The sequence below is a fragment of the Trichosurus vulpecula genome, chromosome 6 (genome assembly GCF_011100635.1).
Source record: "Trichosurus vulpecula isolate mTriVul1 chromosome 6, mTriVul1.pri, whole genome shotgun sequence".
In the NCBI taxonomy this organism is placed as follows: Eukaryota; Metazoa; Chordata; class Mammalia; order Diprotodontia; family Phalangeridae; genus Trichosurus; species Trichosurus vulpecula.
In genome coordinates, this window is record NC_050578.1 from 4103085 (window position 1) to 4244143 (window position 141059).

General features: G+C 48.7%; 2 protein-coding genes across 4 annotated transcripts; one reads left to right on the top strand and one right to left on the bottom strand.

The window, feature by feature from the left end:
* Nucleotides 1–2775: 2775 nt before the first annotated feature.
* On the bottom strand, nt 2776–15311 carry PURG (purine rich element binding protein G). 2 transcript variants are annotated; one of them, XM_036762954.1, is made up of 3 exons: nt 15133–15207; nt 12994–13860; nt 2776–2832 (listed from the first exon to the last, which is right to left on the bottom strand). In XM_036762954.1, the coding sequence occupies exons 2-3, from the start codon at nt 13852–13854 to the stop codon at nt 2785–2787; spliced, it is 909 nt and encodes a 302-aa protein (XP_036618849.1). In that variant the 5' UTR covers nt 13855–13860; nt 15133–15207; the 3' UTR covers nt 2776–2784. The 2 variants fall into 2 exon arrangements, with proteins under 2 accessions (XP_036618849.1, XP_036618848.1); XM_036762953.1 differs by lacking the exon at nt 2776–2832 and having other exon boundaries at nt 9485–13860; nt 15133–15311.
* Nucleotides 15312–15655: 344 nt separating this feature from the next.
* On the top strand, nt 15656–95640 carry WRN (WRN RecQ like helicase). 2 transcript variants are annotated; one of them, XM_036765126.1, is made up of 32 exons: nt 15656–15674; nt 27025–27138; nt 30157–30257; nt 31831–31976; nt 32522–32667; nt 33354–33503; nt 34943–35012; nt 37526–37640; nt 41198–41627; nt 45015–45095; nt 45537–45666; nt 47539–47614; nt 48833–48900; nt 49176–49284; nt 51440–51508; nt 52558–52640; nt 55333–55439; nt 56095–56282; nt 57552–57726; nt 62199–62380; nt 63464–63565; nt 63783–63875; nt 65630–65771; nt 69681–69851; nt 70342–70439; nt 76559–76655; nt 77156–77268; nt 78507–78621; nt 83515–83643; nt 85614–85776; nt 93056–93246; nt 94887–95640. In XM_036765126.1, exons 2-32 carry the CDS (start codon nt 27043–27045, stop codon nt 95007–95009), a joined length of 4059 nt encoding a protein of 1352 aa, XP_036621021.1. In that variant the 5' UTR covers nt 15656–15674; nt 27025–27042; the 3' UTR covers nt 95010–95640. The 2 variants fall into 2 exon arrangements, with proteins under 2 accessions (XP_036621021.1, XP_036621022.1); XM_036765127.1 differs by lacking the exon at nt 15656–15674 and adding an exon at nt 26831–26865.
* Nucleotides 95641–141059: the final 45419 nt, after the last annotated feature.

Below are 141059 nucleotides of genomic sequence, written 5' to 3' on the forward strand. Positions count from 1 at the left end.
TTGCTCTGGGCCTCAGTTTCCCTCTATGTAAAGTGAAAGATTGGACAACTTCTAAAGGTCTCTTCCAGCTAAGAGCTTTGAAAAAGAAGATGTGCAACACCTTTGAAGAACCAGAAAGAATCTTCAAGAATTTGAAGACTTTGGAGCAGACCTGTGGTTCCCCACATTTCAGGGGGTCCTAGTGAGGAAATGCCTCCACCCTTGGAGAACAGCAGCTCAGGCACCAAGGAGAGACGTGTGACTTGCCCAGGGTCACGCTGCCTCTGAGGCCAGCTACCTGTCTGATACACCACACTGCTGCCTCTCATTACCGAGACTGTTTTAAGGAAATTCAGTAACATTTTCCCAAAAGGATTCATGGAATACGGCCCTCTGCATTCAATGCTTTCACAACGTCTAAAGAGGAATCATTGCTAATACTTTGACACGCTTGAAAAGCTGGAAGGAGGAGGTTGTTAATGCCTCAACAAGACGGAGTCCCGTAGGCAGCCTCTGGGCTGGGTGAAGGCAGCTCATTCCAAGGTCAAGGCCACGGGGACTGTATTTCATAATGGCGGCTCCACTTCCCTGCTTCTGTGGAGAATTTGGTGCCAAGGTTGAGTAAGGTCAATGTGCTCCGGTCCCCAGCTTCCACAGTGTGGCCGGGCCCTTCCTAACGCGAAACACTAGGGGGAAAGTCGCGAAGATTTTACACCTTAGATTGGGGGCACTTTGTTTGGTGACACTCGGAAAATGCATTTTTCTTTTGTGATTTAATAAGCCTTTTCTACACAAAGCTTGAGCAGTATACTTTCGACAGAGTGGGCTAAAGTTCAGTCTGATTCAAGAAAGAACTGTGGAAGAGTTTAGCCAATACAGGACTATTAAATCCTAGAGAATCTGCCTGTGCCCTCTAGACAACAGACATCTCACAGCAGTGCCCATTTTGGGTCGTGTGGACAGTGCCCAGGCCCAGATCCACGTAAGTACCCAAGTACAAGGCAGAGAAGTGGGGTGCCCAGAGACAAGGCCCCAAGGGAATCTGAGATCTCCAGCAGCCTCGAGCCTCTGTCCTGAAGACATCGGCGGCAGAATCACACCTCCTTCCACTGTACGTGAATTTTATTTATGGAAATGCAGTAGCTCTGTAGTCATAAATTCACATTTAGGTGGAGAAACATATCTGTAGAGCATGAATGGATCGGAATCTCTCAGACTCCATGGCAGGAAATATAAACTGAGAGAGAAGCTATGATTGATGGGGCTGGGAAAGACGAAATTCTAAGAAATTCGATGAAACATTCTAAGAAAAAGGAGATTGAGAATCAATGAAAACAAGTGCGTGTGGGCATGAAGTCACCGAAAGAGAAGACACTCAGGGACTCGTTCTGAGATTCTGGGTCTACAGGAAAAGAGAGTTCTGGAGATGCTGGTTGGGAGTAACCAGTGTCTGGAGGACAGTTGGTCTAAGCACCTAATGTGCCAGGCAGTGTGCCAAGCATGAGGTGCCTGATGACTACCACTTAAACTTGTGGGCTAAATGACAACTGAAGATTACTCTGGCAGAAAAGATCAAGAAACCTCTAAAAATATTAGTTAACCATGTGACAAAAACTGGAGCAAAGAATTGGAACTGTGTGCTAACCCTGGGCAAGGGGGATCCTTTGCCTAGCCAAGTTTCAATGTGTATGTCCTAATGTGGACATAACGTATATGAATGAAGAAATGAAAAAGTATTTATTAAGAACCTATTATGTGTACAGCACTGCCCCTGCCCCAGCCTGATCGCTGTATTCTAAACTGTCAGCCAGGGTTACACAGTGCGTCTGCCAAACTCACCAAGAGGAAAAGTATAAAACAGAGAGGCCCAATTCTATTCTTAAGTGTTTGGGTTTCAAAAGGAAAACCTCCTTCGCCCCGCAAGATCCAAGCCTTCTGTCTGAGGGAGTCCCAGGCCTAGTCCTCCTGGCTCTCTGGGCTTTTCTGGGAGGTAGAGCAGGGTCCCAGATTTAAGAAGACCTTGCTGAACTGGTGTTATATGCTCAGGCTCTTCACAGCGCTCTGAGCAAAAGGTGCCCATCTGCTAACGGGAGTTCAGAACGAGGGGATGGGGGCTCACACTGAGGCCTGGAGCTCAATTAGGACAATTGTAAGGCTCGTACAAGCAGGCCCATTGTTTCACCCCTGGTGCACACCCTGGGACTGCCCCCGTAGCCTGAGGATGTCAGCAGCCCTAGCGGCCTCTGGGGACACATGGCCTACTTAAGTCAGCAGAGGACATACGATCAGCAGGCCTTTGAAGGACCAAACACTGAAGATGGGCTTAGGGAACCAAATGGCTTCCTTCTTTTTTTTTTTTGAAATCAAGTTCTAGAAGAGATGAAGGAAGAGTGGCAAGCCAAGCCAGTGCTGAGCAGAAATGGCCCCGGGCCTCCTTTCTGCACACGCTGGTTCTATCCTGCTGGAGAAGCCACTTCATTTGACAGTCTGGTTCCCCAAGCCAACAAGGTCCAACACTTAGGTCCTTGTAAACAGAAGACTTCCACGGTTTTCATCTGAATCGCTATGCTTAAATTAGACATTTCTACTTTGTAGGCATGTTACTAACACTGGAAAAAAGAAGAGAGAAAGAAAAGAATCACCCATTGAGAGCTGGAAGGGACCTGAAGGCCCATTGAGGCCTGCCCCCTAATGGTACCACTAAGGAAATTGTGCCTCAGAAGGGCTAAATGACTTACCCAAGGTCACACGGGCAGTGAGAAAGCTGCTGAGCCAGGAATGGAACCCAGGTCCTCTTAGGCCAACTCAAGGGCCAGCTCCAGTAGACCATGCTTTCTGCCAAGGAGACAAGCTCTTTAAAAGAATCACAGAAGTTCAGAGTTAGGACAGGCTTCTGAGATGCCCTCCTAAGGCCCCAACATGCCAGAAGTCTGATAAGGGGCACCGAATGGTACCCTTCAGTAGCGTGAAGATAAGGCTCGGCTTTGGAAGGCCCTCTCATTTCTCCCAACCAGACAGCTGAATTGTGTCTCCATGAAGGCAAAAGGTTTCCATCTTGCTTCTTCCTTTTTTGAAGCCAATCAGTCAATAAATCAGCCAGGTGGTCTTTCATTTTACCATGACAAAGTCCAACCTTTAGACGAATGAACAGCCACCATAAAACAGGTGCACGTTTCTGCACAGGATTCAGTGAATCAAACTACACAGTTAAAAAAGCAAGTCCTAATGAATTATGGACTTCTGTTTGCAAAGAAACAGCTAAAACCACCCGTAACCACCAACACTCATGACAGGATGCGAAAACGGTCCTCAATACCAAGTCTCCACAGTGAGGGCAAATCCTTTAGGGCGGGAATGGCTGCTCCCTGAGCTTATGTCTGAGTCTCTATAAAACCCAAAGACGTCACTTGGTGCCTTGGAGTGGGGAGGGTGACATCAGTACTAAGCGGTCACCCTAGGCCTGGGAGAGCTCATGAACACACTCCACTGTCACATTTTCACGGATGGGTGCATTTATTCATTTGGTCAGCTCTGACACACCAGCAATATACAAACCCACACTTAGAGAGTGCCAGCAAGGAGCACTGAAATGTGGGAACATAATTTCTAATAGCTAGATCCAAAGAACATGCTGACACTAAGTTTCTGAAATAAAAATGTTAAGAAAAGAAATACAGATTTCCATAAGACAGCAAAATTTCAATGGAACCCAGCCTTTGCGTACGTAGAACACAAAGAATGCTTCTTACCCTCTCACGTGGGGCTCTTAGGCATGAGACAGACTGGCCCTTTCTCGAGTGGCGACCTTGGAGCCTCTTGAGACACCAAGACTCGAAGTATTACATGAAGCCTCATTTTCTGAGGTCTCCATGTCTCCTCCGTGAGAATGATTATGGCCACATGGAGTCCTCTACAGTTGGCAAAGCACCTTCTATCTATCTCATTGGAGCCTTAATCATTGCAACTTTCTACTCTCTGAACAGAAAAGTTATTAAAATGCTTTCTGTGACTAAGACTTAGACCTGAGTATAAAAGGAAAAAAATGCAGGGGGAGAAGAGACAGACCATCTTACAGCTAGGGATGGCCTATGGATGGCAAGGGGAAAAATCCTTACCCAAGAAAGGGTGGGTGACTCGGTGAGCTCACAAGAGGCAGAGTAGGAATGTGGGCACAAAATTAAACAGACTTTGCTTGAGCGTTACAAATCTGAAACAACTCCTAAGAGCTTGAAAGGGAAGCCTTGCTTGCCAGCTTTAAAACCATTCCTCTGGATCTATTTCTAAAAGAAAGGCTGGAAGAGAATGTTCAGGACTGAGAGAGTGAAGGGACCAAAAGGAGGAAAGCGCTCTGGAAATGTCTCTGAGACAGCCATGGCTGGCAGGGGTGGCTCTGACCTAGGCGGGCCTCTGTAAGAGGGGTTTTCTTTCATCAAGATGCAGCAACGTCTGCTGTGGTTGCTGCTCCCCTAGCCTGAGTTGAGTGAAGAAGAGAGCCCACACTCCAGGGGAAATTTCTGCCAATGTTACAAACCAAGCCTGCTTTGTCTACTAAAGATGGTCAGCCTGGCCTCTAAGAATAAGGGGAAGGGAGGGAGTTGGATGGACGATGAAGCTGAGAAGTGAGGGCATCAGTTCAACAGGAGGGACTGACTCCCAAATAACTGGGTGATACATGGAGAGAGTGGGGAGAAATACAATGAAATATAAAAGTGCCCAAGGCAGCTAGGTGGCTCAGTGAGTAGAGCACCAGCCCTGGAGTCTGCAGGACCTGAGTTCAAATCCAGCCTGAGACACTTGACACTTACTAGCTGTGTGACCTTGGGCAAGTCACTTAACCCCAATTGCCCTGCCTTCTCCCCTCCAAAAAAAATAATTAAAACAAAGAAATATAAAAGCGCTCGACCATCCTGGTTGCCTGCCCTCCTCTGGACCCTCTCCCAATTAATACTTTGTACAAATTACTGCCCCCAGATGTGGCGTGACCAGGGCAGAGGATAGTCAGACGGTTACTCCCCTAATCCTGGAAGCCCTGCCTCTCTTAATGCTGCCCAACACCTCCATCATTTGTGGCAGCCACAACCAAGAAACACCAAGTGGAAAATGTTCTGATTTATGCTATTACCCCAATAAAAAACCAACAGAGGTCACTTCCTTCCAGTCCTATCCCTTTGATAAATTTTGGGCCTAAATACCACACCAACTCGTTTTGTAGCATGACCTCCACATCTGTGTCATTCTAGAGAAAGATGAAAAACTGGAGCAAAGCTTGATTAGCACTGAAATAAGAAAACAAAAGACTGACCAAGAGGAACTCCTAATGAAGCCTGGCCTTGCCTTTGCCAGCCCTCAGGCATGGCAGATTTGAGCTCTGGCTATTGAGTAGAAACACCACTGACCGACACCCGCAGAGACCAATGCTCATCCCCAGCCAATAGGAAACAGTAACCACTGGAAGGAAGAGAAAATAAATGTCTCCCAGAGATGTCACTATTAGAGACCCTTCCAAATTGAGAAAGAAAGCACTCCCGGGAAGTTTACGTTGGCCTAGACTGAAGCAACTTTTTTTCCCCTAAAAGTGAATTTTTCTTTTTTGAAACATCATCAACAATGGAGAAGCACATATCTAGAACTGGTGGCCACCTAGACCAAGCCGTACACAAAAGGAATCACCACTGTAACGTACTGACAAGCGGCTGTCCAGCCTCTGCTTAGAGAACTCTGAGGATGAAGAGCTCACTACCTCCTAAGACAACGCCTTCCCCTTTCGGACAGCTCTCAGGGTTAGGTCTGTGCTGATATTCGGCCTCAACTTCCCCTCACTGCTCCTGGTTCTGCTCGGCCCTCGCATACACGACACTTCAGACACTTGATTACAGCATTCATGACCTCCCCGCATCCTCTTTTCCAGGCTAAACACACCCTGTTACTTAAGCTCATCTTCACTTGACGTGGACTCAGGTCCTTGCTACCTTCCTCTGGACGCTCCCCAGCTTTCCAATGTTTTTCTTAAACTGCAGTGCCCAGAAGTGAATGGTTCAGGTGAGGCCTGACCAGGGCACAGGACAGAAGGCCTGTCACCTCTGCCCCTCCTCAGGTAGGCCAAAGTCACGCGGCTGCCCGAGCACATCCCACCACTGCTGACTGATTCTGAACCAGCAGTTCCTCCAGACCCCCAGAGCCTTTTCAGGACAAAGCCCCCAGTTTCACATATGGAATTGATTTGTGTGCCCAAGTAGAAGACTTGCCGTTCATCCCTGATGAATTCTATTTTACTAGATTCAGTCCAATGGTCTTTTCTGTCGGGATTCTTTTGGGTCTTGACTCATCTACTTTATCTCCAAACACAGGGCTCAAGTCTCTTGGGACTGTCCCACTTCCTATGCTTCCATCGAGAACGACAACCTCAGAGAGGGCATGGGGCTATTGAGTCAAGAGCCAAGAGGCACCTTCATATTGCCTACTCCAACCCCCGAGTTTTACAGATAAGGAAACTCAGTCTTCACAAGGCCATTTTCCAAGGCACAGTGACTCGCTTAAGGTCATATGGATACTAAGTTGGGAGAGCCAGGATCTGATTCACAGCCTAAACCTCCCAAACCTGCATACCGATGACTATCCCCCGGCTGCCTTTCTTAAAGCAGCTTGCCTTCTAACAGGCGCACGTTTCACAAAAGAGGAAATCTTGCTCCCGACTACAGAAGCATGTTATTTTAACATCTAAAAAAAGTACGTTTATTTCCTTCCTCTAAATGACAAAGAATTGGTTGCTTTTTGTGAAATTGGGATGCCATCTCACTTCTTCCGAATCAGGTGCTATCCTCTCCCCATGGCACTCCGGCCAAGATCTCTCGTAAGAGCTCCAGACCTGCCTCAAGCCTCGGGTCTGCTTTCTCTATGTGCAGTTACAAGCGGCTGGGCTCTTTGGAAGTTGCAAAGATGCTACTGAGAGCTGCATGACCTCACACATCATTCCCTTCCAAGTTAGAGCCATGCCTTCTGGTGCCTAGCATCTGTGAGAGGCCTAAGACTACACATTAGAAAGTCGTGTAAAGAAAAGACAACAAAACAAATTCTAGGACCTCTGTCGATATGTGGCTGTTCTGAATGAGATGTTGGGCTATTTGTGCGCTAGGCCCAAGTGGTCTAGTGGGGAGCAGGCTAAGTTCGGAGTTAGGAGGGGATCTGGGTTTAGGTTCTGTCTCTGACTCCCACTTCCTGGCTCACCTGCTGGCTGGTCCCTCACCTCCCCAGGGCCTGTTTCCTCATCCAGCAGGACACATATCATAGGGTTTTTGTGAGCAAAGTGCTTTGTACCCCTTAAAGTGCTATGCAAATGAGTCAGTATCAAAGAAATGATTGAAAAAAATAGCAACGCCTCAAGGCTTCCTTAGAATGCTGGGACTCATCTTCAGAAGCGACCCTGGGCAAGTCACTTCACCCTGTCTGCCTCAGTTTCCTGCTCTGTAAAATAGCTGAAGGAAACGGCAAACCCCTCAAGGGTCACGGAGAGTCAGACACGACTGAAACGCCTGAACAACAAAGAGGCTTCATGCTGATCAATCCAAAGCTTCCGGCGCTCATTGCACTTTGCTTTCATGGACAGTAACAGCTCATGTTTGCAACTAAATGTGGTGGGGCCTTCTGCTAAAGACGAAAGACAACTACGATTTAGTAGTTTCAGCGATAAAAATAGTGAGCCTCTTCTATGACATTAAGCCTCATTACATAAAGAGACCTGAAGCAGGTCTGGGCTAAGTTCTCCGGGATTCGGCCATTTTCTGCGTGACACTGCTCAGGAGCGACAATAAAACATGGCAAGTGGGTAATTCCGGTGGAAATGACGAGACTCCTAGAGCACTTTTAATGGAGGAGCTCACCGGTCCCCGGTATTTATTACACAGGTCCTTTTTCTATGTACTTTTATATACGTGTTTTTCTTTTGAAAACTTCTCAGGAAATCTGCAGAGTCAACATCACTTATGTGCAAAAGTGCAGCGTAAATGGGGTCGGCATCTTAGCTACGTTTCAACTATACTATTGATAAAAAAACTGGAAATGTTACTAAAGATAGTGCATCTAGAACGGATATGACCAAAACGAGTCCCACCAACGGAGAAGGAAGAATTCTGTACCCTGGAGTCTGAGTCAAAGACAGGAATCAGGCCAGAGGGCTCCGCCCCTGCCCCCCAATATAATAAGGGCTCCAGTACCAAAGGACCAGACCAGCACCCAGTCAGCGTCCTGGCCGCACATGCTGATCCTCCCTCCAAAGTCCAGATACTGGGCTGCGTTCTGTGCTCCTTCAGGCCTTGTTTCTCCCTTGCATATTCAAGTAATGAATAAATACACTTAGAAAAAAGGTGCAATCATTTTGTTCTGGCAGTGACAAAAGGGTAGCAGAATCGTCTGAGTTTTGTTGAATTATATAGATAAGACGCCCGGGCGAAAACTCTCTGGTTTATTTTGGATCTTGAAATGATTTTATCCTGCCAAATACTCACAGTTTTTTTGGCATATAAAGACAGACTTGGAACAGCATGGGGAGCTACAGCAAACCCTCATTTATAAAGCTAAGAAAAGGGTTTTAAAACTGTATTTCCTATGAAAGATATGTAGAGATTATTTAAAAAAACTCACTAAAAACTGTTTTTAGAAAACCACCAAGTTCCTTTTCCAAATTCCAAAAGGAGTCCTATCCCTCCCCCAAATTACAAATTAACTACTAAAGAATTTTAAAGAGATGGCAAATAATATATATGCATGACCTTTAGTGATATAAAGCTGTTTTTGAAAACTAAGTATCTCTAAGAGGTTTTCTTCCCTCACCTTTAAATTGTGCAGCTCAGCTAAGTTGATTGTTTCACTGAAAAATTTGCAAAACTACAATATAAACACATAGAAATATAGTTTAAAATAGTATGCCTATTCATAAATATGTACTTCTACACACACACATATAACAAACGTAGGCATGTAGTGCCCCTTTGATCGAAAGCCAGAAAGAAAGGCGGTTTCTTTCCTGGAAGCGCACACAGCTTGGGAGTACCACTCAGCCCAATTTTCAGCCGTACATCTCACACAGAAATCAGAGTGGAAAGGGGCCTAGGGGTGTTCCCCAGCAAGGTCCACCTTGGGCCAATCTGGAAACATTCTCAGCTATGCTTTTCACTTCCTGAGTGTCACCCCTCAGCTCTTCAGCAAACTGGGCATCTGTTTTCTGGCTGCACTGACAAACCTTAAGATCGCAATACAGTGCAGCCAACCTCTCTGGCAAGCAATCCCCTCCAGTTACAATCAACAAGAATGCCGTCAGAGACTTTGCCTTTTCACCAGAAGGGGAAAGGATAGCCTGACTTGGAATGACCATCAACACTAGGGCGGCTTAGAGAAATCCACCAAAACTAATTTGGGGGAATCCTTAATGAGCAGGGTTATGATACCAAACCAAGTAAGACTCTGGTTTTTATTGGTTCTGAGCCTTTATGAATACAGATATTCTGCCTACTCGAAAATTCATTATAAATATTTTGGAGATTTGTGTATCATTTTTGTTTTTTTTCCTGCCCTTCTCCAGGACACCGATTCACTGGGCTCAAGGGATTACAACGGCGCTAAGAAAACATCCGCATGCAGAAGAACACTCGACACAGATACCGACTAGACAGCTCTACCAAAGCACATTCCGTCCATCAGGCCGCAGCAATGTACACGTTATATACAAAAGGTAAAGTGCATCATCGTTATTAAATCGCTAAATCAGTGAAAGGGCAGATGCTTCTGCCTGGACCGCACAGGTCTAAAATAGGAGTGGGGCTGGAATGTGAAATTCTCCCAAAGAACCAAGTATTTCGAGAGGTTCCGCCTACTTGTGTCCACCCTGTCCTAGCTTGGATTTCGTTTTTGGCCGTGTTCTTTAGTGCAAATAGGCTTGTGTTCTACTCAAGTTTAAGGTGCATGGACGTTATTGGGGTTCAAACAAATGAAAACGATTTGCAAACACAGCTCAAGTCGAGGTCCCCGATACGGCGATGCTCTTGCTGCTGCTGACGTCGCCAGGCCACAGGTGGGGAGGAACCGTTTTCAAATCTAGCCCTATAAGCTCATGCTGTTACATTTGGACTTTTTCTCCTTGGATTCCAATGTGCAAATATCAAGTGCTTTCAGACTGCACAGAGAACGAGTGGTTTTGGTTTTGAAAAAGAGTAACGGCAGCAGGTTCCAAACAGAAATGCGCTTTTGTGCCCTCGGAAAGCCAGGCACCTTTAGAACTGAGTGTCTTCAAGGCAGGGCTTCCCCTTCTTTTGTACAACTCCATGTCAAAACGATAAACGACAACAAATAAAAGGTGTATTGCACATGCCAAAGTGATAGCTCATTTTAGGAGATACCTGGCAATAGCTAGGTGCCTTGGCATCAAAATTCGGAATTGGATTTTATCAGCCTATGGCCAGTGACTTCCTGGGTATCTTTCTTAGAAAAACACCGTTTCCCTTCATTTTTCAAAGAAATATAAATAATGGGAAAAAGAAATTAAGGGATTAAATAGTTACATACGTTATTTAGTTTACAGACTATTCGAAAGGTTGGCTGTAACTAGATTATGGCAGTTGAAACTCATCAGTCCAACGGAAAGCTCTCAGATGACTTTTTTCCTTGTACAGGATGTATCCGTGTTGGAATGTTATTTGCTCAACTATCCTAAAGAAAAACCTGGTGCAAAATGATGCCAGCACGAACACTGAATACAGGCATTTGCATTGGTACACAGATACTTCCTGTCTGAGACTAATGAAAAGCAAGAAAGGAAGCACTATCGACCGGCACCCGACGCCACACGCTTTAGACTGGAACAACGAAAGAGACAACGTTAGGTGTCGGACTGCCCACCAGGCTGGGCCGACCCGAGCCTCCCGCTGGTGGGGGCTGGAATCTGACAAGGCAGTCATGCCAGCGCTCCAAGTGTACGGCACTGGGCTTTAGGCAAAGCCACAGAATCTTTCTACTCACATTTGCGGCTTCTTGAAAACAGCCTTGCTCCTTGTGGTGCCTTGGCCGCCACCATGCGCACCGGGATTGTTACCTTCTCATAGTCAGCAGCTTCAAAGAGATCGTGACGGTCCAGCGACACACACCGAGCTTGCGAAGGTCCCTTTGTAACAGACCGTATCTGTCCCCGAGCCCCAGCGCCCTAAAACTCGGCTGGGTCACGGAAAGGAGCTGTTGCCTTCTCGATTCTCCTACTTTCATCAGAACCGTGATGTTTTCGGATCATGCTTACTGAAGTGCATTCTGGGGCAACTTTAGTGCAAAACTTTTTTTTGTTAAAAGTATTTGAGTTTTAAAAACCATGTATGCTAAAGGCCATGCCCTGTTTTCAATCCCAGCCACCAGTTCTCACAGAGATCGGGGAGAGCTGACTCTGGGGACTGAAATCAGTGTTTGGCTTTTAGATAGCTGAGGTGGGAGCAGAATAAATCCAAGATGAAGGGCAATCATTTCATTCACAAGAAAATGCAGCTGGAGAGATGAAATTTCATTCAATTAACAGAAAGCTGGCTGAGGCACACGTGTGCTGTGTGCTCACTTGTGGGAAAAAATAATTAGGAGATGAAAAATTGCTGGGCCTTTTTTGAAATTAATATTAAAAATAGACAAAAGGGTAGATCTTCTGTAAAGAAAACTTTTTTAAAGGGTTACAAAAAGCACCTTATTTTTTTGCTTTGAAAAGTGCCTACAACCAAGCTTTAAATAACCTTCTCCCACTGTGGCACACAGCCTGGGGAAATCCTTTTTCTGGACGTAGCCAGCCTGTATGTAACACGTTTCTATTGGAAATGTTGAGCCAGCCTCATCGGCTGAATCACAAAGGTGCGATTGGAGTCCGCAGTCACGGACAGATCTGTGTATCTAAGCGGTTTGCCCAATCCTTAACTACTCTCTCCAAGGAGAAGCCTAAAAACGCTACTTTCACTGGCCACCCGGAAACCACCAGCTAGCTAACATCTGAGAAGCCATAACCCCCGCAGGGGATCAGCAGAAAACGCTCCATGCCTACATGCCCACCACAAAACCATAAGGTGGAGTCTCCCCCACCCTCCAAAGGGATATAAAAATAGTTCTGGAATTTGGAAAACCATTAAAAATATCCCTCTCATCTTCCACGGTCCCCGAAGGGCACCCAGCAGCGTGGCTTTGTGGTGGCGCGTGTCTAGGGCAGGGTGAACCCAGAATGATGCGGTCGCAGAACCACTGGCATTCTAACTCATCCAATTATGGTATGCCAACGAGCTTCCTAAGGAGGTGGCTGGTTCCCAAGATTTCTACCCTTGTGGAGCGCGAACATTTCAGACATTTTGAGATTTCTACTTTTGCTCATAAGCAGCAATGCAGACTATGGAGAGTCTGGTTTTGTTCTGGTAGCAAATTCCCTACAATTTATCCTAGCAGCTTTTCCCTAAATTCTCCTTTTGGGAAACCCGTCAGGCAGAAAGCCCAGCCTTCCACAGCAGGCTCAAGTGTCTTCTTGGGATTGGGTAATAGTGCAACCAATATAAGCCTTGCCGCTAATCTAAAGGTCAGAATGTCACCACCGCGCTGACCTGCCTGGGTCAAGAGTCGAGTGCTCAGCTGCCAAGGACGCAGCTCTGGGAAGGCTGGAATTCCCCCAGACCTCCCCAGGAGGCTTCTATTGGGTTCTACAGAGTGTGACTAGGACAACCAGACTGCTGACAGTGGAGGGACAGGAGATGGAGTGGGCAAGGAGGGACCCCCAGAGGAAGGAATGCTTCTCCAAATCACGCCAGACGGAGGACAGACGGGCAGTTCGCCGGTCCTCTAGTCGAGACCTTCTTGCTCTTCGCCACTGTCCCTTCTGACATCCATTCTCTGCTCTTTATGGCTGCTGCAAATTCTCCTCATCTCCTCTTCGTATTTGATAAAATTCTCCCCAAACCGTGTCCACGCTTTGTATGGCACAGTAACGGTGTTACGGTAAGGGGGCCTCACCTCACTTACCTTCAGGAAAACGCCATAGCGGTTGGAGCCCACGTCAAAGTAGAACCTCTTGTTGTCCACCCTGAAGGAAGTGCCCTCCGGGAGCTCGAGGGGCTCCTCTTCCCCGCCCCTCTGCACTTCCTCAAGGTCACCGTCACCATAGTCTTCGATGAGCTGGACCAAGGCATCCCTGAACTCGATCATTCCCTGCGCCGGAAGGACGATCGTTTGTTCTTGGCCCAAAGTGTGCCCAAAGTAACCCATGCCTCCGGGGCCGCGGGTCAGGGTCTGCCGAATCCTGAGGAAGCGGCCCCGCTGGTTCTCCTTCAGGTCCAGATAGTACTTTCTGTTGTCTCTTTCGATGTAGTCAGTCTTGAGCACGCTGTGAGGGGGCTCCTCTGAAGCCACAGAGGCCGGGGGGGATGGGGCGGAGGACTGTGGCCGCCTGCGGGCATCGTGGTCTCTGTCATGACTGTGCTCCAGCCGGTGGGCTTTCAGGCCCAGGTGGGCGTAGTGCTCGATGAAGTCCCCCAAGCACTCCTTCAGCTCAGCTGCCACCGACAGCGACAGGGTCAGTTTGCTCTTGCGGACGTTGTCCTGCCGGCCCCTGCCTATCCAGACTTCCGCGATCTTTAGGAACCTGCCGCGGGGACTCTGCTTGACATCGAGGTAGAACCTCTTCTTCTGGATGTCCACCCGCTTTGAGGCCAGCTCCTGGATCTCCACGGTGGCCCCGGCTTGGCAGACGGCAGTGCCGGCGGCTGGGGGGTAGTGCGGACACGGGGACTGCTGGGCCTGGGTGTAAAGGCCGCTTCTGCTGACCCCAGAGCCCCCTCCTGCATTCCTGCCTCCTCCTCCAGCTCCTCTCCCAGATCTTTCCATCTTTAGCTGCAAGAGACAGAGAAGGGAGAAGAAGGCAAAGACGTGGGATGAGAAAACCCTTCTCTCCACCTCCTCCTCTTCTGTGCTTCCTGGCTCTCCAGGCCTGGCCTACCCTTGCACTGCTCCCACCCTGGGCAAAGCCTCCTCGCCTCCCCTGGACCAGCACAGTAGCTGCTGGGGTCTGACGACCTCCAGAGTCTCCACTTCTGTCCCTCCAGCCCCCAGTGACTGCCCTTAGGTGCAGGTCCGATCCCATCACCCCTTCCCGTGGGTGCCTCTGGCCTCCGGGAGCAAACAGGAAGTGCTCGGGGTGGCGTTCAAGGCCCCTCGTCACTCAGCCCCCTTACACTGTGGTCCCCCACAAATGCTCTGGCCCAGGGGACGCAGCCTTCCTGCCTGCATCTCCACCCCACCAAACTTGTCAGCGGGAACCCCCAAACTTGGAAGGCCACGCTTGCTGGCCTGGCATCTGCGCCACCTTTTCAGGGGCTTCCTGCCCGTCCCTGGGTCTCCTGTGGGCACATCGTCGCCTCTGCAGACCGGAGCTCCCTGAGGCAGGGGCTATGGGGCTGGAGGCTGGTCTTTGTATCTCTGGTGCAGTGACCCCACACCCTGGGTCCCAACAGGTGGAGCCCTAGCCTGGCGTCAGGAAGACCTGAGTTCAAAACCAGCCTCTTCATTCAGTAATCGCACAGCGCCCTCTGCCTCAGTTTCCCCAAGCGGAGGGAACAAGCGGAGTAACAAGGGCCCTGACTGGCTCTAACGAACAAGCTAATGAATGGGCCCTGGCTGGACCCCCTCCTATGGGCTCGCCCCTCCCGCCAAAGCCCCGCCCTCGTCTCTCATTGGCTACCTCCATCCAGACTATTCTCATTGTTGGCCCTGCCCCCACATGCCACACCCACTTTCGTCACAGCCCCACCCTTGTCCCTTATTGGTCATCTGCCCCACAACAGCCCCGCCCCTCACCCTTATTGGCTATAACCCTCCGACCTGTTCCCACCCTTTTCCCTCACTGGCCCTTCCCCCATTGGCCACACCCACTCAGCCGGGTCTAGTTCTTCCCTTTAGGTCCTCCCCTCACTGGCCACACCCCAACTTAGCCCCTCTCTCCCCCTCATTGGCCCTCCCATCACAGCCCTGCCCCATATGCACACACCCACTGACCCAGGCCCCGCCCCTCCCACAAGGCCCTCCCACTCCCCTCACAGTCCCTCGGCCCCGCCCCTTCCCTGCCTGCTCTCTGCTTCCCCTCCCCCCTCCATGCCGGTCACTCACGTCCGCGCTGCCGCCATGCTCTGCTCTGTGCGGATGCCCTTGGCCGCCGCCGCTCCTCCCCCGGGTGCCAGCATCCCTGGCTGCCGTTCTTCCTTCTCTGTCTGGGATGCAGGGATGTCGGGCGGGCCCCAGAACCGCCTCAGCCCCGGAGGGAGGGAGGGCGGGCGGGAGCGCGCACGGAGCCTGGCGCCAGAGCGCGCACGCCTGCGTGTAGGGGCGGGCGGCGGGAGGTTCCGCGAGAACCTGGCTGAGGGCGTAGGCGGGGGAGTGCGCGTGGCGTTTTCCGTTACGCTTGCGCGTGACGTCAGAGCCCCTGGGGGCGACGGAGCCCGTGCGGCTCGCGCATGTTCATGACGTAAGGCAGCTGCTGCTTCGGGGGCAGCTGGGAGGGGGAGGTGCGGACCAGCGGGCGGGTACGTACAGTCAGGGAGCAGGTCAGGGGGCGGTGCTAAGGGGGAAATCCTGGGGTGACGTGGGTAGTTCTGTGTTCAGGGAACGCTGGAGGAGAATGAATCATAGGATCGGGAAGCTGCCGGAGCTCGGTGAGGACGGGGCGCCCCGCGGCCCGGGACCGTGGCTGCCATCAGCGCGCGCGGCCGACTGCCCGGGGGCCTGGTTCCTGGGGCTCGGTGACGTCATCCGCGTGCGACGCTGGCGTCTGAGGGCGGGGCCGGTGGCCGGGATCCCCGCTTGGGCCCCTCCTCCTCCCCTCTCCCGCGCGGGCCCCTTCCACCCCCCCCCCGTCCCCCCCAGTGCTCGCCCAGGGAGCCCTTCCTCCCGCCGCTAGCCTGGGTCGGAATTCGTGCGATCTCCCCACGCGGAGGCCGGGCGAGGTGCGTGGCCGCAGCGCTTCCGTACCCCGCGGGGCTGCCCACGTGCCTCCGGGCGCCGGGTCGGGGGAAGCGCCGCGTCCCTGGGAGGCTGAGAATTCCCCCGGCTCCCCGTGGACAGGTCGCGTTCTCCTGGGGAAGTGGGATCCCAGTGCGGGCAGGGTCTGAGCTGGAGCCTGCGGCGTAGGCTGCTTGGGGTGGGGAATCCCTGGCCACCAATTTGGGGTGCTGCCGGGCCGTGGGCGCGCCCCGCCCCGGGCCCCGGAGCCAGGACAGGTCGGTCTGACAGATGGAGAAACCGAGGCTAGCTGGGATAAGCCACTGCCCAGGGTCCCCCAGGCAGGCAGGCAGGCAGTACCTGAGTCCGGGTTTGAGCTCGGGGAGATGAGTCTTCCTGCCTGGCACCGCGCCATCCCCTGCCCACGGACAAGAGTGTCTCCAAGCGGTGGGCTCGGGTGGGTTGCAGGGGCGTGTGCCCCAGGGTATGAGCCCTCCCAGAAAGCTGCCATCCATCGCCGCGGGGGCTTTAGGAGGATGCTGGCCTCTTTGACTTGGATTCCTCCAAGTAACTTTGTATTTCTTTACTTCGCACAGGCTGTTTTGTGGGGGAGAGAGCCAGAGCGAGCCTGCCTGCCTGCCTTTCCTTTGATACTCAGTCAGCAAGCAGTTATCCCCTGCCATGGGCTAGGCACCGTGCTGAGCCCTGCTTTCCTTCTGGCTTGACTTTCAAGAGACTTGGGTTTGAGGGAGGCAGGGCTGTGCCGAGTCACGAGCCTCAGGCTGTCCTCCGCAGCCAGGGCAGCGTGGGGAGACAGAGATCTGGAGGTGGCCCTGAATGCCCTAGGAGACCTTGGCCACACCCATTCAGTATTTAAAGGCTAGGTCAAAATGGAGATAAAAGATGGCGTGGTGTGCCTTCACAAAAAAGAATTGATCTGGGAGGGCAAGACCCTCAGGGCCAGAAGGGAAACCATTGTATTTGCACTGGCTGCATACAGTGAGCCAGGGAGGCTCAGGCTGGGAGAGCCAATGATTTGGGCTTAAAAATGGTCAAGTGGCTCCGCTTGGTTCCCAATGGGCTTTATCAAAGCCTGGTTCTTAAGAGCTTTATTTCAAGAAATCATAAATGAAAACTACATTAGACAAAAGAGTTATTTTTTTCATTTTTGGGGGGTGGGAGGGGGAGGAATGATAGAATAAATAAGTAGGGAAGAAAAAAAATCTGGTTCCCAAACCCGATACCTTTTGAGGTATAAAGCAATCAAAATTTATATTCATTTGGACAGAGAACCCACATATAAGGTATAACCCCAGAGGAGGAGGAGCACCCTTGGGATACAAAGAAAGCCGCCCCTCCCCAGTGACCCCCGCTCTCTAGATCATGGCCAACGTGGAAAATAATATACTATTTTATATCATTTCTAATTTCAACCAGACCCAGAGCCTCCATTAATGAGTAACTGGATGAAGATCCAGGACCTGGGCTTCTTTGTTCTAAAAGTTTGCTCAGGCAATACCCTTACCTCTGTCAACGAGGCCAGATCATTAAGGACATTACCCGAACCCCAAGAGAGATTACCTTGCTTAATATTCTACAGGTATATGCTATGTTATGGAATGTAACGAGACACAGAGACGCTGGGCTGTAGTTTCAACTGACTTTTGTTGACGTCCTTTACAACTCTATTCCATTAAGGAAAATCCTCTTCTTGTATCATGGTTAAACATACATGGGGGTCATAAAAAATGAGGTCATACAGGCTTGCTAGCTCTGCTAAAATAACGTATATAAGTTTTCTCATTGCTTTGTTCAGGCAGCCAGAGTTTATACTCTGACTCCTTGTACGTACAAGTAAGCTAGCTTTGCTGTGCTTCAAGGGAAAATAATAAACAACATGGATTTTTCTATCACCTAGCTCTGTTGTTTCCTTCAACAAAATTTTTAGGTTTAACACCATATAGGAGAGACAACATGCAAACAGCTACACAAAAACAAGTTATACAGAGGATAAATTGGAGCAAATCAACAGAGGGAAGGCTCTAGCATTAAAGGGGATCAGAAAAGGCCATAGAAGATGGGATGTCTGCTGAGACTTCCCATTGGAAGTCAGGGAAGCCTGGAGATAGGGAGATGAGGAGGGTTAGAACTCCAGGGTCCGTAAACATCCTGGGAATCAGGAGGTGTCTAGCTTGAGGCACAGCAAGGAGGCCTTTGTCACTAGATTGCTGCAGAGTATGTGGATGGGGAAGGAGGAATAAGAAATGGAATTATTGGAAAGGTGGGAACAGTGGAGACCTTCGAAATGCCAAATAGAGCTCAGTTTTGGACATGTTGAATTTAAGATGACTGTGGGGCAGCTGCTTCAAGGTGTCCATTAGAGGCGGCTGGAGATGTGAATCTGGCCATCAGGGGAGAGATTCAGGATTGTATTTGGAAAGAAATGAGTTACTGATGGAGCAGATTATCTGTTTCGTAGGCTGATTTAGGCAGGTCTGGTGCTTTAGGCTTGGTATTAGAACAAAATGAGAAAATCCTAGATCACGTAGCAATTTCTTTTTTAAAAAAATAGTATTTTATTTTTTAATGTTTTCCCCAGTTACATGTTTAAACCTAATACTTTTTTTTAAGGTTTTGAGTTACAAACTCTATTCCTCCCTCCCTCCCTCCCCTGCAACCTCCCTGAGATGATAAGCAAATCCAATACCTTTCTAAAACATTTCCGTATTAGTCATTTTGTACAAGACTCGAACCAAAAAACAAACAAACAAAAACAACCAACCAACACAAGAATGAGAGAAAGAAAGTGAAAAATAGTGTGCTTCAGTCTGTATTCGGACAATAGCAGTTCTTCCTCTGGGGAGGAAGTTCTTTGGAATTGTCTAGGATCTTTGTATTGCTGAGCATAGCTAAGTTATTCACAGTTCTTTACTACTTTTACTGTGAAATCCCCTGGTTTGTCTCACTTCAGTTTGCATCAGTTCACATAAGTCTTTCCAGGTTTTTCTGAAATCATTCTGCTTGTCTTGTTATAACACAATAAAATCTCATCACAATCATATACCACAACTTGGTCAGCCATTTCCCAATCGATGGACATCCCCTCAATTTCCAATTCTTTGCCACCACAAAAAGATATTTTTGCACAGATAAGTCTTTTTCTTTTTCTTTATTCCTGATCTCTTTGGCATACAGACCTAGCAGTGGATGAAAGGGTATGCACAGTTTTATAGCCCTTGGGTCATAGTTCCAGATTGTTCTGCAGAATGGTTGGATCAGTTCACAACTCCACCAACAATTCATGTGTTCCAGTTTTCTCACACCCCCTCCGACGTTTGTCATTTTCCTTTCCTGTCATGTGAATCCACCTGACGGATATGAGGTGGCACCTCAGAGTTGTTTCAATTTGCATTTCTCTAATCAGTAGTGATTTAGAGCACTTTTTCATATGACTATAGATAGCTTTGATTTTTTTGTCTGAAAACTGCCTGTTCATATCTTTGGGCAATTTATCCTTGGGGAATGACTTGTATTCTTATAAATTGACTCAGTTCTTTATCAGTTTGAGAAATGAGGCCTGTATCAGAGATACGTGTTGCAAAATTCCCCCCTTCCTGCCAGTTTTCTGCTTTCCTTTTTAGTTTTAGTTGCATTGGTTTTTTTTGTGCAAAACCTTTTTAATTTTATATAAACAAAATGATTCATTTTCCATTTTGTAATGCTTTTTGTATCTTGTTTGGTCCTCACTCTTCCCATTTCTATAGATCTGAGGTACACTATTCCTTGCTCTCCTAATTTGCTTATGGAATCACTCTTTATGTCTAAATCATGTACACATCTTGACCTTATCTTGGTACATGGTGTGAGATGTTAGTCTATACCTAGTTTCTGCCATCCCGATGAGGTAGAAAGGAGTGCCTGAAGCAAATGGAGCAAGCAGGATACAGGATGTGACAAGTGATCAAAGAAGGCGATGCATTGAAGCCCCTCCCTGTGAACTTTCCCAAAGCACCCCAATTCCAGAACAAGTCTGTATGATAAAGGTACGTCTGGTCTACCTGACGTCCCAGGCATTTTGGAACCCTGCTTGCTCCTCCCATTCTCTTTTCCCCTGCTTTCCATTCCATAAAATTGTCTTTAAACCATATTTTTTGACCTGACTAACCACCTTTGTCTCCTTAGGGGAGCAGGGCCCTGTGGCTTACGCTCTGCCTCCCACATGGAGTAAAGCCCACTGGGGCTCTACCTCCTGGGGAGCAGGCCCGCTTGGGTGCATCACCCCGATAAATGCCTTTCTTTAACTTGCAGACTCTAAATTCTTTCAGGACACCAGGACCCCCATGTCTGTTCCTCATCATTTCCAGTAGCACCCCCTCATTCTTGAGGTCTGCCCTGAGCTCGTCTCCAATGGCTACAGAGAAGGTCCAAGAGAATTCTTTCACACCGGAACTGCTCTCCTGATTCTGACCTCCACAATCCCTTTTTCCCGTTTTCCCAGCAGTTTTTGTGAAAGGAGTTTTTGTCCCAAAAGCTAGAATCTTTGGGTTTAACATGTACTGCGTTACCATGATCATTTACTGTAATGCACTGTGTACCTCCTCTGTGCCATTGATCCTCCCCTCTTATTTCTTAGCCAGTACCAGATCCTTTCGATAATTGCTGCTGTATGATACAATTTGAGATCTGGTACTGTAGATCACCTTCCTTCACAGCTTTTTTTTTTTTCATCTATTCCCTTGACCTTTTGTTCTTTCAGATGAATTTTGTTATACTAGCTCAATAAAATAATTTTTGGTAATTTGGTTGGTATGGCACTGAATACATAGATTAATTTTGGTACAGTTGTCATTTTTATTATACTGGTTTGGTTTGGCCACGAGCAAGGAGTAGTTTTCCAGTTGTTTAGATCTGACTGAGGTGTGGCCTGGCTTGTGGCCTGGGCTGCTGGGGTGGGGCCTTGCTGCGCTTCCCAGACTAACGGCTTGTCTCTGAGGCTGCTGGCTTGTAGCAGGGTAGGGCCTTCTGCTGTGAAGCTGGATCTGACTTCCCTGACCTTTCTCGCAGAGTTGGCAAGCCGCTTCCCGGCTCCTGAATCAGTTCTGAGGTGGCTTTTAAGTTGTTCCTGCCTCACTCCGTCATCTTGGCACCTCAAGTCCTCTTGTAGCAATTTCCAAAAGGAATTCTCCTTAGCCGTGATGTGGAAAGGATTCTCAGCAAAGGTTGAGCATTGATCCCCCTGGGTCCAGCTCTCCTGCCTCTAGCTTGCTCTGCCAGTCAGAAATCTGAGGATGAAGCTGACATTTACTGCATTGGCGTTTTCTTCTGTGGTCCTCAGGAAACTATGTTAAAGGCACAGTGTCCTGAGCCAGATGAGTCTTGAGAACAGTTTGAGTATCTTTTAAGGAAATGTTAGCCTAGCCTGAATGACACATAGTGCTCCTACCACACCGTAGGAACATTTAACAAAAGGAGGTTTGATAATAATGGCTAATTTATATAGCATTTTAAGGTTCACAAAGAGCTTTATAAATATCTAATTCTATCCTCACAAAAGCTCTGGGAGGTAAATGTTATTATTATCATAACTATTATGCCTACCGGAATCTGAGGTAGGCAGGTCATTACATGCCCAGAGGTGTCCGGCTAGATTGGAACTGGGCCTTCCTAGCTCTGGATCTCAAGTCACATCTACTGCAGCGCCTCGCTGCCTCTCGTTAGAGTAGCCTAGAAAGGATACTCGGTCGTGGTTTAGCCTTAATTCAGCCGGACGTTGCTCCCCTGCCTCCTCATCTCTCATATTGACGCACCCAGCTAGAAGAGTGTCATGCCTGAGGTCTCCGCTCCCTGCTGCTTGTGCTCAGGCCTATCATGCAGATGGAGCCAGGATACTGCTAAGGACTTCATGCCTTAGTCGTCTGAACCATCTGAGTCTCCGAGACCAATTAGTATCCCTTGGCAGGGACTGTAGTAGATGTTGCTTCTACCATGATTCTGACAAAAATGTGGCTTGTTTTTATATCAGATTCATATAGCGTCTTCTCACCCAGTAAGCCTTCCCTTGCCAAAGAAAGCAGAAAAAGAAAAATCTGATAAAACCCATACATTGTTATCTAACAATAAATGCTACATTCCAAATTAATTCAGTCATTCTTAATTTCTTTAAAAAGGGTTTTGTAGCAGTATTTATGTCTTGAGTGTACAAGTTGACCACCATTTTATCCATTTAATAGTTGTTTTAAGTGGAATTTCCTTTTCTACTTAATTGGGTTTCATTGCTACATAGAACCTCCGATGGACCTAATGCATTTTGGAGGCACCTTTTTGTTAAGGGTTTGAGTGCCGATGCTTGGTGTTTTTATCTTTTTGACTACTTAGGGTTTATTTGGTTCCCTCTGTTGGGGAGTCTCATCTGAAACAAGGCAAAGACTCCCTGAATAAATAATATAAAAAGGTTTATATAGGTTTCAAGGAGTGAGGAATAGGGGTGTGGGAGTGGGGAACCTGCAGCCTCGAGGCCACATGTGGCTCTCTAGGTCCTCGAGTGTGGCCCTTTCAATCCAAATTTCACAGAACAAATCCCCTTAATGTCTGATAAGGGTAGGGCAAAAGCTGGGGCTGAAAGCTGATCTGACACAATAAAAACCGTTTTACTGAGTTTCGTTGTTGGGGGGGGAGGATAAGGGAGGCAAGGCTGCTGATCAGAACAGGTTGCACAACAGGATGCCATGGCATGGTCTGTTTTGTGTTACTTGTATTGAAAGCACTAGGGAGAGAGTACAGGTGAGGTGTGTGGACAAGGTGGAGTGGTCATCAGAACGGAGGCGCTCTGGATCCCTGTAGTGATATGGAGTTGAACTGCCAGACAGTGACACCCTTGGGACACCTGTGACTGCAGCGCACACCTGGCTTCTTTCTCCTGGTGCTCTCTGTACTTTCAGAGAGTGCTTTCTGAGGGTGTGTTTTGGTTTGGGTTTTTATTAAGGACGTCATCATGTCACCAATAGAGAGGATTCATTTGATCTCTTTTTCCTGTTTCTTGTCGTTGCTCTCACGGGCATTTTCAGAACTCACAATTTGGTGGGGGGAGGGGATAGCCTTTATTTGCATGCTTAGCAAGTTTCTAGCGCTTCCCAATTATAAGGAGGAGTAGCTTTGGATTTTACGGATAGATATTATTATATTAAAATTAGTCTCTGTCTATGAGTCTGGGGGTTTTTAAAGGCATTTTCTGAATCTGTTGTTTTAATCTTGTAGTTTAAGGTGTTTTAGATTGGCTATAATTTTTTGGATATGCTATCCAAGTCTTTCTACTCGAATTTTCTTTCAGATGTTGGCATTAATGTTAATTGATGGCATTAGTTCTTTCTTTGCTTCCTCCCCGCCCCGCCCCAGTTTAGGTATTAGAACCTATTTGTCTCTTAACAGGAGTCTGGGAGGATGTTTTTGTCAGTTTCTGACAGTTGGTAAAGCCTTGATCTTATGGACTCTTTAAGCTGGTTGCCATAGGACCAGTCCAGCCAGTTCTTTCTTCCCTTTTCCTTTCTGGGCTTGTGTTCATGTCCATCTGCAGGGTCCATCCCTGTTGGTTGCCTGGTAAGTCAAGGGATCAGTGAGCCGATTGCATGCCGGGATGCTGCTCCATATGTGTTGCATTTCATTTTTCATTTGTGACTATTGGACTTGTCCCTTTTGGGTTATTATGAATGAGGTTGAGGGAGTTCTGGGACCTGAGGTCATTGGGAGCACAGCACCTGGAGGATCTCATCAGCTCTAAGGAACCCTTCCTCTTGCCATCTGGACGTTCTCTGTGGTAGTAGACATCTTGGTTTAGTATCTGGTTGTTTTCTAGCCTTGTGCCTTGCTTGGGCATCGTAGTTGTTGGACACCATGATCTCAGTGGTTGTGTTAAGGATTGTCTTATGATCTATTTTTGCCTTTTAAAAAAACAAAATTTATTTTTCAATTCTGAACTTCAACATCAAAAAATTGAACATTTTTATATGCATAAAAGGACACAAAAAGGAAGTTGTCATATGAAATTATCCTACTCTCTCCTCTCATTTTTAGAAGGAGGTTCCAGATATCGTGTGAACTTGAATTTCATTCCTTGGCAGGTGGTATCCTCTCTGGGTGCTTGTGGTATTTTTTTCCCACTGTGAAAGCTCTGGACTTTGGTTGTGACGTTCCTGGGACGTTGCCTTTCGAGTCTCCTCAGGAGGTGATTGGTGGCTTCTTTTTTCTGCATTTTGTTCTCTGGTTTTAAAAGTCATGGTTTTTCAGAGATTCCAAGGATTTTTAAATTCTTTCTGTGATGTGTTTTTCAGGTCATTTTTTTTAATCAAGCGGTTATATTTTCTTATAGTGAGTCAACTTCTTCATCTTGTTCTAATGTTTCTTGAAGTCTTATGAAGTCATTTGATTTCTGTTTGATCTATTTTAGTTTTCAGGAAGCCTAATTTTGGGCAAAGTTTACCACTTACCCTTTTAAAAATACATATATTTTTTAATTAATAGAAAGCTAGTTTATCTCTTTCTCACCCATCCCCCCCATTGGAAGAAAATGAAAAGAAAAATATATTCCTTGTAACCAATATGCATAGTCAAACAAAATAAGTTCCCTTATTGGCTGTGTCCAAAAATTGCCTAATTCCACAACCTGAATTCATTAACCCTCAGGAAGAGATAGAGAGAGAAATTCTATTTGAAGTAACTATGGAATGTATAAAATATTTGGGGGTCTATCTACCAGGATACACAAACTAAATAAATAGAATTGTAAACCACTGTTTGTAGAAGTAGAACTAAATATTTGGAGAAATAGTAATTGCTCATGGGTAGGATGAGTCAATATAATAAAGATGACTATCCTGCCTAAATTTATTTATTTATTCAATGCCCAACCAATCGAATTAACTAATGCTTACTGTAAAGAACTAGAAAAAAAATGAAATTCACATGGAGGAGGTCAGGAAACTCAAGGGAAATCTTTGGAGAAGCCATGGGTCCTAGCAGTGCCCAATCTGTTGGCCGTATCATTCGCTGCCTGTGTGGCAGGGAGGCTGTGTTGGGTGGTTTGACACCTCCTGGGGTCTTTTGGCGTGACAAACATCAGGGAAGCTCTTCAAGGAATCCGGATAAGCAGCATCCATCTTTGCCTTTTTCCACGTTCCACTATTGATGACTAAAAATAGGTTGATTTGAAGCTGATTGCTATGTCCTTCATCATCTTGTCTTTTCTTCTCCTGGTGGCTGTCCCTTGCCAAGGCTCTGTCTGGGGCCCTTTTCTGTCCTTTCTTATCACTTCACCTCTGACCTCATCAGCTCTCATGGAACTGACACAGTTGACTTGCAAATCCATGGATCCCATCCTGACCTCTATTCCCTACTCGTTGGACATTTCAGACTGCATTTTCCGTAGGAATCTCAAACACAGTGATGGAACTCATTATCCCCATCCTTCTCCAATAACCTATTCATCTTCTGACTTTCTGTCAAGGGCACCTCTGTCTTCTAGTTGGCTGTTGTGGAGTTATCATCCTAAGACTTCTCCATTCCCATCCCTCCCCCACATCCCTTCTCTCACCAAGTCTTGCTGACTCCAGCTACACCACATCTCAACATTCAGCCCTTTCTCTCCGCTCATCAGGGCACCACTTGAGTTCAGGCTCTGGCTAGACATCACAGAAAGGTACAGACGGTTCAGCCTGATGTAAGGAAGAGCTTCCTAGTTGGAGTTGTCCAGGTGTGGGAGGGGTACCTTTGGTCCAGGTAGGTTTCTTTTTACTGGATGGCTTCAAGTGGAGGCTGGCTGATTAGAATTCTGAGGGTCTCAGAGCTGCCTCGAATATCTCCTGAATGCATTACTGTAGCTACATTTAAAAAGCACAGTGGTTTTACTCTGGCCTGTCTAATTTGAAACATGGAGGCTTTGTCTGTACCAATAAATTGAAACAGTGGCTTGGATATTGTGCACCTCATGAACTACTTGAATTCTAGGCTGAGTGCCTGGAAGCTAGAGACAAAAGAATCCAAGCAGCCAGGCACCCAGCAAGCATTGAGTGCCCACTGATGTTCCAGGCCCTTCAGAGGTGCCCCCGAAGAGCTGACATTTAACATGGAGAAGCATGTTTACCTCTAAGCACGTGCAGAAGAATTACACGGCAGTTCTGGGGGGAGAGGTGCAGGGTACTGTGGAGTGACTGACCTGTAGCACGCTGTCCCATGTCTGCTCTCCTGATGGCTTTGTAGAAGGATGATGACAGATGGGTTTGCTGAGCTTTTCTGAGAACAGGTTAATGGAGCCAAGTAATGAATGGCTGGGGGATGTTTAATTCCTAGAGAACAAGAGTTACGTGTGTGCTTTCATCAGAGAGTTCTTTTACCCAGCCAAACTTTCTCATCATTGGGTTGAATAGTATTCTTTAAAGGCACCCCCCCAAATTTACAGACTTTTAGACCTGAAAGCGATGTTAGGGCTCATCTAGTCTGTTGTCTAGGTGGGTATTTTTAAAATTATGTTTTTGAGGTTTGATGTTTTCCTGTTGCTGCTGCTTTGCAGACCCCTCCTCATATTAATGGTGTGGAGCAGCAGGCATTTGCCTTCCAGAGCTAGATAAATGCATGGCTAGATATGGCTCCCTTCACGCTGGGTGTATGTGACACCCCTCCTCCTAGCCTCACATTGTGAGTTCTCTCTAGGAATCACTGAATCTCAGCTCTTTGTGCAGGGAGGGACTTCTGAGGGCCCGCCTTCACTGGCAGCCCTCTGAGGCAGTCTATTCCACTGTCAGCACCGCTTGTTAGGGGTGGCTTCTCTTCCATGGAGCCCAGGTCTTCTGTGGTGGAATTTACCCGTCTTGTTCTTGGTTCAGCCTCAGGATTCCAACGTGCTGACAGTTCTTCCTGGTCAGTGTAACTGCCCTTCCCTGACATGCCTTGCCTGGGCGCCTAGCTGCTAGTAGACTAAGGGTGCCTGCTTCCTCCCACCGAACTTCCTGTGGCTTTCTCTGGAGGACCTTCCCCATCTTGGCTAAACCTTTGTTTTTTGCTTTTCCTCCTTTAAAGAACCCAAGATTTCTCAGGATGAATGAAAATACAGTGCCGAGGACTCTCCAAGCACGGGAGCTTCCTGAATGGATGTCAGCGCTGCGTGAGGGATGCGATACAGATAAAAGAAAGGTTGGTTACTCGTGGAGAATGGTTTTTATGTGAGCTTGTCAAGAGATTTTTTTTTTTGTCAGTATTTTCTCTTAGGAATGTGCTGTGTTCAGCATGGATGGCTTTGTCCTCAGTTTACCCGTCTGTGATTGGCTTTCACCTTTGTTGCTGATAACCTAAACTACCTGATACTCTGTGTGAAATTTAAGTTTGATCTGCTGTCAGAGCATCTGTCTCTCATTAGGCATCGTTTACTTGTAATCGTAGGATTGTTCGTGCCATGCCTGAGAAATAAAACTGTCAAGTAGTAGTTTATAATGATTTCTCCCTTCTCTGCTCTCATTACCTGGATAATTATCCTTCCCTTCATAGTGAAAGTGACCGTGAGTCACTTAGATTGATTCTGTGCCTACTGTTGGGGCGCACCGTGCCAGCCCTGGGGGGGGGGGGGTGTGAAGACGGTGAGACGGTCCTGGCCTTCAAGGGCCTCAGTTAAAAAGCTTTGTTTCGTTTTTCACTTTTGTTGTCATCTTTTCTTTACGTATGATTTTCCTGTCTCAGCTTTAACTTCCCTGTCCTCCACTTCCCCCCACCCTGAGCTGTCCCTCGTAACAAAGAAGAAAAAGAAGAAAAAAACCTGCCGCCCTCCCACAGAACTCCCCAGTCTGTCAGTGGAGCCTGGCGGTGTAGACCAGTGCCTTCCATGCCCAGGGGTCCTCACGCTGCCAAGGAGGGGGGAGGTTCATTTTCTCCTGTCCCTTTTGGGACCAGGCAGGGTCATGATAATTACACAGGGTTCAGTGGAGTTTTTTCCCCCATTGTTTTACCACATTGTGGTCTTTGATTATGTTGTTTTCCTGGTTTTTTGGTGCCAGTTTATATAAATCTTCCTTTACTTCTCAGAATTCCTCATCTTCATCGCTGCTTACAGTGAATTCTGTTCCCAAATTGATGGGCACTTACTTTGCTTCTAGTTCTTTGCGGCTACAAAAAGGCTGCTCTGTTCATTGGGTTTGTCTAAGATCTTTTTACTTTGATCTTGGAGCTCCTTGGGTTGGTGCTGTGCATCGGGCTCCCTTGGTGCAGTGGGTACATCATTCTCTTAGCATAATTCCCAATTGCCTTCAGAAATGGTAGGGATAATTCAAATGAGAGCTGACATTCCCCTGAGGAGATACGCTAGATTGATAAATGTAGGTTTAAGGAAAGTTGAGAAGGGACCTTATTGATGAGTAGGGAGTCAGGGAAAGTGGCACAAGCTGTGTGTTGAAGGAAGCCAATGTTTCTGAGCTGCAGAAATGAAGAAACCTATTTTAGGCCTGGGGAACCCCCTGTACAAATGCCTGCAGATGGGAGATAGAGTATCAGGTTTGGGGAATGGCTGATAGTGTGTTTGGCTGGAACTCAACGTATATGGAAGAGTGCTCTAAAAAAGTCTGTAAAGACAGATAAGAACCCTCTTGTGGGGAGCTTCAAGCTCACCCTGTGTCCTATAGACAGCCAGGATCCAGGTGGTCAATTAGCATTTATTAACTAGTCTCCTGGAGTCTTTGAGCAGGACATGGGAAGATATGTACTTTGCAAAGATTATCTTGGTAGTTAGGTGAGGGATGGGTGGAGTAGAAGGGAGACTGGATGATCCCAGTAGAAGGTTGCTTGGGGAGTTGAGGGGAGAGGATAGGAAGGTCTGGGCTACGTGGTGGGCACATGACTAGAAGAGGAAGGGCCTGAGAGACTGGGGAAATGTAGAATTGGGAGATGGAAGGTGTCCAGGACGATGGTGAGGTGGGACTCTTGGTGACTCGAGGGATGATAGGGTTCTCATCAGAAACAGGGAGCAGGTTTGGAGGAGAGCCCCAGGAGGAGTACGATCATATCGAGTTCTGTTTGTTGAGTGTGAGAGGCCTGCTAGACTTATAGCCGAAGTATCCAGCAGGCAGTTAATTAAGGGTGAGAAGTGAGGCCTTGATGTGTGAAGTTGAGTGTCATCTGTAGAGAGGTGACAATTGAGGGAGCTCTCTGAGGGTTGTGTGTATAGGGAGAAGAGTAGAGGATCTTGGGTGGGGAGAACCAGGAGGCCAAGGCCCAGGATGAGGAGAGTAAAGGGCCAAGGCAGCCAGGGCCTGCCTAGAGGACCTCGGATGGGGAGACTGGGGCCAGCTGCAGGGAGAGCCAGGAGGCTGAGGCCAGCCAGGTGAGGCAGCAAGGGCCTGCCTGGATGATGGGGAGCCTGGAGGACCTTGGAGTGGTTTGAGTTCAGTGATGAGGCCAGAGTGCAGATCTCAGGGGACTAAGAGGTGGGCAGAGAAAGGCAGCCCCCTTCGACTGGGCTCTGTTGGGAGTCCGCAGTAGGGCTGGGGAGGGGGCATGGGGAGAAAGCTCAGGGGTGGTTTTGTGGCTGGGGTTGTTGTGAGCATGGGTGTAGGCTACCCAGAGAGAGCCAGCAGACAGGGACAGGGGGGAGTGACCGATGCAGGGGGAGAGCATGGGACCCCCTTGGCCTGGAGGAGAGGCTGGCTGGGGGGGGGGAACCTGAGAAGGGGGGTGTCCAGTGCGGGGTCCACAGATCTGGAAAGAGAATGAAGGCCATGGAGGGAGATTTCCTGACTCGTGCCTGTTCAGGGGATGAATGAAGGCAGGGAAGGCTGCCCTCTGTGATGACCTCGGCCTCCTAGGAGCCCTGGCTTGTTCAGAATGCGGGCCAGGTGCTCTTCCCCCTCCCTCACTACTAGTTTTCTCTCTCCCCTCCTCCACCCCTCCCCTTCTCCTTTTCTTTCTACCTTCTTTTCCTCCCGCTTCCTTCCTCCTTCCCTCCCCTCCACCCTCCTCCCCCTTCCCCCTTTGGCTTTTCTCACTTGAGGGCAGGACCTTTTCTGTTTTTTTGCCTTTGTAGCCCAGCACACTGGGAGGTGCTCAGGACCTGTTGGTTCAATTGAATTGGTATAATTAGAGCTCACTAGAGAAAGACAGTGGAGAAAAGGCAAGCTAATCATTTGAACACCTTTTCTGATTTTGATTTCCCACGGGTTTTCTCTTCAGAGGAGCATTCTGGAAGATGGTCTTCCCCTACTGGAATTCCCTGGCTCCATCATCTACAGCTACGAAGCAAGCGATTGTTCCTTCCTGGCTGAAGATATCAGGTGAGGGTCACGGCTGCCTCAGGACCAGTATGTCCAGGCCGGGCGGCCCCTTCTTGTCACTTGGGAGCAGAGGAGGACTGGAATCCAGGGCTTCCTGGCCCCAAGGCCGGCCCTCTCTCCACTGGCCCCACTGTAAGGAGAACCACTTTTTCAGATTTTATTATACTTTTAAGAATTAAAAATTTATACTATAGCTCTCACATAGCCAAAATCAGAGAATGAAATTTGAAACCTTTCCTTCACAGGTTGTTTCATGTTGGGCCATTATTTTGTATTTAGGGTTAACCTTTTATTTACAACTATTTATCAACGTATTTCCAATTAATCACGTTTAGGAAGAAGAGTTGGTATGCTCCGGTTGAGAGGGAGGTGTGAGTGCTGGCTGGGAGGCCAGGTCTGAACTGAGGAAGGCTCGATCTCCCAGGCCGGACCCAAACCAGGCCTTTGAGCACAGAGAGCTATTGAGGATTTGGTTGCTATAGAAAGCTTGGTTAGATGCATTTTAATTGGAAACCAACAATACTAAAACTGTTCAATAAATTCAGTCCCCAGACTCAGTCGTAACAGGTTGTTTACCGAGAATTCACAGTGCGAGGGGTCTGAGGTGATCACAGGCAGGATTCAGGAGTCCTTTTAAGGCTGGTGGCGGGAGTGCACCAGGGGTATCAGTGAAACCCTGGGCAGTTCACCTCTGGGTCCAGACCTCTGGCAGCAGCAGCTGAGTCCGAGAAGAGATGCCCTAGTCAGGTAACAGACCCTGGGTGTCCGTGCCTGTTTGGTCTGGTCCTTTGAGTTTATCGATGCAGGGAATGACTCCTGTGCCACTTCTGGGCTCAGAGGGTTGTCTGGACCCCAAGAGGCTGGGTGGCTTGTCTGTGGTCCCCCAGTCACCCAGTCTGTGTCGGAGGCGGGCCTCTGAGTACCCACAAAACCTGGGTTTTGTGTTGAGTTAATAAGTGAGTCTTGCTGTTTTTACTCCCTTGCAAGCTCATAGGATCGGTCATAGACTGAGAGTTGGAAGGGACCTGGGAGTCATTTTCTAGGTGAGGAACCTGAGACCCAGAGCGGTGACCGGTGACATACCTTCCCTGGGTATGTCCTATAGCTAGGAAGTCTCCGAGGCCAGATTTGCACCCTGGTCTTCCTCATTCCAAGGAAGCCTCCTCTCCCCTCCTACGCCACATGGGACCCGGTACCTCACTCCAGAACATAGAACGCTGTAGGGCTGTGTTGGCAGGAGGGGTCCAGCATGTGCTGAGAGGAGACGGAGGCTTCATTCTAAGGCTCTGCCTTTACTCGCTTGGAGGCCTTTGTGGAGTCGGTATAATTTGTCAGCGTATGGCCCAGCCAGTTTGTCAGGAGGCCTGGCCTTGCCGGGACAGTGGGACCTGCAGATGCTCCTGTTGGCTCCCATGTCACACAAATCCTAGCCCCGGTTTGGGCATCCTCAGAGGTAACACGTGCGTCATCACTACTCTAACCCGAGAGTGTTGACTTGAACGATTCTTCTTTCAAAGGAGCTACAGAATTGAAAATGTCGGGCTAAGAATGTGGCTTCTTTTTTTTCCTTCAGAATGAGCTCACCTGATGGCGCTGTGGTAGGATTTGACATCGAATGGCCTCCACCCTTCTGGAAGGGCAGATCAGACAGGGTCGCCCTCATTCAGTTATGTGTATCTGAGAGCAAATGCTATTTATTTCACGTGGCTTCTATGTCAGGTTGGTGCTGCTCTTCTGGTGTCCTTTGCACACTTGAGGAATGTAGCGTTGTGTCCTTCCGCACCTCCACCCTCACCCTCACCCTGCGTATTCCATCTGACAGGCCCATACCTTGGCCCAGGGTCCTCTAGGGCTGGGATGGCGGCCTCTTGCCTCTGAGAATCATCAGTGCTCTTCAGGGCTCACCTGGTGTCATTGCCTACAGGAGGCCTTTCCTCCTGTCCCCTTGCTAAAAGACCTTGAATTCCCTTGGGGTCTGTTTTGGATCTCATCTTGGATATGTATTTTTTGCCTCATTGAATAGAAACTTCTTGAGGGCAAGGACTGCTTCATTTTTACCCAGTGCCTAGCACGGTGCCTGACTGGTAGCATGTGCTTAGTAAATGCTTGTTAAATAAATGGTCTCCAGTGATCTGAACCTCACAGTAAGAGGAGCTATCCCCCAAGGCGACTGCCCCAAGGGAGATGCTGGGTGGGGATGAGGTGTATGGACAGCTCTTGGGGGGTCCAGAGGGCCTGGGAACCAACCGCAAGGTCCATTTCAGTTTTCCCCCAGGGATTAAAGATGTTACTGGAGAATGAAGCTGTTAAAAAGGCTGGCATGGGAACGGCAGACCAGTGGAAACTCCTCCGAGACTTTGACATCCACCTAAAGGGCTTTGTGGAGCTGGCCAGTGTGGCCAATGAGAAGGTAGAGACACGCCTGGCTTTGGGGCTTCTCCTTGGTGGGACTCGTGGAAGCCTCTCTTCAGTGCCCGCTGCCATGGCAGCTCATTCCAACCAGAATCTCCTCCTTCCTCACTTCTTTCCTGATTGGGGGGGAGGCGGGGTGGGCGTAGGAAGGGCTCACTTATTGTTGTCCCTGTTCCTGGGTGTCCTGAAGCACCACACTCTGTAGGTATTAGGTATGAGGATGGGGGCCTGCAGGGCTGCCCTCCCCCTCCCTTGTACTCCACCAAATAGTTTATTGGGGAAAATGAAATGCTAAGGAACATTTCTACCTCTTTGTCATGAAAACCAGTGTTTGGTGCCTTGGGGAAAGTCCAGAATTGGAACTGGTGACTGACTAGTGAGCCGGCCCTGCATTTGGAGTCCTGGTTCTGAGTCCCTGCTTGAATCTCCTTTTACTTCCCTGTGACCTTGGGCAGGTCCCTCCTATCTCTCTGGGCCTCCACTTCCACTCTGTGAAAGGCCAAGCTGGGAGCTGGTGCCTCTTGGCTCCTGTGCTGAGGCTTGCTTGGGCTGGGTCTGGGTCTCCACATGGGCTCTTAGAGGTGCTGCACGGATGGTTCCAGGCTCGGGCTGCAGGCGGGTCTAGTCCTCACCTGGACAACGTCTGTAAGTGCTTTTCAATGGTCCTCTCTTAATGGCTCTTAGCTCAGGTGTGAGGAGACTTGGAGCTTGGATGGCTTGGTGAAGCATCTCTTTGGTAAGCGGCTTCTGAAGGAGCATTCCATCCGCTGCAGTCGCTGGGAGGCCTTCCCGCTCAGTGAGGACCAGAAGCAGTATGCCACCGTTGATGCTTATGTACGTACTGTGGGGATGGGCTTGGTGGCCTTGGTTCGGCCCTCCACACGGGTCCCAGGTTCAGCCTAGCTCACCGTGGAAAGGGCTGCAAAAGGCACTTGTTGCTGCCTTTTTTTCCGTCGATTAACCAAGTAGTGTCCATTCACAGATGACTAAACTCTAGTGATTGTTGTCTTGGAGTCAGAGGAAGGCCCAGTTGGAGGGGTGGTCTGTGATTGCTGTCACTTGGTCTTCTCTGAGAGCACGTCTGTCCTCCCTCCTAGGCCAGCCCTCTGTAGCCACACTTTTACACCTGGAGCCCAGGACCCCTTGCCGGCGTGTTCCCCTGTTGTGGTCAGCCCCCTGACCCCAGCAGCTCCAAAGCAGAGATTTGTACCAAACCAGCCTAGCATGAACGGTGGTATTGGCGGGAGGGTGGGGACACTAGTGGCTTCTCACTCACGTCGCCGCGGGGCTCTCTTTCCCTCCCTCAGTGTTGTCACGCTTCTCCCTTGGGCTGCCATAACTCTCTGTAGGCCCCCTTTCCTTGGCAGCTGGACTCTTGTTGCCTGTTACACATGCTGTGGAAGACATGCAAGGGAAGACTCTGTCCGTGTAGCCACATAAGCGGGTGGCCCACCCCTCCTCAGGTCCTGGGCATCAGATCTTGTCTTGGTGGCTGGTCTGGATGCTGAGCTTGGCAGGCTTTGGGTAGAGCTCCTGCACTGGCATGACCTCTGAGAATGCTGGGTGATGTGGCAGGCTAGGAGTCTGGTGTGGTAGAGCAGTGGGGAGAGAGCCGGCTTTGAAGCCAAGAGGACCTGGCTGCACCCCACCTGTGGTCCCGCCTGGGTGACCTTTGGCCAGCGCCTTCACTTATCAGGGCAGCCTGCATTGGCAGAGGGGTCTTCCTCACCTGGGAGTTCCCCAAACCAGTGTAATGACAGCTTCATTCCCTTTCTCTGTGTCCACAGCCAGGGAGATATGTGGGCCTGTGTTGGGATCACAGAATTGGGGCTTTGTTTTTGCTTTTGAAGGTTCATCTCTTTCTTTTTTTTTTTTTTTTTTTTTTTTTCTCTTTCTTTATGTTAAATTTACTTTGTTTACCTAGTGGGCATCTATCTCAGGAGTGGAGTCCCCTCTGGTGGGCACCTGGGGAATGCTTCATCTCAAGCAGGGGAATGGGTTGCTCTTTTTCCTGTGTGTGCTTTTTGGGGAATCATAGGTCTTTGTGGTGGTCCTTGGAGAGAAGTACTTGGTGAAATGGGAGGGAAGTAGGCTTGTGGTGTGAGTTCAGAGTCTATGGAGCCGGGGGATTCAGCGTGGCCGCTGAGAGAGATCCAACAAGGATGTGGGCCATGGCGCTGCTGACACCGGGCAGAATTGCCCCAGACTGGACAGATGGACAGAAAAAAGATCTGTTTTTGAAGACTTCTCTTTTTTTTTCTTTATTGTTCTAGGCTAGTCTCATAGTTTACCAAAAATTGGAGACCTTGAGTGGACCTGAACGGATGCTACCGACAAAAACTGGTGAGTTGTTTTATGACCCTCCTGGGACAAAATGGGAGATATTCTGTACCTCGACACCAATGTGTCCCTGGTGAGAGTCCTCTGGCAGTCCACATGATGCGTTGCTGGCAGGAGATGGTGGCTTGGGTTTGTATCTCTGCTCGTTCCAGCAGTACCAGGCACCAGCAGAGAGGTCAGCAGAGGGCATTGCTGTCGCACCCATCAGTCAGCAGGTAGTTATGGAACACCTGCTCTGTCCCAGGCCTTGGGACACAGAGGCCTCGAATGGCATAGTCCCTGCCCCGAGGAGCGTAGGTCCTAATGGAGAAGGAGCCAGGCCATTCACGGTTAAAAAGGTCATAGGGCAGGTCCCCAGGGCCTCCCGGGAGTTACTTGCTTTTCACTTTGTCCAACTTGGGATGATATGCTTAGGCTTCATCCCTTAGTCTGCCAGGCTCAGAGTTCATTGGTTGCACATGGAATTTTCCCCTAAATCCTGCTGGCTAAAATGTTAACCAGATCCAGTGGTTTGGCTGCCTACACTTGGGCCACTAAAGCAGGCGCTTAGTGTGACTGACCACCCAACCGAGGATGTTCCTGCCATGCTAGCAGGGTTGGCACTGGCGGCCACCTCGAGGTTCCTGCCTTAGATGGACCCACAGCCCGTTTCCTCTGTCTCACTGCTTCCATGTGCAGTGTCCTTGTACTGTATCCAGAGGAGAATATTGGTAAAGTGCTTAGCACAGTGCGTGGCACATAGCAGGTGCTCAGTAAATACTTATCCCCTTCCCCTCGTAGATGTGCATCACTTTGTGGCCAGTTGCTGGAGGCTTGAATGCTGATCCACCCAAGTTCTTTCTTTGCCGGGTCTGTTGGGGAGGACTGCTCAGCAGAGTTGATGTTGCCTGGTGTTCCTGAGCCCAGGGTCTTTAGCATGCTGTGCTGTACCACGGAGAACAGCATCCTGCTGTGCCTAGGTCCTTGTGGCGCAGGGCTGACAATGCCTCTGGGTTGTATTTAAGGCACCGTACTCTGTCCTGTCCTACTTGAAAACAGCGGGGCTGTACAGACCACTTGCTTCTTCATCTTCTTTGGATGAGTTAAGCCCCATTATCCTGGGACCAGCAGTTTTGAGGTCTGGTACAACAAACCAGAGACAGGACTGAGGGAGGGGAGGCCTCGGGCCCATATGCCAAGAGTGCTGGAGCCTCCCAGCATCCTTGCATCAGCCTTAGTTCTGTGCATACAAGCAGTGAACCAGGGTGTCGGCTGGTCCAGAGCGGGCAGCTCAGGGGTTCAGTCTTGATAGGGTCGAGTAGAATTTACCTTTTATGCCTATTTTGCATGGGAAGCGAGTTATTTTCCTTTGATTTACGTTTGAGTGTCACTTTTGCAACTTTTCTTCCTGTTTTAGTGATATTTTCCCTTTCTTTTGAAGTTGATGTAGAGAAGAAAACTTAGAAAAGGTATTTATAACCAATTTCTAACCTAAAATCCTCTTCAGAAGGTGGGCCGTGAACAGGAAGCAAGCTAAGCAAGCTGTAGACCTGAAGCTCTTGTCTTTCTTTAGGTTGAAATTTGAGATAAATTGAGAGAGGATTCCCGGCTTTGTGTTCTTTTGTCTTTGCATCCCTGGGCTGATAGAAAGTTGGCTTCGAGTCAGGAAGTGACTCAAAGAGTGATGTGCTGGGGAGCGCAACACAGAAATGCAGGCATCCCTGGTCTCGGGGTGCTTGTAGTCTGATAGGCTGGTGTCATCACCCATGGAGGGCCAGGGCATAGCCTGTGTGCAGAAGCAGCGGTCGGTTTAATCCATGTGGCCCAGAGCATGAGGGGGTGTGGGCTCATTGCAGCAGCAGGCCGCTATGGTTGGAAGGCCCGGCCCGGGGCGGGTGGTGGTGTTCCCCCAGACTCATAAAATTACAATTCTTGTCCAAAAGCCACCCACCCAGAGCCCAGCCTTCCCCACGTCAGCCTGACTGTAATAAGGGCTTCACAGAGGTCTGCTGGGGTGATTGTGTCGGGGGCTCTGGTGACTGCTGGGACCTGGGCCTTGGGCTCTTCGTTTTTGATTCTTGGAGGATTTGAGCTGGGTTTGCTGCGACGTCTCTGAGCTTGTTAACAATCCCTTCCTCTTGGATGGGATTGCCTCACAACTAGGCCCCTCTCAAACTGCCCTGGTCCTAGCATTTTTCTAGATTAGTTGGTAATCTAGGTCAACTTTAAAAAAGATCCTCAGATCATCTAAAGTGTGTTTTAAGAGCAAATGAAGTTATAGGAAGTGAGAGGTGTGTCCTGACACTGTGCAAGAAGAACTCGGTAGAGAGGGAGTGTGCGGACTTGGCTGCTAAACCGAACCTTTCTTCTCTCCTGCTTCTGTCTCACACGCGCTGTGCTCATTTTGGTCTGCCAGCTGTACTGTCCCTGCTGTTGGATGGGATGGGGCACAGGGCACATGCATGCCTTGGATCAACTCAGAGAGCCCGGTGCTGGGAAGCGTTTGTGGCTGATGAACATAACCCTGATTTTTCCAGAGGTGGACCGATTTCCTGAGGAGGTGAAGACGCAGTTGCTGTCGCTCTCTGAAGAGATGATAGATCTGACCCAGCGCCTTTCCCATCCTTGGAGAGCCTGCGGCGAGCCACAGAGGCATGTCCTTTCTTACCATCTGTCTTGTCCTCTTTGTGCCGGGCGGGTGTGCTGTGGACATGGGGAGATGCTCTCTTTACAGTGTGTTTGGAAGGACGGGATGGGCTGCAGGAGAGTGCGCTTACCAAGCACTAAGGGGCGAGGAAATGAGAGACAGTATCTCCTTGTCAGAGGGCGGGGAGAAGCTCATGCTGCTCTGTCAAAGAAACTGGCAGCGGTTTTTAGGGACATGCCCTTGGGGGTGCTAAGAAAGCTTATCGAAGTGGCATGCTTCTGGCCTAGAAGAAGCGGCCTCTTACCATCTGGTACTGCCAGCTGTCTGGTGCTGGCCCTGGACCAGGAAGACCTGGCTTCAAATCCAGTCTCATACACATACTAGTTGTGTGACCCTGGACAAGTCACATCACATCTGTCTGCCTCAGTCTCCTCATTTGTAAAGTGGCCATTATAATAGCACTGCTCTTAGGGTTGCTGTGAGGGCAAAGTGAGATATTTGTAAAGATCTTGGCAGACTTTTTTTTTTTAAAGAGAAAATACATTTTTTATTTTATTTTTTCTCAATTCCATGTAAACACAATTTTTTAAAACATCTAAAAAAATTTTTGAGTTCCATATTCCTTCTCTTCCTCCCATCCCCCTCTTTGAGAAGGCAAGCGGTTTGCTATAGATTGTATACGTGCAGCCACGCAGAACCTTTCCACTCTGCAAACCTTAATGCACTGTAGAAACGCTCAGTGTTATTGCTCAGCAATGTGGTCTCTGTAAAGCACCTACATTGCAGATTCACTGTGTTCCAAAATGAGGTCTTCCTCTTCTTCTCAAACTCCCCCATCATCCCAATGCCCGTTTCTGTTGAGAACCAGCCATCTCATCATTTCACATCGGGCTGCACTCCTGAATCTCCTCATTCCCACCTGGTATCTCCTTCCTGCCCCTGGGCCCGTCCCTCCCTAACCAGTGCGGCTTTCTCTTCTTTGCCACCCATCCATGGCACCCTTCTGGACCTCCTCGGGCCCTCATGCTGAGTACCCCTCCCTCTGATTTTTGCTTCTTTTCCTGTGATCTCTTCCCCACTGGATTCCGAGCTGCTCAAGGGCAGCGACTGTCGTGCCTTTCTCTGTGTTCCCAGCACTAAGTCGAGTTCCTGACACATAAGCACTTAGTGAGTGTTCATTGCCTGCCTGGGGACCCTGCCATTCCTCTGGTTGCCCATTGGTATCCCTGGTGTTGTCCTTGACTTTGCTCGCCCTACATAGCCAAGCAGCTGCCAGACCTTCCCTTGATGCGTCTGGGTCCTCTCTTGGGTAGGTCTCTCTCTTTCTGCCCATGGAGTCATGGTGCTAGCGCGGACCCTCTTACCGCTCTGGCCTCATCTAAGCCATAGCCGCTGCTTTGCTCGTCCCTGTCTGGACTTCCCCGACAGTGGCCAAAAGGATTGGCTCTGTTAGTTCCCTAATCTAACATTCCACTGGTTCCCTGCTCCTCTAGGATCAAATAGAGACTCCTGTCTTTGGCCTTTGAAGTCCTTCACAACAGCCCCTTCCTCCCTTCCTCGAGCCCTTATCGCCCCTTCACGTGTGTTCTGGGGTCTTTTTTCTGTGTGTCATCCTATCTCCCACCTTTGGGTGGGGCGTCTATCCCTTGTTCTGCCTCCGCCTGTGAGGATCCCTGAACGCAGAGCAGATTTGTGCTCGTGGGCAGCTGCGCTGGTTACAGTGTGAGAAGAGAACAGAGATTCGTTTCTGCTGAAGAATCACAAGAAGAACCAGGCAGAATGCTTGTATGCGGTTGTTCTTTGGTGAATCTGCTGTGGATATCTTACCTGCAGCCATCTCCTGGGGATGGAGAGAAGTAAAAGAGTGCCTCCAGCTAGAGGAGGAAACTGTCCCTGTGGCCTTCGCTCGGAACCTGCTTACACTTCTCTCGGATACTGTTCTTACGTGCTTGGAGATCTGGCTTCTGAGCTCACAGAGTCCCAAGCAGCTGATTTAAAGGGGGAGGTGTCCTACCAGGAGGCTCGCCTGGTAATGTTTGACAGTCAGGGTGGAGATAGTCAGCGGAAAGCAGACCTCATGACTCAGAAGCATGAGGTCTCAGTGTCACTTAGTATCATGGCATCATCAAGCATTTATTAGCCACCTAGGATGTGCTTGGTACTGCGGATACAGAGGCAGAAATGAAATCATCTCTGCTCCAGTTGCTTGTATCCTCTTGGGGGAATTTGCATGTCTAGGTATACACAAAATAAAAAACCGTACTCTGAGGGATGGAGAAGGAAGAGACGGATATTCTGCCCCAGGCACTCCGAGCTGCCTTCAGAGAGGCAGCCGTGTGAGGGCAACATTGTGGCCACCCTGGCCGGCTCAGTGGAGGCGCAGAGGCCTGAGCTGGAGTGGGATCAGGGCCATGTGGCCGTGGCAGCGGGCAGGCCCCTTCACATCTCCTGTCTTCAGTCAGAGCCCCGGCCTGTCCGGTCAGGATGCGGGCCTTGCCAGCCCCCAGCTGGCTCCTTAGACTCCCTATCAGAATCAGATGATTCTCCATTTGTGAAAATGGTGGTGGTATTCTTTTTTTTTTCAAATTTGCAGGAAATTTATTGTTTAGTAAAAAATATGCAGGGACAGCTGGGTGGCACAGTGAGTAGAGCACCGGCCCTGGAGTCAGGAGGACCTGAGTTCAAATCCAGCCTCAGGCACTTGACACACGTACTAGCTGTGTGACCTTGGGCGAGTCCTTTAACCCCAATTGCCCTGTCTTCCCCAAAACAAACAAACAAAAAATGTTCACGTACCATTCATTTCTGGGAACATATGATTTAGATGTGGTGGTATTTTCTTTTTTAAAAAATAATTTTTTTTTTTGGTTTACAACACTGAGTTCCACAAGTTTTTGAGTCCCGAATTCCCCCCCTCCCCTCCCCCTGGATGTAATCTGATATAGGTTCTACATATGGCTGCACATTGAACTTGTCTTCCCAATAAACAAGTTATGAAGAAGAATTACAGCCAATGAAATGAACCATGAGAAAGATGAAATGAAATATCGTTTACAAAAGAGACCACATAGTGTGCCCCCATCTGCACGCAGACTCCGTAGTTCTGTCTCTGGGTGTGGCTGTCCTTTTCCATCCTGAGGCCTTTGGAGCTGCCTTTGCATTGCTGAGAAGAGCCGAGTCTATCACAGTCAGTTCTCACGGAAGCGGTGTGTCTGTGGCTGTGTGCAGTGCCCCCTTCGCTCCGCAGCAGATCATAGAAGACTCTCCAGGTTTTTGTGAAGTCCATCTGCTCCTCAGAAGGATGGGATTCTTAGGAAAAGTGAAATCGCGTCCTAGTTGTGCTGGTCTTTGGACAACCAGGGAGTCTGTCACTGATGCCTCTCTCAGACTTTCTCAGCTTTCCCTGAGCTCTGCTGGCCTAGCCAGCTGTCATTCACCTGGTGTTTTTATCAAGCTCTCCTTGCTTTGAGGGACCCCCTGTTAGCACAGAACCTTGATAGTGGCCATGCCTGTTATGTCGCATTAATCCTGTGATGTTTATCTCCCCCCACCCACTCTTTAGAGTTACCGAATTACTGAGGAGCCTTTCAGAAGACCTGGGAGCATTAAGGACTGCGCTGCTTGGGGCTCCCACCTCGGAGGGCCCCCTCGGAGACCCCCCGTCAGATGATGGCCCTGCAGCTGGAGAGGAGCCAAGGAGACTTGGAGAAGGGCCACGGGTCGTATCAAAACATGGCGAATGGGATGGAAATGTTGGCAACTCCATTGAATGTGGAGGAGGAAATAGGATGGACAATACAGTGGACCTGGCCAAGGATGGGTCTGAAGGTGGGAGGGAGGATCAGAGACCCCAAGAAACTGGGGAAAGGGTTTGCTTGATGTCTCTGGATGTGACTGAGTACGAGCTTCAGATGATGGAGCAGCAGGCGCGGGAGGAAGCCAATGAAGCCACATATGTGTCTGATCAGGTACTTCCTGTTACCATCGCTGAGGTCAGTGTGCATGGCCCTCCGCAAAGGTTCTCACGGATGTTACTTGATAGCATCCTACACATTAGGGGAAAAATAGGAGAAAGCCCTGTGCGGGTTGGCATCTAACTTAGTGGATATGAAGTTAAGGCACGCAGGCCGTGTGTCCACATCAGAACCTCGGTCTCGCCCTTGACCAGGTCCGCCCGCTGCCCTCTCCCCAGCTAGATGCCTTATGTCTGCACACAGGCAGGAGGTGATGGGCTGGGCTCCTTTTCTGTCCTGTTTTCTGTCAGTGTCTAGTCACCCTGTGTAACTGAGTCCTTGCTAGGCCAGCTTGTATGTCTTCTTGGAGTCCTCCTGTGACCTCTGCTGATGACCCTTGGATCACCATGTCGACAGAGGCCCTTTTGGGTGTTCACCTCTATTTACTTTTTGGTGTTTCTCTTGGTCCTGGTGTCTGCATTTCACAGTTGATTGTCTCCTCTGGTCTTTTCCTGAGGAGTATCTCTGAGCAAAGGGGCTGGGCCAGGGTGGGCCCTAGGGCTCCATGGGCTGCTGGGACGGGCCGGGCTGCAGCTTCCCCGGCCTTTGTGGTCAGTTTACTCAATGCGCTTACCACGACACCATCACCCAAAGATAGAGAGGTTCTTTGTCTTAGCCCCAGGAAACTTGCTGACACCGATGTCGGCTTTTCTCAAGCTTCAGATGGAATGTCCCTGCCTCTTTGTCTCCCTGAAAGCACGGGTGGTATTCATAATTGTGTCTTACTGCCTAGACTTCCCCCCCTCCCCATTAGAGGAGTTTCGGTTTCTCCGTAACTTGCATGATGAGATTCTTAGCCTCCAGGATCCACTATTGGTGACTATCACAGCGGCGTAGTCTTTAACTTAGAAAAAAATCTCATCTGATTTTCCGTTTTTTCCTCCAGAAGTCCTTTTTTTTTTTTTTTAAATTCCTGGAGCTTCTGTCTCCTCCCCGCCCCCTCCCGGCCCAGTATTTTTTCTGTTATTATTTTTAGTGGTTTGGAGAATCAATAGACATTGTCTAGGTCATTTGTACTCCATTTTCACTTGTTCTCTATTAAGAATTCAGAGTTCAGCAAGTATTCTGAGTGTTTGGTAACTGCAGTGATAGGTACTCTTCGTCATATCGAGTTGCATTTGCTTCTTTTCTATTTTCAAACTTTTCTCTTGCCAGAATTTCAAGAACAGTTCTCAGGGAGCCTTCATCTTTGGATAAAGAGTTCCGACCACTCCGCTTATCCAGATGTTTCTTGTTTAAGGACAGCTTTTCAAATGACTAATGACTCCCTAGGGTATAATTATTTATTGACACTAAAAAACTGTAAAAACCACCTGTTGTAAAACCGTTATTTTCAATGGCCGTTTTTCAGTCCTTTCTGTCCTTCTTCTGATGTGATTCTGGCAGGTTGTCTTTAAGAGTTGTGAGAGGTTAGTTTAAGGTGTCCAAGAGGGAAGGTGTTGAGCGATAGCAGGGAGTGATACGGATGGCATTGCTACAGGACTTGATGAAGAGGTTCAGTAAGTATTAGCCCATAGGCCAGCAGGTGCTTAGTGAGTAGTTGTGGGCTCAGCCCTGCGCCACGTGCTGGAGCTAGAAATACAGAAATGAGGTAGCCAGAGGCTCAGATATTAGAGCTGGGAGGGGCCTGAGAGGCCATCATATCCACCCCTACCCCTCCAGTTTTACAGATGAGAAGTTAAGGTGAGTAGCAGGGCCAGGATTTGAACCCTGGTCCTCAGACTCCAAATCCATGACTCCTCAGACCCAAAGAAAATAAATTTAGCCTCAGGCTCTGAGTCAGTTTGCTCTCTTTTTTACCCCATATCTGAAGCAGAAAATTCGAAGTTGCTGGTGGCTGGGGGCCCCTTCTCTTTGGGAGCTTCCATTCTACCAGGGCAGAGGCTGTTCTTGATCCGGCATTCATGGGAGATGCTCAAGGAAGGATTTTAGGGGTCCCTGAGCTTGAATGGAAAAAAATGACATCATTGTTTTCAGTACCTCCCAGTGGAAACTTAACATTTACTTCATTACTCTAAGAAAAGGTCCCTAGGCTTCCCTGGCGTCCCAAAGGGGTCTGTAGCCCAAACAGGTGAAGAACCATTGGATATGTGTGCATGTACATGCACCTCTTTTACGTTATTAGAAGGAAATGGGCAGGCTTTGGCAATTGTCATGAGCAAAAGGCATTTGAGGTGTTTTAAAGGTGTAGGGAATACAGGATCCTACCATACCGATTGCTTTTTGATGAGGAAAAGCCATTTGTCTCAGTAGAAGGAATGGCAGCCTTTCTGGCTTTCCTCTTCTCATATCTGGGTTAGGATCAGAATCTTACCACTTTGTATTTCCCATTCACCTTCAAAATTACTCTGTATTGACTTTGCATGTATTGTGAATATCCTTACTTATGTACCCCAGGTTTATTCAGTCAGTCAGTGAACATTAAGCTTTTACTGTGTGCCAGGCATTGGGCTCACAGTCTGATGAGGGAGATGACAGGCAACACATGGACAAGAGGAATAGAAGTTTGTGGGCCATTCATGGTTATGTGGGTAGGGGTGGAGAAATGGGCGATGATCCTTACTGTAGCTTATGGGAAGCTAAGTCAGAACTAGGCAACGTGCCTTTGTCCAGTGATCGCAGGGCAGTTCCAGGGTTCATGCTTCCCCAGTTTTTAACACCAGAGCTATCAAGCTCGTCATGTGGAGATGGCCCACTGTAACTCGGAGCGTGGAAGCGGACTTTGCTTTCTGTCACTGGGTCCTCAGTGAACAGCAGCCTGGCCTGGAGGGAACTCCTCTGAAAGTCAGAAGGATCTGGTTTTGTGTCTGTCTCTGGCGCTCGGCGGCTCTGGGATCGAGGGCTGGTGATCAACCATTTGCTTCCTTTTCGTTGCCCGCAGCAGTGGTCTCAGGTTACAGCATGCAGAGCTGTCTTCATGGTCCTTGATGGAGGGCATTTTCTCAGATGGGTTTTCCCATTTTGGTGAAATCGCTCATTCAGATCCATTTCTATTTGGGTGCCTGGCACTGTGATGGCGTATAGTAGGTGCTTAATGTGTGTTGATTGAATGAATGAATCAGTTTCTTACCATTCCACCGACACTTATGTTAAGAAACAAGACCCCGTATAAATCTTTTTTTTCGTAAGTGGAGTCAGTAGTAAATGAGTTTTGGGGCTGTGATGGGGCACAATGGAGAGAGCATGGGTCCTGGAGTCAGGAGGACCTGGGTTCAAGTACTGCCTCAGACACTTACTAGCTGTGTGACCCTGTGTCACTTCATCTCGATTGCCCCCCAAACCAGAACTAACAGTAAATGGGTTTTGCAGAGAAAAGAAAGAATGTTCTCAATTCAGATCACAGAATCGTTTGTTTTTCACCCCTAGGACCTGATTTCTGTGACAGACGCTCATGATGTTTCTGATGTTATCGAAAGTGATGAAGACCTGGAAATGCAAATGCTTAAAGTAGGTTCTGGCTTCTGACATTGCAGTAGAAAAGTGGCGGACACTGTTGTGAAGGGCATTTGATTACATCTGCCTCACAGAGGGTCCCAAGAGGGCCCTCCCCCCCTAGAGCAGCTGGCGTAGGAGATGCCGCATCTCCTCTTCATCTCTGTTCTCATTCCAGCACTTCCTCTAAAATTTGCCCTTCTTTGAGGCTTATTTAAAAAACAAATTGGGGCACTCAGCGTTTTTGCCAAGTTTCATCAAAAGCAGAGTGTGGGCCTAGAAGCCAAATTGTATGTTAACTCCCTTCTCAGGGATTCTTACGTTCTTCTCGGGGGCTGGGAAGCCTGTGATTTTAGGGCAGCCCCTGGCTCCTTGGGATCGGGCCAGCTCGTGCACCGTCTTGGAGCAGCCTCCCTCTGAGGGGGCCGTGGGGTTGGTTTGCTTTTCTTTCTTCAGTCTTTAGAAGACTTGGATTGTGACAAGTTGAAGCAGAATGTGTCAGAGCTGCCAGAAACAGACGGCAAGGCTGGGGCCCCTGCTGAAGAGGGGGACGAGGAAACTATTGAAGAAGAGGAAGATGAATGGGGTAAGGAGAGTGGGCTTGTCACTGTTGACATCTTCTCTGGATTGTGTGTGTTTGTGTGTGTGTGTGTGTGTGTGCGCGCGCACGCGAGTGTGTGTGTGTGCATGTGTATATGTGTGCACGTGTGTACATGTGTGTGTGTGCACGTGCACACGTGTGCGTGTGTGCATGTGTGTGTGTGTGCCTCCTTAAGTCTTCTCTCGTGGTTTCAGAGGTGGATGGAAGGCCCTCCTGAGGTAAAACTTACTCAGCCTACATTAAGGAGAACTTTTATCTAAAACAAAAAGGTGGGTATGGAGGGGGAACAGGAGAGCCCACCTTCTGTAGTGCTTGGAGGGTCGGACCCCACTTTGTGCAGCTGCCTTGTGAGCCAGGCAGTACCGATGTTGTCTCCTTTTTAGGGATAGGGTACAGGGCAGCTGTCTTCCAGCCTGGAGTGGGACCTTCGGCCTTTATTCTGCATCTTTCTCCAAGGCCACCCTGACTGCAGGCATTCAGAGCATGGCGCTCAAGGCATGACCCAGCATTCTGTCTTGCCTAGTTGTCTTCCTGATCTCAGTCAAAGGAGAGGCTTCATGCCCATTTCTCAGCCATATTGCCTGTGTTGTGGAGATGGAGTGAGATGGCTTTGTTTTCCAGGACTTTGTGATTTCAGACGTTGACGGGATGGAATGGGGCACGAACTTGTTTTCACACTAGGCATGTGGGGAGCAGGGCTGCCCCGCCGTCCTGGGAGCTGGCTTTGACTTCCAGCTCTCCCCTCTTTCTCTGTGTGTGACCTGGGGGCAGTTGCTACCCCTCTCTGGGACCCTGGTCCTTCATCTGTAAAGGAATCACACTAGGTACTTCTCAGGTCTGTGGCAGTTTTGACATCTTGGGATTCTCATGGAGAAGCCTTCCCTAATTCAGTTCATTGGGCTGATGGCGCACATGAACCAAGGGGGTAGGGGGACAAAATCCACAAGGCCCGTCAGATTCTCTTTTCATGTATGGGCTGTATGAGACCTGGGATGCTTGGTCAGAGCCATGCCCTTCTGGACCTCCCATAAAGGAGAGTGGGGCAGCCCCTCCCACAGGCACTGGTCGCCTCTTTGTAGGCCTGGCTGGGAACCAGGCCTCTGGAAGCGCCTGTTGATTCTTGAGTCACTTGGCAAAGTGTGCGTCTGCTCTGTGCTGAGCAGTGGGAGGTCAGGGGGGATCCAGTGAATCCCAGGTGTTGCCCTCACCTCAAGGAGCTTCTTGTCAAGTTGGGTGACAAGCCACCCGGAGGGAAAGATAGAGTAGCTGGTAGGTGTGAGGCTCCTCTCTGCTTCTGACCTTGGCATCCCTCTGAACTCTCTGGGTTCTTCTGGCTTCTTCCTCCACCAGAATGGAAGGATTATGCTGGCTCATCCACCAGGGCCTAGGCTTTATTACCTAGCGGGAGGAGGAAGCATCATTAAGTGTCAAGCAGCAAGTATGGACCTGTGTCCATACTGGGCCACACTGGGCCATTGTCTGGCTCTGGATAGGGGTGGCAAGGAAACCTTGAGGGTTTGGCCAGAGGTCCCCCTTGGGGGCTGGGAGGGTCCTAGATGATGACCGAAGCTGCAGCAGAAGGTTTGTGGTGGGGGTCGGGGCCTGGAGAGTGGACGGTCAGTGGGACATTGTAACTTTGACGCGAAGGCATTGGATCAGAGTTGTGTGATCCAAACAGCATCCCGTGAAGTCATCTGGCTGCCCCTTGGGAAGGGTAGAAGGTCCAGAGGGAGGGGGGATTTGAAGCAGAGACCAGATTTTTCTTTCCGTTTTGAAAAAAGGTTAAAAGTTACGTTTCCTCCTCTTACCTTAAAATATTCTTCTATTTGAACTTAAACTCAAATATTTCGTTTTAAGACCCCTCGTTACCGACACCTACGGCTGAGCAAATCCTTTGTCTGAAGACCTACTTTGGACATTCCAGCTTTAAACCGTGAGTATCTTGTTGCTTACCGCAATGAATGAGGACAAATGCAGAGAGAAAGGCATAAAGCCAGAATGTGGCTCATTTCCTAGGGCTGCTGCCCTCCCGGAGGTGCTTTCTGGCATGTTGGATTTTGGAAATTGAGGTTATTGCTAGTAAGAAGATGGGGCATTTACAGATACTAATTTAAAGAGAGGAATAATTTCAGTTCCTGTTTGTGTTCAGCAAATGTCTATGAGTGTCTGCGGCAGAGGCAGCTTGGAGTAGTGGCTCGATCATCGGGCTTGGAGTCAGGAAGACCCGAGTTCAGATTCACTTCAGACACTTGCTAGCCATCTGCTTTTACCCCCGTGGGTAAATTGAGGGCCTTGGATTTGATGGGCTGAGTTCTGTCATCCTAAGCCAGTATACCCCCCTCCCCGACATGAACAAGACACACACACACACACACACACACACACACACACCCACTCGTGTGTGTGAGTGACTGTAGACATTGGAGAGAGGGCCTGCTGTTGGGAAGAACACACTAACCATGGCCATGCTTCGGGGTGTAGGGACTCTGTGGTATGGGTACTCGGAGCGAGGGCAGGTCAGAGAGCGGGTCCTGCCCTGTGCCTTTGGGCTCAGGGAGCAGCAGCTCCACTTTGCTCTAGCTTTGACTTCGTCCATCCTGTCTGGCTGCCCTTCCCGTCGTCACCTTAGAGCATGCTCAGAGGTTTCTTGTCAAATACACTTATTTCTTATACTTCTCTGTGCTTCTCAACTCCAAAATGCACAAAGTTTAACCTGAGGTTAGGTATCGAGTATTCTGCTGGACTAAATCTTTCCCTTTGGGGAATGATCCCGAGGAGGCGGTCCCTCTGTGAATTCTCTGGGAGCAGATGGAAGCCTTTCTGCTCCCCCCTGTTCCTGTCCCAGGCATGCCAATTGTCACCCGTGCCTCCGGCTCCTCAGGCCTTCTTCCCTAAGCTCTCCTTGTCTTCTGTTGGACGTCCAGTTGTCTTGAATCAAGTTTTTACTCCATGTCAATCAAATAAAAAGATGCTTTAATGAGAAAGTCTGCTGACAGTGAATTGTGCTTGGGCTGTTATTAGACAGGCTCATCAGGGACCTTTGAAGCCAGATGTGGGAATGATGGGGAGTGACCTGGGTATTACGTGGTTCCCTGAGCTTTCCTATCACTTAATTAGTATCTGCTTTCCCCATGTTTTCCTCCCTCAAAAGGATGCAGTGGAAAGTGATCCATTCTGTTTTAGAAGAAAGAAGAGATAATCTTGTCGTTATGGCTACCGGTATGTCATGCTAACAGTGTCTCTGTATTAGAGTTATGTTTTAAATTGAAACTGCAGTGTGCTAAGAGCTCCTCCTTTATTGAGTCTTTAGACATGAATGCCCAGAGACAGACCATGGTGGGGGAAGGGGAACGGAAGGCCCAGGCACCTGTGAAGAGGCTCCCCTAGCCCTGGTATAGGGAGTGCTACGTCTGGGGTTGGTGATGCTGCTGGAAAAGCATTCCATGTTATCTCTTCTTGTCCTCTCTGTCTTGTGGTGGCCTTTTCATTGGAAGGGTACGGCAAGAGTCTGTGCTTCCAGTTTCCTCCCGTGTTCCTTGGCGGAATTGGCATCATCGTCTCTCCTCTCATCTCTCTGATGGAAGACCAAGTACTTCAGCTCAAGTAAGTCGGCGTTTGGCAGTCAGTGGCCTTGTCTCACTGCCCTTCTGGAGTTCTGTTTTCTTCCAGGGATGAAGCCTCTAAATGGAGTGAATTGTTGTAACAACAGTGTAAGGCCAATAACGCCAGCACACAGGAGGGCTGCTAGTCCCACCCTACTTGCCATTACAGTTGTCCCTTAAGTCTGCTCTGGCCAGACCTTTCAGAAAGGGCATTGCTCCCTGTTGATGGCAGCATGACCGTTCTGGTGTGGAACTGGGTCTCTGTGCTTCCCCAAGCCCTGCATCTTAGGCATCTTTAAGGAATTGTATTTGTCCTCATCATGTGTCAGATGTGTTTTAAGAACTGTCTGTGCAGGTTTTCTTCTTTCTCATTGGCCTTTTCCTTTGGATGTTAGTTAGATAGAGAGTAAGTGAGTGTTCTCTGTAGGACGTCTTTGAAAGAGGAACGTGTCATCCTGGGTAAGTGGCTCTGCGTTCTTTCTGTCACAGCCCATCTGAGGAGAATGTATGTTCATGTTCCTTTGTGTCTTGGGGACATAGCTGGGAGCAGAGGCAGTTGGAGACCCAGGAAGGATGTAGCATGGGCCATCTGCCAACTTGCTTCTTGCCTTCCTCTTGGGTGATTTGGGCAGGAAACGTTACTACCCCATCCTGGCCTCCAGGCCTTGGACAGGGTGCTGCACATGCAGAATCAGAGGCAAAGCAGCCCCTGCCTTCACACACCGTCTCTTCTGCTCTGTTAGACTGGAGTTCATTTCAAAACTTATTTTATTTTTAGCATCTTAAGAATGCATTCTTTTTAGAATGGTTATAATTGTGCTTAATTAAGCACCCTCCCTCCCCACCTTTTTTGGTCTGTCTTGTAGCTCAGAGGACTTTTTTGGGAAGGGGGGGCTGGGAGGCTCAAGTGTAAGATGAAAAAACAAAACAAAACCAAAAACCAGCCAGCTCCTTGCAAGTTGACCTCCTGACCTCCTCACTTCCCTGAAACTGCTCTTTCTGAGGCTGAGCACTGATGCCCGGCTGCTTGGTCTCAGGCCTCCTGATCCTCCATGGCGTTCTGTAGCTTTGGACACTGTCGACTGCCAGCTCCTCTCCCTTCCGTGGCCTGAGACGGTCCTTAGTCCTTAGACTGCTTTGTGCTGTCCCTGAGTCTTAGCCTGTTTCCTGTTGTCTCTATAGTGGCTTGCCTGGTGAGCTCACTTGCTTCCACATCATCGCTCCAGCCTTCGGTCCTCTTCTGAGCCCCCATCCAGTCTGTCTCCAGATAGGTGTCCTCTCAGTGCCTCAGTTGCTGCAGGTTCAAAGTGGAATGAATCTTGTTGCCCCCTAAAGCTGCCTCCCCTCCAAAGTATGGGCTGTCTTCTCCGTCGTCCAGGCTTGTGACCATGCGGTCATCCTTGATTCTTGCGTCTTCCTTACCCCCACGTCCAGAGGGCCTCTTCTCTTGGCTCCCTCCTTCTCACCCACACTGCTGAAATTCTTCTTCACTTCTCTCTTTTGGTTTATTGTAAGAGCTTAGTGATTGATGTTTTTGTCCAAGTGACCCCTCTCTGGGGTCCAATCTTCCCAAGACATAGCTCTAACCATGTGACTCCCCTGACTACAGATTTCCAGTGCCTCCTGATTACGTCTTTCATAAAATACAAATTTCTCACCTTGGCCTTTAGCGCCTTAGGTGGCCTTGCTCTCAGTGACTCTCTCAGTCCATGGGTTTCATCCAGATGGGACTGCTGGCCTCTTCCTGCATCTCACCCCCATTCCATCTCCTGTCTCCATGCACGAGACCAGGCTGTCCTATCCATAGAATGCCTCCATCCTCCCTGCAATCGCTGAGAATCTTTTTATGTCTCCCAGCCTAACCCCTCTGCTCTGATTTCTTTCCTGACCTTCCCCATTGGCCCCGATTGTTAGTATTCTGTCCCTCTGGAGAACGTCATCTTCTTTCTTAGCGCTGTGCCTATTGTGTGCCCCTCTGTCTCGGTAGGCCCAGCACCTCACACAGTGACCAGTCCAGGAAAAGCCCGTGGGGAATGTCCGATTGAGAGAGTGAATGAGCAGTTCACAAGTCACTGGTTCCATTTTCTCTCTTGGAGCCCCTCCAAAGGAAGGAGCCCCCTGAGAACATCCTTGAACTTGGAATTTTCTTCTTTCAGCATGTCCAACATTAAAGCTTGTTTCCTCGGATCATCCCAGTCAGAAAATGTCATCGATTGTGTCAAAGCGTAAGTAGTCTGTTTTCTGTTAATAAGTCCTCTTGTTTGAAAAACTTGGGTCATGTAGAGTGCGATGAGGCCTGGCTTTGACCCTTGCTTAGAGCCCAGGCCTTAGCCCTGGGCTGGCTTCTTCATCGTGACCCTCCCTGAGCCTGACCAGCTGTACCCTTGGGCTGGGTCATGCTGGGGGCAAGGCCAGGGCTGCTATTTGGTCACCTCCCTTTAATGACTTGCTATAGAGAGAAGCAGCTCTGGGACCTAGAAGGCGAAGGCTGTTATCTCGTGACCTCTGATTTCTTCCCTTGTGGCAGGTATCCAGCTCTCTCCTGGTTCCTCCTTGGCTCCTTGGTTCTTGGTTCCCCTGGGGGGTGAAGTGTATTACCTGCCTGGCTTCCTGTGGTGGCTGTCCACATCACTATTTGTGGGGGACCTTATTTTGGTTTGGATTTTTTTTTTTACATTTAACTTTGTTTTCAGTTCCAGATTCTCTCCCTCCCCATCCCCTTCCCGTGCCCACTGAGAAGGGAAAAGCAACAAGACCGCCTGGTGGATCTGTGTGGTCCATGGGGCATCTCCTAAGGGCATGGCTTTTTTTCTGAGCATGGTCAGTTCAACCTTGGCTGACTCTGCCTAGCTTCTGTTCTGCAGGCTGACCAAGGCCCCTGAGTGTCAGCCAACCTTAGACCCTCCCACCCCCCATGGCTCTGCTGCGAGGCCTAGGAGGTGACTCCCTGGCCTAGTGGGCTTTGCCACTTCCTTTCTGTCGCTCCTCAGACAAGGAGCTATAGCAGCAGCCCAAGGGGGCAGCGATTCTCAAATTCTCAGTGAGATTTTTCTGGCAAGGAGCATTGAGAGAGAGGGATGCAGTTAGCAATGGTACCTTAATAAATCCAACACGGTGATTACAGCTGATCTGGTGAGGCGAATGCCTCAGCGCTCGGCCACTGCCTTGGCGCTTGGCTGCTGCCTTGCAGCTCAGTCCCTGCCTCAGCGCTTGGCTGCTGCCTTGGCGCTCAGCCTGCCAGCTTCTCACTCTCCCTTCCTCTCTTCTGTCACAGGGGAGAGTACAGGGTTGTATACATCACCCCAGAATTCTGCATGGGAAATTTGGCCCTGCTAACGCGGCTCAATGCTGACCTGGGTAAGTGGCAGAGCTGGCTGACGTTCCTGTGTGTGTGACAAGGTGCCTCTGGGGCCTCAAAGGTCAGGACTCTCTGGTTGGGAGTCCAGGTGGCAGCGATACTCAGGTAATAGTTCTCAGGAGCACCTCACAATGAAAACCAAATGCTGAGAGAACCACCACGTTGCTGAAAAGGGGATTTCTTTGCTTGGAGAAAGTTGTTCGAAAGCCAACGTCTCAGGAGGCTCTTTTCGAGCCTGTAGTTTTTTCTTTTTCCCCCCATTTTTGGGTTATTTCGGGTCAAGTTTCCAGCAGACCTTCTTGGTCAAGTCTCCCTCTTGTTAGTTTCCATACTTAAGTAGGCTGATGAATGGCAGGCAACCAAACGCTGTATTTTCCAGACTTTATAAAATTTCTGTCTGTTGATTTTTTTCTGTGATCATTTGGTCTTAGATCAGGATCCTCAGCTGTTGGCTAGTCCAGCCCACTCACTGAAAGCGGCTGAACAGTTAGCCCAGGGTCACACTGGCCACAGCAGCAGAGACATAGTGCAGTCCTGTATTTCCAGGTACAGATGTCTCCATGCTTGTTGTCCTGCCATTGCTTGCCAGAGGAATTCTAGATGCTGACAGAGAGGTCTGCCCAGCAGGGCACGTGGTTCTGTGGTGCTGGTGGGCTCATGAGGCCTGCAGGAGGCCCATTGGGCAAAGGTTCTTCTCATTCCCATTTTATAGAGGAGAACACGGAGACTGCGGGACCTTGGCTGCCCCACTTCTGCCAGGGCCCTGTCACCCCACTGGCTGCTCCTGGCTCAGTGATGGTTTTCTGGCTGTAACTTATCTCCCCACTTCAGTGGTTCAGAGTCTCTCAAGATCTGTGATTTCATCTTCTGGGTTCTTGTTTAAGTGATCGCTTTATGCACATGACTAGTGGGAGACCCTGGGATTTGTGCATTGAGGAAGTTTGTAAAATGTTTTCAGTGAGTGCTTGATGTTGTACAAGAGTGGAGCCTAGGGAAGTGATTTGGGAAGCATTCGTGCTGTGGAAATGAATGCATTCAGAATGTTCCATGGGTCGCGCTCCAACATTTCACTAATTTACAATTTTAATAGTATATTCAATTGTTGAAGTTCCCCCAACTGTTTATAGCAGAAATAGCAAAAAAAAAAAAAAAAGTCTGCAGAAATGTGTTAAGGTTTGAGTGGATGAGCATTTATGAGACTTAAAGATTAGGTGAAGCATTTTGTAAGGGCCCATGATGCTTTAAGCGCTGGCATACAATAGGAAGTCTGTGCCCCTCAGGAGGTTACGTCCTCATGGGCAAAGGCAGAATGGGAAGGTGAAAGCTCGGGCTGGAAAGGGTCTGAGCTAGAGGGCTTTGAGCAGGTTTGTGGCCGGCCTCCTCTGGCAGTGGCTGGGTGACCACTTGTTGAGGCAGTTCTTGCCTGGGTCCTGGCTGCCTCTGAGCTTCCCCAGGTTGAGGGTTCACCTTTCGGAGGGCACTGTTGAGGCTGTTAGGAAAGACCTGAGGTGTAAGAGATGCCATCTGTCAGACAGGAACTGTTGATTAAATAGCTCCTACTGTGCTCAGCACCAAGGACACAGAAAGAAACAAAAGACAGGCTCTGCCCTCAAGGAACTTCCAGGCTAGGAAGGGAGGCAACCTGCAAACCCATGTGTAGAAGCCAGCTATGTTCCAGATAAGTAGGAAATTGTGAACCATGGGAAGGCGCCCCTGGGGTGGGGTAGATCCTCTCTGGGCCTCTGCCTGGAGTGCCTGCCCTGTTCAGGAGGACCCCAGGCTCCTTCCTGGCTGTCAGGATAGTAGGCTGTCTGTCCATCTCTGGGCGTTCAGCTGTGGGGATATGATGGGTGGCGCATGTTTGGGGAAAGAGCACGGCTGCCATGTCTGGCTGTGTGTTAACTCACTGAAGTGTAAAGTTACAATTATCCCTACTTCTGGTAAGAAAATGATTTTATAGGCTCTTTGATCTAGATCAGAGAGAGGCCCAAGGGACCTCTGCATTTACAGATGATGAAACAGGCCTGAAGAGGATCAGTCAGAGGCGAGATTTGAACGCAGGTGCTCCAACTCCAGATCCAGCCCTCTTCTCATTACCAGGGTCACTTGGGCAGTTTCATGGACAAGCACCATGAGGCCTCTGTTCCGAATTATCTGGAGTCTGTATCGGGTGGCAGTCCAGTAGCGGCTCCTCCCTGCCTGCTCTGCAGGTGCTCTCCAGCTCCTGGCCCTGTGTCCCACCAGGGACGGTTTCTCAGACCGGCCTGGTGCCTCTGGAGGCAGATCCCACTGGGCCCTGTGGTGGTACATGGGGCCAACCTTGTGATATCACCTGCCTTGTGATAGCCAGTCCAGCTGCCTGCAGCATCGCCATCAGGCTAGAATTTAAGGCCAGGATGGTGTGTGCAGAGTGGGAGGCTGGAGGCTTCCAGAGCCTGAAGGGATGAAAGCTGCGTCCTGGAGGGAGGAAGGGGGGCCGTCCAGTGGTTCACTTTGGTGTCTCCTTTGGTTTTCCTCTCCTCTGCTAAGTAGAAGCTAAGTAGTGACTTAGCTTCATCTGAAATGACTTGGGCTTGAACTGTCTCTCTATTCCAACTGTGGCACTGCGTCACCGAGACACTGGGTGAGTATTGAGGGCTGGCCTGCTGTATGCCAAGGTTCCCTCACCGGGGAGTTTCTCCCTCTCCCTAGGGATCACCTTGATTGCTGTGGACGAGGCCCACTGTGTGTCAGAGTGGGGGCATGACTTCAGAAATTCCTTCCGAAGCTTGGGTTCCTTGAAGACCACTCTGCCTATGGTAAGCCACTCTCAGCCTCAGGGATGGAAGGAAGGGTATGTCTGTGGAAGGTGGGCCTGATGGGGGGCAGGAGGCAGGGAGGGGATTAACTTCCCTCTGGCCCTTAATCCTTTCTCAGGAATTGTCTCTGGTCACTGGGGAGTTCGGCCTTTGAGCCTGATGCTGGTCAAACAGGCAGGCATACTGTGGATTTTAACTTAATCACAAGGGTGGAAGCCAGTTATTGGCCCACCATCAGCTGCCACTCACAAGGCAAGCAAATTGTGGGGGGGGGGGGGGAGACGCTGGCCTCCATTCTCATGAAAGGCACGTAGGAAATGGGTCTTGAGTTGTACCCTGGGCAGATAAGTGTCGGATGTCATGACCTCACTCTTCTTGACCTCTCTGCTGCATTTGGCATCACTGACCCCTCACCTCCACTTGCTCTCCCCTGGGTTCATGACACTCCTCTTTTGCTCCTGACTGTCTGCTGTCATTCTGAGTGCACCTGTGGGGGACCCCAAGGCTCTGTCCTGGCTCCTCCCCTCCTCTTTTCTCTTTTTCATTTTCTTTGTTGGTGGCCCCCGCTTCACATTCCTAGTCCTGGCCTTCCTCCTGGCCTTGTCGCCAGGTGGGCAGATGGCTGGATCTGGGTCCCATCTGTGTTTCCCCTCAGGTGCCTGTGCTGGCGCTGACGGCGACAGCGAGCTCCTCCATCCGAGCAGACATTGTGCGCTGCCTCAACCTGCGGAGCCCTCAGGTCACCTGCACCAGCTTTGACCGGCCCAACCTGTACTTGGATGTTGGGCGGAAGACGGGCAATATCCTTCAGGACCTGGACAGGTTTCTTGTGAAAAAGACAGGGTGAGTAGCAATTGGCTTGTTGGTTATGCAACCATGCTGGTAGACAAGCTTTTGGTACCTTAAGAGTTTGTCCTGCCCAGTCCCTCCACAGAGCTGTCTCTGGTAAGGGGGGTGGGGCATGAAGCCACTCATCAGCGATTCCTTTGGGGTGCTGTGGAGCCACATGCCTAGTCATGCGATGACAAGAGGGGGCCGTCTCCCAGCTCTTCTATTTGGTCCTTCCCCTCTCAGGTTGATTTTTTTTTTTGACTAGATAAAAGAGGCCATTCTCTGCCTCATTTCTTACCTAGCCTTAATCACTGAATGGGCACTGCCTCAGTCAAACTGAGACCTGTTAAAGACCTCAGCTCCCACTGCACCCTGGACCATCTCCAGTGGTCTGATCTATGTCTGGTTACTGGACCCAGATGGCTGTGGAGGAGAAAGTGAGTCTGGTGATCTTGCACAGCCTGGCCTCACTTAAATCTAATTCACTTGCATGTCATGGCACCACCTCCCTGATGTCCTGGTTCTCTTGGGAACGAACGACAAACACCAACAGCAAACTACTGACTTGCCCTGGTGGCCAGCGTCCTCTAAGTTGCCTGATTTCTGATACTCTATGGGCCTTTTGCTCCTCTGGCTTCCAGGGAAGCTCCGGGGAAAGTATCACTTCATGCTCAAGCTGGGCTTGAGTCGGCCTTGGGCTGAGGGCTCTTCTCCACTAAGGAAAAAGGGTCTGAGCTTGCCATGGAACAACGCCCAGAGGCCAGGACCCCTCTGACTAACTCATTCAACAAAGCATTCTTAGTGGTGCCTAGAGTTAGGGTCACAGGGACCTTGGAGAAGAGTCTTCATTTCATTTATAGGTCAGAAAGGAGTGAGCATTCCTGGATCCTACAGCAGCGGGCTGCAGGCCTGGGGTGTGGGCCTTCACAGCTGGCACTTCTCCCTTCCGTCGTCCTGTGTGTCCTCTGGGCTCTTCTGCTCCTCTGGCTACCTGCCCTCTGCACCTTCCTCACTCATCAGCCTTAGTGGTGCGAGTGGGAAACCCAGAGCAGGCACGTCTGTGACTTGGGTTAGCTTCGCTTCTTGGTTGAGCAAGAATGGAGGCTGTCATTTCATTTCCTTGGCTAAAATGAAAATTATTTTTGGTGCGAATAGTTCTTTGGTCTCCCTTGCCCTCCCTCGCCAAAGTGTCTTCGTGTGTGTGTGTGTGTACGTGTCTCCATGTCTATCTGTGTGTCTGTCTGTCCCCTATTTATATATTTTTTCCTCCCTTTATTTCAGATCATCCTGGGAATTTGAAGGCCCCACTATCATCTATTGCCCTACTAGAAAGATCTCTGAACAAGTGACTGCAGTGCTCCAGAAGCTGAACTTGACCTGTGGGACCTACCATGCAGGCATGGGGATTAAGTCTCGGCGAGAGATCCACCACCGATTCATGCATGATGAAATCCAGGTGCGTGGGCCGGATCCCATTCCTCTGGGAAGCACATAACACGCAGGTTGTTTGGTCGTTCCTTTCCCGTTGTCTCCTGTGAAAATGCGAATGAGGTTTTTTACTAATTCCAATGTGGTTTAGCTAGGAAGGAGTCCTCGGTGAGGAGCGTGGGAATTGGTTTGGCCCTTTCTTGGACTGGCCTGTGGGCTCTGGTCAGTCTGCTCATCGCTGCTGCCTTTCTGTCTGGAGCACTTAGGAGAAGGAGTGAGAGGAAGGGCCTTTGTGCAGCATCATGTCCTAGTCTGAGGAGGCTTGCCCTCTGGCCCGCCCCTCCATCCATTGGCTCCTATCTGACACACCTGTCTGTCGCAGGCCTAACGGGCTTAAACCATTCTGAGAAGGATCTCTTGGGCCAAGGTTTTAGAATGTGCTGGCTTGGCTGTTGGGCTTTTCTTCTGAGGTTCTTTGCTTAGGTCATCCTTTTATTTAAAAAGAAAAGAACTATAAAAAGTGTTGGGACAGTGGATGGCCCAGGGAACAGGAAGCCCAGTAGCCTTGGAGGCAGCCGTTCTTAGGCCTTGGGGTTTGTGGTTGTCTGCAGGGAGCACCTGCACTGTCTCTTGGTGTTGGGCAGTTTAGAGGAGCTTTTGGCTCTGTAGCTGTGGGGGACTCCAAGGCTCTGTCCTGGCTGCTCCCACCTTGGCCAGCTCTTTTCTCGGGGTGGCCGAGTCTCTGGCAGAAAGGGCGTCAGCTCATCCGGGTTGTTTCGGGCAGTTTAGAGGAGCTTTTGGCTCTGTAGCTGTGGGGGACTCCAAGGCTCTGTCCTGGCTGCTCCCACCTTGGCCAGCTCTTCTCTCAGGGTGGCCGAGTCTCTGGCAGAAAGGGCATCAGCTCATCCGGGTTGTTTCGGGCAGTTTAGAGGAGCTTTTGGCTCTGTAGCCAAAGGCTTTGTCCCTTGGCCAGCTCTTCTCAGGGTGGCTGAGTCTGGCAGAAAGAGCATCAGCTTGCCTGGGTTGTTTCAGCCTGACCACCTTTAGCTCTTGCCTTTCCTTGTTTGACCTTTTTCTCTTACTCTTAACTTAGGTTTAAAAAAATCTCGATTCCATTCTTGCGCTTCATCTCATCTCCCAGTTTCAGGTTCTGGCCTTGAGCCTCTTGGTTGGGACTTAGCTGAATATAAGTTTCTTGGTCTTAAGTTCTGAACTCGGGGTCTGATTTGGTCTTTGGTTGATGTTACCCTTTTTTCATTCCTGGAACTCCTGCCTTGGGACCCCCAGTCTAATTGGCAAGCCCCTCCTGGGACCCAGAATTTCAGGGGACATCTTCTTATTTTTTTCTTTTAAATAGCATTTTATTTTTGCCAGTTGTGTGTAAAGACAATTTAACATCATTTTTTAAATAAGATTTTGAATTCCAAATTTTCCCCATTTATCTCTCCCTTCCCTAAGACAGTAAGCAATTTGATACGTTCTGTATGTGCCGTCATGTAAAACATATTTCCATATTAGGCATGTTCTATAAGAAGAAACAGAACAAAAGGAAAACCTACAAGATAAAGAAAATGAAAATAGTATTTTTTGATCTGCATTCAGGCTCCGTCCATCTTCTCTTTGGATGTGGCCAGCATTTTCTATCATGAATCCTTTGGAATTGTCTTGGATCCTTGCATTGTTGGGAAGAACCGAATCTATCCAAGTTGATCTTCACACACTGTGGCTGTTACTGTGTACAGTGTTCTCTTGGTTCTGCTCGCTTCACTCAGCATCTGTTCAAGACTTACTTCTTTGCAGGCTTTTCTGAAATCCACCTGCTCAGCATTCCTTATAGCACAGTTATTCCATCACAATCATATACCGCAACTTGTTCAGCCATCCGCCAATTGATGGGCATCGCTGCACTTTCCAGGTCTTTGCCAGTGGCCATCTTCTTGCCAACTGCTTGGTATAACCTGTCAGACCAACGTCCCCCCTGGAGAGGGTGTGGCCTCTTAACCAGGGGTGGTCAGGGTGATCAGCCTTGCTTTTGTTTCTCTATGGCCACGCTGGGCCCACGGAGCAGCTCCTGGCCTTGATGTCCAGCTCTCACTCACCTCTCCTTTTCAGAAGGGGTTTAGAGGGACTGGAGGAGAACCCCCAACCCTCTTGTCAGCATGTGAGTGCCCATGTTCTGTTCCCTCTGAGCTTCCCCAGGAAGTGTCTTTAAAACCTGACTCTGGTTTCACTTAGCGATCCTGCCTCCGACGGAGACCTGCTGGATGAGAGCAATCTCAGCAAGCCTGAGTGATGTACGTGAGAATCAGAAGCAAGAGCCTTCGGGACTGGCTGATGGTTTGCATGATCCATGGCAGCACTGGCTGAGGATCCTCCTCTTTGTCTTCCTCCTCTATTCATTCTGATAGCTGTACACTGTGTGTCCTCCTTCCTCTTGGCACCTTGTTCTCCATCCTGATTTCACCGACGGCCGCTTTGATGAGGAGTTCAGACCTCTTGGCCCAGCTTGCTCTGCCTCTCGTGGGCTCCAGGATAGGTGGCTGCCACACACTGGCTGCTGAATGACCTTGGGTAGAATGTTTGGTGTCTCTGGCCCTCAGTTTCTTTCTTAGGTGAAAAGGTATCTGCTGTCTCAAGTGCCTCTTGGCAGTCCAAGATGTCATGGGATATGGGGTTGAGGCTATCACTAAGATTCTGGTATTTGGGCTCAACATGCTAGTTCATTTCTTCTCTGAATGGGCCTACAGATAATTCCTGCCTCCATGATGTCTTCCTTGTGTGGGGCGTCTTGGGGCTTCCATTATTTCCTCCAGGAGTTAGGGTTGGGCTTTTTGGGAGGTGCTGGATTCCCTGATGGTTTCTTGCTTTAAGGATTTGTCACTTCAGAAGGTGTGTTACTCTTCTTTCTCCTCCATTGCAGATTGCAACCTATCTGAAATAGAGAAGGGATTTGGGGAGCTGCTGTGATAGAAGAATTCATCCAGGGCAGCCCCCCTAGAGAGAAACCCTGTGGGCTGTCCAGCCTTCCCTGGATCTCTGGGTGAACCCCTTCCAGGTCTTAGAAACAAATGAAAGCAGAATCAGCTCCTGGGGACAGGAGAAGACTGTTGAGTCCTGTGGGTCCCTCATAAATTGGGCAGAGGATTCTTCTCCCCTGTCCCTGGAGCTGGGTGGCTGCTTGCTTGTCTGGAGTTTGCAGAGCTCTGAGTAAAGTGCTTTTGGGTCATAATGACTTTGGTTCTTGTTGCCTCTAGCTCACCCCTCAGAGCTGCTGGCATTTTCTTTGGCATTTAGGCTCTATCGCTCTAACAGAGCCAGAGAGGAGGCTGAGGTACTCCAAGTCGAGTTTAGAAATATGCTATTAACTCATCTTTTATTAATGTAACTCGACTCGGTTGTCTTCATCAGCCCTTCTATCTGTGGCTCTTTGTTTAAAATGATTTCTTCTGTCCTTGCTGCTATTAGCACTTCTGCATTTTGTGTGCATTTGAAATGGGACCGTTATCAGGGCCCCACGTTTTGCTTCTGGTTGTGTTGATCGAAGTGAGAGGCGTAACAATGCCTGAGGAGGAATTAAAAAGCCTTCATTGGACCCTACGTGCCAAGTGCTGGGGATCCAAAGAGAATAGGCAGACGGCCTCTGCTCTCAGGGAGCTTACCTTCTGATGGGAGGAAATGCCCCCTCAGAAAGTCAGATGGAGAGGAGGCCCGGTGGTCCGTGGGCGGGCAATGCTGGCTGGCTGTGTTTGATGGGAATTGCATCTTTGCTGAAGACGTCATCCTGAGGACTTAGCACTTAGATGTTAACGTAAAATGCTTTTGGTTTAAGAAAAAGAAGAGAGAATCACACAAAAGCTGTTTGTCCATCCGCTTATGACGCTCCCTGGCGTTTATCCCACAGTCATCCACCACATGCTTTGTACGGCAGCTTGCGGGAAGCATTGTGTGAGTCCACATATGCCTCTGCCCAGAGAGGTCACATGTGGCTTGAGGCACCTTTTCTAGATCCTTTCCCCATCTCCAGGTGCATATTTTGGGCCCACCTTGTTCATTCATCTTTTTCCTTGAATAGTTTTTTCTTCCTTCTCCTTCTCCTCCTACTTCATCTCATTCCCTAGTAGGGCTATCCTAGGAACAGCTCAGGGCATCCTGCCTCATCATAAGCTTAATTCCAGCTCCCAGAAGGCACAGATTCATCCCCAGAGCCACGTTTGATTCAGGCTGGTGAGCGGGTGGCATGCCCAGGGCAGTGCTTGTCTGTGTCCGTGGGGAGTCTTCTACCCACCCGCCCAATGCAGGCTGAGGGCTGGGGAGGATAGCCTCCACTTTGCCTTGGAACCATCGATTGAATGGAAACTGCCTAGATGCCAAGGCAGGGAGTTTCCATGGGTGACTTTAGGTTTAATATTAACCCTTCCAGCTCAGCTTACAGACATGAGAAGCCTTCCCACATGATATAAGCAGCATTAAACTAATCACCGTGTTACTCTTGTTTCTCAGTGTGTCGTAGCAACAGTCGCCTTTGGCATGGGGATTAACAAAGCTGATATCCGCAAAGTCATCCACTATGGCGCTCCCAAGGAAATGGAGTCTTACTACCAGGAGATGGGCAGGGCTGGCCGAGACGGCCTGCCCAGTGCTTGCCATGTGCTGTGGGCCCCTGCAGACATGAGGGTCAACAGGTAAAGGGTAGGACGTGTGTGTATGTGTGTGTGCATATTTTCGTGAAGGAGCATAGATAGATGGCTTACAACAGGAAACCCACAGGACAGCTGGGTGGCGCCATGGATGGAGTCAGGAGGACTTGAGTTCAAATATGGCCTTAGCCATTTACTAGCTGTGTGATCTTGGGCAAGTCACTTAACCCCAATTGCCTCCCCTCCCAAAAACAAGATAAAACTAAAAGGAAACCCTTTTCAGGTGATGGCACAATTAATGATAAAAATAAAATGAAGACTGTACTTCATAACTGGTGTATTGGTAATTAAGATGGGCTTTTAACACTTGTTCAATCAAGTGCCCTTGAAGAGTTTGGCCTTTGTTTCCTTGGTTAAATTAGGAGTCCTTGATGACGTCCTTGCCTCAAGGGAAAGCCTGGTTTACATGGGTTTGAGTGATATGTGTGACATCGGAAGCTTTTAGACCACGTGGTGTTGAGTTGCATTTTTTGTGCCACTTTTAGGTCATGTGGGTGAGTCACATGTATGACTCACCTTTGACCCTGAACAAGATATATAAACCCAGAGGTGGGCATTCTCCCTTGGGGCTCTGAGCCACAGGAGGAGTGGCACGTGACTCTGGGCCAGCCTTTGTTAAGAGCTCTCTGGCTTGCCAACCCAGGTGTTGATGCTTTTTGGTAACTGTGAATTGTGATGTGGCCCATTTATATTGTGTATGTTTGTAATTTGTATTTGCTGTGAAGTTCAGGTTGCTGGCTTTTCCTCCTGAGCCATGTGAGTCATATTTGTATGTTGGATTAAAGTAAAACTGTTAACCGCTTAATGTTGCTTCCCTTAGTAAAGCAGATCAAGAACCTGTGCTGGCAGCTCCTGTATGCTGAGCTTGTTGGGTCTTACACCCACAGCAGCTGCTAGTAGGATTGTTGCTCCAAGTGCATGTAGTTGGCCAGCTAGACACGGTGATTATCACTTGCTGGGCACCTTGGAAGAAACGGCCTTCTTCCCTCCAAATAGAACCCACCAGTCACTAGAAATTCGTGGTCGAGGTTTGTCCTCTTGTTCTCACCTGTTCCTTCTGACTGCCAGGTACCTCATTAGTGACATCGAGAATGCTGATTTTCGACGGTACAAGCTGAAGATGATGAGCCAGTTGGAGAAGTATCTTCAGTCCAGCAGATGCCGGCGGAAGTGAGCGGGTGGGGTGGGCTTCTGTGGGAGGTCCCTGTGCGCTGCCTAAGTCAGGGGGATCACGGTCAGGCCCTGTGTCTGCATCAGAGGTCATTAGCCCCAATAAGGAGGTTCCCTGTGAGTCAGTCCGTGCTGATTTCACCTCATTGATTTTAGTCGGGAATTGGGCATGTCAGTTTTGCTTCATTCACTGAATTTTCTGTTTCCTCTTGGGTAGAATCATCTTGTCTCATTTTGAAGACAGACAGCTCCGAAAGGCCTCCTTGGGCATCATGGGAACCGAGCGGTGCTGTGACAACTGTCAGGCCAGGTGAGCGCCTCTCAGGGGCCCGTGCTGGTGGTGGCCACCCAGTGAGAAGTGAGGCGTTGGAATGGCTGCTTGGGATGCTGGATTTCATTAGCAGAGTGTTCGTTTCCATTTCCTTAAAAGCATCTCCCCTCCTGAAATTCAAGATAAGCAAATATAGCATTTGAAAGCACAGATGCAGTGACAGAGTGCTTTGCAAACCTTAGAGGGGTGTGTGTATGAATGTTGGTTATTTGAAAACCCAGATTTCCTTCCTGAGCTCTTTCACTTTGGATTCACAAACAGCAGCTGTTTTGAGAATGTTTTCCATAGACACGGCAGACCAGAAGGAGGGGGGTTGAACCTGAAACAGCCCGCTTTAAAAACAACCTGTCACAAAGTCAGTGTGTGTCTTGCTGCTAGAGCTACCCTGCACGGCCACGATTCCCTCTGCCCTTTTGTCTCTCAGAGAGTTGGCCATCAGACATGTTGGCCCTTTGGTGCAATTTAAAAATCTCCCTTTGACTTTTCCAGGAAACCTTATGTTGCTTTATTTTGTGACTCTGGCTGTTCTTTGTGCCATTTGAGCAGGATACAGGAAGGGACCTGAGAGCACATGGAAGCTGATTGTTATATTTAACAGTTGAAAAAACTAACCTAAAGAGAAGCCCTGACTTCCCCAGTGTCACTGAGGAGGTGGATGTCGGGACTTGGCCTCTAGCCTGGGTCCTCCACTTACAAGTCTCTGCCTTCTGGGGTGGGAAGCAATGCTAGGGCTCACATGATGCTGGAAAGGAGCTGGAGGCAGATCAGAGGTGACCCCCCTGTCTGGAGCAGGGACACCCACCCACAGAAATGGAAACTGTTGAAAGAGGATGTTTTCTTTATAACTTTAACTTTCTTTGGTTTCCTCCTTCATTTCCAAACATATTCCTCTTGCCCCTTAGAGCACTGCCCCTTGTACCAAAGGGAGAGGGGGAGGAGGTGGTTCAGTAAAACCAGTGAGACCCCCGTTATCCCTCACCTGCCCATAGGCTCCTGTCCCTGGCAGGTGGCATGTTTTCTCCTGGGAGCCTGTTTCTACCTGGCTGGGTTCAGATGCTGTGGTTGGATCCATCGAGGCACCAATGAGGGCTTTTTAGAAACCAAGGATGCCGTAGAAACCTGGCCCAGCTTGGGCACTTTTCTCCAAATGAGATGATTTGAGCTCTTGGTCCTGCCACGAGAGCCTCTCTGGTGCCGGGCTGGAGGCCATACAGGAGTTAGCCTCCTGATGATGGGGGCTCAGGGTGCACTAGGAGTGCACACTTGGAGGCAAGCCTGTGGGGGCATCCCGGCTCACACCCTTGTGAGCTCATGTGTGACCCTGGACACGCCAATCACTTAGCCTCTTTTAGCCAGTTTTCTTCTCTGTAGAGTGGGAAGGCTCCTCAGCCCTGTTTCCCTGGATCTCGTGAGGATCAAATGAGGTGATGTCCTTTGGCTGCCTGACATGCCTTAGAGTGCCCCTCAACTTTGGCTGTTACTGCCGGGCATTTGCCGTTTGGTTGGGGGCCAGTCACCCACCATCCCACAGCCTGAAAGCGGGGTGGTGGTGGTCTGCAGGCTCCCAGTTACCGTCCTCCTACTCCTTCTCACTGCTGTGGGCGTTCTCTTGTCCATGATGCGTGCTGCCGCCCTGTTCCCCCGCAGGTGTTGATGCTATGTGAGTCTCATGTTGCTTCTGGGTGGGTGCTGGGTCGGGTGTGTGAACTCATCGAGAGTGTCTGTGTCTTCAGACTGAAGGACCCTCACTCCAGTGTTGACTCTGAGGAGCAGTTACGGGACCTGGGACCGCAGGCTTACAAGCTGTTGTCTGCGGTGCGTTACTTAGGAGAGAAGTATGGAATCGGAGTACCCGTTTTGCTTCTTCGAGGCTCGGTGAGTGCGCTGCCCTCTCCTGGAGGCACTGGGGCTGTTGTCCCTCAGTCTGTTCTGGGCCAGGGAGGCCTCTCTTTCTGGCCAGGCCCCTGCTGGTCCCTGGCACGTGGTCTCCTCTGGCTCCGGCCCTGTGTGGGGCATTTCCTGCCACCTTGATCCGTGGCTGATGGAAGAATCCCCAGGCCGGGGCCCCTTGGGACCATTCAGAAAAGTTCACTTTCAGGATGTCCAGGACCGGCCAGTCTGTACTGTTCGATTCTGCTGCGTGCGTTCTGCTGCAGAATCCTAACTAATGGGCTCTCGTTAGTCGGTAATCTATAAGCGAGTGCCTACTATGTGCCACTACTATGGCACTTCTTAGCAAAGATTTGGTTCTGTCACGTGGTTTCTCGCTGTCTGGCAACTCTGAGGCTGTCTGTTCTCCTGGCTCAGCCCAGGTTTGAGGACTTGGTGGCCTCTCCTCTGAAGGAGAGGAGCCTGTGTGGTCTTCATTTTTACTGAGTAGGCACTGTGTAGTACTTATTAACTAGGTTGTTTCAGTGCTAGGCAGCTGGGTGGCACAGTGGGCAGACTTCCAGGCTGCCGTGTGACCCTGGACGAGTCACTTAACTGCTCTTGGCCTCGGTTTTCTCAGCACGTAATGATCCTCCCTCCCAGGTTTTTGTGAGAATATGGTTGTAAAGCACTTAGCCCGGTGCCTGGCCCACAGTGGGAGCTCACTACCGGCATGTTCCCTTCTCCTTCCCTTCCCACAGAAAGTGAGAGAAAGAATTGTAGATGAGATAGTGCGAGGCGACATGTAGAGGAAATGCATTTTTTAAAAAGTATATTCAAAAGCACTTGCTTTCGATGTACCATCTTCTTCTTAAGTATTTGGACAAGAATTTCTGTTAATTTGTGACTGCCTTGACTTCCACGTTTGCTCCTTTTAGAGCCCATAGTAATGGGGAGCTTGATGGGCTGGCCCAGCCCACCTCTGTTTGGGCGGTGGTCCAGGGAGCTATGTGGGGGATGGCAGGGTGGGAGTAGCAAAGATTTGTAGCTTTCAGTTTTCATTTTATCTGATTTATGTGAAACTCATTTCCCCCTAAAATACCATTAAGATGTGAGAAGAAAGACTTTGAATGTCTTTCAAAAACCCTATTAAATGGCTCATGTGGCCCTGTTAGCCCTGACGCCCACATAGTCCAGTTGGAGTATGACATGTTAAATTATCTTGGTTTTAATTTGGTATAATCTGGTCATGTCCTTGATGAATGTAAGTGGGCTCCTAGACAGAGCTGAAGGGGCTCCCAGGAGAGATCAGATTTCACCTGTTATTTGAAAATGGAGTCAGACAAGTCCTTGTGGGAGTCTTCAATTTAAAAAGTTATCCTTCGTGAAATTTTATACCACCCTTGCTAGACAAAGATTTAGAACTTTTTGAAAAAAAAAAGCCACTTAATAACTAGGGGAAATGTCATGCCAGCAACCCACTGCCTGCTGCAGAACCAAGGCAAGCTTGCTTTCTATAGAAACGATTGTCATAATAGCTGGGATTTGTTTTTTAAATCATAACTTTTAACTCTTTGGGAATTCACTAAATTGTCTCCCTAATTAGAATAAATCTGAGCGTATACATGTATTATTTTGATAGACAAGACCACATCTGTCTTTGTGGCTTATGAAGGGGAGAACACAGGTTAATTGTCAAGGCTTTTATGTTTATTAATAGCCTAGCAATGATGCCAAGTGTCCACTATGATTCCAGTAGTGTACATTCCACCTCCTTAGCTTACACAAAGATGTTTTCTGTTGGCCTTTTCCCCTAGAATTTAAGTAATTGCCAACTGCGTGAATTCCTTTTCTTTCTGACGTTCTTTCAGGATTATGTTTATTTTTGGCTTGTCTAGGACCTCTCTATTAGTACAATCAAACTGAATCAAATGTGGCCCCAGACACTTGTAGGAAGCTTTTTTTTGTAGCATGGCTCTTAACCTGTCTCTCTTGGGCCCTTTTGCCATCGTCTGGTGAAATTTCTCCAAATCGTTTTTAAATGCATAAATCAAATACATAGACTTGTAAAGGAAACCAGTAATAATTAAAATGCTGTTTAACAAACAAAACAAAGTTCATGAGCCCCAGTCCTGGTGGATTGCTACAGGCCTCTGTCCTTGGTCTTGCTTGGTTCAGTCGTCTTCTCAGGGATGTGGGTGGATGCTCAGTTGGCCTGTTGATCAGATTGATGGAAGAGTCACCAATATGCTGGACGACAGAATCAGGAGGTGTGAAGAATGAACTGATTCTAAAGATGATCGTCAGGAGGGATCTGGTTGCATTTCTACCTTCGGGACGGTTTCCTGCCAGAATCATAGGCTTTTTCATGATCCACAAATAATTAGCAGGGAGGGCGCTTCTGTTCTCGACCTCTTTCGTTTGATGGAGGATGGTGAAGTTGTAGCCTTTCGTTGAACATTACTCAGGAAGGCCTGGTGGTGGTGATCACTGTCTAGGCCGACTCTTGGTGACCCCATTTGGGGTTTTCTTGGCAAAGATTTTGTGGTGGTTTGCCATTTCCTTCTCCAGCTTGTGTTGCTGATGAGGAAACTGAGGTAAACAGGGTTAAGTGACTTGCCCAGGGTCACACAGCTAGTAAGTGTCTGGATTTGAATTCAGATCCTCCTCCTGACTCTAGGGTCAATGCTCCTGGTGGGGGCCTTCCATTAGGTTTCAGTGATTCTCATGCCTACATGAGAGGTAGGTAAGTCAGTAGGTAATGGGAGAGTTTGGCCAGAAAGGTTTAGGAACGTATGAATGACCACACAGGTAGTTAGCTTCTGGGTCGGGACTCCAGCTCAGCAGATCCTCTGGTTGGAGTCCAGTGCGCTTCCCCTGGTGGATGCTCACGATGCTGGTGACCCCTGATGTCTGTGCACCATGGCAGCGAGCATAAGAGATAAAGGTGAAGGGGGGCCTTCAAAGAGACACGGCCTCCCCAGCAGTCTGCTTGGGTGCCTAGTGAGAGATTCACTCAATGGGATAGGAGAGGAAGAAGTAGCAGCTGCCAGAGGAGAATGGAGGGCTCTCCTACCAGGGGGATTGAGCTGGGGCAAGCATTAAGAAACAGAGATAATGGAAGACTGTGCAGATCTAGGAATCCACAAAGCCTTCCTTCAGACAGTCCGTCAGCCATAGTCTGCTGGCCAGGATGGGAGCTGCGCCCTGGAGGTGGATCTCTGTACAGAGGGGGAACACTCCGGAGCCAGAGCGACCTTGTCCTCGAGGGATGCGGCCAATGGATGAGGAAGCCCACCCAAGCACTGGCATGAGCTGGGAGCATTAGCAAAGGCTTGTGGGTAGGAGCTAGAGCCGAAAGCTGAAGGGAGAAGGTATTGCAAGCACAGGGGCGGTAGGGGGATGGGAGCAGTGCACAAGGTGTGGAAATAGGATGGATTGCCATGGTTCAGAAAACTTGTAAAGCATGTTGACTGACCTTGCCCAGCGTATGAAGAGGAGTAACGTGAGTGGGGAAAGGGAGGCTGGAGTCAGAGGCTTCTAAATGCCTCACGGATCCTAAGCCTTGGTCAGTTTAACTGTTTAACCCCTAAAGGCAAGAAAAACAAATGAAATGTCGTGGGAGTGAACGAGACTTCTTGGCCTTGGCCAGATGGTGGGTTTGGATCATTGTTCCTTTATGAGTCAGAAAAGCGGTCTGGAGGTGAGGTGCAGTAGTGGCAGGGGTATGCTCCTGGTGATGGGGTCTGCCATCTGCCCACATCATAAGTGCTTAGGAACATGAGCCACTCAAGGCAAGGCTCCTACCCCAAGAGAATTTTAGCCTGTTTCTGTTGTCTCCTCGATGAGATGAGCACTTTGTCTACTATAAGCAAGGAAAAATTTGGAGATAATGGTTTTTCCTCCTGATTTCAGAATTCTCAACGTCTTCCTGATAAATCCCGCCAGCATTATCTCTTTGGTGGTGGCAGAGACCATTTGGAGAGCTGGTGGAAGGCTTTGGCTCAACAGCTTATTTTAGAGGGTTTTTTGGAGGAAAAGTCAGGATGCAAGAAGTTTGCCAAAATCTGTGTTCTTACAAAGACGGTAAGAAGTGTACAAGTTGACCTTTCTGTTATACAGGGTGTCCCTAAAGTCTGGACCATAGGACAATTGATGGTAGTGTGGAGTCATTGCATCGAGTTCATGTCAGTCTTGCAAAGCGCATCAACCTTTGCAGCACAAATGGTGGAAATCACATTGAAGATGTTATTTGTTAATATTCCAATTAAATAAAATGTGGTTGAAAATTTTGTTCATTTCTTGAAAATATGTATTTTTTACCTATGTGTCCAGACTTTAGGAACACCCTGTATTTCTATTACGTTTGCACACAGAATGTATTAAATGGACCTCTTCTATAAGAACATGAGCTCCTTCAGAGCAGAGATTGTTTTTACCTTTGTTTTCACTAGTACTTAAACAGGGCCCTTGCATACAGTAGACATATAATAAATGCTTATTGTCTAAACTTTGCATAGAATAGGCACATAATCAATGCTTATTGTCTGACTTAAGGTTTTTTTTTTTTAAATAGGGTAAAACCTGGCTGGATAAAGCCAGTGATGAATCAGCCCGAACACTCCTCCTTCAGACCAATGGAGACTTAAGTCCGAGGAAATCAGTAAAACTAAGGTTCGTTTTTTAAAAATTCCGTTGGTTTTCTGGTTAGTAAGTCATTTGGAAATTATCATTTCACAGCAGGGTACCCAGGAAGTGTCTGTAAACAGTATACCTATTAGACTGCAGGGGATGGGGAGCAGGATGTGGGTGGGGAGAGGCAGTGGATGAAGTAGATGCTGGAGGACATGACAGATGGCTGAGAGTGGTCCAGATGGTGGGGAAGCCGTGACTCTCCTCCTTTTGTTTCACAGGGTGAAAGGGCATCCATTTGGTGCCACCTTTTGGCATTTTTACTGGTTGTAAAATAATTTGTTAAATTCCTTCTTGAGTTCCTCAGAGATTCGGCCAAATAGGCTTTAGAAAAAAAAGGGGAACATCTTATCCTTAAGCAGAAAGTATAAGCTCCCATCTGCGGAGCCAACATGGGGGTTTGGGCTGTATGGAGTTTGTGAAGAGCTCAAGGCTGAGTGTCAGAAACCAGGGAATTATTTTAACCCTTCACCTAACGTGTTTTATGTGACTAGTCTTACAACAAGATTTGCCTCCGTAAACCAGGGCTTCTCTGATAGAGGGCCAACTTTCTTGAAGAAGGTTTTTTTGAAGGGTTTGGGTGGGGTGGGGAGGGGTCAGTCTCTTTCTGTGCATTCATTGAGAAGATTAGCTGTGGAACTTATCTGGGCTGGAGGAAAGTGCCATGAAATAGCCAAGCTCGAAGTGTGGCCTAGCATCTTCTCCAAGGATGCAGAGGGGGGAATGGTAGTGATCTGGCGTGGGTGCACCAGGGCTGCAGCTTCTCCTTCCCTTGGTGTCTTGGGGGATTTTGATGGCGCAGTATCTCCTGAGGGGTTATGGTTAAAGAATGCAGGAGGAGGAAGACTGTTGTGGAAGGAGAGAGAGCCCGGGTTTGGAGAAACAGGACCTGAATTCAAGTCCTGGCTCCAGTGCTTGCTCCCTGTCCAGCCTTCTGCAGTTGACCCTCCTGCTCTGCTCTTTGCTTCCATAGATATAATGTGGACATTTGGGATGAGGTGATGTTTAAAGTTCCTTCCAGCCCTAAATTCTATTATCAGAGATTTCAGGGCTGAATAAAAGTTCAGAAGTGTCTCAGTTAATGAGAACAGAAATTGCTTTAAAGCTTCAACCCACATGCTAAAAAGCTATAGGCAGGTGATATCTGGTTCACAATTAAAGTTATACAAATTAGAGTTTTAGATTTTTCTGAGAAAGGCCATAGACCCATTTTGCCTCTCAGCATTCAGTGTTTTTATTGTAATTTTTAGACCTTAATTTTAGTAATACTTACAAATTTATAAATATATTCTATATTTAATTATAGAGCTTAAGTTAATTATAGCCTTGACCTTGTTTAACTTGAATGTGGGACCAGTGAATTCTTGTGATCTGTTGAATTTTCTGCTTAATTTATTCTTCACCAGAACTTCTATTTTTTTCTGGTCTTGTTTGGAATTCTTTTCGGAGACTTTGATGAGTTGAGCTCGTGTGCTTGGATTGAGTCTGATGCCATGGCTGGCAGCGTCAGTGGCAGAGTCAGTGTTCATGGCTGGGTCAGGTTGACGGGAGCTGTCCTGAGCCGAGTGCTGATCCTGCTGCTCACTCCTCACAGAGAAAGTTGAGATGAGGAAAGCTTGTCTTGGGGAATGATCTAACTGATTCACAGTTTAAATGGCTGGAGTCCTAGCGCTGCGGGTTGTTGCCCTTCTTTGTGACTAACCGGTGTGTGGCTGTGTTTCTGAAGGCATTTTTCTTGGGTTTGGGGTTTTTTTTTCCATGAGGCAGTCAGGGTTAAGTGATTTGCCCAAGGTCATATGACTAGTATCAAATGTCTGAGGCTGGATTTGAACTCAGGTCCTCCGGACTCCAGGGCCAGCGCTCTATCCTACTGCACCACTTAGCTGCCCCTGAACACAGTTTAAAAAAGTTTAAAAAATTGTCACTTTTTTCAAACTTCATAATTTGTATTTTTAATGGGATTTGTATATATTTAAACCAGGAGAACTTGCAGAAGATGTATTCTTATAAAACCACTGACAAGGTTTCTAATAAGATATATAGTCTTTAACAGTTTTTACTTTGTGGGACTTGTGTTGTAGAATGGGCCCCCTCCCCCACTTTTTTAAGAAAAAATGAGGGTTTTACTATGGCAGATATAAATTGTGCAAGAGAGAAGTGTAAGCCTCCAATTCTCGGGTTGGTAAAGAGGTCAGGGTACTTGGGAAACAGGAGAATGTCTTGTGCTGGGCCTTCGTGGTGTTGTTGAAAATGGTGCTTGGTAGAGTTCATAAGATAGGGGACTGCTTGGCAAGCCAGAAGACAGGCTACACTCCCCTCAGAAGTCCTTTGATGAAGGTTCCATCAGTTGCCATCCCTCTGGTCTGGGCACTCGGTGAATGGAAGGATGCAGATTCAGCAGCCAGGAGGCCACTCTATTCAGGCCATCTCCTTCTGGTTCCCTGGTGGGACCAGGATCCTTGGAGTAACTGAGGTGCTGTCATCCATCCCAGTTAAGTGCCCCAGGGGGCAGAGGGCTGTCTGCAGAGCAGGGACCACCAGAGACAGCTTCATCCCTGGGAGGAAGAGACTCCAAGCCGTGTACCTCAGGGCCCTCAGCCTCCATTTTGGCCTTACTGCCTGGCTTTGTGACCCTGGGCAAGTCACTTCACCCTGTTTGCCTCAGCTCCTCATCTGTAAAGTGAGTTGGAGAAGGAAATGGCAAAACACTCCAGTATATTTGCCAAGAAAACCCCCAATGGGTCACAGAGAGTCAGGCACCACTGAACAACTTAACAGCTTTCTTGGTTCTCATTCCCCTTGACCTCCTCGCAGCCTCTGATGCTTGATCCTTCTCTCCTCGGTGACAGTCTCGTCTTGCTGGGTCTTAGAGCGTCACTCTCTCCTGGGTCTCCTCCTACCTCCCTGACTGTTCCTTTGCTGGATCCTCATCCAGTCACACCCTCTAACCATAGGTGGCCCCCAGGGTTCTGTCCCTGCGGACATCATCGGCTCGTATGGGTCTGGTTCTCTGTCTGCTGGTGATGCTTATAAATCTGTTTATCCGGTTCTGGCACATCTCACATCTCCAGCCAGATGTCCAGTAGACAGCTTAAACTCAAGATGTCTAAAGTTGGACTCATTATCTCTCCCTCAAACCCTCCTAGCTTCATAATTTAGCCATTACTGTACAGAGAACCACCCTCCTCCCAGTCCTTTGGGCTCCCACCCTAGGGCTCATCCTGGATCCTCACTCTCTCACCCCTCATCCATATCCAGGCTGTGGCTGAGGCCTGCCAAGTTCACTGCTGCAGCATTTCTCAAGTATGTCCCCTTCTTTCCTCTGATGCTGCCGCCCCTCCCGTGCAGACCCTCAGCACCTCCTACTTGGATTACTGTACTAGCTGCTGGGGGGTCTGCCTGCCTCAGGCCTCTCCCTACTTCAGTCCATCCTTCACTCAGATAAATTCATCTTCCTAAAGCAAAGGTCTGACCGCATCATGGTCTTCCACTCCTACTCCCCATAAAGCAAATTCACTTAGCTCCATAGACCATTGGAATTAAAGCCCCCACTCTCCTCTCCAGTCTTCTTATTCCCCACCCCCCTAGCCCCCTGCGTTACTCTGTGATTCAGTGACACTGACCTTGTTCATCTCACTGGAACCTCCATCTCCTGACTCCTGGCATTTTCTCTGGTTGTCCTCTGTCTCTGCGCTGCTCTCCTTTCTCCTGTCTGTTCCGTGGCTTCCTTTGGGTCCCAACTAAAATCCCACCTTCTCCAGGAAGCCTCTCCTGTTCTCCTTCATTCTGATGCCGTTCCTCTGTTTATCCTGCCTGTGGCTTGTTTGTCCATGGCTGTTCCTGCATTGTCTCTTAGAGTGTGAGCTCCTTGAGGGCAGGGACCTCTTTTGCCCCTCTTGTATGCTCAGTACTTAGCCGAGGGCCTCGAGAGCACAGAGTTGGTGCTTAATAAATGCTGGACTTCACATAAAGGATTGACAATCTCCCAGATTGCTCTTTGCTTGGCTGCAACTTTTCAGTTATTTAGCACCAAATTCTATGTAATCTTTTCTTCCTCGCGTATCTGTTTCTTCTCTCCCTCTCCTGTGAGCCCATCAGATGCTGAGATGGGGAATGAGGCTTCACTGTGGTCTTATTTCCTTCATGGAGTGGTGCAGTTGGACCAGCACTGAGGTGGGAACTGAGGATGGGGTTTCAAGTCTAGCCTTTCTGCTCTTTCTTACCTGTGTGATCCGACTTCCTGGTGTCTCAGTCTTCTCATGTGTAAAATTAGGGGGCTAGGCTAGAGCACCTCTGAGTGGCCTTCAGGCTGTGAGCAGCGTCTCATCTGATGGTGATCCTGTTGGACTGTGGCCACCTGAGATGGCCGAGGAGATGCCAGGAGGTGGGAGATGGAGCGGTCCTTTTCTTCATGCTGCTTCCGTCCAGATTTGGAAGGCTTAGGTGAGGCATCAGCAGAGAGGATGGATTGTAGATAGGAGAGATAAGAGCTCAGACTGTTGTAGTCATCCAGGTAAGAGGAGATGGAGCCTGAGGTTGTGCCGTGGCAGCTGATTGAGGGAGGGAGGAATCAGGGATCCCATAGCACTCCCTGCTTCCCTCCTCCCCACTTAAGCCATGGGGGGTGCCATGGCAGCTGACTGAGGGAGGGAGGGATCAGAGATCCCACAGCACTCCTTCCTTCCCTCCTCCCCACTTGAGCCATGGTACCTGGGAGAATGTCGGTGCCGTTGGTATCAGTGAGGAAGGATGGGAGGAGAGCGGCTCAGTGGGGAAAATGATGAACTCACCGTGGACCACATGGTTTGAGGCGGGGCTGGGCAGTCCAGTTAGAGGGGTCCAGTCCACCCTGCAGCTGACACTGTGAGATGGACGATTGGGGGAAGGTTGAGGTAGAGAGCCGGAGAGTCATTAAGAGAGGGGATTGTTGAAGCGATGGGAGCTAACAAGATTACCAAGGCGGAGTGGAGAGGTTAGACAAGGAGTCCAGAGGCCAGCTCTTGGGCCTCAGCCACATTTAGGCCACAGGTGATAAAAGAAGGAAAAGAGTTGGGAGTGAGCAGTGTCCCTGAGGCCCAAGGACCGAGTCTGCATGCCAAGGTCAAGAGCCATGAGTACAACTCCCCTGTATGTAATGATGGAGCAGAATCACGGGAGCAGGAGGCCAAGCTCTATGTGCCAATACACTAGGGGCCATGGGGCCATAGTCATGCCATGCCAAGAAGGCTACGCAGAGCTGCAAGGAGTGCTAACGTTCATCTGGAGGGATGAAAAGGCCAGAATCTTGAGGGGGTGGGAGGTGGGGGGCGGGGGGAGAGAAGAGAACCAACCAGAACCAAATCTCCAACTATCCAAGATCACTGTTTCAGTACCTTCATAGTTGACTCTGTAGGTTTCTCTAAGTAGGCCGTGATAGTGCCACAATACTTTTGTTTTCCTCTTCACCCCAGAATTCCTTACATTGCATTACTCTTTCCTCAAATTCGAGGCCAGAAGGCTCCATAAATTGAAAGTTCACAGACTGCATATTTTGGCTTTGTTCTACTTGGAATTAGAGTTGTGGCTCATAGACTGACTCCACACCAACATAAGTCACGTCTCTATAAAATAGAGACTGTCCTTCCTCTAGAGGCCACCTCCCAGGGCTTTTTGAAAGTGCAAGTGAATTACAGGACTTGAGTGCTTGGTCAGTTGCCTGATAAACGTCAGAGGATAATTCGAGTATGTGAACCTCCCTTAAACACCGTGTCGAGCCTCTCCCTCATCTCTTTCCAAGGGCTTTGGGTCTGTGTTTCTCTGCTCCTCTCTCAGTTTTTGCTAAGACACCATTTTCTTTGCTCTGTGGGGGAGTTGACAATGAGATGCTTGTCATCCGTTAATGTAGAAGCCGGCTTTTTGGTGACAGATGGTTTTGAATGTCGGCCGTATGCCTGCCTGCTGGATTTCCACGGTCACAAAGACACAGCGGTGTCTAAGTGAGGAGCCTCGGTGAATGGAATCGATGGGAAGCTGGCTGCCCAAGAGATGCCTGTCTCTGGAGAAGGGAGTGGAGGCCTCCCCTCCCTCTCTCACCTCAGTCTCTTTTCCTTTGAATCTTGTAGTGTTTGGCCAATGTCACCAGCGAAGCCACTTCCTCTTCCTCTCCCTGGATCCCTTGACTCCTCAGCATCTGTGTCAGCCAAAGAGCAGGAGTTTCAGGTAAGTCAGGGTGAGCAAGGGAACATCTGGCAGGGTGACACTGGACAGTCACCCACCATCCTCTGAGCCTGTTAAATAGTCTGTAAAAAGGCTGGATGATGTTCGCTGTCATTGTCTGAAGAGTCATCAGAGACTCAGTCCTGCCCCAGCAGATAGCCCCAGAGGTTAGGGGCTTGGCCCATAGTCAGTTTGGAAAGTATCCTGTCAGTGTCCACTAAAATGTGCCTGTGATTATGCACACGTGGACATCTGTGTTTCTGCAGCCCGGCCATGTCAGTGTGTGATGGGGTTGGGCTCCTCTTCAGGTGTGCTGGAGGGGGATTCTTGCTCTGCGTGGACTGGCCCCCACATGCCCTTTGAGAGTCTGGCTTGATCCATGCATATGCTAGAATCTCGTGCTGCCTGAGGCCCCAAGGCCACGGATGGACTGGTGGTTTGGGGGTGGTTTTTGGAGTGTGCTTTTTTGAGACTTGGAGGGCTTGTGATTTTTTTCCCCCCAGACTGCTCTGTATTCCAAATTGGTAGAAGAGAGGCAGAAGCAGGCCAGCGAAAAGGACATCCCTCCAGCTTTATTGGCTACCAACAAGGTGCTTGTGGATATGGCCACCATGAGGTGAGTGTGAATGCTGTCCCACATGTACTGGCTCCTTTCCCTTCCAGGCCACAGTACATGGTGCGCTTCACCCTTGCCTCTGGCTTCCCTGATCTGGTTCCACCTGCCTGCCTGAGATCCTGTGGGTACCCCCATGGTTGCCTGTCCAAGATCCTGCCATCTACCTCTCGCTCTTCTGACCACCAGCCTCCCAGTGTCGAGGCTGCAGACCCCAGCAGGGTCTTGGATGTCTCCTCTTGCCCCATGGCCATTCATTGCAAAACCTTGACTTTCACCTTGCCCCCAGCTCTGTCTGCCATTTTTCCATGTTTTGAATGTGCCTGCCCGACAAGGCCACTCTGAAATCTGTCCCGCTTCCCACGGTATTCTCTGGGTTGGCCCCCACCCCCAATCCCCCAGGATAGGTGCCACAGTCAGGGCGTCAGTGAGTGTGGCTGGGTCCCCAGACCTGGGCAGAGTTCTAAAACAAGGTGTTGAGAGGAAGAGCTGCTTGGGACCCCTCCAGCTCCAAATTTATCCCCTGATGATGTGGGCACATCAGAGAACTTCCTTTGCTGCTTGGTTTGGGGTGGGTGCCCGGGCCCGGGCCCATTTGCCCATCTCGTCGTTGCATGGAAGCCCCCCTCCCTGCTTTCCCAGCTCCTTCCTTCTGTCCCTGTGTCCCTTCAGGCCCAAGGATTGTGTCAGCACAGCATTTGGCCAACTAGTGGCCCTTAGTGATGGTCCTCTTCAAATCAGGATTCCTGGAAAAGATATTCTTCTCAGACTGTTGACCTGTACTGCTTGGCTGTTAATTTGTTGGATGTATTTCCAACGAAACCGCTGTGTGTTCTCTGTGGAGTTTACTTAATGATAATGATAATAGCTGGCGTTTATATAGAGCTTGAAGGTTTGCCAAGTACTTTATGGATGGTACTCCTGTGATCCCCACAACTGCCCTGGGAGGTGGGTCATTATTATCTGCATTTTACAGAGGGGCACACAGGCCGATGGCAGTGAAGTGGCTTTCCCTGGTCCCATAGCTTGTCAGGGAGTCAGGTCTGCCTGCCTCTGGTCCCAGCACTGCCCTCAGGCCCCCACACAGCCCAGAAATGTTGTTAGAGTGACAGTAGAACCCAGATTTAACGAGGGGCCTTGGCAGTTGGGAACGTGTTTTTTCTTTAATTTGTTGAGGATCAGTCGGCTCCTACTTAGAGGCAGGGGTGCTTTTTTCATGTTCATCTCATATTTTTCAACAGGCCAAGTACCTTGGAAAGTCTGAAAAACATTGAAGGCGTTTCTGAGGCCAAGTGCTTGATGCTGGCCCCTCTCCTGGAGGTCATCCGAGCCTTCAGCCAGACAAATGATCTTCCGGTAAGATGCGCAGAGCTGCCCCCCCTTGTCTGGGCAGGGCCTCCCACCTGGCGCCTGCCCTCTGGCCCCACCTCTCTCTGCTGCCTAACAAGTGCACTGAGGCTAAGTCAGATGGTCTCCGAACAGAAAGGGGTTTTGGCATCTGGGTGGGGGGCACTGGGCTTCTCATGCTCGAGGCTCTTCGTGGTGGGTGTATTTCCTCTGTGAGTCCAGGTCACGGACTGTGCACTTTCCACCCTGTCCATATCACCTGTGTATCATCTCTTAAATAACACCCCTTCCTCTCCTCTGACGCTGCTCCCACCCTGGTGCAGACCCTCTTCACCTCCCACATGGACTGTTCATAGCTGCTGGGGGAGTCTCTCCCCCTCCAGTCCATCCTCCATCAGGGTGATTTTCCTAAAGCCTAGATCTGATCATGTCGTCCTCCCTACTCAGTTAGCTTCAGTGGCTTCTGGTCACTTCCAGGGTCAAATACAAAATGGTCTCTATGGCGTCCAGAGCCCTTCCCAACCTCCTTCCCAGAGATACCCTCTCCCGTTCAGTCACCTTGGCCACTGCCTCTCAGTTCTAGGCATTTCTCTGGAGTGCTTCCCACCCTGCTGATCTCCCTGGCTTCCATTAAGTCCCAGCTGAAATCCCAGCTTCCACAGGAAGGTTTCTCAAACCCCTCTCAATTCCAAAGCCCTCCCTCTAATTATTAGCTTGTTTGTTTGCACTGGTTTGCTTGCTGCTCCCCCATTAGATTATAAGCTCCTCCAGGGCAGGGACCGGCTTTTGTCTCTTTGTGTATCTGCTTAGCCCAGTGCCTAGCACATAGTAGGTGCTTAATAAATGCTTATTTACTGACTGTTTCTCAGGAATCATCTAGATCGTCCCCTCTCTCCACTCCAGGGTTTCTTCACCTGGGATCCACAAATTTGCTTTTTAAATATTTTGATAACTGTGTTTCAAGATAATTGCTTTGCTTTGGAATTTTCTTCATTTTACCTTTTTTCATTCAAAAGCCTTCTGGGCAGGGGTCCAGGGGCTTCACGGGTCTGCTGCTTCAGCCAGTGAAAAGCCCTGCCCTGCATTATGACCTTATCAGCCCCATGAGTGTCCATGGTCACCTCTGCTGACCTCCAGTCTTGGATCACCACCACTGCCTGGTGGGCATTTAGGACTGGCTGTCCTCTCGGCAGAACTTGGGGTCTTTGCTCTCAGACCCTCCCTCTGCCTGTCTGAGGCACCACTGTCCATCCAGTCTCCCCGACTCCTTCCCCTCCCTCTCTCCATCCCATCAGCTGCTCGGTCTTGGAGGTTCTTCCTCCCTGGCATCTCCCCTGGTTCAGGATCCTGTCACCCTTCCTCTGGACTCCCTGCCTCCAGATTCCTTTCCAAACTAACCTCTGCACAGTCACCAAATGCATTTTCCTAAGTTAGCTCAGGCGTGATGACCTTCCTTACTCAGTAAACTTCAGAGGCTCCCTATTGCTTCTGGGATCAACTATAGGTGTCCCGATTGAGCTTTTCCTCATCCTACCTTTCCCGAGTTCTTACTTATTACCCTTACTGCACACTGTTGTCTGAGCCGTTGTGGCCAGTCCCCCTACAGTACACTCCTGCCTCTGTCTGTGTGCCTCAGCCCCTCTTGGAATACAAAGCTTGGCTCGAGGGCCAGCTCCTGTAGGAGACCTGCTCGTGTCTGTCAGCTGTGAGCACCTTCCTTCCCTATCACCCTCATCTTTATTGGGGAACTCCTCTCAATGTTCTAGTTAGTGTGGCCACTGTTGGTGTCTCTTTTCAGGGCAGGGACTGATTGACTTTTCTCTTTGTAGACCCAGTGCTTGGCACTTTCGAGGCACCTACTAACTGCGATTGATTGATTGAATTGGAGGATGGATAGCAGCGTCCGAGTTATATTTTCACTGTTTTTTTCCTTTAAAGAAAGGCATGCTACCTCTTCCCCCAACCCCTCTGCTTGCTAGTTTTTAAATTTCATTTCAGAAGCTTGTAGTTATAAACAATGCTAGGAGAAACACACTGCTTATTCCCAGGTGCTTCTGGGAGCCTTTATTTCCTAACCCTGGAAAGGTTCACGGGCAGCTAATTCAAGGTGGGATTTTCTGTATAGGTTGGGGATAATTCGTTTGTATCTTATGACTGACACCTTTCTTCAATCTCTCCAAGAGGCTGAATGACAATTTCGATGCTTTTTTTTTTTAAAATAGGAGACATTTTTAAAGTCATTATAAGTGAGATTTCATCATTTGTCCAGTTTCTTTTATGGAAGTAGAAAAGAGGAAGGACAGAGTCTGTGAAATATAGAAACCTCATGACCGTGTTTGTGCCAGTGCTTCTAATCGGAATTCTGTAGCTGAGGATGGGAACACAAGCCCTGTTATGAAGTCTTAGTGGGGAATCGGGGAAATCATTTGACTGAATTTCATGAATGTAAATGTTAAGAATCTTTTCAAGTGCTCTCCTGCTCTGGAGGCCGATTCCATCTTTTTGGGGCCTCCAAGAGCTTCCTGTGAGGCAGGAATGGCACTTTTCGTTGTATGATGCTCATTCAAATGCAGATGTGCAAATAGAATGAAGCCTGACAAAATTATTGAGTGTATTGGGAAAGGACCAGTGCCACAAAGAACCTGAGGAGAAAGTTATTTTTAACTCATACGATTGTCAGGATGACATTATTCTCTTGTTCCTTCTTAAATAGAAGGGTTAACTCCATTGTTTGACTCATAAAATGCCATAGATTCCTTGAGACTTTTTTTGAAGATTGAATTTCTTCTCCAAGCCTTGTCAGATTAACTCTAGGTAGTCATTTGTGTGGGATAGGGTCTGGAGTCGACCTGACCTGCATGCCAAAGGACCCGAGGCTGCCCTCTCTTGTCAGAACCATGGAGAGCTCCCCAGAGGTGATTTGGGTCAAGACCTGGTCAGGTGCCCAGGGACCTGGACTCTGGATCCCTTACTCATTATGCATTAGGTTCTGCTTTCTAGCCTCAGGATGCCTTCAGACCTGAGGACCCTAGGTGAAGATCACAGTTCTAGGCTTTCCTGAAAAATGAGGTTACTCTTCCTTTGGGGCAGGGTCAGATTCTCAGAGAACCTGGGCATGCCTCGGATGCACCAGATAGGGACTTGGCCTTTTCCCTGCCAATATGCAAAATGTCTACGCAGCAGCTTGGATTCCTAGGGACCCTTGGCTGGTAGGAGCACCGGACGTGACCCCGAGGGTTTCTGTAGAGGCAGAGAGGCCTGAGAGGTGAGGTTGGAGCGAGAGGCTCCTTTGAGACCTTTCCTTCCAGCCAACGAGGGCCGTGGCTTCCACACTTCCTGTGTTGCTTGTGTTTTAAGGTCTTTACTGATCTGTGTTTCTGCCACTCCACCTCCTTCTCAGGCCCTGCTAGAGAGCCCTGAGCTCCCCCCGAGGTAGCTTCATGAGCTCTGCATCGAGGCTTCCTGCGACAGGCTAGGATCATCCCACGTGGGGTCATCTTTTTTGTCTTTCCATGGATGGGGACATCTTCCCTGACTCCAGGTGGACTGAGATCGGGAGCCTCATGCATCTTTGGGCCTAGGTGGTGCAGTGGGTGGCCATGGGCCTGGAGTCAGGAAGACTTGAATTCAAATCCTTCCCTTCTGCCTGCCTCAGTGATCCCCATCTCTACAATGGGAATCGTTATAGCATCTCCCTCCCATGGCGGTTCCCATGGGGATCAAAGGAGATAATGTTTGTGAAATGCTTTGCAGACCTTCAGGCTCGCTACCATCCCAGCGCCGCCCCGCCACGTTTCTGGAGGCTTCCAGGGACTGGCTGCACCCACTGGGACATGAAGGTGAAGGATTACGATTGAGCCAAGGAAGAAATGTTAGTATGGAGTGCTGGCCAAGGAAGGAAGGAAGGGCAGGGAGCAAGCCTGTGGTCGGTGCCCGGCGCTCTGCTAAGCACACCACGGAGCTTAATCTCCTTCGGTCCTCACAGCTGGCCTGGGTGATAGGTGCCATTATGGACCCATTGTAGAGGTGGGAATCACTGAGTCGGGGAGAGCCGAAGCGGCTTCCCAGGCATCGACACCGAGGCCTGATTTGAGGGTAGGTCTTCTGGGCTCTAACCATTGGGCCCCCCAGATGGCAGAGAGGACTCGAGTTTGAATCCTGCCTTTGCATTCATTACCCAGTCTGGGACCTGGGTCTGGTGCCCTCCCCTCTATGGTTCTCAGTTTCCCCATCTGTAAAATGTCCTGGATGACTTCCAAGGGCCTTCCTGCTCGTAGACTTGTGATTCTTTGGAGGGAAAAAGAATAACAGTAATGCCATGTGAAGAGATGATCCGAGGGCAGTGTGGGTGCCGTGGGCGAGGCCCAGCGCGCAGACAGCAGTGACAGGGCGCTTCCCCTCGTCTCTCCTGTTTGGGAGCAGTGGAGGTTTGTGGATTTTGTGACCTCCTAAGATTGTGTTGCTTTTTAGCGTTTAGGGCAAGAGCCAGAAATCCTTCGTCATGCTATCTTCACGGCCAGAGGGAAGGCTCAGGCTTTCTAGGGAGGCAGTGTAGCCTACTGAGGATGTTAGCTTTGGAGTCTCAGAGCCGGGTTCAAATCCTGCCTTTGTCCCATCCGTCCTTGGTGACCTCGGGCCAGCTACTCCCCCCTCTTGGAGGCCTGTGCCCTCTTCATGTGGCACTGGGCTAGATGCTCAGCTCTCCCTTTGTGACCCTGTGGCTCGTAAGTGAGGCCGTAAGCGAGTGGACGTGACTTGGCCTGAATCTGTCCCCTCTAGTCTCGCTCTGTGTTCCAGAATCCTGCTTCCCTCCAGACATCATCTTGTCTCTGGGCAGATGGAACTTGGGGAGCTCTTGGGTTGCTTCTGACAATACTCATGCTCTCTCTTCTTCCCTTGTAGACAGACGTGTTTCCCAGACCTTCACCTGGAGCAGAGGAAGACAGCTTAGCAAAGAGACAGGAGCACAGACCGCTTCCCAAGTCAGTCTCCATCACTTATTCTTTGTTCCAGGAGAAGAACATGTCTTTGGTGAGTGTAGCCTTTGGGTCCCAGGGATTGGGGCCCTGCTTCATGCCCGTTTATGTTGTGATAACATTGAAGGCTTGGGGCTGTTGTCTGGGCGGCTGCTCTCTTGGCCACGCTCGTCCTGTCCTGGGTCCCTGACCTTTGCCTCTGTTAGTGTCCCAGGCCTCACCGACTACTGGATATGGGTGCGTATTGTGTGGTTGGGGCGTGAAGGCTGCCCAGAGGACTGTATTGTCAGGATCTTTGTTCTAAGCAGAGATTTAGGGAAACTCTTAGATTATCAGAGAATTAGGTACAATTTCAGAATCCTTCACCTTCCAAAGACCTCCGACGCTCCTCACTGGCTCCTCAGTTTGGCCTGAGGAGGCTTTCATGGGTGTATGTCCCCCCGCAAAAGAATGATGTACTTTTCAGAGTCTCTTTGGAAAGGAGGCCTGGTCTGAAATGGGGTCGTCCCCTTGGAGTGACTTTCTCGCTGACCCTGCCCTTACACTCTGTCTTCTTTCTGGGCTCCTCCAGCCTCTGTGTGCTGGTAAGGGCCAGTGTAGACGGGGCTGAACAGGCCCCTAAACTTGTCCAGATTGAGCCCAGTCATCCTTCGGGCTGGTTATGAATAGCTGGCCTTTACTGAGCCCTTTAAGGGTGCAGAGCATGATGGAAGGGATGTGCTCACGTTTTCCTGATTGCACACATGAGGAGCTGAGGCAGACAGGGTATGCGACTTGCCCAGAGTCGCACGGCTGGGAAGTATCTGAGGTGGGGATTGAACTTGGGTCTTCCCAGCTTGCGTGTCCCTGGGGCCAATCAGAAGGGGTCACATTTGTTAGAAATAGGAGCCAAAATCAGATCTCTGTGGCCCTGAGCAGTTGTGTGGCCCATGGGTGGCGTGCACATGTCGATGTGTTGGATCACGTTACGCTAACAGTTTTGGCTGCACCACGGCAGCTTAAAGGGTTCCAAAGCATTTTGCTCTCATACACCTTCGTGGTCACTGGGCACACGGGTCCTGCGGCTGTCCGGAGGCCAACTGCCCAGCCCCCTTCTCTGTTCTTGGTGGGTGTGGCCGTCACTGTAGGTGCCCTTTGTTACTATTTTTGGTGTATTTGGTTGTGTAATTGGCTTCCCTTCCCAAGAGGCTGAGATAGGGGGACTTGTCAGTTAACCACAAAATTAAAAATGTCCAAGGACTGATTACTCAGGAGCAGGGGTGCAATTAGTGTGAGGTAACTTGATGCCCTGTATCAAATAACCCTGGTATTATTACTCACACACATGGTGCCCTGTCTAGCAGGGAAGGGTGAAAAGTTTATGGAAGTAATTTAAAACCTCCCTTGCCTCTTCTGGAAGCATAGTGGCTTTCCCGTGAGCAGCAGGCCCACTGCAGGACCGTCCACAGCCTTGGGAGGTCAGCAGGTCAGGAGGGAGTGAAAGAAACCCCAAGAGAGAAGCTGTCCCCCAGTGAACTTGTCTAAGGAATGTACCCCTAAGTGAATGCCCGGGGGGGTGTGTTGAGTTCCAGCCTACACCTAACCGAGGACCACCAAGGAGGCCAGCACGAAAAAACGTGATGCATTTGTAGTGTGGCAGTGGAAAAGGGCGATGTGCTTTCTAACGGGGGCACTTATTATCACTGGCTTCCACAAGGGAACTAGTTTTCAGTTTCCTGCAGAGTCTCTGGTATGATAGATGGCAGGAGACTTCAGAATCTGTGATGATGGAATCCCATGTGCCCCAAGTCCCCAAGATCACTTGTAGATAGAAGCTGGCCCACCCTTGGTGTGGCGAGCCAGGGGCAAGGCCTTATGGGGAGGAGGGCATGGACCTCAGCCGTGGCCTACAATCATTCTTATTTTGAATGGCAAGGCTGAGATTGCCCAGAGGATGAGGCTTGGGACCACTGTGCCCCCTGCCTCTGACCCTTTTTGCCCCCTGTTGTGCCTGACCCATGGCTATCTTTGTTCTTGTCTTCCCAGGGAAGCATTGCCAAGGACAGGATGATGCCTCTCCCTGTGGTAGGCAGTCACTTATCCCAGGCAGTGAAGGCAGGCTATCCTCTGGACCTCGAACGTGCAGGCCTGACTCCGCACGTCCGGAAGATAATCACCGATGTGATCCAGAACCCTCCCATCAACTCAGGTGAGCCTCCTGCCTTGGCCTGCCTTTTGCCTTCGAGGCCAGAGGGAACCAGCTGGGCCAGCTTTGGCCTCCATGGGCAGTGTGAGTCTTTGGTGCTTTGGTGAAAGGTGGCAGTAGCTCCCTGCAGCTGGGAGGGAGGCTCCCTCACTTCCCTTCTCTGCGCCCCTTCTGTGGACCGTGCTCTGAATGCTTCCTGCTTCTCTGCAGGGCCCCCCCCCCCCCCAGTCCACCAGCCGAAGCGTAGAATTTAGAGCATGGAGACGTCATGTGCTCTTGCTCCTCATTTTCACCTTTAATCAGCTTGGCTCAGGGCAGTGCTGGGTCTGAGGGCATCCACGTAGGGCAGGAGAAAGCCAGGATCTGAACCCTGCTCCTTCTGACCCTAGTGCAGGGCTCTTTCCCTCATGGCTTCCATTTGACCTGATTTCTGACAAATGATGTATGTGTGGTGGGCACACATGGTGGCAGCTGCATGTTCAGGAAGAGATCTGGGCCCTAGGCTGCCCTTGGAGACTGCAGGGGACGGAACAGCTGATAGCTGACCACACTGGTGATATTACAGCATTGAGACTGAATTGAGCTAACTCAGTGTCTGAGTGACACAAGCCCTCGGCTTATTCGGTTACGTGGGTGGCTTGTTCAGGGAGCCACAGGCCTCTGGGGGAGGGCAGGCTCGCGCTCGAAGGCTGCAGGCAGGATCGACTGGGATACTGTGTGTACTTCTAGCACCTGGGCCTGCCCTCGCCGTCTGGGATTTGCCCGTGTCCTTAGAGTGCACAGCCTGGCCATATTGAGAGCCAGCTCAGAACTCGGGTGCTTTTCTCTGTCTGGCAGTCTCAGTCGTGTCAATTTCCTGAATGCCGATGTTGGATCTCCCCCCATCCCCTGCCAGACCATGGCCGCTGAGGGCCTGTACCAGCCTGGTCCTGACTGTCATTGGAGTGATGCAGATCCAAGCCTTCCACTGCTTTGGGTCACACTCTCTCTCAAACTTTCCTTCATGGCCTCCTCAGTGTCCAGAGGCTGCCTCCTTGTCCCGAAGCGATTGGGCTGCTCCTCTGTTTCATTCGTGATATGGGCTTAGCTCATCCCCTTTCTGGGCATATTGATCCTCAGCGGTGACTGTCATTGCATTTCCTGAGCTCAGCTCCCTGTCGGCAGGGCATGGGAAAGCCGTCCCTGGGAGCAGTAACACCCCCTGCTTGGGAAGCCATTGCTTGATGGCGGCGGGCACCTGGAGTGGAGACACTGGGGCTTGTTTGCAGAGCCCTATGGTGGAACCCGGGGTGAGCAGGAAGGCTCAGTGGGCTTCATGGGCCTGCCTGCAAAAGGGGGCAGGGACGGGCCCTGTTAACTAGAAACACACATTACCAAAGTAGAGGTGCAGAGCAGAGTGCCCTGTGAAGTCTGCAGTGGGCAAGGGGGGCTTATTCCTAGGCATGGAGGGGGAGCCTTGGCGTATATTTGGGAAGTGCTCCTCTGTGCACAGGTTGAGTCTAAGCCCCCTGCGGTCAGGGCCTGGTACCTTGCAGGGCAGCTGGTGTTCCACAAAAGCTTGTTGATTGAACTCAGGCCTGGGAAGCAGCATGAGCGAGGTGCAGACCATGCTCAGGGGAGCCTCATCTTGGGGAGGATGGAGCGTCAGGGACAAGGGAGAGGTGGTAGGGAGCAGCTGAAGGTTTGGGAGACCCTACGAAAGTGGGCCCATGGGTTCTTTCATCTGAGACTTCAGGGTGTTGATGAGCACCGCGGCTTGGGCATGGGCTTGTCCTGAGTGTGCCTCGTTATCCTGACTTTAATGGTGGCCACACGCCTTGGAAGAGTGAGGTGTTATTGTTTGTTCATGTTTCTAGCATTGCTTTGCTTGGGAGAGAGACACACAGGCTTCTTAGACCCTGTTCCAGTTTTGGGCCTTCTTCAGCATCTTTGGTCCATCCTTCTAAGATGGGGAGGTTCTGGGCATAATTCAGAGCGGCTGTGAGCTCTCCTGAGGTGCCCAGGCAGCAGCGGGAGGGCTGGTGGCTCTGCTTTTCCTTTCATATGTGGAGCTGGAGGGGTGGTCAGCAGGGGACCAGCCACCAAGAGAGCAGCCCAGGCCCACCTTGGTATCCTCAGCTCTGTCTACAAACCTAGTTGTGGTCCCCTTGCTCTCATTTTCATGGGTGGGAACCTCACCCCCGCCTCCCCCCCCCCCAATTGTTCATGTCAGCGTAGCACTGTTTTAGGATAACTCTGTGATCCAGATGATAGAAGGCACTGGCAAAAAATAAATTTCCAAATAGCTATTTTTTGATTGGATTGTTTTACATAAGATTTTACGTTCTTTAAAGTCAGTGACAACCTAAGCGCGCACAGGTCCCAGAATGCTGTAGCAGATGGTAGACAGAATGAGATGAGTCAGGGCAAGTATTCAGTTGTTGGTAGCCAATGGCTGCCCCGTCATAGAGGTGTGGTCGCTGCTCTAAATCCAGTGTGTCCCTTCCGTCCTTCCCACGGGTTCCCTCTCCTAGCTCCCCCACCCCTTCTCATCTGAGGCCATCCCAGGGTCTGCCAGTGCGCTGGGGGGCCTCCTCTGCCAACATGCATCACGTGTCCCTGAGTCGGGGAGCCCAGAGGTTTGGGCACTTCATAGGGTGATTGTCAGGAGCAGATAAGATCTGAAACCTTAAATCATTAGAGGGCGTGCTATCTGTTGTAATGGTGATTCTGTGTATCTCAGCCATTGGCATCCGCAGGAGAAAGCTGAGGTCATAGCAGTGCGTTTTTGTTTCACAGCAGTGGGGCCCAGCCCTTGAGAGAGATGCTTCCTGACCTGCAGCATGTACTCTTCCCCCACTGAGTAGTTAGGTGTGTTTGGGTCTCAGCAGAGATTTTGGGCTTGTGGCAAGTGGTCCCGTGGTTAATCCACAGAAGAGCACTCCCTCCACACTCCATAGAGATTCCCTCCTCCTTTGGGTGCTTGATGCTCGGCCCCGGGCACCCTCTCTGACGGGGGTAGGTCCTTTTGTGCTTGTCTTCTGCCTTACTTAATGTTAACCTCCAAGATCACCTTGTTCCCTCTTTCAGGGACTCTGGTGAGCTTCAGGTGCACACAAGAGACTCCTTGGGGGGAGAGCCTCGTGGGCAGTGGATTCCCCTGTCAAGTCAAGTGGGTTTTTAGAGTCAACAAACAGTAATTCAATAGTATGTTGTGTTCCTGAGATCGAGCCCTCTGGAGGCTCCTTCGTACAGGTTCCGCTGAAGACAGTTAAAGTCATCTAGTCTGTTCGCATGTTCAAAGAGGTGCTCGGTTTGGGGCAGGCATTTTTCTGGTAGCCTCTTGACAGAGGCACCAGGTTGGCATGGCCTAGAAGAGATTAGAGAGCTGAGAGTTGGGTCCCTCAAACCAGCCGCTATTCCATTTGCTGGGTTCCTTAGGCAGTGTTACAGTTGTCTGTGTTGTTTAAACAAGCCTTGCAGCCAGGTCTGAGAGTCCAGTCTAGCCCGGAAGCAGGCCACCCAGCCCCATTGCTCTTTTTTTTTTTTTTGAATTTCTTTATTTATTTTTAGTTTACCACACACGGTTCTACATGGTTTTGAGTTCCAGTTTTTCTCCCCTCCCTCCCCCCTCCCTCCCCAAGATGGCATGGAATCTCATATAACTGTCATGTATAACTTCGCATTGAATTAATTTATGCACTAGTCAAGTCGTGGAGAAGAATTTTGACCAATGGAATGAATCATGAGAAAGAAGAGACAGAACCAAAAAAAAAACCCAAAAACAAAAACAAAAGAGAAGCAGAAAAGGCGAGCATGTAGTGTGCCTCAGTCTGTATTCAAACTTCACAGTTCTTTCTCTGGATGAAGATAGCATTCTCCATCGTGAGTCCCCTGGAGTTGTCCTTGCCCCTTAGGTTGCTGAGAAGAGCGCAGTATGTCAGGGTTGGTCCTCACGGAATCCATATATCTGTGGCTGTGCACAACGTTCTCCTGGCTCTGCTCCGCTCTCTCAGCATTATGTCGTGTAGGTTTTTCCAGGTTGTTACAAAGTCTGCATCATCCCCATTTCTTATGGCACAGTAGTATTCCATCACCTTCATATACCACAGCTTGTTCAGCCATTCCCCAATTGATGGCCATCCCTTTGATTTCCAATTCTTGGCTACCACTAAAAGAGCTGCTATAAATATTTTTGTACATATGGGTCCTTTTCCCGCTTGCGTGATTTCTTTGGGATACAACCCTAGAAGTGGTATTGCTGGGTCAAAGGGTATGAACATTTCTATAGCCCTTTGGGCATAGTTCCACACCGCCCTCCAAAATGGCTGGATCAGCTCACAACTCCACCAGCAATACAACAATGTTCCAATTTCCCCACATCCTTTCCAGCATTTATCATTCTCCTGATTTGTTATTTTAGCCAATCTGACAGGAGAGATGTGGTATCTAAGAGTTGTTTTGATTCGCATTTCTCTAATCAGTAGTGATCCAGAGCATTTTTCCATATGCCTGTAGATAGCTTTAATTTCTTCCTCTGAAAACTGCCTGTTCATATCCTTTGACCATTTCTCAATTGGGGAATGGCTTGTATTCCTATATATTTGGCTCAGTTCCCTGTATATTTTAGAAATGAGGCCTTTATCAGAGATACTTGTTGCAAAGATTTTCTCCCAATTTTCTGCTTCCCTCCTAATTTTTGTTGCATTGGCTTTTTTTGTACAAAAACATTTCAATTTGACATAATCAAAATTATCCATTTTGCATTTTGTAATGCTCTCTATCTCTTGTTGGGTCATGAATTCTTTACTTTTCCACAAACCCATTGCTCTTTTAATGGTCTGCTCATCGGCCCTTTGGGATCAGGGGCCCCTGAGGAGATGCTGCCAGAGGCCTGAGGGGCATTTAGTAACAGTTTTATGCAGAGCTTTTGACAAAGGTTCTGGTGTGTGCTTGAGAGAAAGACGGAACAGACCTCGGAGGCTCTGACAGCCTCACAGCACCCTAGGGAGGGAAGCAGGTATTCCTGATCAGGCCCAGCTAGAAGCTGAGCCCCTTGGCAGGTGACACTCCACCGAGAAGTGGCCAGACACACTGCCAGACTGCATGGGGTGTAGCTGATGGCTTGGAGAGCTTAGGTGGAGGGAGAACACGGTAACTGTTTTCAAGCAATGTGCAAAGGCCAGAGAGTCAGTCTGTGCCCTCAGGGAGCTCGCTGTCTTGTGGCCATTTGGCAGGGGAGGTGGCAGCAGCTGAGGGGGTCGGGCAGACCTCACATAAGCAGAGTGAGCAGAGCTTTGAAGGGAGTGGGAAATGGTATTGCTAGGCTTTAAGGTTTGCCAGGTGCTTTTGCCAGGTGCAAGGCCTCTGTCCTTGCAACAGCATTGGAGGTAGGTGTGTCATTAACCATTTTATACATGAAGAAACTGAGGCAAAGGGTGGTTAAGTGACTTGCCCAAAGCCACCCAGCTCGTCATCATCTGAGGCTGGATTTGAATTCAGGTCTCCCTGACTCCAGGCCTGGTGCTCTGTCCACTGCCCCGACAGTTAACCCTGAAACACAGGGAAGGGAAGGGGCATTTCAGACTAGGTTCTGACCAAGCAGAAGTGAGCCAGGTTGCCTGTAGTGAATGCTGGAAAGTTGGAAATGAAGATGGAGCCAGGTTGGGAAATGATTCACTCCCCCAGTGAGGAAGGTGTGTTCGCTCCTAGAGGTGATCGGGATCCCTTGGAGTGGGAGTGAAAGTACAGTCAAAAACCACCGCCAACAGAGGCTGGGCCTGACCATGTTCCTCTCCCCATCACTGAACTCCAGGGCTTCCTTTGGCTTCTCCTCTGTTTGGCTTTGAAAGGCCTTCCCCACCTGGCCCCTTCCCTTGGCCAGCTGAGTTGCTAGATGTGCAGGACGTCCGGCCTCCTCCCTTTGGACTTACTCTGTAGTCTAGCTAAAACGTGGCCCGTAGAACTCCAGTTGTGTTTGGCCAAAGGAGAGGGTTTCAGTTGGGATTGAAATACAGATCTTTTTGGATGCCCTGACTTTCTTGTCATCTACGCTTATTTCTCACACCAGCTGTTCCAACCTTGTTTGCTTGTCAAGTCACCAAGCGTTTCTGAAGTGACTTCACTGTTCCAATCCCTGCCAAGTGCTGGTCCCCAGCCCCCCAGTCATGGCCTGTCCGTTAACCTCAGGCCATTCAGGCTGAGACTGCAGAGAATCATAGATTCTAAATTGGGAGGGAGTTTAGAGGTGTCCAGTATAGACCCCACAGACCGAGAATGCCCCCAGCGTTGGGCCAAGAGTGCTTGGAAGCACGTTACCGCTGTCAAACAGCTTTTCAGAATGAACCAGGCCAATACGGGATGAATGACAATGCATTTATTAAACACTTTACAGCATGCCAAACCTGCACTCTGTACAAAGGGAAATGATCCCTTCCAGGGCCTCCTGTTTCATGGCAGAGACACCGTATGGAGGGAAGTGGTGGTCAGAGAGGGGAGCAGTATTCCCAGTGATGCGTCCTTTCCAGAAGTGGGGTACTGTTGATTTGATTATTGTGCCCAGGGAAGGGAGGTGACCTGGGAAGAAGGTGGATAGATTGTGAAGGGAAACTTGTCTCCCTTGGTCTGGTCAGGGCCAACAAGGAGATAGATTGGCTCAGAAGTCTTATTGGCACACAGTCACCCACCAAGTGGGCAGGGTCCTGGGGGTGCTTCAAGGATCAGTGGATTCACTTCCCCAGGGACTCTGGGAATGGATGGTGGTGGTCCAGGTAGGCAGATGTGAGGCAGAGGGTAGGATGGTCTGGGTGGATGACTCGGTGGCTACTGAAGAAGAAAACTTGGTGTAAAGGGGAAGATAAGACGGCTGAACTTGGAGACAAAGTTCACAGTCAGTCCTGCAAACGTTGTCAAGCCTTTTACCACTCGGGCTCTTCCAAACGTTTTCCCTGTGATTCGTTGGGCATGAGAAGTGGGGCAGCAGAGGTCAGGGAGGGCTGCTCAGGAGTCAGGGAACTCCTTGCCTTTTCTTTGCACTTTACAATAAGGAAATATTGAGGCACATTTTTCCACTGCCTGTAAATGAGGGGTGGTAGTGGGTCCCAGGGAGATGCTGGGCACTTCATGGCTTCTCTCTTCTTAAGATGCCCAAAGATGCTGCTGTTCATTCCTCTGTCCGGTGCCTCCCGGGCTCTCCAAAGCAAAGTGACCATCCCATTGGGGGACGCCTTTGTCTAGGGCTCTGTTACATGATTCCAAACTTGGATGTTTTCTTCCACTGTCACTTGGCGACATCTGTTTTTAGATATTTCCAAAATGAAGGACATCAGGACGTTGGTTCCTTCAACAGTGGAGACCTACCTCATCCAGATAGTGGTGGCGCTGGTGGAAAAGGAGAGGTCGCTGGAAGCCACACTCCCTGACCCATCCTCAAAGGAGTCCAAGGTGGAGAGTGCTGTACCTAGCACTTGGGAGCCCTGCTTGGGTGCCAACAAGGTAGGTAGCCAGGCTGCAGCCCCCTCCCACCTAAATGGTTTGTGGTAATGGGATTCTCTGCACGGGGCAGGGCCGTTTCCAAGGTTGCATTCATTGCTAAAGTTTGATAATGAGTATGGGTGAATTTGAACCCTGAGCATCTGTGAATTCTGATAGAAAGTGACTTATTGGCACCCTAGGCATCCTCTGCTGACAGGAGGAAATTTTATGGCCAAACAAAGCATCTTGTTAAGGTCTCAGATTCAAATGTCCTGGTGTGTGATTGGCTTCTCTCAAGGAACTGGAGTTTAAATGTGCCCTCTGCCCACCTCTCCTGGAAAGGTAGGGACCGTGCTGAGGTGCAGAGAAGCTCTGTCCACCTTGGCTCTGGCCCCCTGCAGGGCTTTTAAGGAATCTCTAAAATCTGCACACCCTCAGCTGGCCCATGTGAGCTTCTCTGTCAGGGGCTCCTCTGGTCGTGGAGAGCCAAGGTACTGGGGTTGCATTCTAAGGTCATCCGAGGGACAGCCAGCAGGATGATGAGGGGCCTTGTTTCCATTTGCCTTCAAGGCTCTGCGTGCTGTCCAGGCAATAGAGAGCACGTGAGAGAAGGCTTTCAGACAGTCTGCCTGGGCAAGGCTTCTCAATGGGGGGTCCCTGAGCTTTTGAAAAAACGCTTTGATAATGGTTTCAGGCCACTTGGCTCCTTTTATAATTCTGTGTGTTTTGTGCATTTAAAAATATGATTCTGGCTTCACTAGAGGCTTCACCAGAATGACTGCTGCCCAAGCGGTCTGCGGCTTCAGAAGCTGAAGAGCCTGAACTCTGAAGCCTGTTGGGTCTAAGAGCCCAATCAGATTAGCTCTGCTTGCCAATGAGAGGCCCTCCTCTCGTTTAACCCAAAGAAGCGACATTCGCCTGCATGGTGCAGTGGGGCGGTGTGGCTGACTGCAGGAACTTGCTTCCTTGGTTCCCCTTCCTCTCTCCCTAGGTGTCCTGGGCCTGCCTTCCCCACACAAGGAGGGAAGGATGAGCCTTGTCCTTAACTGTCGTGGTAGAGAGTGACAGAGCTGGCACTGAGGGTGTCTCCCAGGTGCCCCGGTGGGGTTTACAGGCCCAGCAAGCTCTGGCGCTCGGGCCTGAATGCTCTGCCTCCTCTTCTCCTGGTTGTGTGGGCTACCTGTTACTGGGAGCTGCTGCCTCCATTCTGGGATTTTTCTGGAAAGTGGAGAATGACAGGGCTGGAGTGAGCAGGAGCCCCAGGAGCCTCATCACCACCAGGGGGTTGTGAGGACTGGGTGAGGCTACAGAGGGAAAGCACTGTACGGACCCCCAGGGGGTTCTTTGTCCACATTGCTAGGGTGCTTCTTGGGACCCTTAGCTCTGTGTATCAGACCTCTGCAAGTGCCCTGACTGACCCCTGGCACCCGTGTGCATGTGCGTGTGCACGTATGTGTGTGGCAGTGTGTTTTTGTGTCGTGTGTGATGTTTGTTCATGCAGTGTGTGGCATGAGGTGTGTGCGCGCGCGCGTGTGTGTGTGTGTGACGTGTGTATGCATGCGGTGTGTAGCATGAGGTGGTGTACCTGTGCACACCCTGAAGCCCTGTGTGCCCAGCACCCCTCTCTACCTGTCTGTCCCTCCCTTTCTTCTCCCCCACAGCCCGTGTCAGAGACCTCCAAGAGGAAGTTCCCAGGCTGGTTTTCTTCGGCCCAGGGGAGTGCACCTCCAGCAGGCAGCTCCAAGAAAGTGAAGGCTGGAGCCAGGAAGGGGCTCTTCACTTGAGACCGGGTGATCTCAGGAGCCATTCACACCCCCCCCCCAACCCTCCCATCTTACTTGGACATTTGCTGCCGTTCTGTGATGGGGGAGGGATTGTTATTAGAAACATGGCATGTTTCCCAGGGTGTCGAGGTTGTCCTGCTTCCCTCTCAGATAGCCTTAAGAAGAGGTTTTTAGGGGGATTTCCCAAGACCTTTCTTTATGCAGTGGCCTCCAACCCTCTGAGATGTGGCAGGGGACTCTTGTTTCCCTTGTCAGCGAGGCCAGAAAGCCTGCCCCACCAGCAGGCCTGTTAATGTGAGTCTGTAAGCTGCATCTAGCCACAGGGTGGGCACAACACAGGCACTTTGCAGCTGCTGGGGGAGCTGCAGGGACCAAGGGTTTTTCATTTTTAAAGGAAAGGACTTTTGCTGTGGGCCCCCTTGGGCCTGCCATTGTGCGAGGCTGCCCTCCTGGGTGCTGCTGCCGGTGCAGAGGGATGACAGGGACTGTCCCCTTACCTGCAATGTTAGCCGTGAGGTGCTTTAAGGGGTGGCCTGCTCATTGTGGCCATCTGGTCTCATCCATAGCGGGGCACTTTGTACTTGGGCCATTTGGGAGTTTTTAGTAAAATAAATGCCTGCTTGTTCTGGAATGTTCTGTTGTTTTATACTGAGCCAGCCCTGGCCTGGGCTGCCCGGGCTCAGGGGGCTTGGGCAGCTTCTGTCCTGACCTCTCAGACCCTTTCTGCAGCTGCAGCCGCAGTCTCCTGGCCCAGTCCACCTCGGCCACACCCTTCTCACCTATCTGCTGGGTTGCAGTCCTCTGGACTGGACAAGTTTGAGGGAGTCCATTTGGATTTACCCACTTCTCTGGGCCTCAGTTTCCATGTCTGTAGAATGGGGCTGATGTCAGTGCTGTCGTGATTCTGCCGTAGCTCAGGCCTGCAGGCTGAGGAGAGAGACTTTTCACTAACTCTATTGTAATAAACACATTCTCTCTGGAACAGCTGGAGAGTGCCTGGGAGAAGATCTCCCAGCAGCCTGGGGGGAGGGAGAGAAAGGAATTCTTTTTGCACATTCAGTGAGGTAACACTGGATAGACTTTTCCCTCCTGATCTGCTAAATGCTGGGTTCTGTTACTGTTGCTCTCTGTTATCTCTTTTCTACCACATGGGGGAGGGAATTTCCTCATACCAGTGCCATGTGGCCGGTCCCTCTCCTGCTCCTTGCTGCGGTTCTGATGGTTCTGAGGGCAGGGCCCGAGTCTCAGGAGACTCTGTCCTTCCCATTCTCCCTTGGCTCCCTCTGTTAAGGGCCTGACTCCATGGCCATCCATCCTTCCCTCAATGCTACCTACACCTTACTCTCCAGATAGTTTTGTCTCCTTAATTAATTACTCTGTTCTTGAGAAATCAATTCTGTCTTAAAAGACAAGGCTTTGCAGCCATTGAGAATAGCCCGAAGACCACCCCTCTGGAGCCAGTTTCAGAAGGGAGTCTGCTTGGTATCAGGGAAGCAGGTAGCTTTGGTGGTGGTCTCCAGCCCCCTCTGGTTATGTGTCCATGGGGCCAGCCGCCTTATCCCTCTGGTGTCAGGGAATCAGTGTGGTAGCTTGGAGAGTATGCTAGATTTGGAGTCAGAAGAACCAAGTTTGGATGAACCTGGCTCTTCCGCTTGGTGCCTGTGCGACCTTGGACTGCTCACTGACCCACTGTAAGCCTCTGGAAGGAACTGGACTCTGACCCCTCCAGTCCAGCTAACTCAATTACATTCCAGAAAACATGCTTTGAGTAAATAGCCTCCCACGGGGACAGATAACTGAAAGCATCAGCATTCATTTGTGTGTGTGTTGGAGAGGCAGATTTTCAGCTTGAGGGGAGGAACATGTGCCTGCCAGCATCACTGGAGGTCTGTGTCAGGTTGTTGGGCACGGAGGTGTGTGGTAGAAGGTGTGAGGTGCCCTGGATGGGACTTGAAGGCCTCTTCCAGCCCAGAGAGCCCGTAGCCCTCATTCTGAGGCCCTGGGTGAAGTGGAAGGACCTCTTTAAGAACACGCAGCCTGGGGTCCAGCATAGGGGCCACTCGTGCCTGCAGCCACATTCTTTTGCTCTTCCCAAGTTGGTCCCATTTCAAGTAAAACAACTTTTTAAAAAATGTCATCACTTTGATGAAAATATTCCCAAAGTGTACCTAAAGTACATACTTCCTGGACTTCTTAAAAGAATAGAATTAGCAGAATTCTCATCTTTTTCCTGATAATGCAAGAGCGTACCAATGCTACTGGGAAGAACTCTGCTCTAGGAGCGAGGAGCCCCGGGTTCCAGTCCCAACCCAGCCACCACATCGCTGTGTCCCCCACTTGGTGCTTCCTTCATTTCCTCATGTGCAAAATGAGGCCTTCGGATGCGATGGTCCCTAAAGGTGTCAATTCCTGTGATTCTATGATCCAGGGACCCCTTCTGAAGCAGCACCATGATGTGGGGAAGGCTGTCGTGCCAGCACTAAAGCATGCCTACTGTACTCTGGGAAACCAGGTAATGGAACTTGTTAGAAGCTTTGGGAAGGGAAGAAAACAGAAAAGAATAACCTTGTTGTGTATTTGAAAGGAATGACACATTGTGCATAGTAGGTTTGCAACTTCATGTGCAGTCCTTTATTATGCTATGTTATGGAAATGATTGCTTTGTTCCATAAATTAAAAAAAATTTAAAAAGAAAGTTAAACAAAAGCATGAGTAGGTTCTAAGTTCTGTGAACTTTGTGAAGAATTTTGGCTGCTCTCGGGCCATTTTTTCCCCCTTCTCTTTTCTTGGTTCCCAGGATCACAGGATGTGCCTCTAAGAGACCTCAGAGCTCATCTACCTGGGGGTTCTTGACCTGGGGTCCCTAAGTTTATCTTTGAAGGTGTGTGGATCACTGTGTTCCATAGAATTGGTTTCCTCGGCAATCCCTCTCTTGACAAACATTCTGTGAGGGAGGCCCTCTGGGGCGCCCCCGGAGAGGTCCAGGGCACGAGAAGGGGAAGCCCTACTCTGCAGCAGCTCCCTCCTTTTACAGATGAGGGAGCTGAGCCCAGGCTGAACCCAAGCTCCCACAGGCAGCTATAGCAGGGTTTGAATCTGGGTCTTCTGACTCCAAGCCTAACGCTGCTTCTACATTATGTTCATCCTCGGCTTTGTTTTGGTCAATAGGAAACAACAGTCCCTGTCTTCTCAGAGTTGACATTCTACGTGAAGGAGATAAAGGTAATTTTAGGGCAGTGTTCCCCATGTGGACCCCAGCGGAAGCCTTAGGATGGTGGTGCATGAGCTGAGTCTTGTAGGAAAAGAAGGATTCTATGAGACAGACAGGAAGAGGGAGGCTGCCCAGTCCTAGGCTAAGGGTGGGTGGGGAGCCTGTGCAAAGGGCAGAAAAGTGGGGCCTTGGTGGGAGGAGCAGCAGGTGGACCGGCATGGCAAAAGGCAGAGCATGCTTTGATGGAGAAAGCCTGATAATGAATTGTATAAATGGTGCAAGAGAAGTGCCAGCCAGACATGGAAGGAATGTGAAATAAACAGCTCTTGTGCTCTGGTCCTCAAAGTGACTGTGCACAGTAAAGTCAGCTAGCATTCCTTAAGTGCCTAGTGTGTGCCAGGCCCTGTGCTAAGCACTGGGGATACTGTGGAAGGGAGTCCCTCCCTGCCCCCAACTCGATGACAGCACACCAAGAGCTCAGTACAGACAGGGTAAGTGGAGATCACCTCAGGGAAGGCACCAGCTTTCTGGAGGTGGCTTCAGGAAGGCTTGTCTGCCTGTGTCCGTTAGGACACCCCACAGACAATTACATCTCCAGTCCTAACAGCTCCATCAGCTCACCTCGTTTGGATACTGAGTCATAAGAACTGACCTTTCTGTAGGACTTTAAGGCCCTTTATGCAGCATGGACTCTGAGGCGGAAGGGCCCTTTGATGCCAGCTGCCCCCATCTATACCTGGACAAGAGGATCTGCAACCTCTGCCTAAAGACCCTTGGTAAGAGGGAGCACCCAAAGGGTTATCTACCACCTGCCAAGGCGGCGTGGTCCACGTCAGCACCATCAGCACCACTATCACTGTTAGGATTGTTTTTGTTTTTAACCTAGATTAAGCCTAAATTGCCCTTTGGCAACTGTCCTCCGACCTTGCTCCTGGTTCCATCCTCTGGGACCAGAGAGAACACTCCTCATTCCCCTTTCATGAGACAGCCCTTTAAACGATTGGAGATGATCATCCCGTCCCTCCTCAGTCTCCTCTGGATGGATCACTGTTTCCTCATTTGAGCCTTAAGGCACGTTCTCTTCCTCTGGACACTTCCTTAAATAGTGGAACCCATCACAAAACACAATATCCCATCTGGAGCCTGACCAGGGCAGGGCATCTGATCTAGGAATGCCGATTTCCTCGTCGTTCAATGAACAAGACTTTTGAGCTCTTAACTCCAGGCATTTCCTCCCAGTGCCTGGAATGCTCTACCTCATCCCCTCTGACCACTGATCTCCCTGGCTTCCTTTTTTTTTTTAACTTTATTTTTTTTAATTAAGATTTTTTGTTTTTAGTTTACAACACTCAGTTCCACATGATTTTGAGTTCCAGATTTTCTTCCCCCCCTCCCCCCTCCCTCCCCAAGAAAGCATGGAATCTGATATAGGTTCTACATATAACTTCGCATTGAACTTACTTACACAATGGTCAAGTTGTAAAGAAGAATTATGACCAATGGAATGAGTGAGGAGAAAGAAGAAACAAACAAAAGAAAACAACCAAAAACAAAAACAAAAGAGAAAACGAAAAGGTGAGCACAAAGTGTGCCTCAATCTGCATTCAAACTTCACAGTTCTTTCTCTGGATGTAGATAGCATTCTCCATCGTGAGTCCCCTGGAGTTGTCCTTGCACCTTGTGTTGCTGAGAAGAGCGAAGTCTGTCAGGGTTGGTTCTCACGGAGTCCATGTATCTGTGGTTGTGTACAGTGTTCTCCTGGCTCTGCTCTGCTCACTCAGCATTATCTCGTGTAGGTTTTTCCAGGTTGTTACGAAGTCTGCATCATCCCCATTTCTTATGGCACAGTAGTATTCCATTACCGTCATATACCACAGCTTGTTCAGCCATTCCCCTATTGATGGGCATCCCCTTGATTTCCAATTCTTTGCTACTACAAAAAGAGCCACCATAAATATTTTAGTACATATGGGTCCCTTTCCCACTTGTGTGATCTCTTTGGGATACAGCCCTACAAGTGGTATTGCTGGGTCAAAGGGTGTGAACATTTTTATAGCCCTTTGGGCATAGTTCCAAATTGCTCTCCAGAATGGCTGGATCAGTTCACAACTCCACCAGCAATGTAACAATGGCTCAATTTTCCCACATCCTCTCCAGCATTTATCATCCTCCTGTTTTGTTATTTTAGCCAATCTGACAGGAGAGATGTGGTATCTAAGAGTTGTTTTGATTTGCATTTCTCTAATCAATAATGATTTAGAGCATTTTTTTCATATGCCTATAGATATCTTTAATTTCTTCCTCTGAAAACTGCCTGTTCAAATCCTTTGACCATTTCTCAGTTGGGGAATTTGTATTCCTATATATTTGGCTCAGTTCCCTGTATATTTTAGAGATGAAGGTTATCAGAGATAGTAGTTGCAAAGATTTTCTCCCAATTTTCTGCTTGCCTCCTAATCTTTGATGCATTGGCTTTTTTACACAAAACATTTCAATTTAACATAATCAAAATTATCCATTTTGCATTTTGTAATGCTCTCTTATCTCTTGTGTCATGAATTCTTTTCTTTTCCATAAATCTTATAGGTAAACTATTCTTTGCTCTCCCAAATTGCTTATAGTATCAGCTTTTATTCCTAAATCGTGAACCCATTTTGACTTTATTTTGGTATATGGTGTAAGATATTGGTCTATACCCAGTTTCTGCCCTACCATTTTCCAATTTTCCCAGCAGTTTTTGTGAAATAGTGAATTCTTAGCCCAGAAGTGCTTGTCATTTCTTATAGCATGATAGTATTCCATCACAATCAGGTGCCACAACTTGTTCAGCCATTCCCCAATTGATGGGCATCCCCTCAATTTCCAATTCTTGGCCACCACAAAAACAGCTGAGATAAATATTTTTTTACACATAAGTCGTTTTCCTTTTTTTTTTAACCTCTTTGGGATACAAATCTAGTAGTGGTATTGCTGGATCAAAGGGTATGCACACCTGGGTTGCCCTTTAGGCATAGTTTTAAATTGATCTCCAGAATGGTTGGATCAGTTCACAACTCCACCAACAATGCATTAGTGTCTTAGTTTTCTCACATCCTTTCCAACATTTATTATTTTCCTTTTCTGTCACATTAGCCAATCTGTTGGGTGTGAGGTGGTACCTCAAGAGTTGTTTTACTCTAATCAATAATGATTTAGAGCATTTTAATGTGTCTATAGATGGCTTTAATTTCTTCACCTGAAAACTTCCTGTTGATATCCTTTGACCATTTCTCAATGGGGGACATTTCTCTTGTTCTTAGTACACTTCATGATTCTCAATTGAAATTCTTTTTTAAATGCTTCACTAACATATAGGCCCATTATATTGACAGCATTATTACACCTTGGGAATGTTATTTGAGTGGGTGCCTGGAGGCTGTGATACTGGGGCTGGGGACCTTGATGCTGGGACATGGCTGGTTCCATATCTCTCCTGCCTCTTGTCTAGGGTCAGGTCTCTTCTGGCCAGGTCCATCTATTAAGCATCTACAATACACATTGCCAGGTCCCTTAGGCGCCCAGAGATTAGACAAGTAGTAAAGTGTATGACACTTGAGGGCACAGATGTTATCTCTTTTTTTCTTTTAATCTCAGTCTCTAATGCCCTGCACTGTCATATTTTATGAGAGAAGGATTGACTAATGGAATTTATGGTCTGTTAAGGGGTGGTCACAAAATAATCCATGGTATGGACTTTAGAAAGATGAGGAAGTCAAGTCAAACATTTATTAAACACCTACTACATGTCAGGTGCTGTGCTAAGTTCTAGGAGACTTCCCTAATAACTATTCCCTAAGGGGATAATTATTGACTTTAGGGATCAGGGCAGACTTCCTGGCAAAGGTCAGTCAACTAATTAAGTGCCTACCACGTGCCAGGTACTGTGCTAAGTTGAGATCACCTCTGCTCTTGAGGAGCTCACTGGGAGGGAAGGGGAAGAGAATGAGCATTTGTGTAGTGCCTACTATGTGTCAGGCACTGTTATGAGTACTTACAAATACTGTCTCATTTGATCTCACAACAACGCTGGAAGGTGGGTGCTGTTGTTAATCCCACTTTACAGCTGGGGGAACTGAGGCAGACAGGTGAAGTGATTTGCCCAGGATCGCAGTGTCTGAGACTAAATCTGAACCTGGGTCTTGGTGACTCAAGTCCTAGCACTCTATCCATTGCACCACCTAGCTGCCTCCCCTGGGGGAGATAACATGCAAAACACTATGTAGAAAGAAGATGTAGACAGGGTAAATGGGGAGTAGTCTCAGGGGTGAGGCACCAGCTTTTAGGGAGGACTGGGCAGGGCTTCCTGCAGAAGGTAGAATGTTAGCGGAGACGCGAAGGGAGCTGGCAGGTGGAGATGAGAAGGGAGAGTGTGCCAGTCATGGGGCTTCGCTGGAGAAAATGCAAAGGAGTTAGAGCCTAAGGGTCTTATGAGAGGAGGAGGAGAGGCCAGTGCCGCTGAAATCAGAGTCCATGGGGTGTGGGGGGGAGTAAGGTGTAAGAAGACTGGAAAGATGGCAGGTCACGAAAGGCTTTGAATGCTCAACAGAGGATTTGGTTCTGGAGGCAATAGGAAGCCACTGGGATTCATTGAGAAGGGAGATGACGTGGTGAGACCTGCACCTTGGGAAGATCAGTTTGAGTGGAGAATGGCCTGGAGTGGGCAGAGACTCAAGGCAAAAGTGGCAGTGAAGTTTGGACCGACGAGAGTAGGTTGGGTTCAACAGGCCAAGAAGCAATAGAAAGGCAGTCCAGGCCCAAGGAATAGTGTAAGCAAAGACAGGGAGGTGGGAAAGTGCCCAGGTGTGCTTGGGGGACCGTGTAGACATTTGGGGTGTCAGAACCTCAGATCGAGCTGTCTGTGAAGGCCCTAGAACCCCAGGCCAGCTTAACTCCCTAGGGCCTGTTGTTGGTATCTGAAGGAACTGGCCCAGAGGCACCCTTGGAGAAGCACATTTTCTTGGTCCCTGTGAGTAATCGAGGAGATAGAATGGAGCTGCCCTTCCATCCTGTGATCTCTGGTTTCTAATCTCTTCTCTCCTTGGGGAGCTTGTTTCTGAGAGCAACCTATGGCTATTTCTGGTCTCCTCTCTCCCGCTTGTGGAGGCTCCAGGGACCAATGTGGCCTCCCCGTTATGAGGGAGAGTCTGCAAAAGAACTCCAGACGTTTCCTTGGCTTCTGGCAGTAACTACAGAAAGAACCTTTTTTGCTTATGAGTTTTAGAACTTACTCCACCAGAAAACCTACCATCACCTACATCCTGTGGGCCGCTCTATTTACCCAGGCCTTGTGGGAACCCCACTTCTGATTCCCATTGCTCATCAGCTTCATATCTACGAAGGGCAAGGGTCCTTGTGTTCTTGCAAGGTTTCATGGGAGATGGTCAGAGTTGCATGGGAGCAGACGGGTGGATTTTTGTAATAAATGCCAAGAGACACTCAGGGGAGTGAGAAGGAGTTTTGTCTTGGCCATGTTGAGTTTGAGATGCCTGCAAGATAGCAGTTTGGGATGTCCAAAGGGCAGCTGGCGATTTGGGATGGAAGCTTTGGTGAGAGACAGGGGCTGGATAAATAGATCTGGTTGTCACTGGCATAGAAATTATCATTAAACCCATGGGAGCTCACTAGGTGAGATAACTTAGAGGGGAAAGAGAAGGCCCAGGACAGCCTGAGGGACACCCACAGCTGGGAAGTAGATGATGGTTCAGCAAAGAAGACCGAGGAGGAGGGGTCAGGCAAGCAGGAGAGCCGGGACGGAACAGTGTCATGTAAACCAAGAGGGGCTTGAATATCCAGGAAAGTGGTCACTAGTAGCAAACGCTAGAGTGGTTAAAAGAGGTGAGGAAAAGCCATAAGATTTGGCAATTTAAAATCCTTGGTGATGTTAGGGAGAGCAGCCTTAGCTGAGCGCTGAGATCTCTGGAAGCCAGATTGCAAAGTGTTGGGAAGCTAGACGAGAGGAAGCAGAGGCTGTGAATGTCAACAACTTTTCCTAGGAGTTTGCCTGGGAAAGATGGGGACACAGAGAATGATGGCTGGAGGGGTGGCTGGAGTCTAGACTTTTAAGGATAGGAGAGACTTCTCTGTGTTTGAGGGATCAGGGAAGGAACCAGTAGATGGGGAGATGGAAGATTAGAGATGGAGAAAAGGGGTGATGGAAGGAGCAGTCTACTGGAGAAGATGATGGGGAAGGAGAGGCGAGCAGGCACACATGGAGAGGGATTGGCTTTAGCCAGAAGAAGGGCCAAAGAGGAAAGCACGAGAGAGTCTGGGATGATGTCAAGGGGCTGAGATGCAGAGGAGAGAAGAGGGAGCTTGCAGTGATCGACCTCTGTGAAGTAGGAAGTGAGGTCCTCAGCTGAGAGGACAGGGAGGGTGTTGTGGGAGCCTTGAGAGGAGAAAGGATGCAACCACTGTGGGGAATGAGGGTCGCAAAGCGCTTTGCAGATGTTCTCTCAATTCCTCTTCCAACAGACCCACTCACATTTTACGGTGGGGAAAACTGGCTTAGGGAACTTAAGTGATCTGCCCCGAGTCACAGAGATGGTTGGGGGCTGCTAGGCGGCTAGTTCCAGTCCAGCTTCAGACACCAGCTGTGTGACCCTGGTCAAGTCACTTAACCTATGTTTGCCTTAATCCATTGGAAAAAGAAATGGCAAGCACTAGTATCTTTGCCAAGAAAACTCCATGAACGATATGGTCCATGGGGTTGTAAAGAGTCAGACAGGACTGAACAACAACAATATAAGGGCAGGGGCTGGCATGGAGCCCAGCACTGAACTTGAGAAAGGCTGGAGAATGATCTGGGGCTGGCAGATGGCTGCCTCTTCTTAGTGAATTGGGTAATACCTTTGAATTGGTGTTGCTGAGGGGTTGTGTTGGGGGAGAGTCTAGAAGTGGCAAGGATCGTGCCAGCTCTAGCAGCAGGAAGAGGGAGCTGGAGGTCATGGCAGAGGATACAAGCAGTCCTGGAGAGAGGGGCCTGCGACTCAGCGACATGGGGGATCTGGGTCTCTGTGATGATGGGAAGTTTATTAATTATGGTTCAGGAATTCCAGAGGGCTCAGGGTGGGCAGATTTTAAGTGAGACATTGGAGGGATTGGGATCGAGGGGACGCATTGAAGAACAGGCAGCAGAGACTGAGAATTGGGAGGGAGTGGCTTATTTGTTTTTATTGTTTGGGGGTGGAGAAAGTTCTCTTCACTTGCCCCCACCTGGAGAGCCTGGATGCCAGTGGCGTGGTTCATTTCATTCAAGTCTGGCTGTTTGTAGCTGACTCATTTAGGCTTTTCTTGGCAAAGTTGCTGGAGCATTTCTCCATTTCCTTCTCCAGCTCATCTGACAGATGAGGAAACTGAGGCGAAGAGTAAGTTTTTCAATAAGCGGTCCTTACCTCTCCTCTCATTTGAGGGACTTCTTGCTCTATAATTCGCTCCTGCAAAAGATCAGCTTATTCATGAGGTCATTAGATTGTGAGCTTGAGGACAGGGACCATCTTTTCCCTTTCTTTGAATCCGTAACACCTAACACACTGAGTCTGGCACAGAGTAGGGCTAATAAATACTTGTTGACTTAATCTGATTTGGGGGAGGGGAGGTTAGATTTAGTTCTTTGGGTTTTCATGCTGTACATCCACCTTAACTCTTCCTGATTCTTTAACTTCTCCCTAAAACTCAGTGCCCTTAGCTTCTTTCAGCCCCTTGATATTGTCCCTCTTTGGACTTTCTCTTGCCCCAGAGATCATGCTCTCTCTTTTTTTAAATATACATTTTCTATTATTTATTTAATATTTTTAGTTTTCCGCATTAATTTCCACAAGATTTTGAATTACAAATTTTCTCCCCATTTCTACTCTCCAACCCCCACTCCAAGATGGCATATATTCTGATTGCCCCATTCCCCAGTCAGCCCTCCCTTCTGTCACGCCACTCTACCCATCCCCTTTTGCTTTACTTTCTTGTAGGGCAAGATAGATTTCCATGCCCCATTGCCTGGTATATCTTATTTCCCAGTTGCATGCAAAAACAACTTTTTTTTTGAACATCTGCTTTTAAACTTTGAGTCCCAAATTCTCTCCCCTCTTCCCTCCCCACCCACCCTCCCTAAGAAGGCAAGCAATTCAACATAGGTCACACATGTATCATTATGTAAAACCCTTCAACAATACTCATGTTGTGAAAGACTAACTATACTTTGCTCCCTCCTATCCAGTCCCCCTTTATTCAATTTTCTCCCTTGAACCTATCCCTTTTCAAAAGTGTTTGTTTTTGATTACCTCCTCCCCCATCTGCCCTCCCTTCTGTCATCCCCCCTTTTTTATCTCCTTCCTTCTTTCCTGTGGGGTAAGATACTCAATTGAGTATGGATGTTATTCCTGAGAGCAAGATTCACTCATTCCCCCTCACCTGCCCCCTCTTCCTCTCCAATGAACTGCTTTTTCTTGCCGCCTTTATGTGAGATAATTTACTCCATTCTATCTCTCCCTTTCTCCCTCTCTCAATATATTCCTCTTTCATTCCTTAATTTGAATTTATTCTTTAGATATCATCCCTTCATATTCAACTCACCCTGTGCCCTCTGTCTATATATATATTTATATAATATCTATAAAATGTATATATATAATATAATATGTATAAAATGTATATATACATTATATATAAAATGTGTGTGTGTGTGTGTATATATATATATATATATATATATATATATGCATATTCCCTTCATCTACCCTAATACTGAGGTCTCATGTATTATACACATCATCTTTCCATGTAGGAATGTAAACAAAACAGTTCAACTTTAGTAAGTCCCTTATGATTTCTCTTTCTTGTTTACCTTTTCATGCTTCTCTTGATTATTGTGTTTGAAAGTCAGATTTTCTATTCAGCTCTGGTCTTTTCACTGAGAAAGCTTGAAAGTCCTCTATTTTATTGAAAGTCCATATTTTGCCTTGGAGCATGATACTCAGTTTTGCTGGGTAGGTGATTCTTGGTTTTAATCCTAGCTCCATTGACCTCCGGAATATCATACTCCAAGCCCTTCAATACCTTAATGTAGAAGCTGCTAGATCTTGGGTTATCCTGATTGTGTTTCCACGATACTCAAGTTGTTTCTTTCTGGCTGCTTGCAGTATTTTCTCCTTGACCTGGGAGCTCTGGAATTTGGCAACAATATTTCTAAGAGTTTTCTTTTTGGGATCTTTTTCAGGAGGTGATTGGTAGATTGTTTCAATTTCTATTTAACCCTCTGGCTCTAGAATATCAGGGTAGTTCAACTTGATAATTTCTTGAAAGATGGTATCTAGGCTCTTTTTTTGATCATGGCTTTCAGGTAGTCCAATAATTTTTAAATTATCTCTCCTGGATCTGTTCTCCAAGTCACTGGTTTTTCCAATGAGATATTTCACATTGTCTTCCACTTTTTCATTCCTTTGGTTCTGTTTTATAATATCTTGATTTCTCATCAAGTCACTAGCTTCCACTTGCTCCAATCTCATTTTTAAGGTAGTATTTTCTTCAGTGGTCTTTTGGACCTCCTTTTCTATTTGGCTAATTCTGCCTTTCAAGGCATTCTTCTCCTCATTGGCTTTTTGGAGCTCTTTTGCCATTTGAGTTAGTCTATTTTTTTAAGGTGTTGTTTTCTTCAGTATTTTTTTGGGTCTCCTTTAGCAAGTCATTGACTTGTTTTTCATGGTTTTCTTGTATCACTCTCATTTCTCTTCCCAATTTTTCCTCTACTTCTCTTACTTGCTTTTCCAAATCCTTTTTGAGCTCTTCCATGGCCTGAGACCAATTCATATTTTTCTTGGAGGCTTTTTTTTTTTTGCTTTTTGGCAGGGCAATTGGGGTTAAGTGACTTGCCCAAGGTCACACAGCTAGTACAAGTGTCAAGTGTCTGAGGCTGGATTTGAACTCAGATCCTCCTGACTCCAGGGCCGGTGCTCTACTCACTGCGCCACCTAGCTGCCCCTTGAAGGCTTTTGATGTGGGCTCTTTGACTTTGTTGACTTCTTCTGGCTGTATGTTTTGGTCTTCTTTGTCACCAAAAAAGATTCCAAAGTCTGAGTCTGAATCTGAGTCTGTTTTCGCTGCCTAGTCATATTCCCAGCCAACTACTTGACCCTTGAGTTTTTTGTCAGTGTATGACTGCTTGTAGAGTAAAGAGTACTTTGTCCCAAGCTTGAGGGGATGCGCTGTTGTTTTCAGAGCTACTTATACACAGCAAGCTCTGCCACACCAGCGCTCCTCCTCCCCCAAGAATCACCAGCCAGGATTGCAGCCCAGATCCAGGCAGGGCCAAGCAGGCTTTGCACTCCCGCTCTAATCCGCTGCTTAATTCCCCCCAACAGGTGGGCCTGGGGCCGGAAGCAGCTGCAGTTGTAGCTCTGGAAGCAGCCTCAGAGCTGCACCACCCCCTCCACTGGCCCCCAGGCAGTGGCCAACCGAGAACTCCTTTCACTCTGTCCCAGCAGTTTTTCCCACTAACCTTCTCTGTTGTCTTTGGCGTTTGTGGGTTAAGAAGTCTGGTAACTGGCACAGCTCACTGATTCAGGGTGCCACACCTGTTCCACCCAGCTCCTGCTCTGGTTGGTCCTGGCGCCACCCACACTGGGCTCTGCTCCAGTCCGCTCCCAGCTCCATGCCATAGACCCTTCCCAGTGACCATCCAGGCTGTCCTGGGTGGAGCCTGCTTCCCTTTGGTATTTGTTGGGTTCATGTTCACAGCCATTTTTATAGGTTTTTGGAGGGACCTGGGGGAGAGCTTAAGCAAGTCCCTGCTTTCCAGGTGCCATCTTGGCTCCCCCCACCCCAATCATGCTCTCTCTTAAAAAAATGAAGAGGGGGCAGCTAGGTGGTGCAGTGGATAGAGCACTGGACCTAGAGGCAGAAGGACCTGAGTGCAAATCCAGCCTCAGACACTTACTAGCTGTGTGACCCTGGGCAAGTCACTTCACCCCTATTATTGCCCCCTCCAAAAAAGAAGCAGTAATCTGTAAACATAAGAGGATCATATTATGACTTAGTCTCTGATTGATAATTGTGCTTATTTACCTTCATTTTGCTTCTCTTGGTTGGGGTGCTTGCAAATTAAATATTTCAATGACCAGTTAATTTGTTGGTTTGGTGTGTGTGTGTGTGTGTGTGTGTGTGTGTGTGTCTGTCTGTCTGTCTGTCTCTCTGTGTGTGTCTGACTGTCTCTGTGTGTGTGTGTCTGTGTGTCTGTCTCTATGTGTGTCTGTCTCAGTGTGTTTGTGTGTGTTTGTGTCTGTCTGTGGGTGTGTGTTTGTCTCTCTGTCTTTGTGTCTGTATTTCTGTCTCTGTGTGTCTGTCTGTCTCTGTGTGCCTGTCTGTTTCTCTCTGTGTCTGTCTTTCTGTGTGTGTGTGTCTGTCTCTCTGTGTGTCTGTCTCCGTGTGTGTCTGTCTCTCTCACTGTCTTTCTCTTTGTGTGTGTGTGTGTATCTGTCTGTCTCTATGTCTGACTGTCTGTCTCCATGTGTGTGTGTGTCTGTCTGTCTGTCTTTCTCTCTGTGTGTGTCTGTTTCTCTCTCTCTTTCTGTGTGTGTGTGTGTGTGTGCGCGCGCGCGCGCATGTGTGTCTGTCTGTCTCTATGTGTGTGTGCGCGAGCAGGAAATGCCTCTTTTGTTGACTGCCCCATCCTGTATCCTCCCACAGGTTGACCCTTCCATCATCCCCACTCTGTCATTTTCAGTCTCCGCTGGCTGCTTCCCTGCTGCCCACAAACACACCCAGGTCTCCCCCAGACTCAAACCCACTGGCTTGACCCTTCCATCCCTAACTCTTGTCCTTTATTTTGGTCTGCCCAGCTCTTCAAAAAGGTTGGATAGGGAAGTGCCTTCATTTTCTCTCCTCCCGCTCTGTTCTTACAATCTGCCTTCCTTTTCTCATTCCACCCAAATTGCCCTGTCCAGAGTTACCAGTGATCTCTTCGTTACCGAGCCCAGCAGTTTTTTCTCCCTCTCCCTAACCTCCCTGCAGCCTTGGATGCTGGGATCACTCTCTCCTTCTTGACTCTCTTCTTTCTAGGTTTTTGGGCCACCCCTTTCCCTGGCTCACCTCCCACCTCTCTGACCATTTCTTCTTTGTGAATCTTCAACCCTTTTGCCACAGGTGTCCTTCAGGGCTCTGTCCTGAGTCCTCTTCTCCCTCTACACTGCTTCGCTCAGTGATCTCATCAGTTCCCATGGATTTAATGACCTCTGCTGATGATTCTTAATCTACCTTTCCTGCCTCAGTCTCCCTGCTGGCCTCCAACTGCCTTTCAGACATCTTGAGTTGGATGTCCAGTGACATCTTAAACTCACTATGTTCAAAACAGAACTCGTTATCTTTCCCCCACCCCCAACCCCTCCCATCTGCTCTTTTATTGTGGAGGGAAACACCCTCTTCTCAGTCCCTCAGGCTCTTGGGTCCTCACTCTCCCTCCCCCCACAGCCAAGCTGGTGCCAAGGCTTGTCAACCTTCCCTCTGCAACATGTCTCAAAGATGCCCCCTTCTCTCCTCTGACGTTGCCCCAGGCCCTTATCACCTCCCAACTGGACCATCACAATGGCTGCTGGGCTGGGGTGGCGCTGCCTGCCTTGGATCTGTCCCCCTCCAGTCCACTCAGTCCCCACAGTGACCTTCTTAGAGCCCGGGTCTGACCATGTCACCCCCCCAACCCGCTCAGTAAACTCCAGTGGCTCCCTATCACCTCCAGGAGCAAATACAAAATTCTCTGTTTGGCGTTCAGAGCCCTTCCTAACCAGCCCCCTCCCACCTTCCCAGTGTCCTTACACCTCACTCGCTGACACAGTGACCCCGGCCTCCTGGCTGTTCCTCCCACAAGACCCTCCATCTCTCTGATCCAGGCCTTCTCTCTGGCCCTTCCCTAAGCCCAGAATGCTCTCCCTCCTCTGCTCTGATCACTGGCCTCCCTGGCTCCTTTTAAGTCCCAGACGAAATCCCACCTCCTGCAGGACCCTTCCCCAGTTCCAGGGCCTCCCCTCTGTTCATAGAGCTTGTTTGTACAGATTTGTCTGTGTGTTGTGTCCTCCGTTAGATTGTAAGCTTCTTGAGGGCATGGACTGTCTTTTGTCTCTTTTTGTACCCCCGGCACTTAGCACAGTGTCCGGCACACAGTAGGTGCTTAATAAATGCTTATTGATGGATTCTAGTGCTCCTTCCTTCTCCAACTCCAGGATCCTTCTGTGGGCCTCAGTTTCTGCCTATGTAAAATAAGGTTGAACTATATGACGTTTAGGGTCCCTTCTGGCTCTCACTTTATGGTTCTCCTATTAAAGAGAGGTTCTTTCAGAGCCTGGCTTCACCCCCACATGTGTTAGGCACCATGGAACTGCTGAGAGCAGCGCTGTGATCCGGGCTCAGATCGTAGCTGCAATGCTCGCTCTGGCCACCAGATGGGGCGGCAGGCTCACGGTTCCCATCAGTGCACGCTGGAGCTGGTGAGAGGCGGAGGGAAGAGCAAAGCCTGGACCAGCCCTCCCTGGGGAGACTCCACCTGGGAATCCACTCCCAGCCCTCCCGTCCTGGGTGGACAGCCCGGGCAATCACTGCTGGGCGTGCTGATTACTGAGCTCCCCGTGCAAAGCAGCCCTAGACACTCACCTGCCCGTCACCTGGGCAAGCTACTGCACCTGTCTGCCTCAGTTTCCTCGTCTGTAGAATGGGGATGACAGCCCCCATCTCTCAGGGTGGTTGTGAGGATCCAAGCAGGTGTCGTAGGGAAAGTGCTCGGCAAACCTTTAGGTCCCAGAGAAATGCTAATGCCAATAATGGTCATAATTATTATTGGTGGGATTTCTCTATTCTCTTTTTTAATAAAGGCCACACCCCTAAAATGAAAGGGGGAAATATAGGGATCACAGGCAGTGTTCGATTCAGCACACATTAAGTACCTTCTATGTCGATCAATCCGCCAATAAACATTTATTAAGCACCTACTATGTTTGAGACACTGTGGTGAAAATAAAGAAAAATAAAGGGCAGCCCCTGCTCTCAAAGAGCTGCTGTGGGGAGCGATGGGGATACTGAGGCAAACGTGCAGTGATCTCTGAGATTTTTATAGAGCAGGAAACAGGCTCAGCGAGGAGAAAGGACTCGGCCAAGGTTCCCCGCTCCTAGGTATTAGAAGCTGGATTTTCGAGCTCCTTTGAGTCAAATGCAGTGTTTGACTCGGGGCCTCTTTACCCTTTTTATGTGTCCCGGACCCCTTACTGGCAGCGAGTCTGGTGGAGCCTGCGGCCCTTCTTGAAATCAGGCTTTTAAATGCATAAAATAAGGTAGAAAGTACTACAAAGAAAGGCAATGGACTGAAATGGAGCCATCACAATGTTGCGTGTGTTTTTCTTTTTTTTAAGAATCCCTAGTTTAACTGGCCCATACACCCCTCTCCAGCAGGCCAGAATAATCACACAACATCATTAGATTTAAAAATTAACATGAAAGGTTTTTCTAAAACATTCCTGTTTTCTTGCTTTTGTGTCATGGTTCTTCTGCCCTCCGGTCTGACGCCATTATGGGCAACATCCCCCTTCCATCCTCCAACCCCTCCTCCCACCTAACATCAGTAAGAAGGTCAAGGGAAGTGGGGAGAGTGGAGCCAGTGCAGAGCTGATGGCCTAGGAAAGACCTGAGGGGCCGAGGGATGGTCTTAAGAGAAAGTGTGTCTTTGTGTGTGTCTGAGGTCAGGGCGGCAGAAGTGGGTCATGTTTCGCCTCTTCCTAGGCCACTCTGAAACGGTCCTTTTTGCTTGTATGCATTGAGAGTTCTCCAGTTCTCCTCTGGAGGTGGATGGCATTTTTCATCATGGGTCCTTTGGAATTACCTTGGATCGTTGTCTTAATAAGAGCAGCTGAGTCTTTCCCAGTTGGTCGTCCTTATAATATTGCAATCACTGTGTCCAACGTTCTCTTGGTTCTACTCCCTTCCCTTCGCATCGGTTCATGTAAGTCTTCCAGGTTTTTCTGAAAGCATCCTGCTCAGCATTAGTTACAGCACAGCAGCCTTCCGTCACAATCGGATCCCGCAGCTTGTTCCGCCGTTCCCCCATGGAGGGGCATCCCCTCCATTTCCAATTCTTTGCCGCCATAAATATCTTTGTGTCTCTTTGGGATACAGAGCCGGTGGTGTTGTTGCTGGGTGTGCCCAGTTCCATAGCTCTTTGTAACCCACAGGTTTTTGATGGGGTACACAGGCCAGCTAAGCAAGCTATAGCCATCTTCTGGATAAATTTCTTTAGCTTTTCGTGGCACGTAGAAGCATGGAGCAAACTTGCAGTGTAGTATTCCACCCCCATTTGGGAATCTCTATAAATTTGAAGTAATTCTGTTTTCAGTACATCAGTGACTTGGTAATCATTCATTATTAGGCCGCTGGGTAAACAGGACAGAGAGCACTAGACCTGGAAATGACAAGCAGTAAGCATTTATTAAGTGCTTACTGTATTCTAGGGGCAGCGTAAAGCCTGACACACAGTAAGCATTTAACACAAACATAGTTATTTGTATTCATGGTGCAAATTACTAATACAAATAATTACATTTGCCCTGTGATTTACAAAAGTAGGTGACAAAGATGGGTATTTGTGTCTAAGCACAGCTCAGAATCGTCGAAAGCTCTCAGCCTTTTACCCAGTGCAGATCAGCCCCCTCCCATCCTTTGTTCAGTCCTAGGCCCGGTTCACCATCCATCTGTGGCACCCACTGGAGACATTTGTGCTGGTGACCTGACTCAGCAGACTCTTCATCCAAAGGCACGTCCTACTGTACGGCACCCGTTTGCTCTTTCCCGTTGGGTGGGGAGTTAGGCCGATATCGGATGACTGCCGGTCTCACCAAGGAGCTTCCATAGCAACCTGGGGCTCGACGCCAGCTGCCTGATGTCACCCGCAGAAGGGTCCTCGTTATCTGTACAGGATCATTCTGTTTGGGCTCAGCCCAGAATGGGCTCCATGGTGCTGGCAGGCTCCTGTCTTCCAGTTCTTTCACAGTACCCTGGATTTGGAGCTGAATAAACCAGAACTCATTCATTAAGCACCTCATCCCGATTCTGCTCTCTTTGCATCAGTCCAGAACCACACAGGAGGGATATGACCCGATAGGGTTGGAGAGATAGTTTTGGAGATTGCTTCTCTTTGCATCCTGCTCGTAGAACCGTAGGATCATCCAGCTCCTCTTCTCCAGATCAAGAACTATTTCCCACTGTTGCACTGACCTGTGGCCTTCACCTCATTGGTGTTTATAAGTTAAAGCTAATGAATAATTATGAGTGAACAGAAATGAATGAATTATTATGAATAATCATAATGATATTTAGCATTAATAATCACTTATTAAATAATATAATTAGTAATGAATAATACTTAACATTTATATTACACTTACTACGTGCCAGGGCAGTGGCTACACATTTTATACAAATTGCCAGCACCCCCAGTAGGTCCCTTAGTTCAATCACCAAGGGCTAATAAGGAGTCAGGAAGCCTGGCTGTCAGTCTCTGACTTGATGCTGCTCTTACTTTGGAGGAGTCACTATAGACCAGTAGACAGAGAATTTTGTTGATTTGCAATTTTTCTTTTAAAAAATGTAACTGGGAAATTCTTGGATGGCTTCTTGAAATAGAGTGTTTTGAATCTTTTCTTCCCAGTTGTGGGTGACTTCTTAAATTTTCTTTCCTTGGTTTGTCCCCCAGATCTGTTACTTTCGCATCCATTAATATCAGATGTTTTTCCAGTTATGTAAATTTCTGGGAATATCTTCCTACTTTTTCTGTTTCTGGCATTCTGCCATCCAGAGAAATCCTTCTGTCTTTCACTGAGTCCTTTGTTATGTATATTTTCCACGAACTTTCTCAACTATCAAGATTCATCATCCTTTTGTTCTGAGACTTCTCAGTCACATTTGGTTGCTTATATCTCACCATTCTTTTGCTAATTTAATGTCTTCCTTTAATTTTTTTCCATGTCTATTATCATGGTATCAAAGCTTAAGAAAATTCCAATTTTCTGGTATTTTTGCGGGTGTTTGCATGTGATTTTCTTGCCTCTGTACTTGTGTGTGTGGTTTTTTTGGCTCTCATTTTAAAAGGCCATAATATTTTTTTTCATTGTGTGAGAGCTGTTCAATGATGAGGCATCCTAGGGTAGTTGAGTGAATGCTGGGCTTGGGACCAGGAAGAGCTGAGTTCAAATCCTGCCTCTGAAACCAACTAGCTGTGTGATCATGGCCAAGTAAGTCACTTCCCCCTCTCAGCTCTGGTTTCCTCAACTTTAAAATAAGCACCCTTACAGGGCTTGGCAACTGTCAAAGTGCCGGATGAATGCCAGCTCTGGTGATTCTTCATTTCTTTGGGCTGTTGCTTAGTTTTCTCACCTGTAGATGAAGGGAATCAGGCTGGATGCCTCTGGAGTCCTTCACACTCTCAGAGTCCAGGTGAATGCCATGGTCAGGCAGGCCTTGCTCCCCATGACATTAGCCCTATGCCCGACTGCCTCGATGTCCCTGCTGACGCCACTCCCTAGGTTTGAGGAGCTCCTCCCTCCCCCCTTCACATTTTGAGTCTTTTCCTCTCCTTCCAAGGCCACCTCAGATGCTACCCCTCCATAAAGCTGTCCCTGATCCTGTAACAAATCATTTCCCATGTGCTTCACAGAGTGTTTTGTTGTGAATGACTCCAAGGCACTGGTAACAGATTTGCTGTGGCCCCATCTTCTGAGGATCAGACGAGCTACATCTCCCCATCAAGGTTCCCTGAGAGGTAATGGGCATCTCTGTTTTCTTCAGGAGCTCAAGCTTCCCCCCCATTGGGCTACAGTCCTCCCTCACTTAAATCCAATTCACTTGTATGTCATGGTATCATCTTCCTGATGTCATGGTCTTCTCTGAGGACAGAGGACAAGCAACAACAACACAGCAAGAAGAAACATACAAAGGTTTCTCTCAATGTGTGGAGACAAAATCTCTCCTACAACACCCCAGCCTCGGGAGGTGATTAAGCTCAAAACTCAGCACAGTTCCTACACAGCACTGATCCCACCAAGCTTATGCTCAGATGCAGTATGACTGTCAAATGAGTCTGCAGCAACCTTGGGTTTGCCCAGTGGGGGCTGGGCTCCCAAAGGTCATCCTCAAAAGTGGCCCCTTGGCCCTCAGGGCTTCACTGGTTGGGAAACCCAGACTGTGGAATGAAGGCATGTGGAGGAGCCCGGTGGACCTTCAGAACTCACAGGATCATTTCGGTTCTGCTCCCTTCCCTGGTTGCCCAGCTCCCCCGTAAGCACCGAGCCTCCTCTTCAATATGGGGCTGATCAGCCAGAACTGCTTACCAAATTTCTCCACATGCTCCACAGTCTGGAGTCTCTCCAAAGCACTTCTCTGACATGTCGCTGTGATCCTCTAGGAAGTAGCCCCTCAGCATCCTTCAGGTGGGGAGATGTCTCAGCGTCAGACTCCCACTGTACGCCCACTGATCATGGAAGGCTGTGCATCCTCGTTCCCTGTGCTGGTGTCTTATCTCTTATCCCCCAGCAGACTGTGAGCTCTATAAAGGCGGTGACCACACCTCATCTCACTTCACTGTTGGTCAGTAAACAGGAATAAGAGCAGTAATCAGATAGCTAGTGCATATATATATATATATATATATATATATATATATATATATATATATCTCCTTAAAACTGGCCAAGTGCTTTACAAATATTATCTCATTGGATCTTCACAACAATCCTGAGAGGGCAGTGCTATTATTATCCCCACCTTACAGAGAAGGAAACAGGCAGACAAAGGTTGAGTGACTTGCCCAGGGTCACACAGCTAGTCAGTATAAGAGGCTGGATTTGAACTCAGGTCTTCCTGACTCCAGTCCTGGCACTCTGTCCACTGTGCCAACCATTTGCCAACATACTTAATAACTGTTCATTGAATGAATATTTATTGAGTTGAATATTTAGAGCCCTGGACCCAAAGTCTGTTTCCAAGCTTCAGTTTTTATCTCTTCTTCACCCTCTACCTCCAAGATGCTTTAAGGCTGGGAGGGAAGGTAAAGGATGAAATTAAATATTATGCAAATCTCCTTTAGTGGTGTCAAAGAACTGGAAATTGAGAGGATGTCCATCAATTGCTGAAGAGGTGAACAAATTGTGGTATGTGATTGTGCTGTAAGAAATGATGAGGGGGATGGTCTCAGAGAAACCTGGAAAGACTTATATGAATTGATGCAAAGTGAAGTGAGCAGAACCAGGAGGACATTGTGCACAGTAATTTCAATATTGGATGATGATCAACCCTGCATGACTTAGCTATTCTCAGCAATACAATGATCCAAGACAATTCTGAAGGACTGCTGATGAAAAGTGCTATCTACCTCCAGAGAAAGAACTGATGGAGTCTGAATGCAGATGAAAGAATATTTTTTTTACTTTATTTTTCTTTTTTTTCCCTATGTTTTCTTTAACAGCATGGCTAATGTGGAAATACATTTTGCATGACTACATGTGTATAACTTTTATCAAATTGTTTGCCTTCTTAGTGAGGGGGGAAGGAGGCAGAGGGTGGGAAAGAATTTGGAACTCAAAATTTAAAAAGATGAATTTTAAAAATTGTTTTTATGTGTAATTGGGAGAAAATAAATATTAAAGTTTTAAAAAATAAATATTGTGCAAAATAAAATTATATAATGTTGATTAATTTTTGTGACCAGTACACAGAATGACTTCTTAGCCTTTGAGCTTAGTTTAGATTTCAGGTGTTTGGCCATCTCCTATTTCAGTATTCTTGGCTCTTGAAAGAGCTCTGGACAAGTGAGCAGTGGAGCCCTAGCACTCTGCTCCAGAACGATCTGCTACTCTCCTGGATATGTGCATTAGTGGGAAAGAGTGAGCCAGGTTTACAGGTGCATTGTTAGGATTCCGATTGCTTGGCTTTCTTTTAGCTACTATTTCATGTTTAACTTCCCCCAAATTATAGCTCCTACCCAGGGCCAGACCAAGAATTTCTGTTCAGGAATTTCCCAGAGTGAACCCATGAGAGAGTCTGAAGGGGGAATGGCTATTCATCTGAGGTTGAAGAGTGTGCTCAGCCATCTCTCGTTATTAACTATCTCTCAGACTAAGAAAGAGTCGGCCACTATCAACCTCAGTTACTGAAAGAATGAGGGTATCCTCAACAGAAATAGCATGTTTGGAGGAGAAATAGATTTAGGGGACTGAGCCAAGGAAAGTTTTATTTTATCCTTCTTGAGGAAATGACATCTGTTTCAGCATCTGGATAGAGGGTGGATGACTAAGTGCTTACCACCTGCTTAAAAGCAACACACTAGTCCATTCCCCCATCACATCCAATGGTAACAAGTCAATAGTGTTTTAATAGTCTTATACTCAAAGAAGATGAGGCACAGAAAGATTTAGGAAATTTCCAAAGGTCAGTGAAGCCACTGTTAAAACACAGAGACTTTGATCTCCTGGATGTGCTTTGTATAATCAAATAGGAACTGTTGGCATGTAAGGGGCTTTCAGGGCAGACCAGCCCCTCTGGGGTGAGGGCTGCCCATTCACCTTTGGTGTCCACCTTCACCCAGCTCCCACCTGTGGCTCCAAGAAGCTGCAGCAGGTACAGCAGCCACACCCTGCTAAAACAGTCTCAGTAGACCGGCAGAACCAGGTTGAGGGTAATCAACAAGATTCCAACCCACCAGTTAGGGGGATGTCCACCCCAAGCACTGGAAGACTTCTCACAGCGGATGGGAGGATGAAAACAATTTGTTCCAATGGCCATGAAGGCAACCGAAGCAGGCTCTGTGGAGCGCTTAGAGCTTGGGCAGACATGGAAGACGCCAAGGTCATTCACTGCGGCCTGGGTCTTCGCCAGTCCTCTTGACTTTTGTCCTGCTGCTGGACTTCCATGACTCTGGAAGAGAGAGTGAGGCTGATGACTTTGTCCAACTCTGCCTCACTTACATCCAATTCACTCATGAGCCAAGTCACTGCGTGATGTCCTTGGTCCTCTTGGAAAAAGAAAAATGAACAACAAGAGACTACTAAGTCACAGGTAGGGAACTCTTCCCTGTTTGGCCTTCAGGCCTTTTTAAAGACTGGAAGTGTCCTTTTATTCTTGCAAGTTAGCTCCCCCACCTCTTGCCTCCTTCTGTTGAATGTCTTCTCATCTGCCCACCCTGGGGAAGGTGACAACGCCTTCGGATTTCCTAGAGCAGTTTGCCCTCTCCCTTGCTGCTGTCTCCTACTTTGTGTTAGAACTGTGTATCTGTTTTATCCCTTTCAGTAGAGCATGAGCTCGTTGAGGTGAGAGACTCTGCCAAACACTGCCTCATGTACCGAGGAGAGAAGCAGCTAATGACAATGTCTTGGATTGATTTTGCTTTTCAACTGTTGCTTTCCTTCTTTCAGTTAAATCTTAAAAAAAAAAACAAACCAAAACCGTAAACTGAGCACACTTATCTTAATCAGTCAGTAAGCATTTATTGAGATCCAACTATATACCAGGCATTGTGCTAAGCATGAGGGATGCAAAGAAAAGCAAAACCAGCTCCTACTCTCAAGGAGATCACAGTCTGATAGGGAGAAAATGTACAAACAACTATGTGCAGATAAGACATAGACCAGGCAAATTAGAGATAATCAGCAGAGGGAAGACAATTAAGGGAGATCAGGAGTGGGTTCCCATCAGTTTGGGGAGTTTAGTTGGAACTTTCTCATTCAGCTTTCTTTTTTCTTTCTTTCTTTCTTTCTTTCTTTCTTTCTTTCTTTCTTTCTCTCTCGCTGTCTCTCTCTCTCTCTCTCTCTCTCTCTCTCTCTCTCTTTCTCCCTCCCTCCCTTCCTTCCTTTCTTCTGTCTCTGTCTCTTTTTCTCTGTCTCTGTCTCTGTCTCTCTCCCTCTCTCTTATTTCTTTCTTTCCCATTGCAAGTACCTTTATTAGAATGAAGAATAGCAATGACTGGTATGCCTCCCCACTGAAGATTGCTAGGTTTAAGCCCAGAAGCTGAGAGTAACTTAACTTCTGAGTCTCCATTTCCTCTTCTGTGAAATGGGTTTACATTATCTGACAATACTTGGCACTACCTCCATTGTGGGAAATTTTTGAAGACAGGGCTTTGTAAATGGCCAAGCACTATGTAAATGGGATCTCTTGTTCTTTGACCCTCTCCCTACTGAGCTGCCCACCATGTGGCTTCTATTGAGCCGTTCTCAGTGGGCTGGGCATTTGCTGGCTTGGCCTGCTAGAGGAATGGAACAAAATCTTCCCACTGAGCAGAGATCAGTGAGAGCAGCAAGTCTGAGATTCCTTTCTGGCCTTGCTACCCAGAAAGACTTTGAAAATCCACACATTTCATGGTATCCTCATCTTTATTAGGAGGCTGAATACAGCCAAGCCAGGAGGACGAGGGGGAGGGCAGTTAAACCCAACTCAGGCTTTGCAAAATGGGCACAGTCCAGAGCTTTGTGGCACCTTGGTACTTGGTTTGGATGGCTGGGAGGTGTCAGATGTGCCAACCATACAGTGCTGGGCATAGTAGTCAGCACAAACCCGTGCTGTAATTGAAAAAGAAGCAGTCCATGGATGAAAAGCGCCCTGTTGTCCTGCATTAGGAAGTATTCTGGAGAAGGCAATGTACTGGGGCAGGAAGGAGAGCACTGGATTCGGTGTCAGGAGGACCTGGGTTCAAACCTCAGCTCTGCCACTTAGGTGCTGGGGACCTGAGGAAGTCACTGCCCCTTTTATAGCCTAATTTCCCCTGTAAAATCTCAGTCACAGGATTTAAAAGCTGAAAGGGACTCCAGCATGCATCTAGTACAACCCATAAGCTAAAGGAGTCCCCAGTAAAACATGACTGACCAGTGGCTATCCATCATTTACTGAAAGAGCTCCAAGGGAGGGGGAACCCCCATGTCTCAACAGCCCAGTCTTCTCCTGAGCTAGTCTTATTTCTAGTTATTCTTGACATCAAGCTTAAATTGGTCTCCTGGCAACTTCTCCCATTGCTTCTGCTCCTGGTTCTGCCTTTTGGGGCCAAGCAGAATTAGGGTAACCCTCCAACCTTTCAAATACTTTAACACAGGAGTCTTGTCCCTCCTCCAAGTCTTTCCTTCTTCATGCTAAACATGTCAAGTTCCTTCAGCCGATCCTCATATGGCATGGACTCAATATCTTTCACCAACCTCTTTGTGTCCTCTTGACACTCTCCAGCTAATCCATGTCCTGAAACCATAATGCCCAGATCTGACCCTCATTCTCCAAATGAGGGCAGAGTAGGATCATCACCTTCCTGTTCCTGTAAGTTGTGTCCCTTTTAATGCAGCTTAATATGGCACCAGCTTTTTGGCAGCCATATCCCACTGTGGACTTGAGCTTGAAGCACACTAAAACTCCAATAGCATCTAGCCACACCTTCCCTTTCTTGTGGAATTGATTTTTTGAGCCCAACTGTAAGACTTTACTTTTACCCCTATTGACTTTCAACTTACTAGACCAATTCTAGTGTTCTAGGCTTTAAAGATCCTTTTGGATCCTAAGTGTGTCATCTAATGTGTTAGCTCTCCTCCCATTTTTGTGTCATCTGTGGATTTGATGAGCCTACCATCTCTGCCTTTCTACAAGTCATCAATAAATATGTTAAACAGCCCAGGGCTAAGCGCAGATTCCTGGGGCACTCCACTGGAGACAAAGTTGACATTCTGAATGCAGCTGCTTGTATTATTGGCTAATCCCTAGCCTTCTACCACGTCTACAGGAATGGTATGAGATACTTTATCAAAAGCTTTGCAAAAATCTAGGTAAATTATAGCTGTGAGCATTCTCTCATCGGCCACTCTGGTGCCTCATCAGAAGAGGAAATGAGATTAGCCTAGCATGAGCTGTGCTCGATGCAGCCAGGCTGACTCTCACGAATCACATTCCTTTTCTAGATGCTTGCCAACCAGCTTTTTCATGATCCATTCTAGATTTCCCCAGGAATCAGAGTCAGGATCATTTGCCAGGGATGCCAATTCTGTTCTCTTCTCCTTTTAAATAATTGGCAGATAGCACTGGCCCTTCTTCAATCTCGTGACACCTATCAGTTTTTCCATGGTCTTTCAGATATTACCGGCAGTGGCTTAGCCATCCCATCTGCCCATTCTTTCAGTATCTGAGGATGTAGCTTACCTGGGCTAGTAGGATCCTCGAATCCCTCGAGGGTAACCAAGTCCTCTCTTACTCATCAAATGAGATAATATTTCTGAAGTGCTTAGCAGAGTACCTGGCATACAATAGGCGCTTAATAAATGTTTGATTTCTTCTCTTCCCCCTTCAATTATCTTGAGTATCAACTGATTTTTGTTCTGTCATTCCCAGTGTAAAGGCTGCTTTCCTTTGCAGAGAAAATAGGACCACACTAGGAAGAGAATGGTTCTGCTTTCTCTCTGTTGTAAATTATCATTTCACCTGCCCCAGACAAAGGTCCTGTTGCTTTTCTGATTCTCCTCTTTATGCCAATATAACTACTGAAGCTTTTGTAGTTGTTCTTAGCAATCTTGACCAGCCTCTGCTCATTTTGATTTCCAGCATTCCTGATACTGTTTGGAAAGAACTGCGCCACACATGCTCACAGTCTATTACTGGGTCTTGCTTCCATTTTATGTATATTTCTTTTAAAAAAATCAAACTCAAGTGAGTGAGTTCCCTGTGCATCCACATTCGTCCCCTCAGATAAAAGAGGTGGCCCTTCTCCTTGCTAAGGCAAACTCTTCTATGTCTAGTCTTGACTCAATTCCATCCCATCTTCTCCAGCAAACTGCTCCCTCTCTATCACCCCCCCCCACTTATCTTCAGTCTCTCTCCTTATCTACTGGCTGCTCCTCTGCTGCCTACAAACATGCCCATGTGCCCAATGTCCTTAAAAAGCTCTCATTTGATCTGTTAATTCCCATTAACTAGCATCTTTCTGTGCTCTTCCCTCATTGGCTCCCATAGGGACAACTGGACTTAGTTTCAGGTGCCGTGGTTTGAGAAGGACATTGATAAAGTGAGAAGTGTTCAGAAGAGTACAGTGAGATGGTGAAAGGCCTAAAATTCATGGAAGGACATGCAAGAATCAGCTGAAGTAACTAGACACATTTAGGCTGGAGAAGAGCAGAGACGGGGAGATGGAATAGTTGTGGTCAAGCATTTGGAGGGATGGCATGTGTAGGACAGACTTTGGTAGGTTGGCCCTGGAGGGCACATCCAGACTGTGGGGCTTTGGGGAAAGTTGCCCAGACACCATTTTAGGCCCAGTGTTTGTAAGAACTTGCTAAAATTTCGAGCTGTCTGACAGTGGTGTGGGTTGCCGAAGAGAGGAGAAGGGGCTTCCCTTCCTGAGAGAGACAGAAAGAAGCTGGGGGCTGACTGTCAGTTGTACTCTAGTGCATGAGTGTATGTGTGTGTGTGTGTGTGTGTGTGTGTGTGAGTGTGTGTGTATATGTGTGTGTATTGTATGTGTGTATATGTTTGTGTGGTGTGAGTGTGTATGTATATATCTGTGTGTATTCTGTACATGTGTATATGTGTGTGTGTGTGGTGCTGTGGGTGGGGGCTCTGCAGAGTGCGATTGTTGGGATGTTCAGAAGAATGGCAGAGGAAGGGAACCTTCTGGTTATGCATTTGGAGCTGGAAGGCCATCTGATCTAATCCCTTCATTTTATAAATGAGGCCCAGGGAGGGTGTTGGGATCCTATGGACTTGGTCTCCCAGAGCGAGGCTGGCTACATGTTCCCCTCAAGGTTTGAGGATACCCTGAGGGTTGGGGCACCTCTTCTCTAATGCTATCGGCTCGGGCCTACAATCTGGTGAGTTTAGGGGACCCCCTTTCAGTTGGCAGGAATTAACAGCCCAACTCTATTTAATCAAGTAAAATCTACTTGCTTTTGCAAAGGGATATTTACTACAAAGATAAAGGGATGAGAGATACAAACATCTCCCCTCCCCCAATACCTGGGGTGGGACACACTGTCCCCATACCACCTCAGTCCCTGAGGAAGGTGGGCTCGGACTTAACACGATTTCTACTTAGCATTCACCCCATTAAATTGGCTTCCAAATTTAGCATGGCCAACGGATGGATGAAGCCACGTCTCTGCTGTGGTTGGACTGGGCTGGGCATGGCCCTCGGGTCTTTGATCCTCCCCATCTGGCTAATCCCAGGAGGGATCCCAGTTCCCGTCTAGGCTTCTGGTGCTTCACTGTCTTGACCTTTTGAAGCCAAGGGCATAGTGATTTTCAATCTCTTTCACCTAAAATGGGACAACAAAATCCAAAAAGGTATAGAACAGAGCTGATGTCTGGAGAAGCCCAAGAACAGGTGCCTGCGGGCACCACCGGGGGCATGCTGATCTTTTCAGTTTGAAGACAGGAGCTTCTCTCCTTTGGAAACCAATACATCAGCTCCCTTGCAACTGTAACCTTTGGATGAATTGTAACTTTTGAAATGACTTTCTACTCCTCAGTCAGAGCTGACATGTTTGCTGAAAATCCGGAAGCTTGAGGGTTGTTTTGCTCTTCTGTTGATCCTGGGGAGAGGTGGAACTCCCTGTGGCTTGACAGCAGGATTAGGCAGCCCCATGGAAGCTTGAACGAACCTAGAGAGGGAGAAGAAGCTGGAGATGGGAATGGAGACAGGAGAGTAATGAAGACTGGGACTAAGGGGAGAGGCTAGTGGCAGGCAGCCTTAGCCTTAGCCTCCTGCTTTGGGATGAGGAACCCTGCTGCTATTTGCCAGCAAGTGTCTGCCCCACTGGAAGAATTGGGCAGGGGGGAAGATGTGCCAATGCCTCTTCTCTTTCCAACCCTCCCACCCCCACAGGCTTGTCGGTAATCCAGAGTGCTGCGACTGTGTTTCCTTTTGAAACTGTTCTTTCATTCTGATTCTGTTTCTCTTCATATAAAGCACCTGGGGTCGACCAAACTCAGACCTCAAATTGTCTATTTCCTGTGTGTATTCGGGTCATATCCAGATGTGCGTATCTCCCCTTTGCTTTGTATCCCTAGAGCTTAGCACAGTGCCTGGCATCGAGTAGGCATCTGAGTTGTTGGTACAAATGGGGAAGCCTCCGGCAATTTGTTTTTGCTGAATTTAACTGGCTGGGGAGTTCCGTTTAACATTCAGTGTGGCTTCTTCAATGATTGATTGTCATGTCGTCTAGCCTGAGCAATGTCCTGTCCATTTTTTTGTGGCCAACATAGCTAAAAAGTGGCCTCTTTTCATGGTCTTTAGCACTTGGAGTTAGTAAGGAGTTGAAGACCGATTTCTGCTGATAAATGAGAAGTCCTGGCTATGGGAGGCACTGGACCTGCATAAACCTTAAAGAGAAAGGGCTGTGCCCTTCTGGTGATCCCTTGCAATTCATCGTATGTATGTATTTGTGTATATATGCGTATATTTGGAGGGGAGAGGGAGAGAGAGGAAGGGGGGGGGGAGAGAGAGAGAGAAAGAGAGAGAGAGGAGACAGAGAGATACACACAGAGACAGAGACAGAGAGACAGAGAAAGAGAGGGAGGAGAGAGAGAGAGAGAGAGAGAGAGAGAGAGAGAGAGAGAGAGAGAGAGAAAGAGAGGGAGGGAGGGACAGACAGAGTGTGAGACAGAGAGACATGGAGAGTGCGTTCTATCTATAGATCTCTATCTTGTTTGCAAACAGCTGTTTGTATATTTTCCCATTAGACTGTGAACTCCAGGAGAGCAGGGACCATCTTTGCCTTCCTCTGTACCTCCAGTGCTTAGTACGGTGCCTGGCACATAGTAGGCATTTAATAGGTCCCAGGGGAAATAGGATTGCCTCTTAATTCTTTTAGTCTGGGATCGGGCTCCCCTACTGACAAAAAGAAAGGCAGGGGGCCTCCAGGGTTCAAGGGAGCAGCAGAGAAGGACCCTGCTGTGAAGGGTTTTGGGCCGGGCTGGTCCAAGGCTGGGCAGAGGATGCAAAGCAGTGCCTCCAGGTGATAGCAAACATTCATAGGATGGAAGGACTTCCGAGGCTTTCTGATCCAACCCCCTCATTTTATAGAAAAGGAAACTGGGGCCCAGTGAAGGAAAGTGACTTGGTCCAGGTCACGTAAATGGTAAATGTCAAAGGGAGGATTTGAATGTGGGCCTCTGCTGCTGGACACGGATGGGGGTGGGGTGGGGTGGAGGACCCAAGCCCTTCTTGTGGCCTTTTTTTCTCTTTAAAAATTAATTTAATAAAACACAATTTTAAAATAAATTAATAAGTCCCCTCAATTTTTTTATCAACAAAAATCTGAATTTTCTTCCTCTCACTATCCTCCCAATCTCCACTGAAAAAGAAAAACAGCACCCCTGTGACAAACATGTATAGTCAAGAAAAACAAATTCCCATCCCTATCTGCCCTGAGTATATCAGCTTTCTATCAGGAATTGGGTAGCATTTTATAACATGAGTCCCCTGAAATCCTAGTTGGTCATTATGCTTATCAGAGTTCATAAGTCTTTCAGAGTTGGTTTTCTTTTCTTTTTTAAAATAATATTTTATTTTTTCCCCAATCACATATAATGATAATCTTTAACATTTAAAAAAATTCAGAGTTTTAAATTTCCTCCCTCTGTCCCTCACCTCCTTCCTTGCTAAGGTGGCAAATAATTTAATATGGATCATACGTGTTCAATCATGCAAAATGTATTACCATAATTAATCATGTTGTGAAAGAAGTCACAGACCCAAAAAAAGATGTGGAAAAAATATAGAATGTGAAAACCAGTCTGCTTCGCTCTGCATTCAGACCCCATCAGCTCTTTCTCTGGAGGTGGGCAGCATTTTTCATCATGAGTCCTTTGGAATTATCTTAGATCATCGTATTGCTGAGAAGAGCTAGGTCAGTCAGGTGATCCTTGTACAGTTTTTCTGTAACTGTGTACAGCATTCAGTTCAGGTAAGTCTTTCCAGGTTTCTCTGAAACTGTGCCCTTCATCATGTCTTACAGCAAATAGCATTCCATCAGTCTGTGTATCATTATGTGTTTAGCCTTTCCCTAACCAGTGGTCATTCCCTCAGTTTCCATTTCTTCACTACCACAAAAAGAGCTGCTATAAATATTCTTGTGCCTCTGGCTCTTTTCCTCTTTCTTTGATCTTTTGAGGTACAGACCTAGCTGTGGTGTTAAAGGGGTCATGGCTTAATGCCTTTTTGGAACCATTCTGACCTGCTTGCCAGAATGGCTGGACCACATCACAGTTCCACCAACAGGGCATTAATGTACCTGTTTGCCCACAGCTCCTCCAGAATTGGTCATTTTCATCTTTTTCTGTTTTGCCAATTTGATGGGTGTGAGGTATGACCTCAGAGTTGTTTTAATTTGTATTTCTTTGGAACATTTTTTTTTTCATATGGCTATAGATAGCTTAGATTTTTTTCCTCTGAAAATTGCCTGTTCATGTCCTTTGACTATTTATCATTTGGGGGATGGTGCTTATTTTTTTAATTTTGCATCACTTCCCTATATATTCTTAGCTTTTTAAAAAAAATAGATAGCAGTAACACCTTCCCCCTCCCCTCAGCCCAGCCCAGCCCAATCACTTAGATCTTGCTGGGTACCAGCACTTTTGGTTCCTGTCATACTCTCTGAGTGTTTAGTAGGCTTGCAGCTTTTGAAGAATGGCTGAACATCAGCCTTTGGATGTGGAACAAGCTGGTAGCCTGAGTCCTTTCAGTAGAAGGGAGGTGTTCATCAGCATTGCTAAAGGGCTTGCAACTGCCCCTTCTGTACATGGTAGAATAAAACTTTTGAAATAGAGTGAGTATCCATTCCTCCACAGAGTAAAAATAAACATCTCTAAAAATTCTCAGCCTTGGTCCCTACCAGGAATGCTGCCTCCCCTAGATGTGGCCCTGCAGGCTGGCACGTCTTCCACTCTCTGTGCACCCCCAGGGGAAGATGTTGCTGAACATTCTTGGCACAGACAGATAGGAGAATGTTACTAATGGGCAGGGGCAGGACTAATACATGATTCAGGGATTGGAAAACTAACCACAGGAAATAGCCCTTTGGAGTGAAAAACAAACAAAAAGGACTAACTTCATCTTTAGTCTTGAAAGTAGTCAATCTCTTTTGTTCATCTCTAAAGATTAGAAAGGCTTTGTGGTTTTAAATTACACAAAGCTATAGATGAGGAATGCAAGATCAGAGATGCTTCTGATATCAAATGCTTAAGGGTAATGGAAAGACCCAGCAGATGCAATCAATGTTTATTGAATTAGTGCATGGTTGGATGGATTGATGGATGGATGGGTGGATGGATGGAAGGATGGATGGGTGGATGGATGGAGGGATGGATGGGTGGATGGATGGGCGGATGGATGAATGGATGGGTGGATGGATGGATGGATGACTACTGGACAAGCAGAAACATAATAGAGTTAGAATCAGAGGATATGTATTTGAATCTTTTTCCTGTACTATTTTCTATGTGACCTTGGACATATCCTCTCACCTCTGGGCCTCTGTAAAATATAGTTAGAATGAAGGATTGAATGAGAGGGTCTAAAGTCCCTCTAGGATTCTGGAATTGGAGTATCCAAAGACTAAGTAGGCAGTCTCTGCTTGCTAAGAACTAGAACCTGGATATATAGGTGGTTCTGGGCAATGACCAAGATTATGGTGGTATCAGTACAGAGATGGCTTGGAGCAGGGAAAATGTGGAGACAGAATGACTTTTTAGGAGGTGACTCATGTGAGAAGTGTTCTCCAGGTGGATGTGAGTGCACTCATTGCTGGAATGCACATGTCCCGTTGGCAGGTTTGGGGCGAGAGGACAAAAGCTCCACAGAATTGGAATGATTCCAGGTGGCCATCTCTGTACACTGAGAGCATTTACTCAGCAGTGGCTATTTCCTCCCTTTAACACCTTCTAAAAACACTGATAATTATCTTGAAGCAGAGAGGCCACAAGAGACAGATGGGTGGCTATTTTGAGTCTGTGAGTGGGATGCTGTAAGGAAGGGAAAACTTGAGATCTAAGACATATTCCACATCCTGCTCTTCCTGCAGTCAAAGCAGATTAGCTCCCTGGGCATTGGGAACTGCCCAGGACCACTTTCTATTTGTTGGGCACATCTTTGTTCTCCTGGCTAGGAGGCAGAGGCATTAATTGGAGGAGCAGGAAGGCTGTAGCTGTATCCACTAGTCTGAGTGAGGGTGCAGCCTTTCCCTGTTGTTACTAGCTAGCCCAGGTTCCAGAGTGGCACACCAGATGAAACCTCCACCTGGTGCATGATGGGGCTGGGCGGCTCTGGGGAGTCAGCTTCCCAAGGTGGCCTTTGCTGTGCTTTGGTCCTGGGTGGAAAGTCACATCTATTGGCTGACTTGGGCACAGTGGACAACAAAGGGTGGTCAGATGGTACAGCATCAGGTGTTGCCCCAGAGCTTGAGGTTCTGGTTTCTTCCATTTACCCTTCCTTCTGGTAATGGGGAGAGAGTTTGAGATCTGGGATCTGCATCACAAGCTCAGCATGCTTCCAGGGGTCATGCTTCCAGAGAGATCTGTGTGTACTCCAAGTTCAAGTTTTAGGGCTCTGATTGGGAAAGTTATGGTATCATTTCTAAACAAAATTGTGACTCAGTAGCATCCGCCATAGAAATGCAGGATCTTAGCATAGATAGCCTGTGGAATATAAAACTTCTTGGCGCTATATACCATACACACTCTGACCTCAAGTAAGACATGCCTGCAGAAAGTGGGAATGAGCTAATTTACTAAAAAAAGAATCCAGTTTACAGACTACCACCTGCAGAGGTAGAGAGTAAAATATGCTATCGTCAGCAGGGTTGTCCCTCCAACCTATCTAAATCAAGAGAGAAGAGGGAAAGAGGAAGAAGACACTTCTTGGCTACTGGGCTTCATGGCTGAGGTGGGGAGAGTCTACTATGGTTCCATCATTTCAATTGTGTCCAACTCTTTGTGACCCAATTTGGAGTTTTTTTTAACAAAGGTACTGGAGTGGTTTGCTATTTCCTTCTCCAGCTCATTTTACAGATGGGGAAACTGAGGCAAACAGGGTGAAGTGACTTGCCCGGGATTACCCAGCTAGTGAGTGTCTGAGGAAGATGAGTCTTCCTGACTGCAGGCCTGGCACTCTATCTAACCCTATCCAACCCTAAATGTGCCACCCTTCCTCAAAACTGACTGCTGTCATCCTATCTGTTGCTATGGATGTGATGCTGGCCCTCCTGATGGAATCTAGTTATTCTCCCCCCATTAAACTGTATTTCCCTAAATTCCAGGCTTTCAGCAACTAATTCTCAGCCTCAGTCCCCTTCTGCCCCTCTCCACTCTCTGGTGTCCCAAACTTCCTGCCTTGGAAGATCTCCTCCCCTCTGGATCCAAACCCTGGGAAGGGCCTGGATAAAGTCCTCCCCCTGGGAGCTCCCTTCTGGCCCATGGAAGCTTGTAGGTGTGGCCGCAGTAAGATCTGTACCACCTGGTCCTGGATATCTCTTTCCCAGCCTTCCCTCCCCATCCTCTCCAGCTTGCCCATGCCAGGGACTGTCGGATCCCAACAGTCCTCAATTCTTGGTAGGTAGAGACTGTCCCCATGCCCTCCCCCACCCTGTGTTTTAATTAAATGGCAGCACAGTCCAATTTGGTTCCTGTTAATGATAGATACGGAGCATTCTGTTCTACAAATAGATTCCTCTCAAGCCTCATCAGTGCCAGAGGTGACCCTTCATTCTCATAGGCTCTGACAGCCAAGTCCAGTGCCTGGAAGCTTCTCCTGGGCTGGAGATTCTTCCAGGCTAGTCTGGGCAGAGAGATTGCTGGTGAAGAAGAAGAGATGGCAGATGAGAGCCTGAGGGGACATCAAGGTCAAATGAAGGTGTTTTGATAATGGGGGAGATGTGCACTTGTTTGTGGGTAGCAGGGTAGATACCAGTGGATAAGGAGAGACTGATGGGGAGAGAGACAGAGACACTGAAGATGGATCCATGACTGGATGTGCTCCAGGAGGAGGCAGGAGGGGATGAACTCAAGAGTACAAGCAGGTAGCAAGTAAAAGGATTATCTGGTCAAGCCAACAAGCTTTTATTAAGCGCCTACTATATGCCAGGAACTATTCAGGGGATACAGAAGGCAAACATGGTCTCTGCCTTCAAGGATCTGGTAGGCTAATGGGGAGACAACATTCAAACAACTGTATACAAACAAGATCCAGGCAGCAAAGGTGGCAGATGATCTGAGAGAGAAGGCACTAGCATGGGATGGGGTAAGGGGGACCCAGAAATGCTTCTTGCAGAAGGTGAGATTTCAGCTGAAGCTTGAAGAAAGCCAGGAAGGAGAGAATTTCAGGCTTGAGGGATGGCGGGGAAATGCACCAAGTTAGGAGATGGAGTGTCATGGGTGAGAAATAGCGAGGAGACCAGTGTCATCCATTCATAGAGTACTTGGAAGGGACTGTCACATAGAATGGAAGGGCTTTACATGCCAGGGAGGTTTATATTCGATCCTGGAAGTAATGGGGAGCCATGGGAATTTACTGAGGGACAAGGTCAGGAGGGCAGAATTGGTGGCTGATGAAGAAGGATTTTGAGTGGAGTCAGGGCAGAAGGGGGAGCTCACGATAGGGGACCTTGATTTTTCTCAGTAAAATCACAGGTGTGCTCCTCTGCTAAGAAGGAGGTGGGCAGGGCTTGAGAAGAGAAGGTTTGGAAGTCATTGATGTGGGGAGGCTGAGAATCAATCAGAGCATTGAAAGATTGCCATCCAGCAGTGAGAGCCCAGTTGAGATCAGACAACGTGACTGTGCAGTGGACCCAGTCAATACTGATGAGCCGCTTCCTCCTGCAGCAGCAGAGAGCAGCAGACTCGTAGAGGCAGAGAGCTTGTAATTGGCTTGAAGAGAGTATGGTTGTGTTTCCCTTCCCTCAATTCCCAGTTCCTGACTAGCTGAGGAGGAATGGGGGTTGGGAAGAGAGAGAGAAAGAGAGAGAGAGAGAGAGAGAGAGAGAGAGAGAGAGAGAGAGAGAGAGAGAGAAAGAGAGAGAGAAAGAGAGAGAGAGAGAGAGAGAGAGAGAGAGAAAGAGAGAGAGAGAGAGAGAGAGAGAGAGAGAGAGAGAGAGAGAGAGAGAGAGAGAGAGATATGGAAGGATAGGAAGTTCTGATCAGGGAGAGGAATATATGTGGGGGATGAAGTCTGGGGGAGAGTCTAATTTGGCTCTACGGTTTCAAGCCTGGATGACTGGGATAATGGCAGGGCCACAAAACCAGGAGTTGTGTGTTTAGCAGAAATATTGACCCCTGTCAAGGAGGATGTGGCACCATGGGAAAGGGCACTGAACCCAGAGGAGCTGGGTTCAAATCCTGCCTCCATCATGTACCACCTGTGTGGTTTGGGAAGTCACTTGACCTCTCCAGGGTCTCAGTTCCCTCACCTATAAAATTTGGGGGTTGGATTAGCTTGCCTCTGAGGTGCATTCCAGCTCAAGATCTCAGCCCCATGATGCTATATCCACCTTAGAATCCAAGTAGTAGAGTCTGCATTTCCCGTACATGGTGGAGTCCTCTAGATGCTCGTTTGCAGGAGCGCTGGTGGCATCAGATCCCAGAACACCAGAGAATCTCCTTGATGAGATCCAAGGGAAGTCAAACAATCCTGGAAAGAGCAAGTCAATGAAAGGTTGGCCTTGCCCAGCATAAGGTTGGATGAGTGGCTGTCATCCCATTGGGCAGACGTTGCTGCTGGATAATGAGTTGGGCCCAGAGTTGCGTAGGAGGATGGGAGAGGGCTAAGTGACTCTGTTTTGGGTGCACTGAAGAGCCCTTCCCATGACTTCAAGCTGCTTCCTGACCAAGCACATTCCTAAATGCCAATATTTGCCCCGTGAATCCATGTGGTTTGTTAATTTTGGCACAGGGGGATCCCTGAGGAATCAATGGAGACCTGTAGGGTGGGTCACATCAGCAAGTGACAATAACCAAGGAAGACTTGTACGAGAAGTAGTGAAAAGGATTTTATCTGGGTGGCTGGAATCAGAAGGCAGATGAGAGATGGAGGAATGCCAAGCTGCCTCGGTGACCTGGAGCAACATCTCTGGTGTCTGGGGTCAGTCCTCTAGGGAGGATTTATGGTCAGGAAGAGGCAAGAATCAGCCAAGGTGAGAAGGCACAGCGAGGCTGCCCTGTGCATCAGGAGAGGGAGGGCCCACAATGAGGAAGCCATGGAGGTGTCGACATTTCAAGGATGCTGAGGCATCTACCCAAATCCATGAGCTCCTTAATGCAGCTTCTGCCTCCTCAGGAACAAACTGTGGCCTTCATGCCATTTCCATCCTGTGTGATCCTTGGGGGCAAGAGAAACCTGTTTGAGTCTCACTGCAGACACTTCCTAGCTATGTGTCACTGGCCCCATGTTGGCCCCAAAGGCTAACCTTTCTGAGCTTCAGCTCCCTAATCTGTAAAATGGGGTTGGTGATCATGGTGGCTACCTCTCTTATGGGGTGATCGAGAGGCTCAGATGAGAAGGTGGACATCAAGCATTCTGCAAACCGTGAAGACTTCAGGAATGCCAGTGCCGCAGAGGACAGCTGGGCTTGTCCGCTTTCTCTATGGTCTCTCTCCAGAAGAGCCGGCCATCGTCATTCTGGAAGCCTTCTCCTTTTTCTTTTTGTACCCAGAGGAGACCAGCATAGTCCTGGGGCTGGCTGTCATTGCCTCTCATCCTCACCACCTAATCTGCTCCCTTCCTCCAGAAGACAACATCAAGGTATGGAATGAGAGCTTTGTTTGGAGTCAGAAGGCCCAGGTTTCAATCCTGTTTCTGCCTCTCTCATGATCTGGAGATTTGGCCAAGGCCCCACAGGCTCCCGGCTCTGGGTCTCAGCTTCCTCCTCTGTACAATGAGGATGTTGCATTTGATGGCCTCAAGGCTGTCTTCTGCTCTTGGGTCTCATGATGCGCTATGTTTTCTGATAGTTCCTTTCACGACTGGCAATAGACTGTAGCCTCTGCAGGCCCACCCTGCCTGTCTTCATCATCCTTGGGTCACCTGGTGGTTTTACTCTTCTGAGATTCTGGTGTTCCCTCATTCATGGCCCCATAGCCTCCATGGGAGAACGGGGCCTTCCTTGGCCTCCCCACCCAATTGGGGCAGCTTCCCAGCATTTGGTGTCAGCTAGAGGCCTCACAAAACCCACCAGCAGCAAAGTCACCCAACATTTGACTTATGCTTGGGGCACTATCCGGAGGCAAATGGCTCTGCTCCCAGCCCTTGCCTTCCAAAGAGCCCCATTGATGGGAGGAAGGGGCTTTGTAGACTCCAAGGCAGATCAATTTTCATTGATTAATCAGAGCTCATCACAATGGGCCACTTTAGAAGCAAATAAATAATTCTCTTTGTAGAGGCCCTTCTAGAGTGCTCATGCATGCCTGTGTTAAGCGCTTCCTGGCTTAGACAGAGAAAGGAGAAATGGGGCCGGCCAGAGTCTGGCTCCACATTCTGTCTCTCTCCGTTTCTATCCTGTCCTGTCCTCACACTCAGCTCCCTGCAGACCTTGGCAAGGGGGTAGTCTTGGTGAAGGCAATGGCTAGTTAGACAGGTAGACAGATCAAGCATTTATTAAGCACTTACTATATACTAAGTGCTGGGGATACAAAAGAGAAAGCACAAGTGGGGCACATCTCTGGAAGGTCTATGCACCCCCAAATCATTCTTTGGACAGACTCCCCTTCTGCCAGTTGAATAAATCTGAAAGGCAGAAGCTCCAGACTCAGAAAGGTTATGGTGACCATCTCCACTAAGGACAATGCAAAGGGCTTGAAGGGGAAAGAGGAGCTTCCTTGAAATGCCAAGACTGGTGATGAGAATGGTAATTGACTACCTACGTTGCAGAGCCAATGCCAATTAAGCGCTACGTACGGGTCAGCCATCGTCAGGCATTACTGACCCTTTATGGGCGTTTATCACCATCAGCATCGCGTGCATGCCACACAGTAAACACTTAGAAATTCCTTCTCATTCGTCATGAATGTAGCTAGCGTTTACACAGCGCTTTATGGCTTACGAAGGGCTATACGTGTCTAGTTTGATCTTCAATCCGTAGGTGCTGCTATTATCCTGGTTTCACAGACGAGGTAAGATTAAGTGACTTACCCAAGGTCACACAACCAGTCTAAGGCAGGATTCAGACTGAGGTCTCCCTGACTCCAGGTCCAGCGCTCCATCCACTGCACCACATAGCTGCCTATAACAATTGTAAATGGAGGCTAATTTGGAGGAAAGCTATTTTAAGCTGCATGTTTGTTGCCATGTTGATGACCCTCGGCCGTATCTTTCTGGACTTCAGTTTCCTCGTCTATAGAATGAATGTTGAGGAGCATGTTCTCATAGGGAAGTGTTGGCTTGGAGAGAAAGAGATTCAATGAATTCGATCCAACAAGCATTTATTAAGCACCTACTATGTGTGAGGCTCGAGGCAGATGGTGCACTGGATGGAGGGCTGCAGCTTTCAAGGAACTCTCAAAGAGCCAGGGACTCACTCTGGAAGTTGAATAATCTTTCACTGATGCTTGATGGTTGTGAATCTTGGAAGAGGACAATTACTGAAAGATCAAAATCGTGAGTGGCCCAGGGGGCAATGCAGAGAGATGGGGCTGGGGTACCCAGAGGTATCACTGCATTTTCAGGGATGATTTATGCCCCAGAAATGGCAGGAGGGATGCCTTCCAGAAAACCGATGATTTCAAAAGAAGAAGAGACCAGGGCCAGTCGTCCTGAGCTTCACTGGCGCTCACAAGATGGGCCATGAGACAAGGGCCTCTGCCCTGTGAGGCAGCTTCTCCATCAGGGCTCTCCTGTACAGAGGAGGGTAGGGGAGAGGGCTGTAATCTACAGGGATGGAGGGAGGACCCATAGGAATAAATTCTTGAAATCCATGGATGTGTAAGATTTGTCAGGAAAGTACTGAGGTCCAGATTTATAAATTAATCAGTGTGGTTATCTCATCTTCTCTTTCTTCAGGCACTTCCTAACTGTGTGACCCTGGGCAAGTCACTTCACCTGTTTGCCTCAGTTTCCTCATCAGTAAAATTATCTAGAGAAGGAAATGGTAAACCACTCCAGCGTCTTTGCCAAGAAACGGCTGTGTAACATAACGGGATGAGCACACATGGAGACAGAAGACCGAGGTAGGGGCTTGGGGTCTGGCACTGGCTTGAGTGGCCCTGGTAAACCATTTAACCACACCAAGTCTCTGTGTCACTATCTATAACATTGGCTACTATGTATTTTTTGTGGAAAAAGCGCTTTTCCAAGTGCTAAATGCAGTCTATTTTTGTGTAAAAAGACAGAAATGATTCTGCTGGGCTGGCATGGGGGCTGGGGGCAGGGAGGAGCAGGACAGAACTCTCCAGTCCTTTCCACCCAGCCTACCTCCTGTGCTCTGCAGAGAATCAGAGGGATGCAATGGGAGAGAGAATTTCCTCACCTCTCCTTTCCATCCTCTTTGACAGTTGTGATAAATGATGAATGAAACCTCTGGAGAGAGTTTGTTGGAATCAGGGACATGACGGAAATTAAATGGAGTTTTGGACCAATGCTCAGATGAGCCTTAGGCTGAATGTCTAATTGATAGCAGAGGGGAAGGATCCATTTAAAAAAAACTTAAGTGCATGAGGCTTGTTTCTGTTGGGTGAGGTTCTATGTTTCAAAAGAACTGAATTGTCTGTGTGGGACAATAATAGCTGCATTTATAAGTGTTTTAAGGCTTGCTAAGGGTTTTATAAACATGGTCTCATTTGATCCTCCCCACAAGGCTGGGGCGGAGGTGCAATTATGATCCTAATTTTACAGTTGGGGAAACCAAGGCAGACGCAAGTAAAGTGATTTGCCCAGAGTCACATAGCTAGTAAATGTCTGAGGTCAGATTTGAACTCAGATCTTCCTGGCTCTAAATCCAGCTCCATATCCCCTGAGCTCCTCATCTGTGGGGCTTTCCAGGTTGAAGATCAGTGATAGGTAGCAGAAAGCAGAGAGCGCCTCAGTGGAGCCCCCAAACAGAAGCCATCAGAGGCCAGCAGAGAGCAGGGAGACTGATAGCAAAGGTCACCAGTGGCTCTGCAGGCCCAGAGGCATCATGTGCCCTCACCCATCTGGGGGGGTTTCCTGATCCCATGTGCTTCTACACACATGTTCTTCCATTTAATCTCCATATGTGTTCCCCATTCATGAGTGCCTCTTGCATATGTGTACTCCTGAATGCACAAGAAGGTCTTTCTGGTCACTCATTCTCTCTGGTGCTGTTCAAAGCAAAAGACAGGCAATGGCTTAATGTGGCCTGTGGCTGGTTTAATCAAACTCAAAGTGCCTCCAGGCTGAGCTTTCTGGGAAGCTCTGAGGGTGCTCCTAGGAGTGACCCTGTATTAAACCACAGGGAATCATGTCTGATAGATGTTGCAGACACCTACAGCCTTGGGTTGGCTCTTGGGATAAGAATCAGAAACCAGAGGAGCTAATAAATGGAGCCACTGAGGTCTTTGATGGCAGCCATAGTGGCCAGTAATAATCAGAGACGAAATACCGGGAAAGGGAAGACGGCTGGCTGGCAACTCCAAATGGGAGGCTTGGACGTCTCTCGGACTCCTTAATGCTCCTTTGTTTGTTATATGCCCTAGGATCAAACCAGTTATTTTGTGCTGCAGAGAGGAAGCAAATGGATGGGGGGGAGTCCCCTGTCAAACTCTCCCCAGTCTGCCCAGATCGATGGGGAGTTCTGTCAATGACTAAAGCCCCTCTAAGGCCAGCTTAATGGAGGGCCTTTTGAGCTGTCATTACTCAGAGCACTTCAAAAGTGTTGGGCATTGGCTACTCCTTTTTCTGGGAAACAGAACGGTGCAATCTGGCTACCCATCACTTAGACTTTGTCAATTTGCTATTGCTCGCTGAGAATCATCAGCACTTCCTGGAGCGCCGGGCCTGCCACGCAGCAGGAATCTAATGTGAGGTTATTGACCTGAACGTCCAAGTGAGTTATGGAAGAGAGAGGGCCGGAAAGAGGGCAGGTGAGGGGGAGGGGATGACGTGGGTTTGAGGGATTACAGTGGTTATCCACAACTTTGACCAACCTGGATATGCCAAGATGTCATTCGATTCAATTCAAGAAGCATGAATTTGACCCCTTTTGGGTGCAAGAAACCAGTGTGGGGTGTTGGGGAACCAAGATGAACAAAGCGCTGCCCTCAGATGGCTTATCATCTTCTAGGGTAGGAGGTTTGTGGATAGACTTCAGGGGCTCTGTGAACCTGGAATGGGAAAAGTTACATTTTTATTTCAATAAAATTGGTTTCCCTTGCAATCCTATGTATTTTATTTTATGCATTTACAAACCTAATTCTGAGAAGGGCCCACAGACTTTACCAAATTGACTGCCCAAGGGGTTGATGACCCCAAAAAGGTTAAGAACTCCTAGGGCAATATGGGATATAGTCAAGGAATGTATTATTGGTTACAGTATAATGGGGGCAAAGGTGACACCCAGACAAAGGGCTCGAGGAAAATGTGAGGAGAGAGAGAACGCCTCTATGGGATAAGAATCTTCCTTTCTGCGTTCCCTGCTTCTAACTTGGGCCTGGGAGATCAAGATGATGAGTCACTTAAGATACTTGAGGAGAAGGAAAAAAGAGACTGGAGTGATCCCAGCCAGGCAGCCAGATTGGTCCCTGGCTAACACCCCTTGTTAACATCCTCTCTCCAGGGTGTCCTCTCCCTGGGACAATCTCTTCTGTGTGAATCCCCAAGCCTCATTACCCTTGGTGAGGTCAGGACTAGACGTGTATGGGGTGTTTGAGGAGGACCAGCACCTCTGCCGGGAAGGCTGCTGATCCACCTTTGGTGTCCACCTGGCACCCACCTCTCACTGGTGGCTCCAAGAAGCTGGAGTATGTAAACTGTCTTGGCAGATGGGCTAAACTAGGTAACCAACAGGCCTCAAACCCACTGGCGAGTTGGGGGGAAGTCTAGCCCAGGCATGTGAAGACTGCCCCCAGCAGAATGGGTGGATGAGAAGAGTTTGTTCCAATGGCCATCAAGGCGGCTGAAGCAGGTGCTTGGTCAGGCAAGGTCACCCAGTGCATCTGGGATCATCGCCAGTAGTCCTGACTTTTGTCCTGTCACGAGACTTTGATGACTCTGGAAGAGAGAGTGAGGCTGATGACTTTGTGCAGCTCTGCCTCACCTCCAATTTACGCAGGAGTCAAGACATTGTCATTGTCGTTGGTCGTCTTTGCAAACAGAAGACAAACAGCAGCAGCAGTGCCAGTGCCAGTGCCAGTGACAGCAGCGACAGTGACAGCAGCAGTGCCAGTGCCAGTGACAGCAGCAGCAGTGACAGTGACAGTGACATCAGCAGCAGTGACAGTGACAGTGACAGCAGCAGCGACAGTGACAGTGACAGCAGCAGGGACAGTGACAGTGACAGCAGCAGTGACAGTGCCAGTGACACAGTGCCAGTGCCAGTGCCAGTGACAGTGACAGCAGCACCACCTGCGGCAGCAGCAGCCTTTCATGGGGCCTAGAGAAATCCCACCTTCTTGTTTATATCCAGTTGCACCTGGAGATGCATTAGGGGAGTGGTTTCCCAACTTTGTGTTGCGATGGTTCGTTTTACTAGAAAACAATGTCACCCCTTTCTTTTGTGAAATACTTTACAGTAATGAGTGTCCTGGCCGGTGCTTTATTCAAGTGAATTTAAGGATCTCTTGCACCTTTCTGCAGCACACAGTGGTAGTAGTGTCCGTAACAGCCACGCCACCTTCATTCCCAGAGGAGCAGAGATTCAGAGATGGAAGGGGCCTTCCGGGCAGTCTAGTTCAGAGGTTCCTAGCCTGGGGTGCACATAGCTTGAGTGAAGAAGATTTGCTAAATCATTATCGTACCCTTTTGACCTTAATTAATTATAGTTTTTTGGTCCTGTCGGACTCTCTGTGACTGCATTTGGTTTTTTTTGTTTTTTTTTGCAGAGATCCCGGAGTGGTTTGCATTTTCTTCTCCAGCTCATTTTATAAATGAGTCAACTGAGGCAAACAGGGTTAAGTAACTTACTTGCCCAGGATCACACCATTAGTAAGTGTCTGAGGCTGGATTTGAATTCAGGAAGATGAGTCTTCCTGATTCCAAGCTCAGTGCTCTATGCCTGTGTGCCCGCCAACCCCCATTGGACCACCCAGACTTTGAAGGCAAGGTTACTGTAAGGGGATTAGGAGCTTCAGGGATGATTGGGCAGGAAGCCCTAGGGCCTGAATGGACGTCTGCAGCAGGGACATTAGGATCCTGCTGGGCAAAGTCTGGGCACTTGCTGATTGGGGGGTCTGTCTCCTGTGCCAGTACCAATGGCTCTTACCCAGAGCCATTTGCAGGCAGAGCTGTAGTCACCAGTCCATCGAAAGTATAGAAGGACTGTTTCCTTTCATCGCCTCAAATGTGTAAATGGTTTACTCCCCCTGAGAGTGGGGCTTGGAGGGCTTCCAGATCTATTTTTTAATTGTCTTTCCAAACCCACACCCCTCTCCCCCAGCCTGTTCCCACCTGAAGTGGATGGGGAAGCACTCAGAGCTTTCGATCCTGAACCCTGCTTTTTCTGATCCCTCCTGGTGCTGCCCTTGGCCACTGGAAAGGCCAAGGAAGACACCTTACTCTGATTGTAAGGGCCTAGCACATCAAGGCTATCACTTAATGATTTGAAAGGGGCAAGCCTGCCTCGTGTCTGTGTGGAGTCCAACCGAAGCAGAAATTAGAACGTCTGGTAAGAAACAGA

Excerpts from the sequence above, each read along its gene's own strand:
- WRN (XM_036765126.1), top strand. The coding sequence starts at position 27,043 with ATGAATGAAAATACAGTGCCGAGGACTCTCCAAGCACGGGAGCTTCCT. Across the intron at positions 41,628-45,014 it reads TTCCTGTTACCATCGCTGAG|GACCTGATTTCTGTGACAGA; the intron begins GTCAGTGTGCAT and ends TTTCACCCCTAG. Across the intron at positions 62,381-63,463 it reads GCAGACATGAGGGTCAACAG|GTACCTCATTAGTGACATCG; the intron begins GTAAAGGGTAGG and ends TCTGACTGCCAG.
- PURG (XM_036762953.1), bottom strand. The coding sequence starts at position 13,854 with ATGGAAAGATCTGGGAGAGGAGCTGGAGGAGGAGGCAGGAATGCAGGA.